At 47.5% G+C, this 135,107-nt stretch overlaps 1 protein-coding gene across 3 annotated transcripts; it reads left to right on the top strand.

Annotated features, from left to right (window-relative positions):
* Window positions 1–44,279: 44,279 nt before the first annotated feature.
* STUM (stum, mechanosensory transduction mediator homolog) lies at window positions 44,280–109,075 on the top strand. 3 transcript variants are annotated; one of them, XM_082341814.1, is made up of 4 exons: window positions 45,763–55,425; window positions 56,605–56,687; window positions 98,100–98,279; window positions 102,815–109,075. In XM_082341814.1, the coding sequence occupies exons 1-4, from the start codon at window positions 55,355–55,357 to the stop codon at window positions 102,847–102,849; spliced, it is 369 nt and encodes a 122-aa protein (XP_082197940.1). In that variant the 5' UTR covers window positions 45,763–55,354; the 3' UTR covers window positions 102,850–109,075. The 3 variants fall into 3 exon arrangements, 2 of the variants coding, with proteins under 2 accessions (XP_082197939.1, XP_082197940.1); XM_082341813.1 differs by lacking the exons at window positions 45,763–55,425; window positions 56,605–56,687 and adding an exon at window positions 44,280–44,696; XR_014231509.1 differs by lacking the exon at window positions 98,100–98,279 and having other exon boundaries at window positions 56,613–56,691.
* The last annotated feature ends 26,032 nt before the right edge of the window (window positions 109,076–135,107 follow it).

A 135,107-nucleotide genomic window follows, 5' to 3' on the forward strand; every position in this document is an offset into this window, starting at 1 on the left:
GGTAAAGTTGCAGGATACAAAATTAATATACAGAAATGTGTCATAGTTTTATACACTAACAATGAACTATCAGAAAGAGAAATTAAGAAAACAATCCCATTTACAATCATAAAGTACCATACTTTTAAAATTACTTTATTTTTATAATATATTTTAAAATCAAGGAGTGTGACGCCTCCTGCTATATTCTTCTTTCTGAATATCACATTGTCTATTCTGGGTCTTTTGTGGTCTCAAATGAATTTTAGCATTCATTTTTAAATTTCTGTAAAAAATGCCAGTGGGATTTTGATGGAGATAGCGTTGAATCACTTTGGGGAGTATGGACATTTTAACAACATGGAGTTTTTCAATCCATGAACACAGACTGTCTTTCCATTTATTTCTGTCTCCTTACATTGCAGGGGAGGTTGAAGCTGTAATTCTAAGGAAAAAAATCTGGACTTTGAGGCGACATAAATCTTACTTCAGTCCCTGCTCCACCAACTAGCATTTGTCAGAGCTTGGGCAATTACTTCTCCTCTTAGCCTCAATTCTCTATTTGTAAAATGAGGATAATAATAATAAGGATTTTGAGGAGTAAATTGAGATAATGCATGCAAAACAGTATACTGCTTGGTATACAGTAGGCACTAGATAAATGGCAAATATTATTATCATAGCTCAACAGATGTTTTCATTGCCATTTATCTCTGTATAAATACTTGCTACTCAAAGTATGACCCACAGACCAGCAGCATCCACCTGGGGACTTGTTTGTAATGCAGTATCTCAGGTCCCACTCCAGAACTACTGAATCAGAGGCTACATCTTATGCTGTGTTTCATATGCATATTAAACTTTGGGGTTCATGTGTTTTTTTTTTAAATTAATTAATTAATTAATTAATTTGTTTTTATATTTATTTTTGGCTGTGTTGGGTCTTCGTTTCTGTGCAAGGGCTTTCTCTAGTTGCGGCAAGCGGGGACCACTCTTCATCGCAGTGCGCGGGCCTCTTCACTATCGTGGCCTCTCTTGTTGCGGAGCACAGGCTCCAGACACGCAGGCTCAGTAGTTGTGGCTCACGGGCCTAGTTGCTCCGTGGCATGTGGGATCTTCCCAGACCAGGGCTCAAACCCGTGTCCCCTGCATTAGCAGGCAGATTCTCAACCACTGCGCCACGAGGGAAGCCCTGGGGTTCATGTTTGAACGTTTATCTTTTATTTTAAAAAAAAAATGTCCATTTACCTTACTTCTTCCTCCCATTCTGGAAATGTTAATGGTTAGGACAATATTATTGGGTAAAAATGTTCATTTCAGTGAAGAAGCATTTGCCATGGCTATGAAGAAACTTGAACCAGTGGAATGAAATTGGATGGAAAATATATAAATTGAGTGCAAATTAGCTGCCTGCCCCTATTAAAATATACCTGCTTTATTGCCAAAAAGAAAAAAAGAAAAAAAAAAGAATTCACCTAGTTTTCTGTGTAACTTGCTGCTTCGGTTCTGGCAAAGGCCTAACAGTATAATTTCTGAATGGTGAGACCTATCATTTAATGTATCTATCCCATTTTCCCCCGGTGGTCTCCCTCCTGGAGCAGCTCTCCCTCCTTCTCCAAACCATAAGCTTGCTCTCTAGGTCTGCTGCACATCTGTCATCCAGGGACTTGCATTCACTGCTCTGTCCAATCCTAGCTCTGCTGTTTCCTCAGGCCCGTATCTTCTTTCTTGATTTACAGCCTAGTTTTGTTGGAGCACATCCTTCAGCAGTTTTTTAAGACAGGGTACATGGTTGGTCAATTTGGTTGAGTCTGTTTACATTGAAAAAATGTCTTTTTTCTACCCTCACACACATTGAGAGTGGCTGAATATAGAATCCAGTTTGAAAATAACATTTTCCCCCTGAGGATGCTGAAGGCATTGTTTCCTCATCTCCTGGCTTCTAGTGTTGCTGCTGAGAAATTGGTGCCATTTTGATTCCTACTTCTCTTATTGTGCCCTGTTTCAGCTTTCAGACCCAAGCTTTTTGGATCTTCTCTTTATCTTTGGTGTTCTGACATTTCAAAATTGGTGTAGGTATTTTTTTTCATTTGTAATGATAGACTCTCAATTGGCCCTTTCAATATTGAAATTCATGCCCTTCTATTCCAGGAATATTTATATAAATATTTAAAAATTATTTCCTCCCACCTGTTTTCTCTTTGATTCTTGAAATTTTTAAAAAATTTCATCTGTCCTGTTTTCCCTCTTTGTGTTTTAATTTTCTTTTCTGGCAGGTTTCCCTTTATTGAATTTTAATTTCAACTGTTATGTATATTTTTAATCTCCAAGAGTTCTTTCTTGTTTTCTGATTATTTCCTTTCCCATAAAGGGCAATGTCTACTCTTGATTCTCAGAATTTTCACTACAATTCGTTTTGAAACTGTCCTCTGCTCCTTGCCCTGTCTCTGAGATGCTAGGTGCTCTGACACCTACTCCAGCGCTGCCTTTGTTTTGATCTCTTTTTCATGTTGGAGTCTTTCCTCAAATATCTGTTAATCCTTGACTATCTGATGATATTTCCAAGAGGCTCTATAAAGCGGATTGAAAGTTCTGAGTGCTTGGGTGGAGCGTGAAGACAGGTGGGGCTTTTTACATTGGAAATTGTCAAATGCCAGTATTTAGAGATCTTTTTCTCTGGGGTAGTTCAGCTATTCAAGAGGAGAATCCTCTAATCTCTTGCTTGGGGGCAGGATGCCTGTAGCAGGACCAGAAAATGGGACTCAGAAACCCACTGTGCAGTTTTTAGAATGCAGTCCTGAGCCTTACCCCTCACTTTGCCTGGTATCCCCAAATTTGGAGCTTTCTCTCTGCTTCACCAGAGAACAAGCCTTGGGCATCTTGCCCAGGTGGGGTGGAGGAAGCATGTGAGCTGCCCAGTTGTGCAGGGCAAAGGGGGGAATCTGGGGGGGAGGGGTCTCACTCAGTGTAGACACCCACACAAACCTCCTTTTCCCAGCCCCACTCCTGCCCACAACTTTCTGTACCTGTTGCTTCCATGTCCTGAGCATCCCAGGTTTTCTGCCAGGCAAATGGGTTTGCTTCTCATCTGGAACCTCCTTTGCAGGCATTTCAGCTTATATCTGCCTCTGCTAATTTTCCTCCTCCATCTGCTTTTCATCTTCTAAACTTTGTCAAAATCTCTTATCTATAATTGTCTCCTCTCCTAGAGCAGAAATTCTCCTAGTCTTTGGGCTTATACTTTCAAAAATGCCTTTGTTTTCATTTCAGTGGGGTTTTGGAGGAAGACAGGATAAAAACCTGTAGTAATGTTTGGGAGGGGAAGCGCATTTCTTGTTCTTCAGCCTGGGTACCAGGGTTTCTTCCCCATCTCCTGATGGTTCTGAGCAGTGGCCGAGCCCTTGGGGGTTAGGAGAGCTGCTAGCTCAGGACCAGAGCCCTCCCTGTGCTCTGGACAGCGTCCTGCCTTTGGAGTCTCATGTAGGAAAGTTAGAACCTGTAAGAAATAAAATGCCACCTCTGCTCCCACCTTGGGGACACTGTGACATTGGTTAGCAGAAGCCAGAGCCTTTCCCTGTCAGAGCCACTTCTAGGCAGGCTTTCGTCCCACAGCAATGACGAGTTGCTTGGGAGTGTCCCAGCCTGGGCTTAGGCCGGCCAGGTGGAGCCAGACAGCAGAAGCTGGCCCTGGAGCAGGTGATGTGAGGGATCCTGGCAGCAGGCGGTAGCGAGGGAGGCATGGAGCTGGCGGCCCTCAAACGTCCAGCTGTCACAGGGAGGCGGAGGTCCCAGATAGCAGGCATTTGGCACTCAGAGTCAGGCACGTATGGCGGCAGGTGGAGCCAGTAGTCTGGGCTGACAGCCAGTTGCCCCCGGGGAGGTCCAGCCTCTGGGAGCTGGGTTTAGCTGGAGTACTGAGGTTAGATTTGGGGGAAGGCGGGATGCCTGCTCCCAGGGGATGGCTCAAGGCACGGATATTGAGGCAGATAGTGGTAATACAGGGGACAGTTCTTGAGGCTGAAGTATAGGAGGGGGAGGGACAAGGGGACAAGGCAAGTGTCCTGGAATCTGAGCCGAAATAACAGCAAGTAAGTCAGGCCTCCCGTGACAGCCTTGGGACAGATCATTCCCAAGCACGGGTCAGCCATGACCCGGGGCGGGGGTGGGGTGGGGGGATGACATCAGGTGGGTACAAGGCCGTGGAAGCCGGTAATTACAGAGGAGTCTTATACACCAGCAGGACCTGGGCGCAAGCGAATTTACTCCTTGCAGAGGACATTTCCCCAGGTGGGATCTGACTTTGACCTCTCACTAGCTCCGCAGCAGAGTGAACAGGAGGGAGACGCACCGTCCTCTGCTGGGATCTGATATATTTGCTGGCAACTCTCCCAGTCTTTTTTTTTGTTGTTGTTATTTCTGAGATACACATTTTAAAGTAATAACTAGGATTATGACTTATAACATTATACCAGAACATATAAGATTTTTAGAAATTTCATGTAATGTCTGAAACATTTATATCAACATATTTCCATACAAATAACCCAATGAAAGTTTAGTATTAGTTGTTTTGTTTGTTTTTTTTTTATACTGCAGGTTCTTATTAGTCATCAATTTTATACACATCAGTGTATACATGTCAATCCCAATCGCCCAATTCAGCACACCACCATCCCCACCCCACCGCAGTTTTCCCCCCTTGGTGTCCGTATGTCTGTTCTCTACATCTGTGTCTCAACTTCTGCCCTGCAAACCGGCTCATCTGTACCATTTTTCTAGGTTCCACATACATGCGTTAATATACGATATTTGTTTTTCTCTTTCTGAGTTACTTCACTCTGTATGACAGTCTCTAGATCCACCAATGTCTCAACAAATGACTCAATTTCGTTCCTTTTTATGGCTGAGTAATATTCCATTGTATATATGTACCACAACTTCTTTATCCATTCGTCTGTTGATGGGCATTTAGGTTGCTTCCATGACCTGGCTATTGTAAATAGTGCTGCATCTCCCAGTCTTGATCTGGAATAAGGGGAGAGAATGAGCTTCTGTTGAATAGGCACTTTACAGGCCTATTTAATCTTCTTATCAGCCCTTGGACATAGTCTGGTCACCCCACTATGCAGACGAGGAACCAAGGGTCAGAGAGGTTGAGCTCATTGACTAGGGTCACACGGCTAGTAAGCGGCAGACCCAGGATTCAACTGGGGTCTGCGTGAAGCCAAACACAACCTCCCCCGACTCCCTTCGCTGCCTCCAGAGAGGTGATTCCTATTCCTTCAAGGCATGTGTGGAGTGGCAAGCTTTGATTTTAGGACCTCCTGTGGAAAGCCCCAAAGCTGCTGCTGAAATTGATCGAGGCCTGGAATCAGCTGATGGGGTTATTTCTCTGGTAATGCAGCAACCCTGAAAGCCTGGTGTGCCCCGGCAGCTAAGCAGAAGCCCTGAGGCTGCCTCTCCCCGCACACAGAGGGGTGTGTATGTGAAGGGAGCAGCACCCTTTGAAGCCAATCACAGGATTTAATTTGCAAGCCTGTTCTATCTCTCCTGAGTCTGCCAAGTTAATTAGGTCGGGGGCATCTGTGGGCTGTGAAGAAGCATCTGTGTAATCTAGGAAGGGCTGGTCCTGCCAGTCTCGTTAGTATTTGTCCAAATATTAACAAACCCAACCTCCTCCAGCTGCTGCTGGAGTGTCAGAGCTCAGAGCTCAGGCTCTGAGGGAGATTTAGAGAGAGGGAAACAATATGGAGGTAGAGACAGTGGGATCTAGAGGTAGAAATAGAAATGGGTGTAGTTATATAGTTGTAGATAAGATAGATGGATGGGTACATATAGATACATAGATACCACCAAAGACAGTCCAGGCAAAGGCACACATTTGGAAGAAAAAAGCTACCACTTCCTGAGTTCATTTAATCCTCATAGCAACCTGTGAGGCAGGAATTTTTATCCCCATTTTACGAATGAGAAACAAGGGCTCCCGGAGGTTGAGTGACTGCTTGGGTCTCAGTGATGGAGAACCGGACCACGTCTTGTTCCTGGGGCCTGAGTCCCATCACGGTGAGCGGCCCAGGCTGGGGGGGTCCCTGGATTTGGTCCTTCCTTGCTCCTGGCAGATTCCACACCCCTGGGACTGGAGTCCTGCTGGCCCCTGGAAGCCCTCCCTGCCCTGGCCTCCATCCCCTTACCTGCTCTGCCTTGTCTTGGAACCTTCCTAACACCTACAGGTAAGGTCTGACTCAAGTCCTTTATTTTTTAATGTTGTTGAGCCATTTCTACAGGCCAGACACTTCAGCGGGCACTGGGGAGAAAGTGGAGAATAAAACGAGATGGCCCAGGCCCGGGGGGAGCTCATAGGCGGCAAGGCAGAAAGATACTGAACATAACATGGTAATGGTGGTCAGCGCCGTGGAGACCCTAAGGGCTGTGGAGTGTTTCATAGGGGAGGCTGAGCAGGCCTGAGGGCATCAGGGAGGGCTTCCCTGAGGAAGTGACGTGTGAAGGTTCTGAGGCAGGAAGATGCCTGGGGGAACCTCTGAGTGTGGAGCACAGTGGATGAGAGGGAGAAGGGGCACAGAGAGGCTGGCAATGCGGGTAGGGGCTTTCTAAACCGGCGGCTGCCTGTCAGCCCCCTGAGCAGGCTCGATCAGGCCTCCCCTGGGGTGGGCCTGAGCCCTGCCCCTTCCCGCCGCACCTTCCAGGGAGGTCCCATCCAGGTCCTGCCACCCGCCAGCTGCCCCAGTTACAGGGCCACGCCCAGCTGGGTTCCAAGATCTCACACTTTGTCTCCCCCCTCCTCATATAACCTTTCCTGTTGCCACATGAGTCCTGGCAACAGCCAAGACTACAGGACCCCAAGCCAGAACTTATAATCCCTTTCAGCAGGGTTTGCTGCCCGTAGAACCTCAGAGCAAGAGAAAAGTAAAAGGATAATCCCCTTCAGCAATACTTTGATGATGTGATGGAGGCCCTGGGTTTGATCTTTCCTGAGCTCGTGGTGGCCCTGAGAGCCTGGCCCTGGTCCAGCCCACTGCGTCTCCTACCTGTAGGGGGTGAGTCACCTCTGAAGCCCCCTCATGGGCACAAGCTGGGGGAGGAAGCCTCAAAGGGAAAGTCTGAGAGAGGGACATCGTCACCAGGCCCTGCTGGGCGCTTCAGTACATCCTGCAATTCTAGAACCAGGCCGACTCTGTTATTTCCTTTGATTAAACTTCTGTTTTCCCTCAGCCCACTGGATCCATCTTTCAGTTATTTAATTCCAGCTGTAATTAAAAAAATCTATTGAACTGCACACAAACGCAATATGAGGCTGTGAAGCAAACAGCAGGCCTGGGAGGGTGGAATTGAACAGAGAGGAATCCACAGGGCTTTGTTGTTTTTCTGTGCTCTGGTACATAAAGTCTGATCACATTTTGACTCAGAACGTGGGGATGGGAGACGCACTAAGTACAAGCTGGGGGCTTGGGGCGGGGGCAGGAGGAGGGACCTGTGCTGTCCTTGCTGATAGCAAAATGTTGTCCTTTTCCTCAGTCACAGCTGCCCTTCTTACAGCTTTTCATGCGTTCAGGTCCTGGGCCTCCACCCGGCCAGTCTTAGAGACTGCAGGCCACGTACCAGCACCACGTGAAACAGGCCTCAAGCCGCCTTATAGTATTCACATCTTAGGCTGAAATCACATGCTCTGACCCACCTCCAAAGCCTCTGACCAAATTGTCCTTGCTCTTCCAGCTTCTGTCTTTGAGGCTCGTTTCTTTCTCTGGCTTTGCCCCACCCCACAGATCCACACTCATAGTTGATTATCCAGCTTTGACTTCCTGAGCATTTAGTCCCTTCTGGGCCACCGCAGACCCCCTCCCTGGACCATCCTTCCAGCCCTCCTGGCTCTCCAGGGTCCCGCAATTGGTTCAGGCGTGCTTGGGTGTTGCCCATTCTGGTTATGGGGGGCTCTGAAGGAGAGATGGCTGCCCTCGCCAATTCCCTGCCTTGGGGACCACCCCTCTGTTCTGGCGGAGCCTGACCCCCCAGATGCAGCTTCCCTAGGGGGTCGGGTAAGGAGGACTATTTCATCCCTGGGACTCAGGAGCTGCTGGAGATGTCCTTTCAGACCAGCAGTTCCCATGAGAGGGTGGGACCCGAAGGAGAATTTCAAAATTATGAAAAAGTGGTCTGCACAGGAATGGACCCAGCGTTGACTAAGCCCCAGCCCTCCCCTGGAGCAGGGGCCTGGAGGTTCCAGCAGGGCCAGGCATTAACCCTTGAGGTGTGGGATCAGGGGAAGCTCCAGGGTTCCTATGGGGGCTCCTGAGCCATCAGGGTGATGGGGTCCAGGAGGAAGACATTAGGACAGCAGCTGTTTGTCAATGTGCATGAATGCATTTCAAAGTTTTACCCACAGGTACAACTGTACCGGTGCACACCAACTGGTTAGCAGTCCTGGTGGCTCTGCTGAATGACAGTCGGGTAGAAAACCAAGCCTCAATTATAGGGCTCCTTTGTGGAGGCAGCTGCTTTGTCTGAAGGCTCCATTGGAGCCACATTCCCTCAAGGCTTCCCCAGGGGTTGGTCAGGTTACTGACCTCAGATTCCTGGTCCTGACCTCACTTGCTTTTTCTGAGAGGAGGGGAGGGGAGAGAAGGGGAGAAGTACATAGTGGTCAAAAACACAGGCTCTGGGGTCAGACTATCCCGGGTTTGACAGCTATGTCATAAGTTGTGTGACTCTGGGAAAGTTGCTTAACCCCTCTGAGCCTCAGTTTTCTCATCTGAAACATGAGGCTCATAACACCTTTCTCCCTGGGAGGCCGTAAATGTTCATTATGTTAAAAGTCAGTAAAGTACCTGGCATAGAGTAAGCTTTATAAATGGTAACTAATATTGTTGTAATTGATTTGACTCTGATGGGTCAAGCTGACCATCTTCCCCTTGCCAACCTGACTATGCCTATATTCGGCCCCAGCAACTCCTGGGAGCTTGCCACATGCCACACACTCTGCTAGACCCTGGGCTTCAGAGAAGAACACCATAAACTACATACTAAGTGCTACGTAGAGCTCAAATAAATGAACGAGGTACTGGCCATTCACCACCTCCCTCCCCTTACACCGACCCCTCCGCTATCTTGTGTGGAGACACCCCTACCTATAATGGTCTATGGTCCTGAGTTCCCACAGAGAGGCCAAGACGGAGGAGGATCAGTGTCACACAGGGCCAGTGCCTACACAAAGGCAAGGGGCTGCTGACACAGAGGGGCCTTTGACCCTCCTTGAAAGTGATCAGTCCTCGGGGAAGAGAGCTCTTCATGGCTGATGCAGGGGGTGGTACAGCAGGGTCCTGAGCACAGGCCAAGGACAGGCCTCTAGTGTTCAGGGCAGGGTGGGGACCAGCCTGGGGAGGGGGTTGGGACAGGTTCTCTCCACCCTGAGGACAAGATGCTTGTGGTTCTTTCCGGGGGAGAGCCAGACATTCACTGCCTGGAACGGGGTCTGTTTCAAATGGGCACTTAACATTAGAGTTGATGTGTTTCTTTTAAGAGTTTTTCAAATGTGTGTACTTAAATAGACAATCTAATCTGTCTTCTCATCTACCTACCTATCTAGGGTTCAATTAGGGATCACGACTCAGATCTGGTCTCCCTGCTAAAACTGACAGGGTAAAATCTGCCATGCCTGGAAGAATAGAAACCATATTCCTGGCAGCACTGCACTTATAAACTCGATGCTGCTGGTAATAATAGTTATGAGAAGAGTTCTCATACCTTTGAAATGGAGATAATTGCTTGATTTTCTAATATTGATAATTTGTAAAACAATATTTGTACCCATTGCCTGAGGCAGATGCCACCAGTCGACCGCATCCTTTTAGAGATGCCCTCATCATGGCCTGCACATCCACCTGTGTCCTTGGCGTGACGTACCTACAGGAAGGCAAGCAAGATGGCTCAGATGTACACGGAGCCCATGTGCTTCTCACACGAGGAACGTAAAGAGGTGAGGCTGCACTTCCTACTTGTCAAGCACTAAAGCTTAATTGGGCCAGAAATACTCCCTGGTTCCTGCTTCTGGAAGACAGATCTCAGCTGTCACTAAGCATCTGTGGTACCCAGCAGGGACTAGTGGAGTTCTGTGGGCTGGAGGCTTTGAGAAGATTTTTTTCCCTCTGTGCCAATTACATGCGTGGTATTTGGTTTTCTTTGTCTAAACCATCACGTTGGAACCTCTGGCCCTGGGGCTGACATTCTGAGCACGGTTTAGTCCCCAGCACTGCTTACTGCCGTGACCCTCAGGGAAGCCTGGTCCTGTAGGCATTAGAGTGAAGGGGGCCTCAGAGCTGGAGAGGCTTCCAGAGGCAGGTGAGGGGAGACATGAGGTGGTGACGATCTTGGATCTTGGAGGGAGGTGGCGGGGAACAGCGGAGCTGTGGGCGCAAAGGCACGGAGTTATTTGCTGAGGACTCACCGTGTGTTGCAGCGATCAGGGCGGACCCTGTTCCTGCCGTCGAGGAGGGGAGAAAGGCGACGAGTAAACTCATAGATTTGATGGTATCTGGTGGTGAAGTGGGCTTTGAAGAAAAATGAAACAAGGTAAAGGGAGAGAGAGGGAGTAGGGGGCTGGTTGGGAGGGGGCAGAAAGAGCCGCAGGCATGAAGGGCGCTGCCAGACCAGCAAGGGGTTCGGAGGACTGGGGAGGGGCGTGGCTAGGGTGGGTGGCGCAGCGCTGGGGATGTGATGTCGGCTGGAGAGCTTTGATGGGCCTGACGGGCAGTGTGGGGTCCTTAGTGACGTTACCCACAGGGCCAGGGAGGGGGACTGCCAGGTGTTTGGGCTGAGCCCTCTACTCCGTGAAGGAAGTGTCACCTTATTCCACCCAAGCCCTCCAAGCCAGCCCAGAGGCGTCCGTACGTGAGAGCATCCAGTGAGCCCACCACCATTAATGGATGAGGGAACTGAGCCCAGAGAAGGGAAGTGACTCACCCAAGGCCACTGGCCCACAGAGCTGCCTCGGAAAGGCTGCGTTGGCCCGGCTCATCTTCTGAGGAAGGTGGGGAGTGAGGGGAGCAGCTGTACCGGGGCCTCGGGGCAGGTCTGGGGAAGTATGGCTAGGCGCTGCTGCGGTGAGCTTCCCCCGTCTGACCAGAGGACCTTCCCTGGTTCCCTACCCCCTGCCCTTTGCCTTCCTCAATTCTTGCCCTTTCCTCTTCTCTCCAAAGCTCCTTCCTGCATTTCCCACCCAGGGGCTGTGGTGTGGTGTGTCCAAGACCCGACTGGATTCCCTTAGCACCTCTGCGCGGAAACTCCCAGATGCTGTGACTTCCCTGAGGGAGAATCTGCCAGCAAACGCCAGCCCCAGCCTGGGCCAAGGAAGAGCCTGTGCCTGGCCAGTCTGCAGGCCTGTGCACGTGGTGCAGAGTTCCAGGACTGTGTATATTCCAGGCGGCTGCGGGATCTGACCTTTTCTGTTTATTAACTCCCATGGGGGCCACTGAGCAAAGGACCGGCTCTGGTAGAAGTTGCCCATGTCTTGAAGGGGCTATTGATGCTGTCACGGGCCAAAGGCAGGCCGTCACTGGCATTTTAGCTGCCACTGGAGTGATCCTTCAATCCGCATCAAAGTCTCAAAGCCTCTCCTTCGAGACATTCATTAGCCCCCAGTTAATGTAAGACAGAAGCTCACCCTGGAGAGAGAGCAGGATTCACTTCAGCTCCGGAGTCTGTCCCTCATTTGTCCGCAAATGGCCCAGCAAATCATGATGAGGCTTTAGTCCTTTCCTATCAAAACAGCAAAACAGCTAAGTGAGAAAATTAAAGGGCCTTTGGAGGTTCATTTATTTCTTGGGCCTGTCATTGAAGAGTCCCCCAGTGCGGGCCCAGCCATGCCTCCAGCTTTATCTCCCGCTTCTCACTGTGGCCTCATCCCAGCACACAGAGAACCTTCGTATGCAGCAGCTTGGGCCTTTAATTAGCAGCTCTGGAACTAATTAGTGTCTCCATGGAATGGAGATGCCAGGGTTTCTCTAAGAATTATCCTTAGCGGGTTGCATAGGGGTTTCTGAGGCGAGTGGTGCTGTCACGGTGACCCCTCTGTCCCCAAGAAGAGGACTTTGCTGGCCAGTGCAGGCAGCTGGGGTGTGAGTGGGGGGAGAGAAACCAGGATGTGGTTCCTAAGTGGGCTTTTGTTCACACTCCAGGCAGCTCTCGGGCACCCACACTACTGCCTGAGCGCTTAGGGGAAAAAGCAATGAATACAGTCGCAGCTGAGGAGGGCAGTCAGCCCTGCTCACAAAAAAATGACATAAGGGAAGGCGGAGCCCGATGACAGAGCCTCAGGCCACATCTGCTCTGGGAGGACAGTTTGAAGTCGGCCAGCTCACTCGGTCCTTCTTCATCTCCCGGGACTGTGCTCTCAGGACACCAGTCTCCCAGAGCGCAGGGAAGAGGGAGCGGGAGCCTGAGAGCCCATCTTCATCGTGGGCAGAGGTGCCGCTGACATTCTCTTTCCCACCCACTCCTGCCCAAGCAACCCAGACCGGGAAGAGGCTTTGGGGCGGGGACAGGGGCAGGGCCTCTTAATATATTGAAAGGCATGGAAGTGGGGATGGGAAAAAAGAAAAGGTCAGGACGTTGAAAAGACGGGGTGTGCGTGAGACCAACATCCTTCCTCCCCCGACTCTCACCAGCATTCCACCACGTGCACGCACACACCTGTGCCTACACACGTGTGCACACGCACACATACTCAGATGCAGAGAGGGGGGAAGGGAGGAGTGTGAAAAGAGAGAGAGACAGGAGGAGAATGGAAGGTTATATGATGCAATAAACGCTCATTCCTTAACCATCACTCAGGCTCTAATAACAAAGCGAATTGTGGCCCCTTTATCAGTGCTTTTGAAATATGATTGTAGTTAGCAAACATCAAGAGTCTTCTAGGCTGGCTGTTCTGTTAAGTGCTGGGCAAGAGAGAGCTGCCCTGAGGCTATTTGCAGTCTCTTTGGGGGAGAACTCTCCATGGAGAATATATACAAGCCAGCCCATGGTGAATGCTGAACAAGTGAGGAGTTATCCAACTAAGAACATGACTTTTGCATTGGGAAATAGCGTGTCTGTTTGTATTTTAATATTTTGGCATTTATTTTTGAAATAGAAGTTTATTTTCCAACTGAATTCTGAAGAAATGTTTAGGTTTAGGTAGTTTTCTTGGGCTGGGAGGGCCTGGGTCATTTCCCTCATTATCATGACACTACAGGTGCCCCAAAGCAAGGACCTGAGGAGGGGCTGGGCTGGGCATTCCCTGTCACCACCTTTAGGGTTCAGATCATTGGCGGCCTCGGGATTTGAACAGGGAAGGGGAGCTACCTCATTTAAAATTACCTACACTTGCAGCCAGGCGATCTAATTCCCCCAATTATTTGATCTCTCAGAATATTGTCAGTACGGGAGACAAGTCCAAAATAGCTTCTCAACTTACAGATCCAGGTCCCCCAACACTTAGGCGACGAGCCTTATTGCTCAGATGAGGGGTGCTGAGCCTCTTTTCCTGGCTGGCTGGAGGGCATTTCTACTGTTAAAAAATCTGACAGTATATAGTGATGCTACATGTGCGAGAAGCTATGCGAACAAATCGTAAGAGACAGCAGAGTACAAATGTAATAAAAACTGTGGGATTAATTAAAGAAATCTCAGCTAAAACTAGAGTCGAGACAGGCCTGTAGGGGAGGCTCTCACGCCCCACCATGCATCCTCAATTACTCTAAACAGGAAGAGATGTACACTTACATCTCAGACAGGAAGGTGTTGCCTACTTTACTTTGTAGCAGGAAGAAGAAAACTTCTCTTCACTGGAGGACAGCCCAGCCAATCAAAGACTGTAGCAGCCCAACCAATGAGAAGCCTCTATACTTTGGACTCCTGGCTCTTCCAATGGACTCTTTGGTTATTACAAGCTCTTCTAACCCCTCCCCACCCCCACTTTCCCTAAAAAAGCAAGTTCCCCTTCCTTGTTCTCTGGATTTGTCTATGGTTTGCCCTAGGTTGTGTATTCGAGTTGTGGTTCCTCTGGCTATTCCTGAATAAACTCAGTTTTCCTGGTAAAATAACTGGCTATTGCATTATGAAAGGGGACAAAAGCAATACAACAAAATTATTCTAATACGAATTCAATCATATAAGCAATGTGTGTGTGTGTATGTGTGTATAATAGAAAACTTCACGTGACTAGTTCAGTACTTGAACCCTCACCCTAAGGGTCAGTTAGTCTCCTTCACAGGCTCCTGCCATGCCCTGTCCTCTGGGGTTGGTCCATCTTGCCCTGGGTTGGGGGATATCCAGAGCTCAGCCCACGCGCCACAACTACTGAAGCTTGTGCGCCTAGAGCCCGTGCTCTGCAACGAGAGAAGCCACCGCAAGGAGAAGCCCGTGCACCGCAATGAAGAGTAGCCCCTGCTCGCCACAACTAGAGAAAGCCCGTGTGCAGCATTGAAGACTCAACGCAGCCAAAAATAAATAAATAAATAAATAAATAATTTTTTAAAGAAGAAGTTGATTATTAGCATCTGGAAGGCCACTTTATGGCCTCTCCCAGGCACTACCACTTCACAAAGAAAACCACTCTCCTGATTTCTAACATCCTAAGTTTTGCTTGGTTTTGAAATTTGCATAATTGTGCTGTTTGTACTCTCATATTTTTTAAAGAGGAAACAATCATGAGTTCATACTAATATTTCCAATTCAAATGTAAGATTACAGAGTTTTCACTTAACTTGGTTGAATTTACACTTTCACTTTCTCTTTGCTGAAAAACTTGGTTTTTAATGACTTTAACACAATTGCTTGTTTGCCTGTTCCACAATACAAGTATAATAATTTCAAAATAGCTATATGCATATCGCTGCTGGCAATAAGATGACTTAATGCAGTATAAGATATCTTTGTTTTTGTCCTTAGAATATTTCCTACTAGGACTGTATAATCAATTCTATATTTTAAAATTATTCGAAGCAATTATTTTGTGTGTGTGTTGTTATGCCACCATCTTGATATGCAGTTAGGTGCATTTCTTTCCGTTTGCTTTCAATTTTTAAGACTTGCTTTTTTGATTTTTTTGTTTAAAATATGGATTCAAAGTCAAAACTATATAACAAAATACATTCAGAGAAATCTAGCTTTCACCCCTATCTCCTCCATCCTGTTTTCTCTCTGCATGGGTAACTTTTATTAACATAAGTAATATTTATTAGCATTTGGTTTATCCACTCATCAATTTTAAAAAATATAAGCAAATACATATGTATTCACATTATCCCCTCCCATTTTGTGGTGGATTAGTGAGGTAACAAATTCTTTGTTACTCTCTCCCCGAGGGATGAAGCTTCTTCCCCCTTCCCTTGAACTTGGGTTGGTCCTGGGACTGCCTTAACCAATAGAATGCAGAGGAAGTGACCCTCTGCTAATTCTAGGCCTATGAGGACGGGCAGCTTTCATTTCCTCCTTGGTACATTCACCCTTGGGATTTAGGATTCAGCTGCCAAATATAAAAGCCCAAGCTAGCCATGGGGAGATAGAGACGTCCTAGCCTCTCATCCATCCCGCCAACACACCAGACATGTGAGTGAGACATCCTGGACCATTCAGCCCAGTAGCCATCTGACTGCAGCAGCATGAGAACCACCCTCCAAAAAAACCTGCAAGAGAATCGCTCAGTGAACTTACAGATTCATGAGAGATAAGTTAATGTTTGTTGATGTGTTAAGCCATTAAGTTTTGGGATGGTTTTTTATGCAGTGGTAGATAACCAAAACATAGATATACATTTTTTCTATACAGAAGGAAGCATTCTAGCTATGCCACTCTGCACCTTGATTTAGCCACTTAATGAATGTTGGAGAGCACTATGCATCACATACGTTGATTCTTACCTTTGTGATGACCCAGGTTATATATGGAGATCTGAGGTTCAGAAAGGTTGAGTGACTTGCCCAAGGCTGCACAGCTATTTTATTAGTTTGCTAGGCCTGCCATAACAAAATACCACAGACTACGTAAGCTAAACAACAGCAATTTATTTTCTTACAGTTCCAGAGGCTGGAAGTGCAAGACCGAGGTGTCAGCAAATTTGCTTTCTCCTGAGGACTCTCCCCTTGCCTTGCAGATGGCCACTTTCACCCATGGTCTTTCCTGTGTTTAGGCACATCCCTGGTGTCTCTGTGTGTGTCCAAATTTCCTCTCCTTATAAGGACACCAGTCATATTGGATTAGGGCTCACCCTAATGACCTCATTTTACCTTAATCACCTCTTTAAAGCTCTGTCTTCAAAACAGTTACCTTCTAGGGAACTGGGGGTTAGGACTTCAACATGTGAATGTCGGGGGGGAAACACAAAAATTTGTCCAAGAATTTGTGACCATCTTCAATCTGCCACATTGGGTTTAGACTTGTACATATGCATAAGATCTTCTCTTTCTGAGGCTATTGGAGATATTGGAGAATAAATTTGTAATCTCTCAAAGTAACATGAATGTGATGGATAAGAATTCAAATAATAAATAAAGAACTGATTTGGAAAGCATGAGAAGAGAGAGTAAGAGACTCTCCCCACCACCACATTATAATAGTTCAGGAGAATGATTTTTAGGGAAAACTTAGCTAGGAGGTTAAGGAGGACAGTTCTTTTACTAAGAATATCTCTGTTGTGATAATTGTCATTTTGTTTAATACCTATTTACGTCTATCTTCTTAAATTGGAAAAAATTAAAAGGTGTTAAGTGGGGCATAAGTGTTCCCCAAAATATTAATGTCACTTGTCTCTGAGCAGTGGAACTATGGGTAAATTCTTTCTTTTTAAAACTTTCCTGTACTTTTCCATACTTCCTCTGGCTACTTCTTTTATAATGGAAAAAATAAACATCACAGAAGTGTTTTGAGACAGACAGGGCCATTCTCTTTCTCATTCTTTTGTCCTGATGAAGTCTGGTTAGAGACAAACAAACAGCACCTGGAAAGAAACAGAGGCCCGCAGGGTATCATAAAACTGGTGAGGGGGGCTTCCCTGGTGGCGCAGTGGTTGAGAATCTGCCTGCCAATGCAGGGGACACGGGTTCGAGCCCTGGTCTGGGAGGATCCCACATGCCGCGGAGCAACTAGGCCCGTGAGCCACAATTACTGAGCCTGCGCGTCTGGAGCCTGTGCTCCGCAACAAGAGAGGCCGCGATAGTGAGAGGCCCGCGCACCGCGATGAAGAGTGGCCCCCGCTTGTCGCAACTGGGGAAGGCCCTCACACAGAAACGAAGACCCAACACAGCCAAAAATAAATAAATTAATTTAAAAAAAACTGGTGAGGGTAAGGGGTGGCTGGGGTGATGGGGAAAGTATCAGTCAGGGGCTGGGCAGGAAACCAGGGCCATGACAGATACTTCCATGGAGGGAGCTAGTCCAGCTAATCGAGCACAGAGCAGCCTCGGGGCTGCAGGTTTGGCCATCCCAGGGAGGGTGTACAGGGCTCATCGCTTCGCGGCAGCTCCGTGCAGCCCCCGGTCAGGGCATGGCGTGTCCACTGAGCTGCCAAACGTTACTGGCATCAACCCTCACAGCCAGCTTGCCCTCCCACGCTCAGAGCTGCCTCGGTTACTTCCCGCTACCCTGACTAATGAATCCACTTCCTGTGTTCACAGAAATTCAAGATGTGTGGTTTTATTTGCCTGAAGTTTTCTCCCTCTTTCCCTCCCTTTCCTCCTTCTTTCCTTCCTCTCTTCCTTCATTCCTCCCTCCCTCCCTCGCTCCTCCCTTCCTTCCTTCCTCCCTGTTCCTACTTTCCTTTCTCCCTTTCTTCTTGCCTTCTAGAGGGGAAGGAGGGAAAGGGGAAAAGAGAAGGGGCAAGGGGACAAAGCACAAACCCTTTCTCTTTAGGGAACTGGCCACCTTATCCTATGATTGCAGTGCTCAGAAACCCCTTAGGTCTTCTGGAGAGCGATGCCCTGTCTTTAATCCAGAGCAGAGCCTGGCTGGGCCTGTCCAGCAGAAGGGGCCTCCGTGACTTTCCACGCAGGAGCCAGGAGGGGCCCCATGTGGTGACGACGTGGCCTGTCTGCAGCCAGAACACGAAAGGAGCGAAGGCAGGGATGCTGTGCTGGGAGGCGCCAGGTGCAGGTGTTTCCTTGCTTTGGAACTTCACAGCTGGACCTCGCTCCGCCCTGAGGGATTCCTGGAGCCCAGCTGCTCGCTGGGGAGAGGATGAGCAGAGCATATGCTGATGCAGGCGAGGCCCTGCCGGAGCCGAAAGCCGGCCCCGAGATGCTCCTGCCGGGGACGACAGTGATGCCTTGCTCCTGGGTGGCACTGCCTGGCCACAGAGTGCTCTCACATTGGGCTGCCTGCCCAGAAGCAGATCTAGAAAGTTCTGTTTGAAGGGTAACGTTAGTGTACTCGCCAAGAGTCCACACCCTAATGATATCTTTGATGTAAAGTTACTTGTTTTCTAAGAAACTTGGGGAGCCTCCCGCGCTGTGCCCAAAGCACACGTCGCCTACCAGCTGGCTCTTGGGTTTCTCGGGAGCCACGTCCAGGTTGTGAGGCGCTCTCGGGGTCGCACAGGTGTGCTGGAGGCACAGTGGTCGGTCGACTCCGAGGAATGACAGCAAGGGGGAGAGGTGCTGGGCGGTGGAGCCGGGAAAACCCATCCAGATCTTTTTAGAGGGAACAAGACAGGTTTTAACATCTATGCGTTGGTGAATATGACGTCAATCCACAAGAAAATGCTACAGAAAATTGTTAAGTTCGTTGATTTTTTGAGTACTTAGGGGAAGAAACTAGTCCTCACTAGGTGCCATTGATTGCTGGTCTTTTTTTTTTAAATAAATTTAAAAAAAAAATTTATTTTTGGCTGCTTTGGGTCTTCGTTGCTGCACGAGGGTTTTCTCTAGTTGCGGCGAGCAGGGGCCACTCTTCGCTGTGGGGCGTGGGCCTTTCATTGCGGTGGCTTCTCTTGTTGTGGAGCACGGGCTCTAGGTGCGCGGGCTTCAGTAGTTGTGGCACGTGGGCTCAGTAGTTGTGGCTCGCGGGCTCTAGAGCACAGGCTCAGCAGATATGGCACACGGGCTTAGTTGCTCCACAGCATGTGGGATCTTCCTGGACCAAGGATCAAACCCGTGTCCCCTGCATTGGTAGGCGGACTCTAAACCACTGTGCCACCAGGGAAATCCCTGATTGTTTATTAAAAATGAGCTTTCAAAGATTTCTGTGTAAAGATATTAAAGCCAGATTACAGCATCTTCCTTTCCCTGTACTGACAGCAAAACCACAGATTTTATCAGAAAGGAAAATCATGCACCCACTCCACTCATGAATACAGATGCAAAAACACTAAACAAAATATTGGCAAAGAAAATATCAACATGGCATTAAAAAATAATACACCACATTTAACTGGGTATATATCCCAGCTATCTGGGATGCCCTAGTAATAGAAAACTGCAAATATAACACCATATTAACAGATTGAAAGAGAAAAGCCATCTAACCATTTCAAGAGGGGCAGTAGATTTAGCTTTGATAAATTTGAACACTTTCATGCTAAAAACTGTTTCTAAATTAAAGATTTTTTTTGCAAACAAGTATCCGTAAAAAACCAAACAAATAAAATCCTAATAGGGGAAATATAAGAAGCATTTCCTTTAAAATCAAGGATGAGACAAGGATCCCTGCTACCATAAGTTCTATTGTATTGGAAGACCTGGGCAGTTCAGTAAGACAAGAAAAAGAGATTAGAGACATGAAACTGGAAAGGGGGTAATAAAACTCAGTATTTGCTGGTGACATGATTGCTACATAGGAAAGCCAAAAGAATTCATATGCTATTATTGACATGCATCATACCAGAGTTTAGCAAAATTGCTGGATATAAGATTCCAGTACATTTTTGTATACCAGCAGCAAATGATTAGGAATGTAATTACTACTGAAGACAGTAGAGAATATCAAGTGTCTAATAAAAGCATCAGAGAATATCAAGAATCTACCAAAATATGTGCGGGACCTCTATGGAGAATATTATAAAATTTTGTTAACGATGTTAATGACCCAAATAAGTGGATACACCAAACTTTTGGACAGGAAGTTTTAAGATCATGAAGATGCCAATTCTGCCCAATTTGATCTATAGATTCAATGCCATTTCTATCAAAATCTGAACAATGTTTTTCATAGAACTTGATAAAATCATTTAAAAATTCATATGAAAGAAGTAAAAGGCTAAGAATAGCAGAGTACTTCTGAAGAGGAATAGCAGGAAGGTGGGGAATGCCCCCCACACATCAGGACTTACGTACTTACAATAGTTAAGGCAATGCGGGATTAGTGTAGGGACAGCAAATTGACCAATGGAGCAGAGCAGAGAGTCTCCTAAAAGACCTTACACATATGATGTAGTCAGCTCAGGCTGCCAACAAAATACCATTGGTTGCGTGGCTTAAACATTTATTTCTCACAATCCTGAAGGCTGGGAAGTCCTAGGTCAAGGTGCAGAGTCAGTTCCTGACATGCAGACAGCTGCCTTCTTGCTGTGTCCTCACACAGCAGAGAGCGAGTGAGCTCTGGTCTTCCTGGCTGGCTGAGCTCGAGTTCTCTTCATTACACCATACTGCCTTATGCAATCATCTGTCATGTTCTGCTGAGTCCAATTTCTATATATATATAATATATATATTTTATTGAAATATAGTTGATTTACAGTGTTGTGTTAATTTCTGCTGTTCAGCAAAGCCACTGAGTCTACTTCTTTTTTTTTTTTTAAAGACAGTTTATTCATTCTTTTTTTTTTAATGTGGACCATTTTAAAGTCTTTATTGAATTTGTTACAATATTGCTTCTGTTTTATGTTTTGGTTTTTTGGCTGTGAGGCATGTGACATCTTAGCTCCCCGACCAGGGGTTGAACCCGCACCCCCTGCATCAGAAGGCGAAGTCTTAACCACTGGACTGCCAGGGAAGTCCCGAGTCTACTTGTTAAATATCTCTCAGGGCTGTCCTCCCCAGCTTCTCCTCATTGCCGCCTCCTTCTCAGGGCCTTATCATCTTTTACCTGGATTGTTGCATGATCCCTTACCAGGCTCCCTGGTCTCTAGTTTTTACCTTTACAATCTATTGCCTGCATTGCCATCTGAACTTTTTATTTTTTTATATTTATTTATTTATTTGGCTGCGCCGGGTCTTAGTTGAGGCATGTGGGACCTTTAGTTGTGGCATGCGGGATCTAGTTCCCTGACCAGGGATCGAACCCAGGTCCCTTGCATTGGGAGTGCGGAGTCTTAACTGCTGGACCACCAGGGAAGTCCCGCCATCTGAACTTTTTAAAAACATGCATCTGGTTAAGGACCAGCTGTGTCTACAGAGTGAGGATGCATTGTCCTCAAAGAGGACAGGAAAACATGCTGGGAGAACACTTCGGTTCACAGCAGAAGGAAAGAGTCCTCAGTGTATGGGAGAGGTCCCATACACATAAGTGTATAATACATATGACTGTAATATATAGAAGTATATTCAGGTAGCTGTTACTGGGATCACAGGTTAAGCGGTACATACATTAATTTTTTTAAAAACCTACCATTTATTGATCACGTACTTTGTACCTGGTGTTTCGCCTATACTATTTTATTGCATTCTCCCAATAATTCTTTGAGGCAGGCAATTCTGGTTCCATTTTACAGATGAGCACACCAAGGCTCAAAGAGGTTAGGGAGGTGCCTGAAGTCGCACAGCTAGTGAACAGTGGAGTTAGGATTCCCTACTCCCACCCCACCATTGATCCAAAGTCTCCTACTCACAAATAAGTGTATCCAGAAGAACATCTTCATGGCACATAAGGACACATCGGAGGAAATGGGTCTTCTGGACCTGGAAAAGAAAGACATGCCACTATAGAGAACAGTATGGAGGTTCTTTAAAAAAATGAAAATCGAGTTACCATATGATTATGCAATCCACTCCTGGGCACATATCCGGAGAAAACTCTAATTTGAAAAGATACATGCACCTCAATGTCCGTAGCAGCATTATTTACAATAGCCAAGACGTGGAAACAACCCAAGTGCCCATCAACAGACGATTGGCTTAAGGAGATACACACACACACACACACACCCACGCAATGGAATATTACTCATCCATAAAAAAGAATGAAATAATACTATTTGCAGCAACATGGATGGACCTAGAGATTATCATATTAAGTGAAGCCAGACAGAGAAAGACAAATGTCATATGATATCACTTATATGTGGAATCTAAAAAAATGATACAAATGAACTTATTTACAAAACAGAAATAGACTCACAGACATAGAAAACAAATTCATGGTAACCAAAGGGGAAAGGTAGGGGGGAGGGATAAATTGGGGATTTGGGGTTAGCAGACATACACTGTTATATATATAAAGCAGATAAACAACAAGGACCTACTGTATAGCACATGGAACTACACTCAATATCTTGTAATAACCTATAATAAAAAAAAAGACAGACAGAGACCGTCAATTGTGAGCTCCTGGACACTGGGAGACCCGCGTGAAGGTGGGAAAGCCAAGGAGAAGCCTCCTGCCTTGCATGAGAAGTTTGGAGAATGACTTCTGATTTCATAGCCCTTTCTTTTCCACCTCCCTCTTTGCTGTTTGTTTCTGAGCCAGTCCAATCTAGTTAGCCTTTCTGTTGAGCGGAGGGAGGGTAAGAAAAGTGTGGAAGAAAAAAATAAACTTAACTAAGACCAGGTAACTAGGATAGCTGTCATTAGAGGGACAGAGCTGCTGAAGTGGCCGTTGCTGGGTGAGGAGGGCTGGAGGGTTCCTGCTCTGCGGGGACTCTGTGGTCTTAGGAGGGTGCTCATCACCCCCATGTCCCCTGTGGGACGTGGGGTCCAGGTCACATACTCGGCACTCCCCTGCAGCGTCAGTGAGTCTGTGAGAAATGAGCATAAGAACGTTCTTACGAGAATGTTCTTATAGGAAATGAACATTCTTCTCCTATAAGAATGTTTTCGAAGCTCTATTTTCAAAAGCAAAGCATTTGGAAAAAAAAGTTTGACTCATATGTTTTAGTAAAAATATTATAAAATGCCTGGGGCTGGTACTAGGATCAGCGAGTGACTGCAGTTGCACATAGGGATCTTTTGGGGGTGATGAAAATGTTCTAAAATTCAACTGTGGTGCTGGTTGCACAACTGTAAATTCACACAAAACCACTGAATACTATGTAAATGATACTTCAATAAAGCAGTTAAAAATGATCACTGAATTCTGGAAAAATCGACACCAAATAACCCCGGTTGCCCTACAGATAGGTCACTCTGTGGCAGGCAGGGGGAGCAGGCTGTGCCCAGGTATTGGACAGAGCCAGTAAGTTATCCCGGGGAGGAAAGGCGCATGAATACAAATTGTTCTGGCTCATGAAAGCACGTGGTTAAATGGTACCAAAGAGGCAAAAAACAGAATCAGGAGGAAGGCCTTTAGGAGGTTTTGATGGGATCCAAGCCGGATGAGAATCCCAGGCAGGCTCTGTGAAGGGCAGAAGAAGGAAGGCAGTGCAGGCCACACACAGTGCAGGCCACGGAGAATCAGGAAAGGCAGGACTGGGGGACACGTGTGGGTAATATAGTCCCTCTTCCTAGGCCCCTAGGGACCCAGCTGGACCAGACAGGCCCAGAGTGGCCATGGGAGGGTCACACAGTCATTTGGCTGTGCAGAGTGCTGGCAAGGCTGGGCTTCAAAACTGGGGAGGATGAGGTCACCAGCTAGTAAATGGCAAAACCAGGATTTGGACTCTAGAAGTATGACTCTGACCCTTGGCCCTCAATGACAACCCCACGTTGTTTGTCTTACTAGACAGGAAACCAAAGCTCAGAGAGGCTGATTGAGCTACCCAAGGTCACACAGCAGAAAGTGGTAGGGCTGGGATTCAAACGAAGGTCTTCTGGTGCCAAGGCTGAGGCTGATCCCACTAGTCTCACCTTTCCAGTGCAAAGGAGGGCATGAGGACTCAGCTAGTCCTGCTTTTTTCCTTGTAGGACTCTGGCTGCCAGAAGGGGGTCGTGGCACTGAGGGGGGCGGCTTCTTCCAGCTGCAGTCAGGGGGCTGGGGAGGGGATGAGTAAACTCTTATCAACCTGGCTCTCTATAAAGAGGAGCCTTGAATCTCCTTTAAACACTCCTTTTGGGGTGCTTGTTATTCACCCCAGCAGGAAATGGCTTGACAGATGCCTGCTCAGCATGTGAAAAGGCTGCCAGCCCCCCCATGACCAAGGAGAGAGCGCCAGGCTATTTTAACCTGGGAAAAGCCTTCAACTTACCTCCTTCAGGCTGTCCTTTTCTCTCTTATTTGCTTGAAGAATTCTCATTCCTTTATTTAATGTGATAACATGCATTGGATACAGTCTAGAACCAATGTTCAGTCGTGGCTCAATGTCCATACTTAGCCCGGAGCTGGCGAGGGTTCCGAGCCAGGTGTACCCGCGTCGCACACAGAGCTCTGCTCTCCCGAGTGATATGGGGAAGTAAACGGGGCAGTGTGGGAAGAAGGAAGGGCACACTACGTGCCCAGCCTTGGACGCCCCAACAGGGATCCAGAGAGCAGTGTTATCACCCCTGCTTCACGTGAGGGAACCGGGGCAGAGAGAGGGATCCAGTTCCCTGAGCGGCTGGGCTGCGGCGTCCACCTTCTCCATCCCACTCCTGCCAGCATCCCTTCCATCCCAGGAGACGGCAGTGTCTGTGGACACAGCCTGTCCTACAGCAGGATGGAATGCCTGTACCTCTGCAACTCCCGTGTCTCTTCTCCACTCCTGGGTGCCATCCACTGGCAGGGCCCACCCTGGACCTTGCCTTTATGTCCACAGCTGCTCCTCTGCCTAAATCTTTACTTCCAACCAATGTTTCACTCTCTGGCTGCAGCCTCTACAACACACCTTCTCAGCTAAGCCCTGCTGGAGAAAATCACATGGCCTGTACATTGGCCTGTGATCCAAGCGTCCATCGCCACTTGACCTGGTCCCCTGATCTCCCTTAAGGACTGTAAATCTTCACCACTTCCTTCCAGTCCTCCGTCCTCCCATTGCCCCTCTTTCACCTACTTTATTGAGCAAATCGCTCTGGGCTGCATGCCCAGTGCACATGCCCCATGGGGTTGTAATGACTTATTTGTGTATTTGTTTCCCCAACTCAACTGTGCCCTTCCTTGGGTCAGGATTTGTCCCTTACTCATCTTCATGTCCTCGGTACCTGACGCAGCACCTGGAACCTGTATGAGTAAAGCAGAGTGGCCAATGGCAGAGGATGGCTCAAGGAGATGCCCCCGCTCCATACATACACCAGAGCAGCTCATTGGCTGCCTCCTGGGCTCTGTATGCTGCTCAGCTGGCACTGAGACAAGAGAAAACCCATCCCTGTCTCTGCCTTCTGCATTCTATTGATAAAATCCTATGTCGGGAGATGAAACTCAAAATGCAGGTCATTCAGTCCTTTACGGGGAGGTCTCCACGGTGACTGTGGTCCATGCCTGGTGGGGACAGCCTGCCTCGCTGGAGCAGGCCTGAGTCCCACCTGTGTGCATAACGAGGGCCACCTTGTCCTCTCTCCATCGGGCAGGTGTTCATATGTTTCCAAGTCTCTTGTCTCCTACTTCACACGCTGAATAGCAGTTAAGCCCACGAACTTCCCTGCAGAGCTGAGAGCTTTGGGAAAGGGCGGCACTAACCCTGAAGGACGGGCCTGCACCCATGCACCCTAGACTCCTGGGCCCTCCCTCAAGCACCACCCTCCAAAGTCACCTGACCCGGGTGGAGCCAGGGATCTTTTGGCCTTTTTTTCCGTGATGGGGTCTCCGGGAGAGGTGTCTACCTAGTTTTCGCATGTTTCTCACCTCTGTCCTTCCCCTTTGGGGTACAGATGAGCTTTGTGGTCAAGAACTGGCCCTTTGGGGTCTAAATTGTCTCACCTGAACAGTGAAAGTGTCAGATGCAATGGTAGCAACTTCCAATTATACTGCATTTCCGTGTCTGCCAGCTCCCTCCTTACCTCGCTTCCCAACCCACCCTCCTCTTCACTCTCCCCCCGCCCCCTCACCAACATCCCTTCCCATCCCCCTCCCCTGTCCCATTGGCTCCAGGTGGCCTAGACTTTCCAGCACTGTCCACTGACCTCCTGGTCTCTCGGGAACGAGGGCGTTGGAATCTCTTCGTCTTTCTCTTGGGTGTTTGGACCCCTGTCTATCCTCGAATGAAGAAGAGGGTAAGGGAGGAAAGTGAACAGACCAGGCTGGTACAATGCAAGGTTGCTCACCAAAATTATAAAGAGATCTCTCAAGGTGTCCACCTCCCAGCCCCAACTCAACCATGTCTCTTTCTCTTGCCTTTCCCTGTCATTTCCTGTCACTACCTGCCCTGCACGCAGGCTTTCATGCTGGTCATTAACTCCGCAGGAGCCAGCTCAACACCCCTCTCTCAGAGATGTTTGTCCTGTGAGTCTGGTTGTTTTCAGTTCCCGCCTCATGTGGGCTGAGAAGTTTAAATGAGATGATGCTTATCGCTGCCAGCTCAGGCCTAAGTAATCGAGCCTGGCACTCAGCAGACTACTATTTGGTACTCGCCATGTGGATGGGTTTAAAGCTTCGGTGGAAGAGAAGGTCTCAGGCCACGCTGCACCCCTCAAGCGCCTGAAGCCCGCCTTGTGAAGCCCATTTTGGAGAGAGAGGCCGATGGAGAAGCGATGGGCTGTGGGGGGGGCACTGCCAGGGCCACCGCGAGACGGGCTCAAGCTGCTCCTTCTCACCGTTTCTCTGTGTGACCTCTGACCACTTTATTTTCTTCACCTGTAAAAAAAGTGGATAATACCTACTTCATGTTGTTGTCTAGACAGAGACTTAACAAGATGACAATGAGAAAGCACCTGGCATAAAACCTATGTCCGAAGACCAGCTTTTAAGCTTATCCTCCGAGGGGGAAGATTTCAGAGAAGACATGGCAAGAGGACACCCTCAGGTGCTCAGCCCCAGGGGACCCCCAGCCCACGTGGAGACCCCGCAGAGGAGAGCATCGCAAAGCAAAGGCCAGCGGCCCTGAGTGAGGACCAGGACAGTCACCAACCTGGAAATTCATGGCCTCCCTCTCATGTCATGACTGGTCAGCTGTCCTCTTGTTCATGTCTTGTCCACTCTGTAATGCTTGGCTGCTCCAGCATCTCCCACTGCTATATCCCATTTTACAGCTGAGGAAACTGAGGCACAGGGAAATTAAGTAACTTGTCCAACGTCGTGCAGCTAGTAATTGGCAGAGCTGGGATTCAGCCAAGGCTGTCTGATTCTAGAATTGATGATCTTAACCACTACGGTATTTTGCCTCTGCTTTAAAAAAAAAAAAAAAAAAAGGCTAAAAAGAAACTTTCCTTCTCTGACTTTCCTGCTGGGCTGGCTGACCTTTCCCACTGTAGTTTGGGGACAACTCGTGACTTCCCTGAGTCGACTCCCTTGAAGGATATTCAGAGTCTGCAAACTGCCAAACTCGATGGCTTTGCTCGGTTCTCATCCTTCCCACAGAGGGGGCATCTTCTTTACATCACTCAGCATTGTGTAAAATAGCTTGTTTTGGACTCTGGGAAAATGCCCACATGCTTTCTGGAATATTCTTGCTGCTCTCCCATCCCAAGAGCACCCCGCTCTCTTTGGCAGGACGTTTTCTCTGGAGGACCACATTCTAGGAAGCCCTGCCTGCTCCAGCCCACAGAGACGCCCCGCTGACCAGCAAGGTACAGAGAAATTGTGGTCCCCAGGTCCCCTGTGGAAAGCTGCTGCTTTTCCTGTTTCCATGACATCAGAGTCATTACAGGCTAAACTCCTTCTCTCTTCTTCCTCCTCCTCCTCCTCCTTCTTCTTCTTTAGCATCTTGGGATATATTTACTCAGAACAGAGTGGTTTCTTTCTATCCTTGTCTCTTGCTTGAGTTTTTCCTTTTATTTGTCCGTTTTGAAGTAATGAAATAGTTTATTAACATCCTCAACTGATAATCAATTAGTTTCTGTTTTTTTAAAACTATCATTACAGACTCACAGACTTAAATATATTTGACCTGTTTCAATCTCTTGAAGTTACTGTCCTCACTGATACACACTGTTGTCTCTCTTGCCAGGGAGAGCCTCTTCAGCCTGGCTCCTGAGTCCTTCGGCCCTGGCCCTAGTTGTCTTTGATTGCTTCCTCGCTGTCTGGCGTGACAAGTTGCTCTCGGCCCGCATCATTTTCAGGGGCCTCTTCTGTCAGTGATGGTGGGAGACGCCTAATTGAGTTTTCAAAAGAGTTCCTTATAACATCCTTTTCCCCATGGCAGGGAGAAAGGATAGAAAGGTGGGAGGTAAATTTTGTGTTTGAGGCCTCAAGAGACTCAAGCTGAATTCCTTTGGGTTGGAGGAGGGGCCAGGGCTGGTGCTGGGAGGGGCTGATCCAGAAGCAGGTGAAGAAGTTTCCCCAAGAAAGGTGAGGGGCTAGCGTTTGGGGGTTTCTGAGGGTGGCAGGGAGCAAGCTCTGCTCCCCTTGGAGCCTGGGAGTTGTCAGACCTCTGCAGGGGTGGCCCGTGGATGCAGGAGGCCGTTTACAGTGAGCTGCGGACTTGGGCTCCTCCACGGGGATCCCTGTTCCCAGCCTTAGCTGGACAGAAACAAAGCTGCCCATGGACCATGCCAGCCTGGCAATGGGCATCTCAGATACGATCCCGTCATGGAAGGCTAGAATCCTTTCCTGGTTTCTGCAAGTTCTGCTCTCTAATTTTGCGCAGCTCTCGGGAGGGGGAGGCTGAGTGGCACCACCCGGGAAAGGGGCTCAGAGCCTCATTTAATTTAGTTTAGGAGAAGTCATGAGGGCAGTCATCTGTGACCAGGTCTCCAGTTTTGAGACACACTCTTTGACTTAGACACTTTGTTTCCTAGTCCTAAGTCTCTGGGGGAACAGGAAGTCATCCTTTCTCCAGATGTGGGGAAGAGGAAGAGGAGAACCACTTCTTACAAACCCTTCCTCAGGGCCGGCAATTACGATTTCCCTCTGTGCCGCACCATCCCAAGAACTCCAGTCTCACCCTACTTCCCTTTCCAGGCCCTCCCACCACGCCTTCCCCCATCACACACCATGATTCACTTCCAGCCACTTGGAACCACTTGCAGAGTGTGGAATACGCCATGTGCTCTCTCACCTCTGGACCATGGCACATGCAGTTGTATCTGTTAGGACCAGGCATGTTGCAACAACAACACAACTAATAAGTAGTTTGAATATGGTGTTTATTTCTCTTGTGTGTGAAAGAAGCTAGGTGGGAGGCTCTCCAGGGCTGGCCCAGCTGCTTCATAGTTGTCAGGGACCCAGGGTCCTTTTAACTTTCTGCTCTACCATTCTTAGCAGTTGGTTTTTATCCTCAAATTTGCTTCATGGCACAAAATGGCTGCTGGAATTCCAGCCATCCGGTACAGATTCTAGGCAGGTCCTAGGTGAGACAGAATTCCTTCCAAAGAATCTATATAAACTTCCACTTATATCTCATTATTCATTATTAGAAACAAGGGAGTGTTTTAGCTGGGCGCATTGCACACCGGGCTAAGAAGATATTCTAATCATAAGGAAGTGATGGATAGATATTGGGCAGGAACTAGTAATCTCTGCCATTCAATGTCATTTCTCTTTGTTCAGCTGCTCTATTGACCCTTTGTTCTCAACTTAGATACAGCTTCTTTAGGAGTCAGCCTTCTTCTAGGTGCTTCTCTAACCCCAAACTTACCCGTTATCACACCACATTGCACCTGCTGGTTCACCTGTCAGTCTTTCCCCTTGAACAGTGAGCTCCGGGAAGGCAGGGATTGTAGGTGCTCAAATAATGCTTATGGAGTGAATGCGTGGAGTCTGGGGCAGCGTTCATTCTAGAACATTTCACATTAATTCTCCCTATTCAGGATGTTGTTATAATCCCCAATGGATCTTGCTATTTTTCCACTTCTAAGTCATTACCACACGTGTACCCAAATTGCTTTTTTTTTTTTTGAAAGAAAAGGCATCTCTTCCCAAACCACTGGGGATGACACATGATTTGCGCCTTCACAGCTTTGGAAAGCAACTGGCGTATCCAAGACAGCCTCCAAGTCTGTCTGGATGGCAGTTTGGAGGGTAATAAAATAAAAAGTAATTTATAAGTGGCAAAAAATTTGAACCAAAGCATAATTCCATTTTGTGCAGAAAGCCAAGCTGTTCTGCATGATTTGTCATCCAGCCAGGGCTCTCCGACTTGCTCAAGCCAAAGGCTCTTACCTACCCCCCATCTCTGACTGGCTCCTTCTAATTTAATTCCAAGTGGCAGGGCTCCCAGTATCCCCAGTGAAGATGTTTGTTATCTCACAGCTGAGCCAGCTGGTCTATGCTCTTTGTAAATGACTGACCTGGGATGAAAAATCTTGGCTATACTATCCCAGAAACTTGCTCCCAGAAAAAACCTCTCAGTGGTTTTCGGTTATCTATCACTGCATAACAACCACTGCAAGATGTAGTGGCTTAAAATAGCCATTTATTGTTTCTCACGATTCTGTGGGTTGGTTGAGCTCCCCCGGGCAGTGCAGTTCCATGTGAATCTTTTAGGTCACTCACGTGGTGGCACTCAGCTGGGCGCTCACCTGTGGCTGGAACATCCAAGACGGCCTGCCGTCCTCCAGAGCTTGTCTTCACACGGCCTTGTATCATTCAATAGCCTAACGTGTGCTCCTTCAGCACGGTAGCTGTCTCCTAAGAGGGAACTCTGTAAGAGGGCAAGCCCCAATTTGCAAGTGGTAAATCAAGCCTCACCTGGCTAATATCTCAATTGGCCAAAGCAAGTCACATGGCCAATCCCAGAGTTAATGAGACAGGAGGATAGACAGATATATCTCCACGGATACTGGGAGGCATGGTTCCTTGGGCCACCAACGTACCAGAGGAGAGTGGCATAGGGAAGGAGCAGATGGGCCTGGAGTGAGCCGTGTTCCTCTTTGTATAGGTTACGTAACTTATTCTTTGAGCCCCAGAAGCAGGGCCAGTGGGGGAAAGTTACAGGGAGACAGATTAGAGTTTTAATAGGGAGACACCTGCTTTGTGAGATAGTGAGTTCCCCGTCGTGGGAGGTATCCAAAGAGAGCCTGGTGGGGATGTATAGGGAATGCTTCCCTGCGTTAGGAGATGGATTAAGTAACCATAAGCTTCCTTTCAACTCTGAGTCTATTTAAAGCTCTCCTAGGCAGGCCAGGAAGAACATTTGTCTCACAGGTGGCAAGTTCACGTCAGGGCATTTGCGAGGTGCATCGGGGGACAGGGATCATAGTCTTCCAGGTGGAAAATATCTTAGTGGCTGTATATTTAGGGACTCAGTATGGATTGGGAACATTCTTTTTGCTCTCATTGATTGACAGCTGTGCTGGGGATGAGAGGGTGGAACTTCCTGTCCTGGCCAGACTGAGGAAGACAAACAGGAAGTCCTGACTGGGCCGTGGCCAGGAAGGTCTAAACAAACTTCCAAGAAGCACTTCAGCTGAAGTCGGGGAGGGGGCAGGCAGGGGTCTGCTGGGTAGAGGCCACTCACCTCCTTCCACTCAATCAGAGCTGCTCCACTTTTGTGTCCTTGCAGACTGAGTTTTCTTGTATGATTTTTGTGCAAAGAAAGGGTTCTAAGAAAATAAAAGTTAAGAAGTCACTCAGAGGAATTTTATCCATAAGAAACATGAAGTCAGCTCAAGGGCTGTGCTGCAGGTGGGGACACGGGATGGGGGAATGTCACACACAGGGTCAGAGACGGGAAGCAGGCCCACAGGCCTTTGCCACGGGGGGAGGGAGGGAAGCAGCCAAGGTGCGCAGGGTCAAGCATCAGCTCCAGGACCAAGGCTGAGGGTACAGTCTCGGCATGCTTGCCTACTTACCCAGGGGTGGCCCCATGTCTAACTAAAGGTGGTGTGAGGTCTCAGGTGACAGAGCCAGGGCCAGGGATGCTCAATGACCACTCCCTGGGAGCACAGAAAGAGAGGGAGGGCACTGGTCTTGGACCAGGTCTGCCTGGAGAACCTGGAGCTCCCCCTGAGCTCCCAGCAGCCCCCTCCCTGGGTGAGCCTGGGAGCCAGGGCACTTTTGCTACAGAGTACTTGGCTTTCTCTCAGGGTGAGGGGTCTTGGCGGTGTGACTCAAGGGTGCCACTCTCCTTATAGCAGCTTCAGGCAAGGGTTCTTCGGGGAGCAGGATCCACAGACATGGCCCCTTTCCACCTCAGGACAAAAATAGAGTGGGACCAGCAAGGTGATCAGGGTTGAATATTTTAGCCCAAGCAGGTGCTTCCTGGAGAGAGAAGCAGGCGAATGCGTTACAGTTGGAGGCTGTCTTCAGCTCCAGGACATTTCCCTCCATAATATTAGTTTTCTGTCACCGTCACAGATCACACATGTTTAGCAACATGAAGCAACACACTTTATTCTATCACAGTGTTTGTGGCTCAGGAGTCTAGGCGTGGCCTAACTGGGTCCTTTGCTCTGGGGCTCACTGGGCTGCAACCCAGGTGTCAGCTGGCCTCCTTCTCCTGAGGAGGCTTGACTGGGGAAGAACCCACTTCCAAGTTCATTCGAGTTATTGGCAAGGTTTATTTCCTTGCACTGATATGACTGAGGCTTCTGGCTTTTTGCTGTCTTTGGGCCGGAAGCTGCCTTCAGGTACTAGGCTGTCAGCTCCCGCCTTGTGGGCCTCCTCAGTATGACTGCTGACTTCACCCAGGCTGCAAGGAGAGCTTCTTACCTCAAGGGGGACCCAGTCCCATTTTAAGTGGTTTCACCTGATTAAGTCAAGCCCACCCAGAACAATTTCCATTTAAATTAACTCAAAATCAACTGAGTTGGGACCTTACTGCCATCTGCAAAATCCCTTCACCTTTACGATATGCCACTGGCTAGAATAAGTCACAGTTCCCACCCAGGCTCAAAGGGTGTGAACAGCAGGGGGTAGGAATCATGGAGGCCACCCTGGAGTGTGTCCCACACACCCCCTTTTAGAAACCCCAGGCTCCAGGGCCCTAATCCATGACCTTGCTTGCTGAGACCCACATACTCTCCCCATCCTCACTCCCCTCCCAACCCCATGCCCAACTCCAGACCCGCTCTTCTCAGCTGGTAATCAGAGACTCAGCCTTCCATCTTACCCCAACGCAACTTTTCTCCCTGCTGTCCAACAAGGCCGACATGATCAGATCAAAGAAGTAAGTCTCCCAAAGAGGACTCAATGCATTTTCTTTGTCTGGGGCCTCTGCCTTATCCCAAATAAGTGACCAGTGTTGGATGTTTTAGGGATTCGGGACTAATTTGTGGTAAAGATGGTTTACTGCGATGCTGGGAAGGTCACTCTTTATTACTCTGCTTAGATAACCACGTAGTTTGCTACTTTATAGGGTCATCTCTTATAGGGTTCTAGGGTCATGCCTCCCTCCTCCCACCACCCCAGAGGACAACTGGCCTAGTAAATCACCTGGACTTTGTGTGCTTGTATCTGGCAAATGGGAAGACTAGAGCCCCTGGCACCAATGGAGTTGTCCTGGTCTCCTCTAGAAAGTGTCAATAAGGATAATGGTAACTGAGCACTTGCCACGTGCCAGGCGTCGTGCTCGGCACTCTCTATGCACCCTCAGGGCAACGTTATGAGGTGGGCACTATTATTGGCCCCATTTGCAAGTGTGGAAACAGAGTCTCTGAGAGTCTGTCCCTTGCCCCAGCTTGCACAGTTGCTGAGTGACAGAAGTAGGATTGCACCCCCTGGAATGTCTGACTCCAGAGCCCATGCAACGGCCTCTTGTGAGCCCGAGCGTATAGCCTTGTGTCCTGGGTATTGAGCGTGCATGTGCACACCTCCCAGGGCACGGCCCCCTGGGGCTCTCTGAGGCTCCCTCGGGACCCTGGGCGAGTGGGGGTGGGGATGGGGTGCAGGCCTGAGAGGCCTCCTTCAGCCCCTCTGAAGCCCCTCTGACATCAGTGCTGGGTGGTTACCGGAAAGACAAACCAACCTACGCCCAGGGACTAAGGGCTGACAGAGCCCAGTCTGTGGTGGCTGCCAGAACAACAGAGCTTCGTGTCCCCAGGCGTCATCACAGGAAGCAAGAGACCAGGCACCTGTGCAAAAGCAGCCTGGGACCCAGGGAGGGGCCCCCGGAAGGCGGAAAGAGGGGCCAGGAAGCAGGAGCCAGCCAGGCTGCTGGTGAGTGGCCGCAGGGCTAGGACTCCCAGTTTAGGGCCAGAGGGAGTTCAGCTGACGGGCTCGGAACCAGGTCAGTAAGAAGACACTGGGTCTCTGCTATGACCCACCTTCAGTGACCTGAGGGTGTCCAGGGCTGACAGCGCCTGCCTGCTATGTTGGCTGGGCTTTGTGGTTGCCTTTCTCTGTTTTGTTTTCTAGTCTGTTACTCTCTCAGTTAAATGCCAGGGTTGTGAGTGTAATGGCACACGATCCACCCTTGTGCCCTGGTTCAGATCACCTTTAAGGTGAAAGGCAAGCTCCCTCTGTCTCTGTCTCTGTCTTGCCTTTCCTCTCCCATACCCTCCTCTCTCTTTTCTTCTCTCTCATCTTGGCTATTTCTCTTTTGATTCCTCCTGGTTTCTCTCACCCTCTAGTGAGTCATCAGTTCTAGGACTCCCACTGTTTCCGAAAAGACATCAGTGAATTGGGGAATATCTGGGACAGCCGGATAATAAAAATTGCATGTGGAGATATATGAACTGATTGGCACCTGAATGAGTAGGCGAACTCAATTCACATTGATCGGACACCCGGGATGTGCCAGCCGCTGTGCTCAGGCCGGTGCGGGAGGGTATTGCAGGGAAGAGGAGTTGCCGGTGTGGGCGTGAAGGCCACAGAAGCCCAAGCCAGATGGTAAGGAGTCTCCGTAGGAGGGCGGGAAGAAAGGTCAGCATCCCGGCCTGGACGAAGCACACTTGCTCCAATCCCACCTGGCTTCCTGGAGAGAAAGGAGATGCAGATTGATTTTCAGTTTCCAAGGCATCTTCCCCAGCTGTCCTTCTTAGCACCCCTGCCCCCATCTTTGGTCCCCACAGTTTTCAGGGCATCTTCACCCTCTGGCCTTCTTAGCACCCCTGTCCATCTTTGGTCCCCCCCAAAGGCTCACTGCTGCCTGCCGTCCCCTTCTGTTTCTGTCAGAAACAGCCAAAATCAAGTGCAGAGTTTCCAGACCACTTAGGGGACTGACACTTCTCAGAAAGTCCCACTCCCTCCCACTTGTGTACCCCAGTGGAGGGAGAGAAACCCCAGGAAACCAAAGGAGGGAGAAATTACCCAAGACCCAGAGGAGGAGGGGTATTTGTGAACGGGAGGATGAGAGCTCTGGAAGATTCTTGCCTATCTTGGAGACCCCCTTTTTCTGTGACCTTTAGGATCTTGACCTCCAGCCTGAGGTCAGAGGTCTGGTCTGGCCCCCATAGCCTCAGCTTTGGGGACAGGTGGGGAGGGGCACAGCAGCGAGCCAGGCCATCTGTGGTCAGGCCCTGGCCGGACAGGCCACAGGAGAGAAGACATAAGGTGTCTGAGGTCAACCCCATTTTTTCTGTCAGTCAATTTGATTCATTGCTCAGCTCCTCAGCTGTAATTACAGGGAAACGCAAACCTAATCCCTACCAGGTTTTCTCAGGAGAGCTGATTTATAGGTTGATTACAACTTAATAGATTTATTAGAAGCTGAGTGGAAGCAGTGAGTAATCGGCTGAGTGAGGTCATCCTTGTTACACTGGGAGACAGAAAAGAAGAATAAAAGCCCAAAAACCGGGAGAGGAAGGGAGAGGGTTAGGATGTGAGGAGAGAGACAGGCAGTGGAGAGAATCCAAGGAGAAGGAGAGATGGGCCTGGGCCGGGGAGAGAGGAAGAAACAGGTGGAATTTAGTGAACGGGAGAGAAAGCTTGCGGGACCCATCTAGTCCAGCTCATCACTGAACTTTTCTGAGTCACACTGTCTTCATCTGTCACATGGACACAATTACTACCTCCCTCACTAGGTGGCTGTGATGGTAAAATGAGACTGTGTATGTGAAATTGGGGAGCACGGGGCCTGCTGCATAGAAGGGGGTGCAGCAGGGAGTGGGGTAGAAGGAAGAGGGAGGAAATAGGAAAGTAGGAAGATAGAGAACAGAGAGAAAGGTTACAAGAAAGAAAACTTGGCAGAAATGGATTCCAGGGCTACCCACATAACTGCCATGGAAGAGATTGCTACGTGCCCCCAACATCCATGCTCCCTTTCTCCCATAGGAATAAACTTTTTTAAAAAATTAATTAATTATTTATTTTTGGCTGCATTGGGTCTTCGTTGCTGCGTGCGGGCTTTTTCTAGTTGCGGCGAGAAGTGGGGGCTATTCTTCGTTGCGGTGCACGGGCTTCTCATTGGGTGGATTCTCTTGTTGTGGAACACAGGCCCTAGGCATGCGGGCTTCAGTAGTTGCAGCACGTGGGCTCAGTAGTTGTGGCTCGTGGGCTCTAGAGTGCAGGCTCAGTAGTTGTGGCACACGGGCTTAGTTGCTCCACGGCATGTGGGATCTTCCCAGATCAGGGATCGAACCCGTGTCCCCTGCATTGGCAGGCGGCTTCTAAACCACTGCACCACCAGGGAAGTCCAGGAATAAACTTTTAATTTTTCACCAGAATAAAGTTTCCCAGCTTCCCTTGTAGTTAGGTGAGGCCATGAGACAAAATGGGGCCAATGGATGAAGTGGAAGGGATTGATGCAGGCCTAGGTGATGCCTTTAAAAGGAGCTGCGATGCTTCCTCTTTCCCCCTTCCCCCGGCTGGGGCACCATTCTCAACCATGTGGACCAGGAAACACCCTCGCAGTGGCAGAGCGTCAAGATGGAAGGAACCTGGGTCCCTAACTCTGTGGACACCACATGAGCATAACCGGTCTTGATGACTTTGGGGAATTGAGCTACTTTACTGACATGGAATTTTATAAAAGAGAGAAATAAACTAATATCTTGGTTAAGCCACTCGGTGTTGCATCTTTTTAACACGCAGCTCAATCCTATTCTAATTCAGTGCTGTCCAATCAAATTTTCTGCAATGAGGAAAACGTTTTCTAGTTGCACCATCCAATATGGTAGCCACAAGCCACAGGTGGACATTTAGCACTTGAAATATGGCTAGTGCAGCTGAGGAACTGAAGTTTAAGTTTTGCTGAATTTTAATGAACTTTAGGTAGCCACAGGTAGCCACAGCTCCCATATTGAGCCGCTTGATAGCTGCTACGTGTCCCAGGCAGGCTCTAGGCTGCTCAGTCTCTCTGGAGGCAACACTTTTACCCTTTCAACTACTTCCCCATATAGAGAAGAGGTCCCCGGGGTAGGGTCCTCTCTGCCTCTGGTGGTTCTGAATTTGGCCCATGCTTCAGCGTGCCAGAGTCCAGGAGTGCTTGGCTCTTAAGAAACTGCAAATCTGCCTGCTTTTAGATCAGAAAGGGCTTTGCTAGCTCTCCTGGTCTCTCTCTTAACAGCATTCCATATTTTTCTTAGTAATTGCAGCCTGACCAACTTTAGAAAACGGTAAAACTGTTTGCACAAGAAGTAGGACTTGGCCAGATAAAGCTCTGGCTGAGGGTCTGCTGAGGACTCTTAAAGAGATAGCAGTCTCCCCCCCACCAGGCCTTGCTCGTCGCCTTAACGTGTTTTTCTCAGGTCATCAAGACTCTAAATTCAGTGTGATAATAATTCTTCCCTTGATCCTTAAATACTGTGCAGAGCAAGGAGCAATATTGTCTAACAGTAACTCTGGGTCCCAGGTCCTTCTTCCCCTGGGGTGGAGATGCTATGTCCAAGCTCACCTTCCCACTTGGGGGATAGGTAACTGCTGCTAAGCTTCACCCTTCCCTGTGAGGGGCGACTTCCTATAAGCACTAGGTTTCCAAATTCTGTAAACAGTTAGTGTCCAAATCTAGACAGCCTGGTCTGATTATGGCCAAGGTTTCTACCATGCTTACCTATTAAATAAAAGAAAGAATACCCACAAAGGGGAGCGCCCCTCCACTAGAACAGGGACCCACACTGAGTCCAGTAGAACACTCTGGCTCCGGCATGGGAAGATGGGAGAGTGGGGGGCCCGGGCCTCTACTTCTCTGTTTGATCTTGGCCTTATAAACATTCCCTTTCTCTCATTATGTTCCTCTGCAAACCTTATACTATTATGGCTTTGGGGGAGGCGTAGGGAGGGCAAATGTCACTTTAGGAAGGAAGATGAGAAGTTCCATCCACAGAGGAAGCAGGGAAGTGATCCACCTGATCCCAAGACCTGAAATAATACTACTGTTCTAATTTATGATCTAAATCCACATTCCTGGTCTTTTAGTGTGAGAAGGTTGGGCATGAAAATTTCTATTCAACAAATGGATAAATGGAGGCACAGAGAGATGACTTGCTCTGACTGAGATCACACAGTTGGGTGGAAGTGCAGATGTGAAGAGAAACCAGGTTGGGCTCTGTCTTTAACACCACACTTCACATGAGTGTGTTGTGTCTGGGAGAGGCAACCAGAAGATGTGTCAGTGGAAGTCAGCATGTGGATGGAAGTCTGAACACATGACTCGTGTAGATCAAGATCAGTGACTTAGAAGGCTCATCACCAAGAAGCCCACTAACAGTCTTTGCAGTAGACTGTGGTCACTACAGCTATGTTTGTCTAGCATACATCCCCAGACACCTGTTCTGGTTACAGTAGCACCTCTTTTTTGGGGGGTGCTTCTACCCACTCCTTGAGGTTTGATGGGGGCTGTCAATCACAGAATCCCACTCATGACAAGCCTGGTCAAACTTAACATAGTATTCTGGCAAAAGTGATTGATCCAAAATGTGGACCAGTCAGAACCCCTTCTCTGTGGGAAAGAAAGAAGTCTCTTTCTGCTTGGTTTGATTGGGAAGATGTGAACCTAGGGTTCAGAGGCCATCTTCCTCACCACATGGGGAGAACCAGTGTACAGAATGAACAGAATGAAGCCACTACACAGAGAGGGAAGCAGAGCTGAGAGATGGAGAGAGAGAGAGAGAGGAAAAAAGAGAGAGAGAGAGGAATTGATTCGATGACTCATTGTCATAGTTTGAGCCCTTCTCTGGACTTCCCAGCCATGTGAGCCCATTGTATCAGTTGGGATTCAATCAGAGAAGTAGATCCAGCAGAATCACAGATGATTGACAGATAGATAAGGATACAGATATGGATTTATTACAAGGGATTGGCTTGCACCACTGTGGGGGCTGGCTAAGCAAATCTGAGGTCCAGGCAGACAGGGAGAGAAGATCACAAGCAAGCGGGAAGCCCCTGGTAAGAGTTGAAACTTGACGTTCACAGGTTTTGGTCACAAAGGAAGATGTAGAAGGAAGGGAAAGCAACTGCTGACCTAACAGTCTCTTGGAGTTGCTCCCTCAGAGAAGGCCTAAGCCTGTTTTTAAAAGCACTTCTAACTGATTAAGTCAGGCCCAGCCAGGACACTCATAAATTAACTTAAGTTTGGCTGATTAGGGACTTCAATCACATATGCAGAATTGCTTCGCCACAACACCTAGATTAGTATTTGATTAAATGCCTCAGAGGAGGTGCACGTATGGTATAAAGTGACCACGGCCTCCATCTGTCCTTCAGCTCTTGAGAGCAATCATCATCTGTAGCCCATGCTAAATGGAAACAAATTAGAAAGGGAATTCTGGGAACTGTAATTCAGCTTTGCCACGTTCATACGTCAAAAACCATCACATCCATAAATTCCTTTTTTCCCTGTAAGCTAAATTGGAGTTGGGTTTTTCTATCACTTGGGGTGAAAAGGCTCCTGACTCAGTTCCCCTTTATTGAGTATCTTGCACATATTTTCTCCCTTACTCCCGACACATACACAAATGAGATAAGTATTATTTACAGTTTTGGAAACTGAGGCTCAGAGAAGTTAAGAAATTGTTTAAATACAGGGACCTCCAAATAAAGTCTGTCTTTCTACTGCCAAGGCTACGATGTAGTCTTTTCCAAAAGGAGCAATCCTGGTTGATATATGAATTCCTTGTACAGTTTGGAAGCTGACTTAAGCAAAAAAAAATTTTTCAGCTAAAAAGAGGTTCAAAGCTGAGGTACTTTATTCAGCTGATGACAGAACAAGGCCAAACAACAGATTTTATCTTCATGACCCAATGCATGGCCTAGATGTATTTGGCTGAAGTAATCAACTGTTTGATTTGTTTCCTCTGCTGTATTTGTGTCTGATTTCGGGGGGAGATTATTTTTTAAGGTTTCACCTTTTTTGGAGACCTCTTACTACCTGAAGTAGCTTAGATCTTAAAATCACCTTCAAACATCAGTCATGGTCACAATGTCAAATAGATATAAACCCTTTGCAAGAGGGATTAAGAAAAAAGAGAAAGCACAAATGACCAATATCAGGACTGAAAGAGGAGACATCACTACAGATTTCACAGACATTAAAAAGATAATAAAAGGATATTATGAATAATTTTATGCTAACAAATTCAACAATTTAGGTAAAATGGGACAAATTCCTTGAAAATGGACACAGTAGGTGAGACTTTTGAGCTGGGATTCCAGTGAGCTGAACCTCCTAACAGCCAAATCCAATAGGCACTTTCGGGGTCTTACTCCATCTTTCTATGGCATTTGACACGGCTGACCTCTCCTCCTTAAAAATCTTCCTCTTTGGCTCCCATGAAACATTCTTAGTGTTTCTCCTTTAAAACCTCCTTCTCCCTCCTCCTTTCTTTCTGCTTAGTTTCAGTAGCCTCTGGTGAGTTTCCTGGAAACTCTAGTCTTCTTATTCCACATTTGCGTTACTCCACAGGGCTTTAAGTATTATTTGTATGCTGATGGCTCCAAAATCTGCAGCCCAAATAGCTTTACTGAGACTCACACTGACTAATTGACAGTCAAGACAGCTGGTTATATAATCAACAAGTGCCCACCACCCCTTGGCTGTCCTCAGTCCCTCAAACTCAGCTTTTCCGCTTTGTCTGCTAATAATATCATTATTATTTGTTCATTTGGGAACTATCCCTTCCCTATTCCCCATCCATGGAGGTCAGGAAGAGTCCTCCCTCTCATGAGCCCTAAGTTTACACTGTCAACTGAAGAACAAAAACAAACAAACAAACAAAAAACCCCACAAAAAATGCACAACCTAAAAGTTGTTGGTTATGTTTTATTAGGGAACCTTACTGATGACTATAGCCTCGGAAATAGCCTCTCAGATAGCTCTGAAGGACTCTTTTAAAGAGGTAAGGGAGGAGCTGGGATGTATAGGAATTTTCGTTGAAAAACAAACAAACATGTAGTCCAGTATCAAAAGATTACTGCTACTCACAAAAAACAGACATCTCAAGTTAATAATTTTAGTGCTTTTCTATGGCTGGGAAGTTGCAAGAGTCTGGGCTCATTGAAATTATACCTTTGATATGCATCTTAACTACCTAGGGCCAGTATCCCGTTTCCCTCCATCCTGAATTCCCCTCAGGGCGCACCGTCAGGGTGGCTGCAGTTACAGATGGCTTGATGGAGGGTAACATTCATTGTTTACTGATATAATGGCAACCTTTTTTTTTCTGTCTACAACCCCCTTGAATCCATCCTCCACACTGTTGACTGAGTGGTCCTTCCCCCAAACCGTATCTCATTAGGGTAGTTTTAAAACCAGGGCTCAAATTCTTTGACATTACTCCATTGAGAGGTATGGTGTCCTCCATTTGAATCTAAGCAGGTTTGTGACTGCTTTGACCAACAGAGCCCACAGAACTGACACTGTGTGACTTCTGAGGTTAGGGCAGAAGGTCCACACAGCTTCCACTGGTCCTGCAATGCCCCCTCTGGGGAAGTTTCTCCCAGAACCCAGCCACCACATTGTGAAAAGTCCACGTCACGTGGAACGGCCATGTGTAGATGCTCTACGGAACAGTCCCAGCTGAGCCAGCTGTCAAGTTATCCCAGTCAAGGTATCAGAGTTGACAATCCTTTTGGAAGTGGATCCTCTAGCCACAGCTGTTCCAGCTGCCACCGTTTGAGTCCTCTCAGCTCCAGACGTAATAAAGCAAAGAAGGCCTGTCTGAGCTGTGCTCTGTCCAATTTCCTGATCCACAGAATTTGGGATCATAACAAAATAGCTGTGTCTGGGGGTAGTTTGTTACGTAGTAATAGTGACTGGAATATTCAGGTCATGCCACATCCCTGCTTAAAATGTTGCAGTGATTCCATATAATCCAAATTCCTTTGCCAGTCATTACTTGGTTCCTGCCCACCCCACCAGAGCCATCTTTAGCCCCTGCCCATACCAGCCTTAGTCCTGCCACACTTGAATTCCTGAAATGTTCCTACTTTTCTAGGTTTCCATGCCTTCATACATGCTGTTGCTCTGCCTAGATGTCTTTCTGACATCCATTCTAGATATTAAGCAAATCATCTAGAAAACTAGAGGATGCAAATCCATTTCCTTCCCTGAAATCGTTTTAGTGGCCCTAAAACCATTCAGGTGCTTTGCAAAAGAATGTTCAAAGAATGTTTACTAAACCTCTCTGTACTCCAATTTTCCCATTGGTAAAATGGGGTAATAAATAATACTTACTTCACAGAGTGTGGTAAGGATTAAATGAGTTAAAATGTGTAAAGTGCTTAGTGCCCGGCAGAGTGCTTGGATAAATAAATGTTTGTTTAAAATAAAATAAATCTCCTGCAAGTAGTTAACTGTAGTCATTGCTCAAATCTCATCCACTATCACCTTCTTTGGGAAACCTCCTGACGCCTCCCCTCTGTAGCTGGTTTCACAGATGGTTCCATGTTTTCTCAGCACCTTCAGCTTATCCAGCTACAGCATTCATCACCGTCTGTAATTCTGTCCCTTGCGGTTGTTAGTATCTATCAGTTCATCTATTAGACTCTTGAAGTCAGGGGCTAGGTTTTACTCCTTTCCCTCTCCCCAGAATCCAAGTCATATTAGGTCTTCAATAAGTAAGTATTAAACTGAATATTGCTTTGATTTTACAATCACAGTAACTCAAGCCCATAAGAGGTTAAATGAGTTCTTTTAAGTCATACAGGTAATTAGCGGCCGAATAGAGACAAACATTTCGGTCCTGTTCACTTCTGACTGCCAGGCCTAACTAGTTACTGTGTGTGTGCTTGCCGGTATCACCACTACCCGCTGCTGACCACCTGCTTTTAAAATTATTTTATTCGGATACCCATAAAAGAATACCCATGGTTCTTTTTAGCATCCTTCCTCGGAGTCCCTGGGCTGTTTGGGGATTATTCAATCACCATTTTTCCTGGAGAAAGAGGGTTACTGAAAAGGAAGGGGATTTATGCAGACAATTTGCTGAACATCTGGATAATTCTGATGCCTTGAATCCCTCCCTAACATAAGAGGCAGTTGCTTTCGTTTATTTTTTCCAGGTGTGGAGGTGAAGGCGGCCGTTATTCAGGAAATCTGATTAAATATGGGGCCTCCTGCTGCCTTCTTGGACACGGCCCGGCCACATCCTTCTGCTTCTACCAATTGCTGCATTATCAACACCAGACGGCGCTGTGTCTTCGCTGGCTTTTTAAACACCAGGTCCAGCTCACAGAAGCCCCAGGTTTCTCCCAGAACTGTTCAGGGGATGGTCCCCAACACTGCCCCCCACCACACACACCCACTTCCAAGCAACAGGCTCATTTCTTTTTGCTTTTCCCATCTCGTGTGTGTGTGTGTGTGTGTGTGTGTGTATGTGTATGTAAGGAAGGGTCCCATTTAAATTAGTCTCATGGAGACCTGTTTGAAAAGCTGCGTCTCCTGCTTTCAGCTCGATTATCGATCCTAAAATCGCTTTTTCTCTGACTCAAGTCCATTTAAATCAGAACGAATTTAAAGCGTACCAGGCACCAGGCGCGGCGCGTTCCTTGCCTCCATCTCCCTAGCGTTAAATGCATCCTCCGGAGTAAAGGACTCAGCCTCGAAGCCTTTCCCCGCCTTGCCAGCCGAGCGCACACGCCCAGTTCGCGGTGTCCTTGGCTGAGGTTCCCGCCCGGTTCACCTGTCTGGGGAGTGAGACGTGTGTCCATTCCTCCCAATACCTGGACACCAGCTTCCTCTGCGTTCCTCTTCTACTTTCTTCCCTCCTCCCTGATTTGTAAGCGGTATTTTGGGGGGGTGGGGGCAGCGGAGGGGAGGGCGGGGAAGGGGCCCCGCGGGGAGGGGCGTCGGAGCGCTGTCACCGAGTGTCACGCCGCCCTCCCCGCCCCTCCGCCGGGGGTGTGGGAGCGCAGCGGAGCGCGCGGCAGAGGGCCGGGCGCTTGGGGACGCGGGAGTGCGGGGTTCTGGGCGAGCCGCGCGGCACACCGAGCACGCTGGACGCCTGAGCTCGGCGCGGAGCCCGGAGCCCGGAGCCCGGAGCCGGCCGCCACCCGCCCCCTGTGCCCTGGGCGGCAGTCCCGGCCGCGGCAGCCCGGCTCCCGGGGAGCGCGCCCCGCCATGGAGCCTTCGCACAAAGACGCCGAGACGGCTGCAGCGGCGGCGGCGGTGGCTGCGGCGGCGGCGGCGGACCGGGGGACGTCCTCGTCCAGCGGGGTGGTGGTGCAGGTCCGCGAGAAGAAGGGCCCCCTGCGCGCCGCCATCCCCTACATGCCCTTCCCCGTGGCCGTCATCTGTCTCTTCCTCAACACTTTCGTGCCGGGACTGGGTAAGACGCGGCGGCCGCGACCCCTGCGCCCCGGGCACCGGCGCGGGAGGGCGGCAGGGGAGGCGCCGGGGAGGGACCCTCGGGCGGCGCCCACGGGCGGCACGTGCTGCGCCGGCGCTCCCAGCGCCCTCTGGCAGGTGGCAGAAGCGCCTGGAGTGGGCGCCCGGAGGGAAGCGCGGCGAAGGGCTCCTGACACACCTTTCACCTTCTCCGACCTGGGAGCCAGGTGATCCGGGCCCAAAGAGCCAGAAACTTTGCCCGGAATGTTGGATCCCGCGGGCGGCGGCCCGGGTGGCTCTCTCGGCCCCCGGCTAGGTTCCCCTCCAGGCGCCCCCAAATCCTGTCTTTTCCCTCCGCCGCGCGCACCCCCCTACGAGCTCCTCTCTCGGAGGGGCGCGGGCCCCCAGCCGGAAGAGCGTTGGGGCCGCGAGTGGGGGTGGCCAAGGTCCCGGGCATTCGAGAAGTCGGCCGAGCTGGGGAAAAGCGGGGCGAGCCCGGATAGAAGGCTCCCCGCAGCCCCGCCTGCGTTCGCGCGGTGCTGGGCGTGTGTGGGCGAGAGCTCTTCAGCCAGAGTCTCCTCCACCTCCTTCCCGAGTGCCCGCGATTCCGCCGGCAGCCCCGCAGGAGGCCGAGGGGAAGGGGGATGATTCTGTTAGTTTAGGTGCCTGTGGGTTTGAACCGCACTTGGCCAGGAGTGACCCCATAACTCCATCCCATCACTTCCGTTCCTGAGAAAGTGGAGAGCGCGGCTGTAATTCGGTGTCAGACTTTGGCTGCCTGCAGGGTCCTTGATGCAGTGTCCCAAATTTTAAAACAGACGCCCATCACAGAGATAGGAGTGCCGAAGAGGGCCTAAAGGGAGGAAATGCTAGGTTTTCTTGACCCTCCCTCTCCTAACCTCACCCCCAAATCTGTCTGCACGCCCTCCCCCCACTCCCAGCTTGCCAGCTTGGCACCGGCTGTTCTTCCGTGCTAAGAGCACCCCACCCCCCAATTCCGTGCGGGACTGGAGAGGCAGGCACCTCTGTGCCCAGGAGAAAGCTTGCCGCTGTAAGGCTCCAAGTTCCCAAGAACAGAGGTCAGCTAGAAGTGGTTTTCTGTTTTGCTTTGGCCTTTCTCACGGCCCCGCTCTCAGCCAGCTCTGCAGGGTCCTCTGCAGCGCTGATAGCGAAGATCACACCCACCCACGCAGGTCGCGTTCACTTTCCCCTTCGTGCTCACCTTTCTGACCCCTGGGGGGAGGTGGGGGGCTGTGGCCAGAGCAGCGTATCTGTCTGAGCAGGAAGTTAGGTGGTCTTTAGTTGGGCGTCCGCCTTGTTGGTGCCTTCAGCAGGCTGGTTGGTGTCAGGGCGGCTCTCTTCGCACATTTAGACACGGTGGGGACGCAGCCGACGTTAATTTAAGTTGTCAGAAATCCCCACCTGCTGGAGTAAAAACACACTGCCTGTCCGTCTCTCTGGGGATGTGAAGATCATGAGCAGGGATGTGTCTCGATTCCACTTTTCTTAAAGTGGTGAAGTAAATGCCACCTTATGGTCTTTGAGGAAGGAAGCACATTGGGGCCTGGTGGGAGGAGCTCCGTCAAGTCTCTGCTGGCTGAGGCCACAGCCCCTGTGCACCTGCACCTGCCCTCCTGGGTCTGCCTCACTAGGTCCCTTTCCCACCCTTAGCCCTGCTGCCACGCCCCCTGCCCTTCTGCCCCCCCCCGCCCTGGGCATCCAGCTCTTCCCTCTTTACACTTCCCTTTGTTAGATCCGAATCCTATGGGATTTTTGTAAGAAACCTTTCTAAGAAGCTAGAAGAAAATAAAGAGGAAAAAAAGCAAACTACAAAAGTAATAAAACAGGCTGAGATGAGCCATGGGTATACAGACTTAGGAATTTTCAATGACGAAATCCAGGCATTTTATCGTTTTGTTTTGACTGTCATTGTACAGTGGACTGAGTGCACAGGCCCCGGCGCCTCTCCACCCTGAAGGGGGTTCCAGATCCTTGTTGGTGTTTCATATCTCTGAGTCAGGGATGCCTGTCTCTCCAGGTTGCTGGGAGGATGAAATGAGATTACGTAAAGCTCAGGGTCTGGCCATTAGAGAGTGTTCTGGAGACCGTGGGTCCCTGTTGCTCTTTGCCCTTCTACAGAGCTGAGTGCTGCTCCCATCTCTGGTATGTGGGGCCACCCCCGGGACCTTTCTTCTGAGTACTTATTGATCTCTCTGTTCCCCTCGACCTGCAGTAGAGTCCTGGACGACAAAGCAGCACAGGCAAAACTTGCAGGCTTTTTTTTTTTTTTTTTTTTTGCACTGCCCCCTCCCCAGTGGTTTGAATGGTCCCAGCTCTCAGAAATTTTTCCCTCAACCCAGATCCACCTCTCCAGGTCCTCCTGGCTTATCTGATGCTCTGCAAAAACTGAGTATTCATGTCTAGCTCTGCCCTTTGAGGAAGCGAAGCTTCTTTTAATGCATTCACTCATTCATTCGACAAACACAGAGCACCAACCACATACCCGGCACTGGGGATGTGACGATGAATAAATCAGTCAAGATGTCATAGATAGTTGAGGGAAATGGATGCAAACTTTGTTTAAATTTGAAAGTGCTATGATGGCAGCAGGAAGAGTATTTGAGCAGTAAGTGATTCTTCCAGGGTTGGGGTGGGTGTTCAGAGAAAGCCTCCCAGAGGGAGTAGTATTGGGTTAGACTTTGCTGAGAGTATCCATCACGAGGCCCCAAGCACTTGCCATCCTCACTTCACTCCCACTCTCTGGAAACTGGTCACAGCATTGGCCCAAAGAGCTCTTCTTTTTTCTGGAAGCATCCTCACCTGCAAGTCCTCTCCTCATTTGCAGATTGGATGAGAGTGCCAGTGTTGGGCTGAATGAAGGCACGGTTTTTCTCTGGTAGAGTGTCTCAGGTCCATCCAGTCTGCAGGACCTGCCATAGAGAAGCCCAGTCCTTACAATTCCCTGGTGCCTTCTCCACCCAAGCAGCAGTGCTGTTGGGATAACATACATAAGAGGGGTGTTTCCTTTCCTGGGGAGTGGATGGGAAGGAGAAGTCATTATGATCGCTCTGACTCCTCATTGGAACGATACAAAATAAATTTGAAAAATGGATGATGGTAATTTCCTATTCAGTGAAAGTCTACTAATAAAGATCAATGGACCTTCATAGTCCAGCTGGTAGGGCATTTATAAGTATACACAATTACTCATACATGTAATGGAATTTCACTGTTATGCCCCCAAATGGCCAGAGGGTTTATCTATTGGTTAGGATCCAAATTATACTTTCATATTTGAAAACTGTATCTATCTTGATTGACTTGGTGAAATGAAAATGTTGATAACTCAGATAGTGGCAGGGAAAGTTGGACAGAGGAGAACTTCCATTGACTGTTAACCATTACATCAGATTAATGTTGGATATTAATCTACTGCTGAATATTCATAAATATTTAATCTATCCCTAATATATTGCCTACTCTTTGACACTCAGCTAAGGTCTTGCTTCCCTGGTCAGAGCACCACAGGCTGGCTCAGCTTCTCTCTCTCTTTCCTTTAAGCCTGAGCCTCTAGTTGATGACGAATCATTCCCTACCCTGTGCCATCTTTTGTATTGTTGCCTTTTTATTATTGTTTCAAGAGTTTATTATTTGTCTATCTAGATAGATTGTAAGTTCCTTGACAGCAGGAACCATTTAAAGTTTCTCCTTGATATACTATCAATATGCTATTTATGGAATGCACACTGACCAGAATTTTACTCCTTGAATAGGCATTAGAGATCATCTCGCCCAATGCCTTTATTTTATATAGAAGTGAGGCAGGCTGGAGGATGAAAGGACCAAGGAAGTTCACATCCTACTCAACGTTTTTAAGGAAGTCATTTGAGGGTGTATTTCAGCAAAACAAGAGAGTAAACCAAGAAAGAAGATATGAGATCCAGGGAATAATGTATCCAATTCAGGGCAGACATGAAAAGCAACGCAGGATAAAATTGTTCAGCAAGCCTGGAGAGCAGTCAGTCTTCATTAGAGTGGGAGGGTAGAAGGCTCCAGGAAACAGGTTTCTGAGGATGATGTGAGAAGGGGACATTCCACAGAGTAGAGAATATTATTGGTATACTGCAAGAGATTAAAGTTGTGATACAAAACAGAAAGCAAGCAAGAAAAACAGAAGGCAATTAGTAACTGCAGTAAAGACAAAAGGCTATGCAAAAGCATTAATATCCTCAAATGAAGCAACCTACCCAATTGTATCAGGAGGCCAGTAGGCTTCAAAAAGAATAGAAGATTCCAAACAATAAATGAGAAAGAATTTGAGGATACTAGGGATATGATGTAGAAAGCACATGTTTCTTCTACCAACAATAAAAAAGAGAGGTAATAACAACTTCAGGAAAAACAACAACAAAAAATTATTAAAGGTATAGCTCAAATAAGAAGCAAATCAAAATGTGGCCTGATTTTAAGCAAGTGGTGGAATGTAAGGAAAGCTCTTTTAAGTGCATAGAATCTGTCATTGGAACAGTGGTGCACTGTATGGGCTCTTAGCTTCCCTTTGATTGTGCAGTGAAGAATATTTGCTTAGTCATAATGATGTAAATGCTCCTCAGTTTTTTGGGTTTTTTTCCACATCTTTATTGGAGTATAAATGCTTTACAATGTTGTGTTAGTTTCTGCTGTACAACTAAGTGAATCAGCTATATGTATACATATATCCCCATAACCCCTCCCTCTTGAACCTCCCTCCCACCTTCCCTATCCCATCCCTCTAGGTGGTCACAAAACACCAAGCTGATCTCCCTGTGCTATGCAGCAGCTTCCCACTAGCCATCCATTTCACATTTGGTAATGTTTATATGTCAATGCTACTCTCTCACTTCATCTCAGTTTCCCCTTCCCCCTTGTGCCTTCAAGTCTGCTCTCTACGTCTGCGTCTTTATTCCTGCCCTGCCACTAGGTTCATCAGTACTGTTTTTTTAAATTCCGTATATATGCATTAGCATACAGTATTTGTTTTTCTCTTTCTGACTTACTTCATTCTGTATGACAGATGCTAGGTCCATCCACCTCACTACAAATAACTCAATTTCATTCCTTTTTATGGCTGAGTAATATTCCATTGTATATATGTGCCACACTTCTTTATCCAGTCATCTGTTGATGGACATTTATGTTGCTTCCATGTCCTGGCTATTGTAAATAGTGCTGCAATGAACATTGGGGTGCATGTCTCTTTTTGAATGATGGTTTTCTCAGGGTATATGCCCAGTAGTGGGATTGCTGGGTCATATGGTAGTTCTATTTTTAGTTTTCTAAGGAACCTCCATACTATTCTCCATAGTGGCTGTATCAATTTACATTCCCACCAACAGTGCAGCAGGGTTCCCTTTTCTCCACACCCTCTCCAGCATTTATTGTTCATAGATTTTTGACGATGGCCATTCTGACCGGTGTGAGGTGATACCTCATTGTGGTGTTGATTTGCATTTCTCTAATAATTAGTGATGTTGAGCATCTTTTCATGCATTTGTTGGCCATCTGTAGGTCTTCTCTGGAGAAATGTCTATTTAGGTCTTTTGCCCATTTTTGGACTGGGCTGTTTGTTTTTGTGATATTGAGCTGCATGAGCTGCTTGTATATTTTGGAGATTAATCATTTGTCAGCTGCTTCATTTGCAAATATTTTCTCCCATTCTGAGTGTTGTCTTTTTGTCTTGTTTATGGTTTCCCTTGCTGTGCAAAAGCTTCTAAGTTTCATTAGGTCCCATTTGTTTATTTTTGTTTTTATTTCCCTTACTCTAGGAGGTGGGTCAAAAAGGATCTTACTGTGACTTATGTCATAGAGTGTTCTGCCTATGGTTTCCTCTAAGAGTTTTATAGTGTCTAGCCTTACACTTAGGTCTTTAATCCATTTTGAGTTTATTTTTGTGTATGGTGTTAGGGTGTGTTCTAATTTCATTCTTTTACATGTAGCTGTCCATTTTTCCCAGCACCACTTATTGAAGAGGATGTCTTTTCTCCATTGTATATTCTTGCCTCCTTTATCAAAGATAAGGTGACCATATGTGCGTGGGTTTATCTCTAGGCTTTCTATCTTGTTCCATTGATCTATATTTCTGTTTTTGTGCCAGTACCATACTGTCTTGATTACTGTAGTTTTGTAGTATAGTCTGAAGTCAGGGAGCCTGATTCCTCCAGCTCTGTTTTTCTTTCTCAAGATTGCTTTGGCTATTCGGGGTGTTTTGTGCTTTCATACAAATTGTAAAACTTTTTTTTTTAATTAATTAATTTTTATTTTTATTTATTTTTGGCTGCGTTGGGTCTTCATCGCCATGCATGGGCTTTCTCTAGTTGCAGCGAGTGGGGACTACTCTTCATTTTGGTGCGTGGGCTTCTCATCATGGTGGCTTCTCGTTGTGGAGCATGGGCTCTAGGCACGCGGGCTTCAGTAGTTGTGGCACGTGGGCTCAGTAGTTTTGGCTTGCAGGCTCTAGAGCACAGGCTCATTAGTTGTGGTGCACGGGCTTAGTTGCTCCATGGCATGTGGGATCTTCCCAGACCAGGGCTCGAACCCGTGTCCCCTGTATTGGCAGGCGGATTCTTAATCACTGTGCCACCAGGGAAGCCCACAAATTGTAAAATTTCTTGTTCTAGTTCTGTGAAAAATGGCTTTGGTAATTTGATGGGGATTGCATTGAACCTGTAGATTGCTTTGGGTAGTACAGTCATTTTCACAATATTGATTCTTCCAATCCAGGAACATGGTATATCTCTCCCTCTGTTTATGTTACCTTTGATTTCTTTCATCAGTGTTTTATAGTTTTCTGTGTACAGGTCTTTTGCCTCCTTGGGTAGATTTATTCCTAGGTATTTTATTCTTTTTGTTGTGATGGTAAATGGGATTGTTTCCTTAATTTCTCTTTCTGATCTTTCATTGTTAGTGTATAGGAATGCAAGAGATTTCTGTTCATTAATTTTGTATCCTGCAACCTTACCAAATTCATTGATTAATTCTAGTAGTTTTCTGGTGGCATCTTTAGGATTTTCTATGTATAGTATCATGTCATTGGCAAACAGTGACAGTTTTACTTCTTCTTTTCCAATTTGTATTCCTTTTATTTCTTTTTCTTCTCTGATTGCTGTGGCTAGGATTTCCAATACTATGTTGAATAACAGTGGCGAGAGTGGACATCCTTGTCTTGTTCCTGATCTTAAAGGAAATGCTTTCAGTTTTTCACCATTGAGAATGATGTTTGGTGTGGGTTTGTAGTATATGGCTTTTATTATGTTGAGGTAGGTTCCCTCTATGCCCACTTTCTGGAGAGTTTTTAATCATAAATGGGTGTTGAATTTTGTCAAAAGCTTTTTCTGCATCTGTTGAGATGACAGAGATGACATATGGTTTTTATTCTTTAATTTGTTAATATGGCGTATCACATTGATTGTTTTGCGTATATTGAAGAATCCTTGCATCCCTGGGATAAATCCCACTTGGTCATGGTGTATCATCCTTTTAATGTACTGTTGGATTCTGTTTGCTAGTATTTTGTTGAGGATTTTTGCGTCTGTGTTTATCAGTCATATTGGTCTATGATTTTCTTTTTTTGTGATATCTTTGTCTGGTTTTGGTATCAGTGTGATGGTAGCCTTGTAGAACGACTTTGGGAGCGTTCCTCCCTCCACAATTTTTTGGAAGAGTTTGAGAAGGATAAGTGTCACTCTTCTCTAAAAGTTTGATAGGATTCACCTGTGAAGCCATCTGGTCCTGGACTTTTGTTTGTTGGAAGATTTTTAATTACAGTTTCAATTTCATTACCTGTGATTGGTCTGTTTATATTTTCTAATTCTTCCTGTTTCAATTTTGGAAGGTTGTACTTTTCCAAGAATTTGTCCATTTCTTTCAGGTTGTCAATTTTATTGGCACTTTATAGTTGCTTGTAGTAGTCTCTTATGATCTTTTGTATTTCTGTGGTGTCAGTTGTAATCTCTCCTTTTTCATTTCTAATTTTATTGATTTGCATCCTCCCCCTTTTTTTCTTGATGAGTCTGGCTAAAGGTTTATCAATTCTGTTTATCTTCTCCAAGAACCAGCTCTTAGTTTTATTCATCTTTGCTATTTTCTTTGTTTCTATTTCATTTATTTCTACTCTGATCTTTATGTTTTCTTTCCTTCCACTAATTTTGGGTTTTCTTTGTTCTTCTTTTTCTAGTTGCTTTAGGTGTAAGGTTAGATTGTTTATTTGAGATTTTTCTTGTTTCTTGAGGTGAGCTTGAATTGCTATGAACTTCCCTCTTAGAACTGCTTTTGCTGCGTCCCATAGGTTTTGGATCATCGTGTTTTTGTCGTCATCTCTTTCTAGGAATTTTTTGATTTCCTCTTTGATTTCTTCAGTGATCTCTTGGTTATTTAGCAGTGCACTGTTTAGCCTCCATGTATTTGTGTTTTTCCTGTTTTTTTCCTGTAATTGATTTCTAATCTCATAGCGTTGTGGTCGGAAAAGATGTCTGATACAATTTCAATTTTCTTAAATTTTCCATGGTTTGATTTGTGACCCAAAATGTGATCTACTCTGGAGAACTTTCTGTGTGCACTTGAGAAGAAAGTGTATTCTTCCACTTTCAGGTGGAATGTCCTATAAATATCAATTAAGTCTATCTGGTCTATTGTGTCATTTAAAGCTTGTGTTTCCTTATTTATTTTCTGTCTAGATGACCTGTCTATTGGTGTAAGTGGGGTGTTAAATTCCCCCAGTATTATTGTCTTACTATCGATTTCTCCTTTTATGGCTGTTAGCATTTGCCTTATGTATTGAGCTGGTCCTATGTTGGATGCATAAAAATTTATAATTGTTATGTTTTCTTCTTGGATAGATCCCTTGATCATTATGCAGTGTCCTTCCTTATCTCTTGTAACAGTCTTTATTTTAAAGTCTATTTTATCTGATATGAGTATTGCTACTCCAGCTTTCTTGTGATTTTGATTTGCATGGATATCTTTTTCCATCCTCTCACTTTCAGTCTGTATGCCTCCCTAGGTCTGAAGTGCATCTCTTGTAGACAGTATATATAAGGGTCTTGTTTTTGTATCCATTCAGCCAGTCTATGTCTTTTGGTTGGAGCATTTAATCCATTGACATTCAAGGTGATTATCAATATGTATGTTCCTATTACCATTTTCTTAATTGATTTCAGTTTGTTTTTGTGGGTCCTTTTCGTCTCTGGTGTTTCTCGCTTAGAGAAGTTCCTTTAGCATTTGCTGTAAAGCTGGTTTGGTGGTGCTGAATTCTCATAGCTTTTGCTTGTCTGTAAAGCTTTTGATTTCTCCATTGAATCTGAATGAGATCCTTGCTGGGTAGAGTAATCTTGGTTGTAGGTTTTTGCCTTTCATCACTTTAAATATGTCCTGCCACTCCCTTCAGGCTTGCAGAGTTTCTGCTGAAAGATCAGCTGTTAACCTTATGGGGATTCCCTTGTGTGTTGTTTGTTACTTTTCCCTTGCTACTTTTAATATTTTTTCTTTGTATTTAATTTTTGATAGTTTGATTAATATGTGTCTCAGCATGTTTCTCTTTCAGTTTATCCTGTATGGGACTCTTTGCGCTTTCTGGATTTGATTGACTATTTCCTTTCCCATGTTAGGGAAGTTTTTGACTATAATCTCTTCAAATATTTTCTCAGACCCTTTCTTTTTCTCTTCTTCTTCTGGGACCCCTATAATTCGAATGTTGGTGTGTTTAATGTTGTCCCAGAGCTCTCTGAGACTGTCCCCAATTCTTTTCATTCTTTTTTCTTTATTCTGCTCACTGGCAGTTATTTCCACCATTTTATCTTCCAGCTCACTTATCTGTTCTTCTGCCTCGGTTTCTGCTATTGATTCCTTCCAGAGTATTTTTAATTTCAGTTATTGTGTTGTTCATCACTGTTTGTTTGCTCTTTAGTTCTTCTAGATCCATGTTGAATGTTTCTTGTATTTTCTCCATTCTGTTTCTGAGATTTTGGATCATCTTTACTATCATTATTCTGAATCCTTTTTCAGGTAGGTTGGCTATTTTGTCTTCATTTATTTGGTCTTGTAGGTTTTTACCTTGCTTCTTCATCTGTAACATTTTTTTGTCGTTTCTATTTTTTTTTTTTTTTGATGGGTGTGGCTGTACTCCTGTCTTACTGGTTGTTTGGCCTGAGGCGTCCAGCACTGGAGTTTGCAGGCAGTTGGATAGAGCTGGGTCTTGGTGCTGAGAAGAGAACCTCCAGGAGGCCTCACTCTGATTAATATTCCCTGGGGTCTGAGGTTCTCTGTTAGTCCAGTGGTTTGGACTCGGAGCTCCCACCACAGGAGTTCAGGCCTGACCTCTGGCCTGGGAACCAAGATCCTGCAAGCTAAGTGGTGTGGCAAAAAAAAAAATAGGAGCAATACAATAACAAAGAATAAAAAACAAAATAGAAAGATAAAAAATATATTAGGAAAAATAAAAATATAATTGAAACAACTGCAACAAGGTAAAATAAAACCACAACAGAAAAAAAAAAAAAAAGCCTTGGCTGTGGAGGCAGAGTTTAGGCGGGGGTGGAACTTAGGCAGGGACGGGGTTTAGGGTGGGGCGGGACCTAGGTGGGTGGGGGGGTGGCGTTTGAGTGTGGGGCGGGGCATCTGCTTAGGATGTGCCCAGAAGGGGAGAGGCAGCACATGGAAAGGAGGGCCTCTGGAGTGTGGAGTTCCGGAGTTTGGAGGTAAGGCCCTGGGTGAGGGTGTGTGGGTGGGGTTTAGGCCCAGCACGATGGAGGGGGTCTCTGAGTGTAGAGGTGGGGCCCTGGGTGGGGGTGTAGGGGCGGGGCTTGGGCCCTGCACGGGAGGAGGTAGGCTCCGAGTGCAGAGGATTGGCCCGGGAACCCAACAGGCTCCCTGGTGCCCAAGTGTACAGGGAAAGCACTGGCCACTTTCCCTTCTGTTCCTTCATGCCCCCCTCCCATGGTCTCCCCCAGGGTCTCCTCTGTCCCTGCTGGACCCCTAACAGTGGGTGGGTCCCGCTGGGTGTAGGAACTCCTCCCCTCCCCCAGCCACCCCTCAGGGGTGCCAGTCCTGGAGGTCCGGCCTGTACTTTTGCTCCCCCTTCCCTCCCTCCCACTCCCTCAGGACCCGCACAGCTGGAGGGGGCCTAGGTGGGCAGAGGATCAGGCCTGGGATCTCAGCAGTTTCCTGGGGGTCCAAGTGGGCAGGGGAAACCTGGCTACACTCCCTTTTGATCCTTCACCCTCCCAATGGTCCCCCAATTTTCCCTTTGGATGTGGGATCCCTTCTCCTCCCCCAGCCGCCCCTCAGGGACACCAGTTCCGTCTGGCCTCCACTACTCCTCCCCCTTCACTCCCCCCATGCCCCACGGCCTACCCACTCACTGGGGGTTCCTCCCGTCCCCTTAGGTGTCTATGGTTCCCCACCAGTGCCTGGTAGGTGCCCTAGTTGTGCGGAGACCCGAATTCCACGTTCTCCTAGTCCGCCATCTTGACTCCGCCCTCCTCAGTGGTTTTCAGCTTTTAAAACCAACCACAGGCAAAGCACTGAAGAGTACTTAATAATAGCTATAAAGGAGTGTGAAAGATTTTTTTTACCTTGGCAATATAAAATTAAAAAAAAAAACAGCTTGTAGAAGTTGGCAGGTAGATTGTGATAGATTAAATTATTGTTCCCACTTATCCACTGAAAGATGATGGCACATCTCCACTTAATGCCCTGTGGCTTGCCACGATTCCTGTGGGAGGGGACTACTTCGTTTCCTGCCCATCGATATCAGGCTTGGCCATGTGACTTGCTTTGGCCAGTTGAGTGAGTGGAAGTGACATATGCCATGCCTGAGCAGACATTTTCAGAGGTATTGTGAGGTTCTGCCATTGTTCTTTTCCCTCTCTCATGAGAATGGCAGGTCTCAGATGGGGGCTGCTCTTCAACCTGGCTCCCAGAATAAAGAGGATATCAGAAGCAAGGCATGACATGTCACGTGAGTGAGTAATAAGCCTGAGTTCCTGAGATTTTTCTGTTGTTGTGTTAGTGTTGTTATTGTCCCAACACAACCTACCAAAGCTGACTAATGTGTGGAGGGTAGAGATGTTAATACCCTCCTCATGTGGAGTGGGTGATGAAGACATACTGTCTGTAGTTGCTAGACCAAGAAATAAAGACTACCAAGGAAATCAACAGATGCACTGAAATACAGTAATGATGTTTTGGGACAATGGGATAATGTGGGAACAAGAGTAGAAGGGAGATGAGGAATGGTTAAGTAAGCTAACTCTTATGTATCATAGCAGAAAGTCAATAAATGATGTCTAAAGTTGATAAAACAAAAAAAGCAATATAAGCATACTCTGGAGATTAGGAAAACACCAGAAGAATTCCCACTCTTTCAGACATCTCAATTTTCCTTTGTCTAGTGACTCATTATTAGCACATATACATACTGAAATTGTCTCCCATCATTTTGAAATAGGATCTCTTGATCCCACACCCACCTCTGCCCATTGCCCATCTCTCTGTTCCCCTTTGTGGCTCAATTCCCTGAAAGAGTTGTCTAGATTTGTTGTCTTCAATCCCTCTTCCCTCATTTTCTCTTGAACACACTCTAAGCATGTTTTTACCTCCATCAGTCACCTAAATTGTACTTAATCAGTATCACCAGTCTCCTCCAGATTTTCTGAATCCAGTGGTCAATTCTGCCTTCACCTTCCCGGACCTCTCAGTCGCATTGGACACAATTGCTCACTCCCTCCTCCAAACACTGTCTTCACTCGGCTTCTGGAACACCACCCTCTCCTAGTTTTCTTTATACCTCGTGACTCCTTCTCTGTTTCCTTTGCTCATCTCATCAACTTCTAAACTTGGGAGTTCCCCAGGGCACTTGATCTTCTTGATCTTGATCTTCTCTTTGATCTTGATCTCTTTTCTGCCTACACTCAACCCCCGATGTTCATGCTGAGTCTCCTGGCTTTACATTGCATCCTTGCGATGATGACTCCCAGATCCAGATCTCCAGCTCAGACCTCTACCCTGACCTCCGGAGTTTTATATCCAACTGACTTCTCAATATCTCTCCTTGGAAAGCAAAAGGCATCATAGACTTAACTTACCCAAAACCAAACTTCTGATTTTCTTCCCCAAACTTACTTCTCCCTCGTCTTTCCCCATCTCAGCAAATGGCATCCTTCCAGTAGCTCAGGCCAAAAGCTGGAATTCATCCTTGACTCCTTTTTCTCACACCCCACGCCCAGTCTGTCAGGAAACACTTGGCTCTGCTTTCGTAATGTAGTCAGTATCTGACCACTTCTCATCATCTTGTGTCTACTTCACTGGTCCAAGCCTCCATCTTCTCCAGAGTGCAGTGGCCTCTTAAAGGGCTGCTTGCCCTTACTGACCTCCCTTATAGCCTGTCCTCAACGTGGCCATAAGAGGGATCCTTTTAAAACACAAGTGAATCAGATAATGTTACTTTTGGGCTGGAAACCCTCCAATGGCTCTCATGTCACTCAAGTAAAAGCTCAAGTCCTCATGATGACCCACGTGGCCCTAGGCCAGAGCTGTTAAAAAGAAATATAACATGAGCCACAGGTGTAATCTTAAAATTTCTAGTACCTATATTATAAAAAAAGTAAAAAGGAACAGGTGAAATTAACTTTATTAGTATATTGTACTTAACCCAGTATATCCAAAATTTCATCATTCAATGCTTTTTTTTTTTGCTGCGTTGGGTCTTCGTTGCTGCACGCGGGCTTTCTCTAGTTGCGGCGAGTGGAGGCTACACTTGGTTGCGGTGTGCGGGCTTCTCGTTGCAGTGGCTTCTCTTGTTACAGAGCATAGGTTCTAGGCGCACGGGCTTCAGTAGTTGTGGTATGTGGGCTCAGTAGTTGTGGCTCGCGGGCTTAGTTGCTCCGCGGCATGTAGGATCTTCCTGGACCAGGGCTTGGACCCATGTCCCCTGCATTGGCCAGGTGCATTCTTAACCACTGCACCACCAGGAAAGCCCTCAATGCATTTCAATATGAGAAATTTATTTTCTCACAGTTCTGGAGGCTGGAAGTCCAAGATCAAGGTATTAGCAGGGTTGGTTTCTCCTGAGTTCTCTCTCCTTGGCTTGTAGACAACCACTTTCCCCCATGTGTCTTTACATGGTCTTCTGTCTGTGTGTCTCTGTGTCCAGATCTCCTCTTCTTATAAGGACATCAGTCATATGGGGTTAGGGCCCATCCTCAAGACCTCATTTTAAGTTATTTACCTCTTTAAAGACCTTATCTCCAAACACAGTCACATTCTGAGGCACTGGGAGTTAGGACTTCAATATAGGAGTTTTGAGGGGACACAGTTCAGCCCATAACACCTTCCAGACGATCTTACTTAAAATTGTGGCTCTCCTCCTCCTCCCCAGACTCCCTACCTTTCCCTAGTTCATTTTCCTTAAGAGCACTCTCACTATCAAACATACGGTATACTGCAGGGACCCTGTCCCCTTTGACCTTGCACCTCAGCAGGAGCACGGTGCACATCTGAGAGTGATGTGCTGTGTAGTAGGCACCGAGTCAACTGTCCTCTGCTCAGCACGCCCCTGGGTCTACACTTGATTGAAGCACAAACTTCCTTAGTATCACCTGCTGACTGACCACGTCCACTCCCCACAGCAGCTCCGTTTCTTGCAACATCTGGGAAGAAATGTGGATGCTATTTACATTATTGAACCGGACCTGGTCACCCCTCAAAGTATCACTGCCTAGGCTGTGACCCAACTCACTACGGGATACGTCCCATGGGAGACTCACTGAGCGAGTGTCGCTTGGCACAGTGACATTTATACATTGGCTTTTGAGTGATGCTGCAATGTATAGGTAGGCAGGTAGGGGAAATACAGTGGGGTGACCTGGAGGGCACTGGACTAAATCACATCTCCCATTGCGCATCAGATTCATGAAGCCACGAGGCGTCGTGGAAAGGGGGTGAACTAGAAGTTAGGAGGCCCCAGAGCTAGTTCTGATTTTTCAGATGCATGCAGCCCTGAGCCCCTTCGCCTCTCTGAGCCCATTTCCCCATCTGTGAAACGGAAATAATCCCCACTCTGCCACCTCGCAGGGTCGTTATGTTCTGTTTAACCGCGAAGCACTCCGTGGTCAGAAAGAGGGTTATCACTACCAGTTAACATTGACAAAATGTCCTTTGTTCCCAAGCTCATCCTGGGCTTTTCCTCACAGTGGCACGAGGGTTAGCAGGAGAGCTGTAAGCAGGGCAGCTTTTTCAGCATCTGGTCCCATGTGCCTCAGAGCCGAGACCTGGGACCTCCTGCTGGGCACTGCTGGGACCTCCCATACCCAACACGCTGGGGGCAAGGAGGCAACAGCGCACATTCTCTAGGGCTTGGTTTACCATTTACCAGAAGGTTCTGCCATTATAACCCCAAAACCCTGGGCCTCTGAGAGGGACGTGTCTCTGAGGCCGACTACCGTTTGGTAAAAGGCTGTGGGAGCATCAGACTGGAGAATGAATGTGTGCGTGTGTATTTGGACACGCAGGCACATGCACAAATGCCCCGCAAGCTTTACCTGTAGTTATCTTACTGTAAAAGTTAGACAGATCGTAGGTCTGTGTTTGAACTTCCCAGCTCATGAGTCCAGGGAGACCATTTATTCATCCTGGAGGCCATGTAGGTGGTTTGTAGCCCTGAAGCCCTATCACCTGGGCAAGGGGCAGAGGTTGGCCTTGGGAGGATGTATTTTTATTGAAGTTTAGTAGATTTACAATATTACATTAGTTTCAGGTGTACAACATAGTGATTCAGTGTTTTTATAGATTTAAAGTTACTACAAAGTTTTGGCTATATTCCCTGTGCTGTGTAATATATCCTTGTTGCTTATTGATTCTATACATAGTAGTTTGTATCTCTAACAGACTTGCCCCTAACTTGCCCCTCCTCCTTTCCGTCTCTCCAGTGGTAACCACTAGTTTGTTCTCTCTGTGTTTCTGCTTTGTTATATTCATTCATTTGTTTTATTTTTTTAGATTCCACATATAAGTGATATCATACAGTATTTGTCTTTGTCTGACGTATTTCACTAAGCATAATACCCTCCAGGTCCACCCATGTTGTTGCAAATAGCAGAATTTCATTTTTTAAAGTTAATTTTAATGAAGTATAGTTGATTTACAGTGTTGTGTTAATTTCTGCTGTACAGCGAAGTGATTCAGTTATACATAAATATATATTCTTTTTCATATTCTTTTCCATTATGGTTTATCACAGGATATTGAATGTAGCTCCCTGTGCTATACAGTAAGACCTTGTTGTTTATCCATCCTATATATAGCAGTTTGCCTCTGCTAATCCCAAACTCCTAATCCTTCCCTCTCCCCTCTTCCCCCTCCTTGGCAACCACAATGCTGTTCTCTATTTCTGTGAGCCTATTTTTGTCCTGTAGATAGGTTCATTTGTGTCGTATTTTAGATTCATATAAGTGATATCATATGGTCTTTGTTTTTCTCTTTCTGACTTACTTCACTTAGTATGATAATCTCTAGGTCCACCCATGTTGCTGCAAATGGCATTATTTCATTCTTTTTTATGGCTGAGTAATATTCCATTGTGTATATATACCACATCATCCATTTGTCTATTGATGGATACTTATAAGCATTTATTTTATGAAAGGTCTTAAATTCATTGAAGAAGTCATTTTTTTTTTTTTAATTAATTAATTAATTTATTTATTTTTGGCGGTGTTGGGTCTTCGTTTCTGTGCGAGGGCTTCCTCTAGGTGCGGAGAGCGGGGGCCACTCTTCATCGCGATGCGCGGGCCTCTCACTATTGCAGCCTCTCTTGTTGCGGAGCACAGGCTCCAGATGCGCAGGCTCAGTAGTTGTGGCACATGGGCTTAGTTGCTCCACGGCATGTGGGATCTTCCCAGACCAGGGCTTGAACCTGTGCCCCCTGCATTGGCAGGCAGATTCTCAACCACTGCGCCACCAGGGAAGCCCAGAAGTCATTTTTCTTGAAAAGAATAAAATGACATGAGACTAGGGCTGTCCTGGAACCTGGACTGTGTAGGGGCCATGGCCAGGTCTTCTGTAGGCTTTGGTCTTCACTGACTGAGAAGTTTGACCCCAAAGCCAAGAATAATTTGGTGTTTGTGGACAAGAGCCTGTCACCTGTCCTAAAACCTCAACAAAGAAAATGGTCCCCTTTTCCCAGGGCCAGGCAGCTTTAGGGCCGTCCAACCCCTTCACTTTACAGAGAAGAGGTCTCCTCCCGGACCGAAGGCTCTCACCCACAATCTCACATCACTTACCCCAGCCCAAGGTCTTCCTGCCCACTCCAGTGCCTGGCTTGTACTGGAGGGTTAATTACTATTTGTCGAATTAAATGAGTGTGTGGCTGTTATAAAGACCTGATGAGGGCTGCAGGGGGCAATACATGACTTGTCAGTGATCACATCCGATCCCACCACCTGGACCTTCTTTTTCTCACTGCCCCAGCCTTTTCCCCTTCATAACAGCTTTATTGAGATATAGCTACATAAAATAAACGTCACTCTTTCAATGTATACAACTCAGTGGGTTTTAGCAGATTCAGAACCTTTTGCTCCTTCCCCTGCCCTGCTTTCCAATATCACCATTTGGCCCGTCTCCTTTGAGAACCTCGGAAGCTTAATGTGACAAGAACACCTTCAGGCAGGTGGTTTTGAGGAAGAGTGATTGTCTGGGTACCTTTTTCTCAGAGTTCTGCTAGTCAGCAATCCGCATCTCAGAAGGCGAGGCCCAGATGGGCGAGACGCGAGCCGCCTGGAGGCTTTCGGAAGAAACATTTTTTGGGAGGTTGTCATGTTTTATTTTCTGTTTTGTTTTAAAAAGAAGCATCTCACCAAGAGGGAAAACTTTCTCAATGAAAAACGTAAAAGCATGGCACCAGTGGCATAAGTTGAAACGTGGGCCGTTTCCGAGATGGAGTGAGCCCCTCCCTCTGGAGACAGATGGGCTCTGGCCCTGGTTGTGGGTGTTGCATTGGCCCGAGAAGAGTCACCCTTAGGCCAGGCGGCAGAAGGGAGTGCCCACAGCACCTCAGGTGGACGTGGGTCTTCCTGGGCAACAGCTCAGTGCACCTATGGTTTTAGTAGAATTTCTATGCTAAGAGATTAAGTCCGTGTCTGCCCATGGCTCAGCTCTGCCCATTTCATTCTTCTGCTCCGAAGCCTTCAGTAGCTCCCTATTGTCCACGGACTAAGTTCACATTCCACATTAGACCCACCAGGATTCAATGAACTTCACCTATTCTTTCCCTCCCTTTACTGAATCAAACCGGACGACTTGCTTTTATGGTTCTGCCCATGCCTTTTTGCCCCTCTGTACCCCTGCCTGGAACACCCTTCTCCACCATCGTGCCCAAATCCCGCCCAGCTTCCAGGCCCACCGCCAACGCCCTGCCCCTCCAAGCTTTTCTTGACCGTTTCCGTGTGGGGAGCTCCTCCTTCCTGGGGCTGTCAGGCCACTTAGGACATTTCTCTTGCTCCCCTTAAATTCTGTTCTGCTGTTAGTGTCTTAATCTTCTCATATGAATCATCTCCTTGAGCGTAAGGGCCGTGCTTTATCACTTCAACCTCCCACAGCACCTAGCACGGCCCAGTAGGCATTTGTTGAAGGAAAGATGTGTGTGCAGACTGACTTCTGGTTGTGAAGGCGGAGTCAAGAGCATGAACTAGCCCCGTTAACCTAGTGAGTGTGTCTCTTACCCAAGGGACATAGGCTCTCGTGTCACTTCTCAGCCTTCCCAGCTCAGAGGGAAGGATGGGATCCAGTTCTCAGGGCTGAGGCAGGACTGGAGGAGTGTGGTACATGCTGTACCACAACATGTGTGTCTCTGGTGGGTCCTTGGTGTTCCAGCCACTCGGGAGGGACATGGGGCAGGGGAGGGATGTTGGCCGCCCCCATCGCTGGGCCAAAGGGCTTGCTCTATGGGGAATTTCACTGAGGACAGTCACCATGTGACTGGGAAGAGCTGGGTCAGAATCCATCCTTCCAAGTTGTTCAGCCAACAACTGATAAGCGTGGGCGGGGATGGGGAGGGGGGAGCAGTGGAGGCGGTCTATCTTCGTAAACCATTTTAATAAAGATTGGTTTGGGCAATAGCCATCAAATTAAATCTAAGGGGACATTTTGATTAGAAGCAGGATATCTGCATGATCTTCAAGTGTCTCTCCACAGAATGCTTATTGCTTGCAAGAGGAAAAGTCATACAGCAGAGAAAGCAGACAGCATCTTGATTGGGTGAACAAAATAACATTACCTGGACCTTGAAAACGTCATGCTAGGTGAAAGAAGCCAGTCACAAAGGACCCCATATTGTATGATTCCATTTATATGAAATGTCCAGAATGGGCCAATCTGTAGAGACAGAAAATAGCTGTCGGGGGAGGAGTGGCATGGTTGGGAGGACGTGGGGAATGATTGCTAATAAGTATGGGGTTTCTCTTTCAGGTAATAAATTATGTTCTGAAATTGATTGTGGTGATAGTGGCACACCTGAATATACTAAAAGCCACTGAATGATTAAATGGGTGAATGCTATGGTATATGAATTATATCTCAATAAAGCTGTTAAAAATATTAACATCACCAAGGAGGAACAGACATCACATGCCTCCTGATGTGACATCCTGAGAGGGACACAACATCACTTTTGTAGTATTCTAGCCAGGGGTGCATAATCTGAATCTATTCATGAGGAAATATCAGAAAAGCTCCAAATCGAGGGGCATTCTACAAAATACCTGGCCTGTATTCTTCAAAAATATCATCATTATGAAAGATTAAAGGAGACAGAAAAACCTGACCACTAAATACAAAGCATAATCTTCGGGGTATTGGATTCTGTACTGGAGGGAAAAAGAATACCAATAAGGACATTATTGAGACAATTGATAAAATCGGAATATGGACTGTAGATTAGAAAAAATATTGTATCCATATTATGATTCCTAAAATCAGTAACTGTGCTGTGGATACGTAAGAGAATACCTCTGTCTTTGGAAACATACTGAAGTATTAAGGGATAAAAAGCCATGATGTATGCAACCTTGTTTATAAATGGTTCAGAAAAAAAGATAACACTATGTAAAGAGAAAGAGAGAGAAAAACAAAACAAATATAGTCAAGTGTTAAAATCTGGTAATCTGGGCAAAGGGTAGACGTGATTTTTCTATATTATTCTTGAAACTTTTCTGTAAGTTTGAAAGTATTTTCTAATAGGTTAAAAATTATATGGTTAAAAGCCGAACGTTCTGAACTCACATAGTTCAGATATAGCAATTGCACCTAAATTTAAACTACTGTACCCTATGTAAGTGCTTTCCGATCACTTAAAGTCTACCAGCTCTAATTCACTCAGGGGCTGCCTGGGGCCATGGGAACGAAGTCATGGTACAAGGTGGCATTGGCTTGCAGGGTCCAGGCCCCCAAAAGAGATTCTCTCAGGGATGCCAACTATTAAAACCCCAAGGAGGCACAGAAGCTTATTGCAGACATTTGGGAGCGTGAACCGTTCCTCTGTTCCATCAGCACATTAATCAAGTACAACAGGCTTGATTATAACTAAACTGAGTTACCCGGGAGGCTGGGGCCCGTGGGCAGTGCACACAACTAGCCCGCCTTGCAGTGGCTCGTTGGGGCTGACCCGGCTGCATTCCCAGCCTTCCTTTGGGGCCGGTCAGGCATCTGAATGTTTCAGCCAGAGCTGGAGCAGGTCCCGATGCTGCAGAGCTATTTTGGAGAAGTCTTTCTTGTCTTGGTAATTCCTCTTTTTGACATCTCAGTGTGGAGTCCAAGAATCATTTGTGGACCTCAAAGAAACCAGCCTCAAGCCAACAACCAATGACCACACCATTCCGGGAGGGCATGGGAGAGCCTACCGTTGGCCTCGGCCATTCTGAGGGGTCATGTGGCTAGAACATACAAGTGGAATCTTTTCAGGGATCATCCTGTGGCCTGACTCAGGAAGGAGAAAAATAAACATAACCGTCTTAGGCCCTAAAGCTGGGGTTCTGAGGCTCAAGGCAGAAGGGGGGAGGGTAGTGGCTGATGCACCAAAGCTCACAAGTTGGGCGTGGCCAGGTTTCCGAAGTCTGAGACCTCAGTGTCTATGGCTGGACTCTGAGTCCGTCCTGAGGAGAGGGGCCTCACTGTGGGGCTTGGGAATTGATTTGGGCTAAAGGAAAGCAGACAAAAGCAATGGCCTGGGCAAGATCCCCAATTGCTTGGGCCCACAGTTGGGTAGGATGGCTGTGTGTCTTGTTTTTGGTTTTTGGTTTTCTTGTACACTTTTTTTTTTGGCCACGCAGCTTGTGGGAACTTAGTTCACCGACCAGGGCTGGAACCCGCGCCCCCTGCATTGGAAGCGTGAAGTCTTAACCACTGGACCACCAGGGAAGTCCCATGGCTGTGTGTTTTATTTTCCCTGCCGGCTTCTCTGAGCCCAGTGTAGAACCTGCCACAGGGTGCTGTCAATGATCCTGTGCGGGTTCCCCTGAGGACAAGAGCTGGTCTACCCCATGTCAGGATGTAGGTACTTGGAGATGGACCCATGCACTCCTTAAAGGTAGACCTAGGAAGGAAGGAGTGAGCAGTTATGTCTCCCCTGTGCTGTTTGCATCCCATCATTTCATATTCTGCATGGGGTTCCTCACCCACCGCCCCCAGGCATCAGGGGATCGGCAGTACCACCAACCATGGGAGAAAGGCACGTGGTTCTCAGCCTAAGTCTGAACACAATGAAAACTGACTGGTGGTAGGGGGTAGGGTGATGGGTAGAATATGCCTTAAAACTGAGCATTTATTTACTCTTTTGGATTATCTGGCCTACCTGCTGCTCTAACTTTGGGTTTTCCAATCTGTCACATGGGTTCGTCTTGTCTCTTCAACTACACCTCTTTTGTGTCGTCCCCTAGAGTGTGGTCCAGCGCAGAGCACCGAGCAGGATCCCAGCCACACTTGCTGACTGATAATAAGCTGGGAAGGAGTGTGGCCCCTGCTGGGCTGAGATCTGGCATCGCAGCTTCTCATTCCAGATCTGTCGTCAACAGTACCCTCGGCCCGATGGTGCTCACCTCCCTGATGGGCCCTACTTTGTACTCCTCCGAAGCAAGAGTGATTATTCTTCTTGCCTCCTTGTTTGCGCTGAGATAGTTAACGAAATAAGATCAGGGTCATATGCACCATGTCCCTTTAAGTCAGGAAGTGAATGGGGGCTCTGCTCCAGCAGCTTGTCTGGCTCGTCCCACCCATGCAGTCTGGCTGATCTCCTGCTTTCACGCTCTGAGGGCACGAGGCTTGCCCTTGCCGAGGTGGGCAGGAGCGGAGGCTTGCACATCCTTCCTCCTGACCCCCATCCATTCTCAACTCATCCCTGGCCTTGAGGCTGACCTCTACGTGACCTCACCTGCTCCAGGCGTGTTGGCCAATGGGGGGCACTGGCAGGGGATGGAGTAAAGGAAGAGAGAGGTTGGACGTTGCCCCTCCGGCTCCCTTCGGCTTGTGTATTGACCATGGTTTCTGTCCTGCACCCCTCTTCCTCCACCCAGCCCTCTCGAGACTCAGACAACACCCCCGTTCCTGCTCTTCTGCTGCTAAACATCAGCATTTCACAGGTTGGTTCTCCTGGTCCTGCCCAGACCTCTGTCAACAGTCACTGCCTTAAGACCCTGACCCCCACTGGCAGAGAGACCTGTGTTTCTAGCGCCCCCAGCTGAGCTGTGGGATCCTGAACCACCAGCTTGGCACCATTACCGCCGCCTGGCCGCCAACCTGGCAACCACGCCCCATCCCGACCCAGCCCGGTTTTCCTAAAGAAGTTGGATTCTAACAGTCTTCCTCCTGGAAGCTCTGGAACAGCCAGTACACAGAGCCAGAAAAGCGTGGGCGTCCAGCTTCCAAATGGCTCTCGTGCTCGTGAGATGCCACATTCCCAAGAGTGCCCGGGGGAGGGGGCGGCGCAGGGAGGGGGGTGCTTGACACGGTGCTGAGCGGCGCCCCCGGGTCCCAGGCATCTTCTTTCTGTGTTTTCCTTTATGGTTTTTCATGTTCTTGTTTAACGGCAGGCGGGCACCAGCCCCACCTCCTCCCTGGGCAGTTCTGGCCCCTGGCGCCTGGCTCAGAGATCTGCGCGCTGCCCCTCTTTCCCCAGCGGCAGAAGCCAGGTTCTATGCACCTGGCTCCCACTCCGTCCCCTCTGCAGATTTAGGTCGCCGGAAGCATGGCTGCCCCAGGAGGCGCTGCTCCTTCACCCTGGAGCCCCCTTCTTTACTTGCCTATTGGCCGCTCAGCCCCCTCTCCCGCTCTTCCCCTGACATGAATCAGAACACCGTCCACCTTTTCAGAGCTAGCTCACCATTCACAAGCAGCTTTTTGCTTGTGATCTCTGTGATCATTTTGGAAGATGCAGCAGCAGCCCAGGCTGTTGTAACAGCTATTCCTCTTCACGCTTCCTGCTATAAATGGAAGACACTGAAAGCAAATCACCACCTCCATCCAGCGTGTGTTCCTCTCTGGAGGACCCATCATTTTGTATTTTGCCCCCCATTTCCTTTGGTTGTACCCACCACCAGCCCTCCCTGTTGTGGAGACTGAGAACAGTTAGAGAACGAAGTCGTCAGGTGCATGGTTTGATTTTTCTCCCTCCACTCTCAAAAAGAACCCCCACTGTTTGAGTTGTTAAAACCCTCAAAGGTTCCTTGTTATGAGAAGAGTCATCAAAATACGCCTATTACGTTTTAAGTCTTTACAAAAGACACCAAAAATGAGTGCATCATCTACTTAAAAGGATCCCCTTTGATAGCCATACCAATTAACATTTTTAAAAAGCAAAAAGGTTCTGGTTGGGTACCTCTGATCTGTTTTTTTCCTCCTCCTGTGTGATTTGTGTGCAGACTTCTGAGAAGCAGATTTTATAATAGAGATTCAGCCAGGCTAAATCACAGCGGCAGAAGCTTATGCAACTGTTAAAAACCTATGAGTTAAAAATGGAATAGTCTTGCAGAGTGGGGAAGGTAATAATATCAGTGATGTGAAAATAGAAAGTAAGAAATTAGTATTTCAGCAATTCAGGTCTCTTATCCACATTTTTCTGCACTAGGAGAGCTTGGTGTCATTTTCCAGAATAAATCCAAGGTGCAACCTGTTATTAGAAAAAGAAAACTTTGCTTTCACAAATTCAGCCCTCTGTCCCCAGTTAATCTAGGGTCAGGAGCCCTTTTTACTGACTTTCGGGCATCATGTCATGAAACATATTTTGTATTTGTTCGAATCTGTGTGTTCACTAATGCCCGTAAAAGAACAGATTTTAGATTTTTATAAGTGGGTTTTGTTAATTTGCTATTTTAAAAATACTTGTGAGACCTTTCCAGTTGCCATGGTGATATAATTTCCATAAACATGATTCTTGTCGAGATTTTTGCACATTGAAGGCTGAGGTTGATGTGGTTGGGGGAAAGTAGGTGGTAAATTTGTCAGCCACCCATTGCTGCTCCCTCAAGGGCTACAAATCTGATTCCAAGGATCCATGTTATGACAGAGACCTGGATCTCTAAACAATGCAATCGACACGAGAGGCTTCTGGGAAGTGGACTTGGTCAGGGGAGAAGGAGGCCAGCCTGCTCTCCGGATGAAACCAATGGGTGGTGGACTGTGGGCGTGGTCTCAGCTGATCAATGATCCTGTCCAGGTCTCAGTGACCTGCAGTCTCTTTAAACCTGGGTTTCAGAAAGCCTTTGAGGACCAGACACCCTTGAGCTACCCAAGGTGTGGTGAAGAGCCTGAGGGCTCTTTTATTCCTTTTAACCAGATTTGTCAAAAATAAAAAAATCCCATTAAATGCACAATACTGCTAAAATGCTGAAATCTATAATGGAAAATAACAGGAAATCAAAATGTAACAATATTAACTGTTAAACAAAACAAGAAGACATTGACTCAGAAAGAGTTTTATAGTCATCTTGAATGCCAGCAGTTAAGGAAAAGCAGATTTAATTAGAAGAAGAGGTAGATGGTCCCAGTGGCACCAGACTTTTTATCAATGATGCTAGATATTTCTTTGGCTCATAAACAGAGGGGCTTCACAGTGAAACTTCATTTCCCAGAAAATGGAATATACAAAGCCATCGAGGGAGAAGCAGAACGCATAAGAGAGAGGATTTTCTAGTAACTAAAAATGTTTTGGAAAAGAAATGACCAGTAAAAGGAGTTAAAAGAGGAAGTGTGTCAGCATGAGATAAATTCCACCGAGGGCTCTCTAGTGAGCAGGGCAGGCACTCAGTGCCAGGAGTTGCTAATTGAGCACCTGGGCCCAGCCGAGGGGTTTGAATCATACAGAATTATGAATCATAAGGAATTATGAATTACTAGAAAGCCATTGTGTTGACTGTTATTATTTATGTAGTGCCGGAAATTTGAACAGGGCCACCCAGAGGATGTGCCAGACTCCCTGTCTGGCGGAGTGCTGCTCTCCGTTCCTTGAAAGCCAAACTGCGATGCCCGGGAGAGGCTGTATGTGCACCCCCGGTGTGTGCACGTGTGAGCCTGCACACTGGCGCCCCCGGTGTGCACAGGACAAGGGCATGTTCAGAGTTTGCACAAGTTAGAAAGGTACAGAGCCCCTCACACAGTGGACTATCCAGTCTACAGACTCTGGAGACAGCAGCTGCTGCTGACCGGTTATTTGTTAAGGGTGTTTATTGAAAGTGAAAAAGAGTGTGAAGGAGAGGCGTGAGGCGCCCTTTTGTGCTTCTAGAGTAGGTGAGGCTTGGGGCAAGGCTCACTGTGGGGGTGACCTGGGCTGGGTCCCACTGTGGACGCCGGCTGGAGAGCTGGCACCTTCGCTGCTGGGGCTTCCCTTGCCTGGGGCATGGGATGTTTCTGGCTGTCAACCCTGGGTGGAGTGACTTGATTACGACCTGGTGACCAGTTTGCAGTGATGCCTTCCAGGGCTGCTCAGAGGGCTTCCCAGGCATTTTTATTTGCCCTGAAATAGCCCAGAGGAATTTGGCATAGAGAGCTGCCGGAAAGTGGCTCACTGCCCCATCCAGAGTGGGAATCAGAACCAGAACAGTGCCCGGAGCACTGCTCCAGCCTCTTCCCTGAATACATATTTAATTTAGACGTTTTTTTAAATAATGCATCAGTAGCAGGCAGCATGGCTGCGGCTGTCGGGCAGCTGGGGGAGGGAAGGAGCCTGGAGCCTTTTTGCCTGTTGCCCCCTCTGGCGGCTGCTGCCCTGCTGCAGGGTGGAGGCCCAGGCGTGGACTGCAGTGGAGAGCTTTGCCCTGGGGCGTTGCCTTCTGAGATGCTCCTCAATGCTCAGGGTGCAGGAAGGCCAGGCGGGCCCTTGCTCCCCCTGCCAGGACTGGGAAGATTTCATTCTCAGGGTGGGAAAAATAAGTAGAAGCAGAACCACCTGCTACACTGCCCAGAGATGGGGACGTGGGAGGGAGAGGCCCGCTGTGGGCTCGGGAGCAAAAGGGCATTTGATGTGGGGAGTCGGGGATCCCCAATTTTCTGTGTGTGCTTCAATGAATCCTGGTGATCCTTTTCTGGGTATAACTTCTTTATTTTGCTGAGGGCCTGGATTCTACTCTACCATGTGATAGCTGTGTGACTTGGGCAAGTTACTTAACCTCTTGTGCCTCAGTTTCTTCTTCTGCAAAATGGGGATAATAATAGTACCCACTTCATGGGACTCTTTTGAAGAGGAAATGAGCTATTACACATAAAGTGCTTAAATAGTGCTTGGAACACAGTGAGGACTACATTTTTTCCCAAGCTCTAAAGGAATTTATTTTTTTACCTCTTCTTTTCCCTTACACCCCAGCCTTTGCTAACCACCATTCTACTCTCTGTTACTAGGAATTTGGCTTTTTTTTTTAAAGATTCCACTCGTAAGTGAGATCATGCAATATCTGCCATTCTGTATCTGGGTTATTTCACTTAGTATAATGCCTTTAAGTTCCATCCATGTTGTCACAAATGGCAGGATTTCCTTCTTTTTTAAAGGCTGAATAACATTCATATATATGTGTTTGTGTGTGTGTATATATGTGTATATATGTATATATATATATATATATATATATATATATATATATATATATATATATACACACACACATATATACACGGCAGTTTTTTCATCCATTCATCCATTGACAGACATTTAGGCTGTTTCCATATCTTGATGATAATGCTGTGATGAATATGAAAGTGCAAATACCTCATCAAGATAATGATTTTATTTCCTTCAGATAAATACCCAGAAGTGGAATTGCTGGGTCATATGGTAGTTCTATTTTTAATTTTTTGAGGAACCTTTGTACTGTTTTCCACAGTGGCTGCGCCAGTTTACATTCCCACCAAGAGTTCTCGAAGGTTTCCTTTTCTCCACACCCTCTCCAACACTTGTTAGCTCTTGTCTTTTTGATAATAGACATTCTGACATGTGTGAAGTGATAGCTCATTGATTTGCATTTTCCTGATGATTAAGGATGTTGAGCATTTTTTCCTGTTGGCCATTTGTCTTCTTTGGAAAAATGTCTATTCAGGTTTTTTGCCTATTTTTAAACTGCTTTTTTGAAAAATTAAATATCATTCTTATCATCCTTGGAATTTGTATTGGGGTGAAGCTAGCCCTCCCATTCCAGCGCTGAGAGTACGGATGCTGTATAAACCAGCAGGGCCTCTTGACTATGGGCCTGTTGAGCACAGGACCCGTCCTCACACTCAGCTCTGCCCCTCCGAGGCTGGTACAATGCCTGGCTCATAGCAGATCCTCAGTAATTTGGGATCAGAGTAGCCAGCTGGGGACATGGCTGATGTGTGGTCCTACACTGTCGTTCTTCAACCTCAGGGTGTATTAGAATCCCCTGGGAAGCTTGTTAAATGTCAACTCCCAGCTTTCATCCTCTGAGAGTTTGGTTTAGTATGAGTAGGAGTGGGGTGGGGCACTCAGTCTGTGGCACTCTGTGGTGTCCCCAGAGCCAGGCCTGGAGGAGAAGGGAACCAGGGGTGATTGCTACCAGCAGGGCCTGCCCCAGGAGTTTCTCAAATGGGGTTCTTTTTTAAAAATGCAAGTTCCTCAGGCCCACCTCACTCCTACCAATAGGAGTAGGAGTGGGGTAGGGCTGCGAGGGGAAGGTGGTGTCCCTCACAGGAGCCCTTGCTCTGTGCTGTCTGGTGGACACACCAAGGAAGACTGGAGCCTTCCGGGGGGAGAAGTTGTGGTTGAATTCGGTCTAAAGCATGTTTAACTTGGAACCGCTCTACAGGGAATGGTGAGGTCAGTGGTTCCTAGAAACCCTCAAAGGAGCCCCCAGGATGGGGTGGGGGGGTCCCTCGAGGCATCTCTGCACATCAGGGCCCTGCTTGTCCTCTCAGCCTGCGCTGGTCCCTCCTAGGAGGCCCTCCTTCACCAACCACCTGCTCAGAGCCTTGCAGGCAACTTTCGCCAGGGTGGTGCCCTTCTTTCTGTCCAAGGCCACCACCCCAAGCTCTGAAAGTAGCTCCCCTGTTTGCATCGTTGGGGCAGTTCATTGGATTTTCCTCCAGGCTCAAAACGAGGCCTTTGGAAAACAGCTATTCGTTTAACCTAAGCAGCCAGAGAAAAGGCACGCTGGAGTTGAGTGAGGAGGAATGTGCTTTTATGGAGCTGTGTGTTAAAAGATACCTCTGGGATTTGTTTCTTAGCAACAGGGCTCATCCAGAGCACACTGGCAGTGTCAGAACATCCAATGATGCCTGCAAGCACCATCGCAGATACAATAAAAATCTGTAGAGTACGAGAGAAAAGTCTGAGCATAGTGCCTCCAACAGGTAGAAAAACTCAGAACCCTGAACAGATGCAGCAGCTGTTGGTTTAGATTAGCGAGCTCCGCGGGAGAAAAATTCCTACCCAGGGACGCCAAGCCACTTCCCTCCTCGCGGCTTCCTTCTGGCCGGTGGAACAAGCATCACTTGGAGGGCTTTCCTCTCCTCATGGCTCCCTCCTTCCCCGGCACCTGGAGACCCAGCGTCCAATCAAATGGCCTTCCATGGTCTGTAATTGAAGAGTGGCAGGTTTGAGCCCTGGAGGAGATATCAGACCCAAATCCAGGGGTTCTGAAACTTGTTTGGTGCCATTGGACCCTTTAACGGTCTAGTAAAGCCTTGGATCCCCTTTCAAAATAATTTTAATGCATTTTTAATGCATTTACTACATAGACTTATAAAGAAAATGAATAATTTTTAAACACAGTTATCAAAATATTAAAAACAAATTTGTATATAGAAGAAACACCAGGCTCCTGTATTAATATACTAAATAAGAAGATCCAGCCGTGAGTCTAATAAGTGCCATAACTTTGAAATAGTAATCAGTGTCAATGGTATTTTGAGAAATCTACTTCTCAGCTTCACTGTGGTATGGAAATATCTTATTGGTGATGAAGACCAGGTTCTGCTAATATTATGGTGGCTGTTGCCTACATCTGTAATGAAAGGAAATGCTGAAATTGAGTTAAAGGTTAGTGAAAATAAAGAAGTAAATTTTTTCCAGTCCTAGTTCGTGGATCCCCAGGGGGTTTGTGGCCCCCGGTTTACCCCCTTAGAAACTTTTCCCTTCCTAATCCTCCTACTTCGCACTTCTGTGTACCTAGCCCTGTTAACCAAAGTTGCTTAAAAACCTATGTTGTCAGAGCCGCTCCACGGGCATGGACAGACAGACAGACAGACAGAGAGGCAGCAAGACTGTTGAACAAACACAGCGAATACGCGTTGACGGGCATGGTGGCGCTGGGGCTGCCATGAGAACCTGTGACCTGTGTCGTCAAGGAGGCCTCTGCCCTCACCTTCCTCCACAGAGAGGGGCATTCTCAACACAGGCGTCCCGGGCCAAGGTCATTGAGATGTGATTTGACCTTGGAAAGATGAGAGCTTCTGACTATGAGGGACAGCTATGGGGCTTGTTTTCAGTCTGTTTCTCTAATGTTTACTACATCCATGTAACAGCTTTCAACAAGTATGTATCAAGTGCCTAAAATTTAGTCACTCAACTAGATCCTGGGTCTGCAGTGCTGTTCTCATGAAGCCGGGCTTCAGCGGAAACCAGGAAAACCCAGGTGGGGAGATTGACAGTCCTGTGCGGCCAGGTGCCCGCGGGAGACAGAAAGCGAAGCCGATCAGGTGGCACCGGGAGCGGACCCTGCCTCAGTGCAGAGCACCCGAGACCTCTGGGTCAGAGGAGGGGGTGCCCTGCACGAGCCCCACCCACCGGGCAGGCCTGCAGGCGGGTTACGTGGGCAGGGAAACCTCTGTGTGTTCCCAGAGTCCTGGACTCAGCCACCGGGCAGGCTTCCTGGGGCCCAGGCGCTCTCTGCCTGCCACAGGGCAAGCCTACGTGTAGGGGGCCCCACCAGCCTCTGAGCAAATGCTCAAATCCTCCCTCCCCCGCCCACCAGTGATTCTGCTCCAACACCGAGCAGGAAAGTTGTGGGCCCCGTGGTGCTGGTTCTGCCAGAAGGTCTTTCTTCTGTTTCACAGGACCAGGGCCACAAAAAGTGAGACCTGGAAGGGTCCTTCGGGAACATGCCATCCAAGCCTCTCAATTTACAGACTTGGACACTGGTGGGTCAGAGTGAGAGGGACTCTCCCAGGTCGTGGGGCAGTGGCAAGAGGCAGGGAGAGAGCCCTGGTCCCCTGACCACAAGTCCTGAGCGGTGTGATGTGACCACACCTTCCTCCTCTCGCCCCAGGCAGGACGCAGGTCACGCCTGAGTCCTGGGGCTGTTGCAGTTTATGGAGTTTGGCTTGTTGTTTTAATACAACTATCCGAGAGTCAGTTCAGCACCCACAGCGTGTTACCTGGGCAATTCTGATAAGGTGATCTGGATCCCCACCTTGGTTAGTTACTGCATACTAAGGTTTTCCAAAGTGGTACATCAGCCCTGCCATCCCTGGCTCTACTTTTTCTAACCTTGGGCAGGTCAATGAAGCTCTTTGTGCCTGTATTCAAACAACCTGATATTACTAGTACCTACTTCACAGGCTTGTTGTCATATGAGTTAACACACATAGAGCTCTTGGAACACATGGTGATGGGTTACTGTCTTTAAGTTAGAAGTGTCAGGAAACCAATTCAACTGGCTTAAACAAAAGAGAGAATATATTGCCTTACAGAGCTGTGGAATCTAGTGGCACAGTGGATTTCAGGTCTTGCTGGATCCAGGTGCTCAAAGATGTCCTCAGGACTCAGTTTCTCTTCCCAGCTCTTGGCCCTAATTCCATTCCTCTACGTTTGATTTTTAGATGGGCTCTTTCTACACGATAGCTCCCAGGTGCTCCATGTTGACAATGTCTTTTAAACTAGCAATTCCAGTGTAAAGAGGGCTTTTTCTCCCAATTGGTCCAGTAAACTCCTGGAACTGAATCTCAAGGGCCTGCCTTGAGTCATGTGCCCATCTCTGAGCCAGTCACTGTGGCCTGGGGAGTGGAATGTCTGGATCGTCCAGGTCTGTATCATGCATCTGCCTTGGGAGTTGGGGGCCAAGGTCATTCCCACCCAAACTTCATGGCCTGAGCATGGGAGAGAGGGAGGCCCCAAAGGAAGCTATGGGCACTGTTTCCAGAAGAAGGGAAACTGATATGAAGTAGGTAAAAATTACAGGTGTGCAGACAGGTGAGGAATGTGGTGACCTCACAGAAACATGTGCATCTAGGGGAGCTGACGGTGGGGACGTTACCACTGCCAACTCTCAGAATGGAGAGAGCTGAGTGGAGGAAGGGGCCACGGTGGCTGCAACTGGTTTGCAGCCCAAGCAAATGGACAAAGTGTTAGAGAAATTGTCCCTGATATAAATCCGAGGCAGGATGGAGGGGTTTCCTTGGGGAGTTACTCATATTGGTTAACAGATTTGGGTCCATAAGTGTGGTTCCTGTCTACCAGTCTTTGCCCTGTGTGGACAGGAAACACCTTTCTGAAGGAGCTATGGGGCGGGCTTCAGAAATCTGTTACGGAGTCCAGAATCTAAACATCCCCAGGAGTACACCTGAGCTGGGGCTGTGAGAGGACTCCTGAAGCCCAGAAGGGGATAGGAGTCAGGTTCTGGCAGTGAATGAACCAGAGGAATGGAAGGGGGCACCAGGCTGGGTGTCAGGGGACCCCAGGGCTGCAGACCTCATAACCCTCCAGGGAAAGGCCTGCCTAGCACTCACAGGGGACAAGCAACCAGAGCAGGTGTGGATTGTCACCCCCATCCTGTGTTATGAGCAGGGTGGAGAGTGTCCACAGAGTCAGGGTGACGAGTACAAGTCTGGGTCACACACCTAGACTCTCCCTGTAGGTGTGACCGTGTGCCTGGCTGTGTTGCAGGAGCTCTGTGTGTACTCACTCACTCATTCATCACACCAGGCCCGTTGCTGTGGACTGAATTGTGTCTGCCCCCAGCCACCCCATTCCTACGCTGAAGCTCTAATCCTCAGTGTATCTGTATGTGGGAGGGCTTTTAGGAGGTAACTGAGGTTAAATAAGGTCATAAGGGTGGGGCCTTCTTGATGGGATTAGTGTCCTTATAAGAGGAGACCCCAGAGGCTAACTCTCTCTCGCTCCCTCTGCCACCTGAGAACACAGTGAGACGGCAGCCACCTGAAGAGCTGGAAGAGAGCTCTCACCAGAAACTGAAGTCAGTTGGTACCTTAATCTCAGACTCCCCAGCCTCCAGAACTGTGAGAAATAAATTTCTGTTAAGCCACCCAGACTGTGGCACTTTGTTATGGTGGCCCGAGCTGCCTGAAACACCTGTGCAGCAGGTACAGTTAACATCAGCCCTGTGGGGCAGAAGGAGGCCAGAGGCACAGAGAGCCTAGCTGACCTGCCCAAGGTTGGAAGGGGGCAGAGCCAAGTTGGCATGGGCACCCTAGCACCATCAGCAGCCCGTGACCAAGGTCCCACCCCCTCCCTTGCCAGGAGCGCCCACCTCAGGGCTTTTGTGGGGACGGAAGGAGACTTTGCAGGTGTAGCACTTGAACAGGCCCGGCACAGAGCGAGCCCCAAGTGAAGCTGAGCGCTGTCGCCCTGCCCCATTGCACACCTAGGACGGGGAGCAGGAAGTTAGGAAGCACCCCAGCTGGGAGCTGAAGGTTCCCAGAGAGATAGGTTGGCCTGACCTAGTTCTCCGGCAGGCCACTCTCTGGCCCCCACCCCAGCAGAGCACCCAGGGTGGGTAGCCAGGGAGAGAGGCCGGACGGAAGCGGCTGGTCGCTGAACTCGGCAGCCAGGCCTGGCTGGCCCCTGGGTCGTGGGGAGCAGCAGAGCGGGGCATGGCTAAGTGGCAACAGGGGAAGTCTGGGGCAGGGGCAATGGGCCAGTCTCCACCGACACTGTCCCTGCTGGGGAGATCGGGGCGGGGATTTCTGGGAGTCCATCAGAGGACAAGACTTTCCAAAGTGCCATTTCCGAGAGGAAAAAAACAACCAACTGTTTCTACAGAATGGCATGCCTTACTCACTCGCCCAGTTTCCAGCCCCCTTTTAGGAGATTGGGACCTATAGTGGCGAGTTTGAACTTCTAAAATATTGAAGGGAACTACACTCTGCCCACAAATTCTGCTTTTCATATCTGCAGAGCCTTCTTGCAATGTCTGGGGGTGAGCAGCTCCCCAGAGCCTGCCTGGGCGTCTGGACTGGGGCCAAGTCCCACCTCCCAGCTCCCGAGCTGCCATCTCCGTTACTTTCCTGCTTGTTTAGATCTCTGGAAAGAGAATGTCCTGCCGAGGTTGCAAAGCCCCCAGATAAGTCTCCTTCCACCTAATGAGTTCTGCTCCAAGAAATCCATCAGCTGCGGAAGCGGCTCTATCTGACTCTATGCTTCTCTCCTTGGCTCGGTAGTCAGATCACAGGAAGGAACACGACTCCTCTCCCGGCCGCTCCCTGGCAGGTGGATTGATGGTCTGTCCTTACTCCAGGTCTCAGAAGCTCTTCATTAAAGTGAGTGACACACAATCTCCTGGAGCTGCTGACCAGGGTGGCTGCAGGAGCAGAGTTAGAGGGACTGAGCTGTACTGGGGGGGGGGGGGGGATGGGGTGGCAGGCTGTGTCTTCCGGGGTCCCCAGCTGTGAGTGCCCCTAGAGGGGGGGTCAGCGGCCCTGATTTTGGCGTTCACACACTGCCTCCCTATAGGTTGGACCTCTTTAATCAAAATGGCATTCAAGTCAGAGAAGAAAAAAGGATTCTTTCCGTATGCTAAGAGCCGTGATGAAATTAAATTGAGACATGGAGACATTACACAGGATCAAGGCTCCCGAGTGGCTGCCGTGCGGGGTGTGTACGTCCCGGTAAAGGCTCACCTCTCACTGAGGCTGCCGCCTAGTGAGTTAGGAGAGATCCAAAAGTTACTTTTGTTATTGTGGTAAAATATACATCACACAGAATCGACCATATTAACTATTTTTAAGTGTACAACTCTGTGGTATTAGATATATTCACATTGTTGTGCAACCATCACCACTCTCCAGAACTTTATCATCTGAAACGGAAACTCTGTATCCATTTAACAGTAACTCCTCACTCCCCCTCCCTTAGCCCCTGGTAACCTCAATTCTACTTTCTGTCTCTATGTGGAATCATACCGTATTTGTCCTTTTGTGACTGGCTTATTCAACTTAGCATAATGTGTTCAAGTTTTATCCATGTCGTATCACGTGTCAGAATTTCCTTCCTTTTCAAGACTGAATAATATTCCATTGTATATATTCCACATTTTGTGTATCCATTCGTCAGTGATGCACACTTGGGTAGGGCATTTTTGAAATGCAGTGATTGTTCTGAGGGACTCTCTAGATGTCTAGCTGTGACATCTCACCGTAGTAGTCTCTAGGATTGATTTGCTTGCCTGGGAAGAGATGTGCCCAGGAGGAGGAAGGAGAGAGGCCCACTGCTCTCAGGTAAAGGCTGTGAGCGGTGGGCAGGGAGGTTGACTCCCAGCATCCTTTCCACCAAGATGACTAGTCCAAGCCAGTCTTATAATTCCAACTCTCTTATGGGTGACTGGCTCAGAAATTGACAGGTGACTCAATGATCATTAATCAGGGAAATGTTTCCTCAAGCCTGAAAGAGGGCCACAGGAAGAGGTTATCTTTACTCTTGCAGACATTGTCATGTCTGGATTGAGATCTCTGGAACTGCCACAGCCATCTGTGTACAGCCTGAGGTTGAAGCCAACTCTCAGAGTGGCCGTGCAGGTACGGAAAGAGCCTGGGCCCTTGGGGACACAATTGAGCTGCTTTAGACTTCCTATCATTTGAGATGATACACTCTTCATATCGCTCAAGCTCGTTTGAGTTGGCTTTGTGTCACGTTCAGCCCAAAGCATACCAAGAGATACCACCTCCGAGTAGCTATGTTCCTCGATTAGACCCTCGAAGTGCTTTGGAAACAAAGCATAACAACAGGGCAATTTACCAGCCTCAAGAATGACATGAGCCTGCCATTAACTGTACATGTAGATATAATGTAGCAAATCCAGTTGCACTACCCACGCACCCGGACCAGCCCCAGGACCTTGGTTGGGGTGCCTGCCGTTCCACCAGGGTGGCTGCATAAGTGCCGATGCCTCTCTCCATCTGCACCTACTTCCTCCAGCCCTGTGGAGGAGGCGTGCAACACTGCAGCAGATGATGTGCTGAGTCTAGGAGTGCAGGGTAGGCCTGACTCTGCTCTAATCTCACCTCCAGAGATGCGATCGGTGATGCTGAAGGTAGCAACTGCCCTCCGGCATCCAAACCTCCCGTTGCCCGTCCCCACTGGTGAAGCACCGGAAAGGGACATAAGGGAAGAGGCTTTTGTTTTTAACCAACGCTTGTGTGCTCTGCCTTTGGACGCCATCGCCTTTGAGGGGGTGACTGGGACATGAAAGAAGTTCTCACCTACAAGACGCACATTTATGGGCGATCCTCTTGTCCTGCGTGTCATCGGTCTTAGCAGGGCTGCCGCTGCTCAGAAAAAGCTCATGCCCTGGGGATCTGCTCTCAAGGTCCGCAGCACATTTTTTGGAAAATTCGAAATCATTCCCAGAAAGCACACCCAAGGAGGGTGAAATTAATTTCTGGAAAGAGCCAATTTGCAGCCAAGTGAGGTGAACAAAGTGAGTGATTGAGCCAAGTATTCTGACTTCCATCAGGGTTAACTGTGACCAAGACCCAGGAGTCTGAATCCTGGTGTGGGCTCTGAGGGGCTGCTGCAGCGCGCCTGTCCTGACAGTGTGGGTGCAACACTGTCACGGCATCTCGGGGAAGGAAGCGTGTACTTTGGGGCGACTCTCTGTGTGGAATAATTGTTCACATATCTTGAAATGTTCCTGCCATTTCGTTGCGGGGGAGGGGGCTATGGTCCCCCAAACTCTTTAAGGACATTTTCCTTGATGTGTGCTTGGGTCTGTTTGTGTCCACTTTAGGGTGTGGGACGCTCTGGGACATAAAGTCCTTACGCTGGGCATGGAGCGCCTTCTCAACAGGGCTTTGGTCTCTTGTTGTCAGGCTGTCCCCCGAGGGCTGCCGTCCCCCGAGGGCTTCTGTCCCTTTCCTGTCCCCTTCTCCGACCCTGCCAGGCCTGCAGGGAGAGTGGGGAGCTACTTCCTGGACTGCACAGCCCCCAAGAAGCTGGGTCATTTCCATTTCAGAAGGCAAAGTGGTGCCCAGATCAAACATCCTGGGGACTGAATCCTGCTGGGTGCCAATAATAATAACATCAGTAATAATAACCATCCCGGGAGTAGGAGGATGCTTAGAGAGGGGAAGTGATGGCCGAGGTCCTGCAGTGAGCGATGTGTCCAAGTAGAGCTGGAGGCCGGGATGTGACTCGCTCTCCTTTACCATGTGACCTTTCCTAAACAGCCCAAGGGTTTGGAGCATGTGCAGGTAGTCCGTTTGTCTTCCCAGGACGTCAGGCCGTCTCTCATCTGTAGGGACAAGGAAGAGCAGATCCGTCTCCTCGTTTTGATGGTCCCGCGAGGGCACTGCTTTAATGTGAGCTGTGTGCCGACCACAGAAGCGGGTCAGGGTGTGGGATGGGAGCCCAGTGGAGATGTAGAAACCCACAAACACATCTTGCCCAGTTCTGTAGACACACAGATCTTCAGGCCTTAGCCGATGCCTCTGTAGAGATCTATTCATTTAATAAACCCTTACTAAAGGCCTGCCACGTGCCAGGCATCGCACCAGTGCCTGAAAGATAAAGGGGAGTAAAATGCAAACCCTCTTTCTAGTGTTCTAATAGTTAAAGCACACACTTCCATCGCACTTATTGGGCGCCCTGTACTGTCCTAAGCACCAAACACCTCCTATAACGTCGATGACGACACAGAGCAGTAGAGATTATTGCTCTCATTCTCAGATGAGGAAACTGAGGCCCAGAGAGGTTAAGTGACTTGTCCAAGGTCACCCAGGTGGTAAGGGGCAGAGCCAGGGCTCAGACCCAAGTAGGCTGGGTTTCTTACCTTTTGGCTGCACCCCTCGAAGGGCTTGTAGCTTGTGTGGGGGGCAGAGTGTAACTTCTTGGGGCCGCTCTCCAGCCAGGAGTTGTCTTCATTGTGCTCCATTCAGATTCGTTAGATACTTGAGTACCTTCTATGTGCCAATTATGCTTCTAGGCAATGTAGGGGCCTCAAAGGTGGACCAGGCAAGGCCAGGGCCCTCAAAGCCCTTGCACCGTGGTGAGCGATCTACCTGCAAATAGTACAAAGCGGTGATCGGAGGTCCGCGGTGCCCGGGTGGAGCGTGGGCTGCTTGTGACACCACCTGGGCTCCGAGCTGGAGTGTTCAGGTGGGTTGTACAGCGGGAGGGAGTGTAAGCGGAGAAGATGGTGGGGGCGGACGGACGGACAGCCAGCTTGTGGGCGGGGAGAAGAATAGGAAACTAGCAAAATCGGCTGAGAAGAGGTGGCTGGTGGGTAGGAGGCCGGGCACTCGGGGAGGAGCTGGTGCTGGGAGACTTACCACCCGTTAGTGAGTTCCCCCCTGAGCCCAGCCTGGCGCCCTCGGGTCACCGAGAAGCTGCAATGGCTCGGGCAGAGCCATTCTCTGGACTGACCCATGGCCAGTCTCCTTGGGTAGTAATGTAGATGTCCCCTTCGCAACTGGGATTCCACTGAAATCTTCTTTTTTTCCATTTCCAACTGAAGACCACCCAGCTTCTGCCCTCCCCTCTCTCCCCACTCGTGTATCTGCCCCGTTGAGCATCACAGCTTCCGCGTCCCTCCCCGTGGGCCCCTCGGCTGAGTCGCCCTGCAGCCACGGTGGGAGTTTCCCAGCCTCCTTGGAAGCGTGGTCCCAGGGGTGCTGCCTCAGCGCCACCAATACCGAGGCTGGAGCGGGGACAGCTGTGCAGCCCCTGTCCTATAGGGATCAGGCCCCAGCCTCCCGGACCTGAGGGAAGGCCTCCATCAGGACAGCTGGTTTTAATTCTTGGTCCTTTCCTGAAATAAGTAGGTTTATCAAATCCATTCTGCTCTTGGCCCCTTTAAGAAATCAGCAAGTACAGGCTGCCCCAGAGGTGGTCCCTCTAGAGGGCAATCCATGGGGAGCCAGACCAATTTTGTTTGGCTCCTATTTTCTGAAAAGGCTTTCTCAGGTCCCAGGATAGGTTCTGCAGCCAAAGCCTGAGTCCACCCCTCCCTCCTGTTCTCTCGATGGAGCTGAGGACCTCCAGTCTTCCGGCCTCTCGTTCCCCTTTCCTGGCGGCCACTGGGTTCTGAAAACAGGCACAGTTGGTGTTTAGTTGGCTTTTGCTGCATAGCAAACCTCCCCAAGATGTAGTGGCTTAAAACAGCAGCCATTTACTCAGTCCGTGGGTTGCGATGTGGGCTTGGCTCAGGAGGGCTGGGCGTGGTTCTCAGCCAGGATGGCCGGGGGGCTGGAGTCTCCTCCATGTGGCCTCATCCCCCAGCGGACAGGCTAGACTTGTTCACATGGCGGCTGGCCGGAGCTCCGCGAGAGCAGGTGAAGGAACGCGTTGTCCTGTGGCCTCGGCCCAGAACTGGCACGGTGCCACTTCTAGCACATGTATCGGCCCGTGAAAGTCACAAGGCCAGTCTGGGTTCAAAGGGTGGGGAAACAGGTTCTTTTCATGGGAGGAGGTGCTGAGTCACATGGCGAAGGACGTGGGTACAGGGGGTAGAGAATCGGGGCCACTTCTGCAATTGACTACAGTTGGTTAATGCACCTTTTATTCCAGGTCTTGTCTGTTAAATGAGGATAAAGACGTGGCTTGTTGTGGGAACCAGGTGAGGTAATATAGTAAAATGTTAACCTCTAACGAATGCTCGATACATTATAGATCCATAATCAGAATCATAATAACGGTTATACACTTGGCCGTAGGAAGGTCGGGAAAGGACCTTTCTGTAGACATCAAGCACACGTATCTGGCAGAAAGGACAGTCGAAGCAGTTCTCTCTTCTTCCTTCTCAGTGAATTATTAGTCTGTCCCTGTCCACCTGGCACGGTCCTCAGGGAGCCCCTCCTCGCTGGCCCCTTCCTCTCTCTTTCCCCATAGCCCCGGGGTCCTCGATGGAGTGGGGGGTTGGAGGGGGAGGCGAGGGCATCAGTTCACTGTCCAGGAGACACAGAAGTCAGAGTGGCCCAGCTACAGGGCAAATGAGCCTCTCTTGTCCCCGGCGGCCGCCTCCAGTTGTGTGGGTCAAAGGTCATACCATAGGTGGCCGGCAGCCCTATGTTTTGACAGTATTGAGCACTTCTAGTAACACTGCTCCAGTGTGGTGTTGTCCTAACTGAATCCCTGACTGTCGGCGGCTGTGCTAGCTCGGCGTGGAGGATGGCAGTAGGCACCCAGTGCCCGGGGGCAAGCAGAACTGGCCCTCTAGGATTGGAGTCAGGTGGTAAATGAACGCTGTAAGAACCAAACAGCCTGGCCCATTTCCTGCTACCCTTCCTTCCCCACCACTGACATGTTGCTCAGTGACACCCCTGTTCCAATGATCTATTGCTGTCCAGCAAAACTCCCCCAAATTTAGTGGTGTGAGAAAAGCCTTGCGGCAGGCTCATCAGTTCTGTGGGTCAGGAATTTGGACAGGACACACTGAGGATATTTTATCTTTTGCTCCATGATGTCTGGAGCTTCAGCTGCAAAGACTCAAAGACCAAGGTGACCTGATGGCTGGGGACTGGACTTACCTGGAAGCATCTTCACTCACATGTCTGGTGGCTGATACTGGCCATCAGCTGAGATCTCACCTGGGCTGTTGGCTGGACACCTACACACCTCTCCACGTGGCTTCTTGAGGAGGCTGGTTTGGGCTTCTTTACAGCATGCCCGCTGGGTGTAAGAGTGCGAAGGTAGAGATTCAGGAAGTGGAAGCACCAGTTTGTTACGGCCTGACCTGGGAAACTAGCACAGTGTTACTTCTCTTATATCCTGCTGGCCAGCCACAGAGTACAGTTTAAGAGGAAGGAATTTAGACCCCACCTCTTGATGGAAGAGTGTCAAAGAATTTGGGGCGATCTTTTAAAATCACCACACCTCCATTTAGAAAATGATGGTCCAATGCGTCATTTCTCTGCTGGATTTTGTAACACATTTCTCTTCTGTTAGCAAACATCACAGACCACTTACCAGCCTCATTTTACCCTCTTCTCACTTCCCCCCCAACAAACTAAGATTTTCACTCAGGAATTGACACCTCCTTCACGCAATCTGGGCGTTGTAGGGAAATCTGACCCTATTTCTATCTCCAGGGGTGGGCCCAATTGCTTAAGCCAGTAAGTACCTTCCACTTTCTTTGCCAAATCGTTGGTTCAAGGGTGGGTATGTGACCTACACAGTCCGATCTAGGTAGATCTCAGGACTCCTGCTTGGAACACTGGGACAGAAATGTTCTGTCTTCTCTGGACAAGTGGTATGTAGATGTGAAAACTGGAATTGCTGCAACCATTTTTTCACCGTGAGGGAAGTTGGTCTTGCGATACAGTTGATACCATGGAAGACACAGCAGAGATGGAAGATGTTGGGTCCCTGTTGAATCACTGAGTCATGGAATCAAACCAATCCTGAATTCTTATTAATAGTAAGACAGCATACAGCAGTTAAGGACTTAGTATGTTCCAAGCACTTTAAATGTGTAATCTCTTTTAAGCCTTACAAAGAGCCCTGGATAAGGGTACTATTTTAACTCCTACTTTACAGATGAGGAAATAGGTCTACAAATTTTTGATGAGGAGACAGGCCTCCAGAGGCAGAGTAATTTGCCCACGTTCCCACAGCCGGTAAATGATAGGCAGGAATCACACTCAGCAGTCTGACCCTCGAGCCTACATGCCTAACCACTGCCCCACACCACCTTTCTGGACTTTTCCAATTATGTGAACTAGCAAATCCCTGTGTCGTTTGAGCCTGTTTGAGTTGCTTACTTCCAAAATAAAGACCACAACTGACAACCCCTCTCTGCCAGCGTGGCATGCTCCTGTGCCAACGTGGTGCAACGTCAGCCCTGCTTGGAGAGAACCAACCTGAGCCTAGTTCCAGGAGCCCCAGCAGGAAGTTGTCCCTGTCACGGAAGCACACACATGGGCCACCCTGCAGGGCACGGCTCCAGGAAGGAGCAGGTGTGTCTGCTGGGCCAGCAAGGAGTCCCCAGCCGGACAGGGAGCATCTGAGCACGAGCCCCACACAGGCCTCCTGCCGCCCTCCCTCCTTCCTCCCCAGTCCTCCGGCAGGCTGGGGTACCAGCTCAGCCCAGCCACCTCCTTTTCTGCTCTTGTTGTCATGTGGCCTCCTAAATGAATCCACCATGGCTCCTCCAGGTCTCTTGGGACTGGAGTCCTTTCCTGGCTTCCAAACAGGAACCTGGAGCATCCTCCCTCTCATCCCACCTCCAGCAGGTGAGCCCAAGCCTCCCATTTAGCTTGATAGCCTGGCTTTGCCTGCCTAAGTGGGAAAGACGCCCTAGGATTGGGGGCTGCATTCCAGAGGTGTTCCTGGAAGTTCAGGGGATTTTGTCACAGCCCTTACGTGGTCACATGGCATCATTTATTTTCTGTGTCAGGTGTCTGCATGCCATCTGTCCCCTAGTTTGCTTGACTGCCACATGGTTTTCTCTGTCACCAGTAAGATGCTGTTGGGCGGACAGCAGAGTTGGATCTTGACAGGTGCCTGAAACTTTTTTTAACTGAAAAGAGAATTTGTTTTTGAACAAAGAGAAAAAGCTACCTCTAATTCTGCCATGGCAAAACAGTTCTCATTTTGCTTTGATACACTCCAATCCTTGTCCACAGCGTAAATATTTTTTAAATAGTCCTCTGCACAGTATACATACTATTTTTGTAATTTCACTTAAAGCACTGGCCTGGCTTGCTGCGTAGTTATCATAACTATAATTTTTACTGGCTGCATGGTACCGTGGCATATGATGCGTACCAAGCCTCCGGCTCCATGAGGCTGACATAGTGAACTCAGCAATTGTAGTAAACTTTGTTTTAAGGTGGAGTGAAGAGTAGTCCCATTGGCTACAAGCCGCTAGGAGAGCAGGATTCGTGGAGATCTTCAGTTTCACTCATGTTCACTGAGAATAACTCCTTATTCTTCAGGATTCTGCTCCAACATTACCTCCTGGGGAAGACTCTGGGTCTCCCTGGTCGGGGTGAGGGCCCTCCCCTTGCTCCCATGAGGGTGTTCCAAGTACCTTACATGCACAAATTCAGTCCTCACATCCCTATGAGGCAGGCTACTATCATTACCTTAACTTCATAGATGGGGAAACTGAGGTCTAGAGAGGTTAGGTCACTTGTCTAGGCTTCTGGGGGGGCAGCCGGAATTCTGACGCCAGAGTCCCCCTTTGTAACGTGGGGTCACCCTGCCTCTGCCCTGTCCCCCAGGACTGACCACACAAGTTGTGTTCCGTGGCTTCTTCTCTCTCACCATCCTGTGAGATTCTTGAGGGCCGGGACACTCCTAGCCCTGGTCATTACATAGCCGCCCTCCTGGTCCTATCGCCACTTCCTCAGTTTACCCTCTGCCGTTTGAGCCAGAATCTGTCCTGACAAGGCTCAGAACTGGGGAACTGAGAAATTCCACGTGGTTACATTTCTGCTCAGGCTTAAGATCCCGGGGAGATCTTGGGGCCTCTCTGGGGCCCCCGAGACACCTAAGGTGTCCAGTTCTGTCCTGCAGCTCGTCTAGGGCTGGGGGCACATATTGGAGCGCGTCAAGGATGTGGCAGGGAGGCTGAGGGCAGAGGAGATGTGCTCACAACCACAGGGAGGCTGATGCAATGCCCAGTGCCATTAAAATTAATTATCAGCTCCAGTCAACCCGCCGCTCCGCGGGATAATCAGCCTCATGTCACGGTGGAGGCAGTAAGAGGGACGGAGGAGGGAGCTGGTCTCATTTCTCTGCCCTCCAAGGAAGGATGACAGATTTATTAGTGGCAGCCAGAGGGGCTCCCTGTCCTCCTTCCTTTAAGCCACGGAGCCTTTTCAGCTGGAAAATCTAAGGCCCCTCCGTGGCTGTGGTCTCGACCCAGGACTGTTACCTGCCGAGGTCTCCCTTGCAACCCCCCTTATCCATCTGAAGGCTTCTTCCTGGCTGCCTTTGTCCGAGCTCCTCAATCCTCGGGTCCCCATGTGACTCCTCAGCATTTGCCTGAGGGCCAGGGAGGAATACAGAGAGGGTACTCCGACCTGGTACTTTCCGACTAAGGAGAGGGGAGAGGAGAGAGGGCACCGGGTGTGGGGTAGCAGCTGGGGCTAACGGTGAAGTGGTCCTGGGTACCTTACACCTTCTCTTTACTGGGGGCACAGAAGGTCCATCTGTCCACCCTTCATTATTTTTCTTCCATGAAACTGATTTTTGGAAAGGTTTAAGTCATAATAAATTCACTTTCTTGTCTCTAATTGATCAGAGGTGGCTAGAACGGCCCCTAGGAGATGCTAACAGCAGGAGAGAACCCCAGTTACTGCACTAAAATGATGAGCTTCCAACCAAACACTTCTAAGCCGCCTTCTGATGGGGGGCTGCCACCTCATTAGGGATCTTTGTGCTGTTTGGAATGGAGAGAACAGTTCACAAACCCTTTTGCCACTGGTCCAGGATCTATGGGGCAAAGACACTAGCAGATTTTTTTAATATATTTTTATTCCAGTTTTATTGAGATATAATTGACATACGGTACTATATAAGTTTAAGGTGTACAGCATAATGGTTTGACTTACACACATCATAAAATGATCGCCTCGGTAGGTTTGGTGATCATCCGTCATCTCATGTAGATACAAAATTAAAGAAATAGAAAAAATGTTTCCCTTGTGATGAGAACTCTTAGGATTTACTCTCTTAACAGCTTTCATATATAACATAGAGCAGTGTTTATCATATTTATCATGTTGTACATTACATTACATAAATAGTACTGATTTATCTTATAACTAACCTCAAGTTGGTACATTTTGACCCCCTTCATCCAGTTGCCCTTCCCTGTATCCCCTGACTCTGGTAACCACAAATCTGATCTCTTTTTCTGCAACTGTGTTTGTTTATTTGTTTTTGAAGTATAATAGTACTATGCCACTATTTTAGTGACTGTTATACCACGTAGTGATTCGATATTTCTGTACCTTTCAAAATGATCATCATGATAAGTCTAGTTACCATCTGTCACCATACAAAGATATTACATAATTATCGACTGTATTACCCACTGTACATTTCATACCCATGACTCATTTATTTTGTAACTGGAAGTTTGTAACTCTTAATCTCCCTCACCTATTTCTTTCCTCTCCCACCCCTTCCCCTCTGGCAACCACCAGACTCTGTTTTATGTGTTTATGACTCTGTTTCTGTTTTGTTATGTTTGTTCATTTGTTTTGGGTTTTTTTTAGATTCTACATATAAGTGAAATCATACGGTATTTGTCTTTCTCTGTCTGACTTATTTCACTTAGCATAATTCCCTCTAGGTTTATCCGTGTTGTTGCAAATGGCAAACTTCATTATTTTTTTATAGCTGAGTAGTATTCCACTGTGTGTATATATATATATATATATATATATATATATATATATATATATATATATATATATATATACACGTACCACATCTTCTTTATCCTTTTATCTATTGATGGACACAGGTTGCTTCTCTACCTTGGCTACTGAAAATAATGCTGCAATGAACATAGCATATACCTTTTCAAATTAGTGTTTCGTTTTCTTCAGATAAATACCCAGAAGTGGGATTGCTGGATCGTATGGTAGTTCTGTTTTTAATTTTTTGAGGAACGTCCATACTGTTTTTCACAGTGGCTGCATTTACATTCCCACCAATAGTGCATGGGGGTTTCCTTTTCTCCACATCCTCGCCCACACTTGTTATTTGTTGCCTTTTATTGATGGCCATTCTGACAGATGTGAGGTGATATCTCATTGTGGCTTTGATTTGCATTTCCCTGAGGACTATTGATGTTGAGCATCTTTTCATGTGTTATCTGTATGTCTTCTTTGGAAAATTGTCATCTGTGTATCTTCTTTGGAAAAATGTCTATTCAGTTTCTCTGTGCAATTTTAAATCGGGTTGTGTTCTTTTTTTTGTTTTTGTTTTGATGTAGAATTGTATGAGTTCTTTGTATATTTTGGATGTTAACCCCATGTCGGATATATCATTTGCAAATATCTTCTCCCATTAAGTATGTGGCCTTTTTGTTTTGTTCTTGAGGAATGCAGTTAGCTTTGTTTTGAAGAAACAAGGCAGATTTGTTTTGAAGACGTTGAGGGTGGTCAGGATGACGAAAATACTAGAACTGTCCATGTTTTGCCTGCACTGTTCTCTCTTGGTTTTATAATTTGTCTCCTCTTGCAAGTTCCTTGCTGGCCAGGACATGAGAAGCATGGTGTTGGGTCTACAGAACACTTTCTGGATGAGGACACAGTCGTCCTCACAGACCTCCACAGCCTTGGACCTTGGGCTGACTGTCCTTTGGCTCACAGCGATACCCTTCGTTCTCTGAGACGCACGAGGTCCCGCTCGCAGTGGTCTGGCGTGCCTTCCTTGACCGCCTAGTACAGCCTCCTCAGACTCTGTTCGAGTTATCAAGCTGAAAAAACGGACAGTGCCTTCCCACAAGCACATGTGAACACACAGTGTCCAAAAGCCTCTCCCCTTTCTGCCCCGTCTGTTAAGAAATCAGAACCACAGGAGCCGGGATGACAGAAGGAGCATGCAGAGCCCCATCCAGGACCAAGACCTTATCTTCTGCAGACCGACCCTGGCTTACTTAGGCCACAGGCACTTTTATTTTATTTTTAATTAATTTTTACTGGAGTATAAAAATTTTTACTGGAGTATAATTTTTATTGGAGTATTGCTTTGCAATGTTGTGTTAGTTTCCACTGTACAGCAAAGTGCATCAGCTATACGTATACATATATCCCCTCTTTTATGGATTTCCTTCCCATTTAGGTACCACAGAGCATTGAGTAGAGTTCCCTGAGCTATACAGTAGGTTCTCATTGCTTATCTATTTTATACGTAGCGTCAGTAGTGTATATATGTCAATCCCAATCTCCCAATTCATCCCACCCCCTCCCCTTTCCTCTGTTGGTGTCCATACGTTTGTTCTCTACATCTGTGTCTCTATTTCTGCTTTGCAAATAAGATCATCTATACCATTTATTCTCAATTCAACATATATGTGTTAATATACAACATCTGTTTTTCTCTTTCTGACTTACTTCACTCCGTATGACAGTCTCTAGGTCCATCCACGTCTCTAAAAATGACCCAATTTCATTCCTTTTTATGGCTGAGTAATATTCCATTGTATATATGTACCACATCTTCTTTAGTCATTCCTCTGTTGATGGACATTTAGGTTGCTTCCATGTCCTGGCCATTGTAAATAGTGTTGCAATGAACATTGGGGTGCATGTGTCTTTTTGAATTATGATTTTCTCTGGGTATGTGCCCAGTAGTGGGATTGCTGGGTCATATGTTAGTTCTATTTTTATTTTTTTAAGTAACCTCCATACTGTTCTCCATAGTGGCTGTCACGGGGACTTTTAAACCCTCCTGATTCTGTCTTCCTAGGGCTTTTGTCCAGAATCATTTGTGAACTTGTAGTCACTTCTTTTTCCTTTCCTTTTCCATTTCCATGATTGCACAATGATGAAAAGATGATGACCAGACCCACTGAATTACAATCTCAGGTTGGTGTAGCCCAGGAAGGTGTATTTTTAGCACAGTCTCCATTGCTTCTTATGCCCCCACCTCCAGGTTTGAGAATTGAAATTTCATAGACTGAGTTTGACCCTGAACGTGATCTTCCATTTATCTTATTATGGCTCTGAACTGGACACACACAGTCAGCAGGGGGACGTGTTTTGTATGGTGTGGCTTGTCCTTCCAAATCGGCTGCGAGGTCCAGGCCAAGCCTTCCCTTACATTTCCTTCCCGTCCCCCGAAGCTCACATTCAAGGTTGTGCTGGTAAGAGAGCTGTGCTCAACCAACCCTCCCTGGAGGAATGATGGAGGGGGTCCAGGTGTAAGTCTCGGCCGCTGACGAGTAGCACATCTTAATGACCGCAGAGCCAGCTTCGGGTGATGGCTGGGATCCAACTGGACTTACTGGTCTCCGTCCCAGGGGAGCGCATTTTCTGGGGAGCAGCTTCTTCAGAGGACAGCTCTGCCCTTCTCCCCCTGAGTTCAAGAGGCCTTGAGAGACCCCCTCGAGCCCAGAACCTTCTACTTCTCCCACATGAGTCATGTGACAAGCTGAACCTGACGGGGCTCATGAAGGACGATTTCAGCCCCCAGGCTCCATCCTGTGGAGCAGAGCCAGCCCCTCTCCTGACGGGAGACCGCCAGCCCACTTTGCGCTGCTTCTCTTCTGGCGCCTGACAGAAGGGGGGGGGAACCAGGAGTCCTCCCCCAGGACCCTTTGGGATATCCAGGATGGAAGTGGAGGGATGCTTTCCCCTCCCCACTGCCTGCGCCTGGGGCCTGAGCCCTGAGCTCCTCGGGGAAGCCAGTGACCTCGGCAGAGCCACGGTGGCCAGAGAGGGCTATGGCTGCAAAGTCCTTGGGGGTCTTTGCTGTAAATCTCTGTGCGGTGAGGGTGGGGTCCTCCTCAGGCTTCTCCCACCCTCCTCTCTCCCTCAGGATCTTGTAGGACACGCAAAGCACATGTCCATGCCTAAGTTGCAGGTGTCTTATAGCACACTGATTTTGGTGGTTGACAGTTCAGTTCATTACCATCCTTTTCCTTAGTGCCAATTAGTGTTGGCCTGGCCTTGACACCCCCAGAAACATTATGGCCAGGCCCCTGGCCTCTGCTGCAGAGGGTAATCTCCCTGACTCAGCGCCGGGTCACGTGGCGGACGCTGTGGGACACAGTGAAAGTCCGGAATCACGGACTAATTTCCTACAAGGTTCTGTGGTTTTCCGGTTCTGTATCCAGGAGGCCAGTCTCTCCGCCCCTCGGAGAAGGATTCTCAAACCTGATTGTGAGTTAGAATCAGTTGGGGGACTGTTTCTTTCATCCTTTCAAACAAGCAATCCCTGGACCCATCCCTGGATGCGTCACTGTGCCTTTGGTGGTCTGGGGGTGCAGCTCTGCAACCTGCATTTGCATGAACCTCAGTTGGAGAATTCTACTGCGCAAACCGCTTTGGGAAATCTGCTGTAGACCCCCCCTTCACCCCTCACCTTCTGACCTTGTCGAGAACCTCGCCACCCACTTACCCTCTATCTGGTTATGTCCTCACCCTCTTCCCTCTCTGGCGGCTTCTCCTCAGCAGGCAGACAAGCTGAAGTTTCTCCCAAGTACTTTTGAGAGAGTGGTCCTCACCTGTGTTCTGAAATCCTCACTTCATTCTCCCCTCAAACCTCTGACATCCTGCTCCCTCCTCATCATCCTCTCAGCCCCCCTCTGAGGCTGCTGGTGACCTAACCAGACCCGGGACCCACCTGTCCCTTCTCCATCTCTGCGGTAAGTGACCCTGTCCACCAGCTTCTCTTCCCTGAGATGCCTCTGTTTCTGGGACACTCTCCCTCACCTCTCGGATCGGCCCTGCTCTGTCCCCTTTGTGTTCTGAATGTCCCCCTGGGTCTTTCAGAGATCTTTCCTTGAATTCCATGCCCTCCCGGGTGACCTCACCTCATTCGCTTTGGTGACCTGCGCTACCCGCAGCCCCTGTCTCCAGCTCGGCTCTGCTCAGCAGCCCGTGGGCACGACCCTCGCTGGGCTCCACACCTGGATCGTGGCTCTACCCTCATCACACAGTGTGGGAAACCAGACACCCAGACCCACATGTGCCCCCTTCTCCCTTCCCCGACATGCAGCAGGTCCCCCAATCCCTGGGACACCCTCCCCTCCTGGGGGTCCTTCTCCCCCTCCCCTCCCCGCTGCCACGCCTCCCTGCCCACCTCACCTCATCTCATCTCCTAGCCTCTGCCTCACCCCTTCTGCCCCGTCCTCCCCTTGGGAGTCAAAACCCTGGTCTGTGATTCCCCATTGAAACCCTTCCCGGGGCTGCGTGTTGCCTAGAAGAGGAAGTCGGGCCCCACAGCAAGTCCTTCAGGGCCCTCTGCAGTCTGACCCCTGCCTGCCTCCAGCCCCGTTCTTCATCCCTGCCCCGAACGCCGCACCCTATGCTCAGCTCCCTGTGCCCTCAAAGTCCCCTGCCACCCTCTGAGCTTCCGGACGGACACACTGGGTCATCTCTGGGATGCTCTTCCCCTCTTCCTCCCCTTGATTGTTTCCCGTCAGCTTTCCAGACCTCTCCCCACTTCATGTTCTCTTCTGTGAAGCCTTTCCTGATAAACCAAACAAGATTCGTCACTGTTCCTTTTGTGACCCAGTGTCCCCACCAGAATGTGAGCTCCTGGCGTGGGACCCAGCCAAGCCCCACCTCCTGCTGCACTCTGTACTCCCAGGGCCCAGCACGGGCTCGTGGTTGGTGCTCATGCAATAAGTTAGAGCTAACCCGTCGCTGCTGGAGAGGGTTCGTTCTTTAGCGGAAGACTCATTTAAAGTAATTAACACCTCTTCATATGAAAGGGTGCTAAAATCATTTTTAAAATTTCTGGTTGAATAGGTTAAAACGATGTTTTTATGTTATAAATCCATTCACGGGACTTCCATGGGGGCGCAGTGGTTAGGAATCCGCCTGCCAATGCAGGGAACACGGGTTCGAGCCCTCGTCTGGGAAGATCCCACATGCCGCGGAGCAACTAAGCCCATGCGCCACAACTACTGAGCCTGTGCTCTAGAGCCCGCGAGCCACAACTACTGAGCCTGCACGCCTAGAGCCCATGCTCTGCAACAAGAGAAGCCCCCGCACCGCAGCGAAGAGTAGCCCCTGCTCTCTGCAACTAGAGAAAGCCTGTGCGCAGCAACAAAGACCAACACAGCCAAAAATAAATAAATAAATAAAATTTTAAAAACCAAAAAAAAAAACAAAAACGGACTGTCCATTTGGTGAGAGTGGGAGAACAGCATTTGCCTCCCCAAATCTCCCAGAGGGCCACCCCTGGTGCTGTGTCAGGAGCACAGAGGGGCTGTTTAGACTTGAATCTTGATCTTGAATCTGTTTGGTTGAACTTGAACCCTTGGTAATTACACTTTAGTGAGCATTATCATTATTTGAGTGGAAGGAGAAACTTGCTTAGAAATGCAGATTCCTGGGCCACCCCTTAGACATCCAGCTTTCAGATGGACACCCAGGCATCTGCATTTTAAACAAATACTGCAGGTGATGATGCAGGTGGTCTGAGGATGAACGTCACACTGGTTGCATTTCTTTGGGTCCCCGTATCCCACCTGCTGTTCACCAGGCACTGTGCTGGGCTGGGGGCAGAAAGGTACATGGGATGCCACCTGGGACCTCAGAGGAGTTCTTAGTAACTCAGGAGGCAGAAGCACTCACAAGCAGTGGCAGTTGTTCGGATGAGGAGGAGGACGGGGCAGGGTTGGGATCAGAAATCAGCCTGGTGGACTCAGGGGTCGGCCTTGGATCTGAGGCACGAGTGTGTGGGCTGAGGGAAAGGCCACATTAGGAAGCCAGTAGGAGCCACCAAGTTTGGGCAAAGAAGGGCCAGAAGCCAGGGTGCAGAGAGGGAGGGAAATCAAAGCTCCCCCAACTCCGTCCACCCCGACCCCTGCCTGCCGAGCAGTTTCCTCAAGGAGCAGAAAGTATGAGAAGTAGGAACATGAGAATCACGGGCTGATTTCCCAAGTGGCTTGCATTCTCGTCTGGACCTGCTTTCCCACGTCACTCCACCTGTGAGGTCAGGATGACAGAGCATGGCCATCAGCATCAGACAGCGGTGGGGTCAATGCCCACCTGTGAGTGTGACCTTGGGCAAGATACTTAATTCTTGATTGTGTGTGTGTGCGTGCTTTAAAATGTAGATTGTATTACTAGTTAGGTATGGTGAGGCCAACAGATCAGGAAACTATGGCCACTGAAAAGACAGTTTTTTTTCTCTTTAACATTCCTCTTTTATTGAAGTATAGTTGATTTACAATGTTGTATTAATTTCTGGTGTACAGCAAAGTGATTCAGTTATACATATATATGTTCTTTTTCATAGTCTTTTCCATTATAGTTTATCACAGGATACTGAATACAGTTTTCTGTGCTCTACAGTAGGACCTTGTGGTTTATCCATTCTATATATAATAGTTTGCAGGAAAGATAGTTTGTTACTCACAGTTCCTAAGAGGAGGGGGCACACCGCACTTTGGGGGTGGCGAATGAGGAAGGCACAGTTAGGAGGCAGAGGGAGTGAGGGGAAAACGTGGGGAGGAGCCTTTACTGTGGTTTCCATGAGAAGGAACGGCAAAACAGAGTAAGCAGGTTTAGGATTGGCTAGTTTGAATCATTTCAGTGGTCTCTGGCGTGTAGGGGCTGCCCTAGTGGTCTGGTACCTGGCTCTGGGTGATTAGGGTAGGGGGGAATCACCCAGAGTGTGAGAGTCCATAAAGGAGGAGTTTGGGTGTGGGCTTTGGATCGGTTGGCTTGCGTAAGAAAGTCATTTAGTACCTCTAGGACTTGGCTAGCTCTGGGAGGGGGTCTCTCCAGGATCAGCAAGGCCCCAGATAGCAAAGCATCAGAAACACCTGCTTAATACAATATGTAAGATAGTGTGGTGGGCAGAAGGATGTCCCCCCACCCTGAAGATGTCCATACCCTGGTCCCCAGAACCTGCAAATATGGTACCTTACATGGTAAAAAGGACTTTGCAGATGTGACTAAGTTAAGGATCTTAAAACGTGGGAATTACCCTGGATTATCCGGTGGGCCCAATGTAATCACAGGGGTCCTTATAAGAGGGAGACAGGAGGATCAGAGTCAGAGAGAGAAGATGTAAGGATGGAAGCTGAGGTCAGAGAGGAGAGATGTGCAGCTCCTGGCTGTGATGACACAGCCACGAGCCAAGGAATGCAGGCAGCCTCAAGAAGCTGGAAAAGGCCAGGAAACCAACTGTCCCCCAGAGCCTCCAGAAAGGACCCAGCCCTGAGGACCCACTTCAGACTTCTTATCTCCAGAATTGTGTTGTTTTAAGCCACTAAGTTTGTGGTAACTTGTTACAACAGCCATAGGAAACTCATACAAATAGAAGGAAGGCCAGTTGCCTTGCAGGGTCACTGAGGGGCTCAGAGCCTGTGTAGAAAAAAGCCTGGCTGGAGAGAAATGTCAGTAAATGTAGCAATATTACCCGCAGGGCTCTGGGACGTTTGGGACGAGGTAAAGACCGTGGACACACCCACCACGTTGCTCTGTGCCTTGTGGCTGCTCAGTAAATCTCGGGCTCTCTGTCCTTCCCCTTTCAGGTCTGGGGTGCTTGGGGGCGTCCCCTCAGGGAAGGGTTCTGGGAGATATGCCCTGGCCTCTCTCCCCTCTGCTGGCACCCGCAATCAGCGTGTGTGCTGGGGGTCATTTCCTGAATTTACGCTGTGGGTGGCTTCCGTGTCACCTCAGTGGCAGCAGCTCCTACCTCTGAACTCTTAGGCCCTAAGGATCTTTGCCACATGAGGTTGGTGCCCTTTCCACCCACTGTCTGTTGTCCTTGCAAGTGGCTGCACCGTTGCTCCTTAATGGCAGGGCCCGATTGTCATGTGACATCTGTGTTCCCCCAGAGGCCCCAGGACTGTGCTGGGTCCTTGGCATCCCCAGGCCATGCCTCCTCCAGGCTGGTACATTGGCATCTCCAGTACGGGCAGCAGAGGTGGTCTGAGCGGGAAGGTGCCACACAGGCCGCTCTCTCGGAGCTGCCGGAGGGCGAACCGCTGGGCCCCAGGCTAGTGATGAGCACACGTGCCGCTGTGTCTCCCAGCGGCCTCAGAAGGCTGTCCCCTCCGGCCTCTCACAGGGACGTTCGTCTCGGCCTTCACCGTGCTGTGTGGTGCCCGCACTGACCTCCCGGACAGGCACGTGTGCTGCGTCTTCTGGCTGAACATCGCTGCGGCCCTCATCCAGATGCTCACGGCCATCGTCATGGTGGGCTGGATCATGAGCATCTTCTGGGGCATGGACATGGTCATCCTCGCCAGTGAGTAGCCGCTGGCGCCACCCCTCCCGGAGGCACTGGAGCGGGGCCGGCAGGCGGGGAGCAGGGCTGGAGGAGGGGCAGGGCCCAGGGTGGTCTGGGCGTTTGCGATCCTTCGGGGCATGGGGGCTGCGCAGGGCGATCTGCACACCTGGGCCCGCTTCTCCTCCCAGGGCTCACCTGTGTCCTGCTCACTAGGGCCCGTGGCCGCCTGGCTCCGGGACCCTCCCCGCACGCCCAGCCCCGAGGCCTGCAGGGAATCTGAGACACCTGAGCCGGAGGGGAAGGGCGTGAATCAGGGAGGGAGGGAGCCCCCGTTCAGCTCAGAAACAGCCCGGCTGACAACCATGGTAGCGGGGGTGTGGCCCGCGTGAGCTCAGATCCCCTGTGCCTCCATCATGCCATTTCCAGAAAGAAGGAAAAGGCCACTGGGTATGTTTGCCCTCAGGAAACACTGTAACTGTTTTTTTACAACTAGAACAGCATCATTTCAACTTCTTTTAAACTAAGCTCTTTGTTCCTTGATGCTAAAGCCTTGCTCTTCCTAATTTGTCTGCAGTGGACCTTCACCAGTCACTTAACACAAACTTGATCCCGACACAAAACTACCAGAGGAGACTTGATTAACATTTTAAAAATAACCTAGTGAGATCTTAAAACAGACACCTATTTTAAGCAGCCGCGCTCATCACCCTGTGCCCCTGTGCATGTCCCTCCCTGTATTGTCACACGTTCTGTCTACCTCATTAGGCCTCAGTTCCTCACTAACAAGGACCACGTCTCCTCAGGCCCTTTGCCCTTCTCCCCGCACCCCACGCTCCTACTGTGTCCTACACCTGACAAAACCATTGGCAGGTGGAATGTCAGTGCCAGAGGTGAGCTGTGCCAGGTAAGGACAGCAGAAGCAGGAGGGGAAGCCCAGGGGTCGGGGGCTCTAGAATGATCTAGAATGATTCCTAGTTGACCCAGTCTGAGTTCAGGATCCTGTGAGGATCCCAGATTCAGGGCACACACAGATGCCAGGGCCCAGCAAGGCTCGGGTCAGTGACCAATTAAGCCACCAGGCCGGAGAAAATGCAGGTCCCTGAGCCTGAGTGAGCTCGGCAGAGCCCGTAGATTGGTCAGACAGGCTGCTTGGAAGCAGCTCCCCCCACTGCCTGCGATGCTGGACTGCCAGGGCATCCCAGAGTTAGAGCTGGGAGACAGGGGCAGCCAGAGAAGAGGGAGGGGGACACTGGGCAGGCAGAAGCTGAGGAGCAGTCAGAAGACAGTCCTTCCTTGCTGGGGAGAGCAGCTCTCGGGGCAGGGGCTGCTGTCAGGGAGGACGTCGGTGAGTGGGCAGAGCAGGCAGAGACCAAGGCAGGCCCCTCATGGGAGCCTTGCCCCACGGGCCTGTCCACGGACCACTTGCGTTTGTGGGGAGGGGTGCAGAGCATCGCTAATTGGACAGAAGTGCTGGCTGTCATCCCGTGAGTCCTGAGAAGCCAAGGCTGACAATTTCCCAGGGGAGTTGGGTGCTTCCCGAGAGGCCTGTGTAAGCTCCAGACCCTGGTCCCAGTTGGAAACTGGAAGGGGCCTCTGCTCTCAGAGGCTTCCTCAGCGGCAGATGGACAGCCTGTGACGGCTGCCCCGTCTCCACCCAGTATGAGCCCCGACCCCTCTTACTGCATCATCTCCTCATCACACAACTGTCTGGCCAGGCACTGGGGCATGTCAGTAAGGAAATTTCCTGTTACAGCGGCACAAGCCTGTGTCACAGGATGGGTCTCAATAAATGTGTTGGTGCCTAATCTGATCCCTAGAGCTTTCTGGTATTCTTTTTTTTTGGTCATGCTTGATACCAGGACCCACAGGGTCTGGATCTTAGAGATAGCTTCAAGAACTCCCCTTATCACCTCCTAGAGGAGAAAACAGAGACCCGAGAAGGGCAGATGGGGACCTGTCACTTCCTCACCTTCCATCACCCTAGCTGTTGACTCAGTAGAAATCCCTCTTCTGTGGCTGGTGTCGGGGCCATATTTGGGCTGCAGGCTAATCAAGTGCTGGAACCCACCTCCCCACCCTTCCTACCCTCTTCCCCCCCCATCCAAGCTTTCACTGTAGGTCACCTCCTTGGTTCCAGGCATGCTGTCTTTGTGTCAGACTTTTTAGAACACTGTTTGGGGTATGCACTTGAGGGCTGCACCAGAAAACCCAACACACCTCACCGCTACCCACTTACCCCACCTGGCCACCAGACTTGCTCACCCATCTCAGCAAGGGGTGCCTTTGCCCCTCCTCCAAAAAGTAAGCCCACCCTCAAAGGATGAGTAATTGCCACTGTTGAGCTGGTGCTGTGGGCTGGAACTGCCCCGAGCAACAATGGAGTGTGTGTATCCCAGGATGACTACGTAGACGAGAATAGCCACAATTGACTTATTTGTCCTGGTAGGTAGTTGGATAAGGGGCTGTCCTTTCTGGTGTCACTCCAGCCCCATCCTGTGAAGAGGAAGGGAAGTTTTCAATTATAACAATACAGGGTGATTTTTTTTACCTGGCATTGCCTGGGGTGTCATCAAGAAATGTACCATCAAGAAAAACCTCCTAAGAGGGGAATCAGAGAGATATAGATCAAAGTAAAAGTTAAAATCAGGAACTTATAAGGCCGCTGCTCTATTTATATTAATAATAACAAATAACAGTCAACAACAGCCTGTATTGGTTGTGGGTCAATAAATATTTGGTAGTTGTACGAGAGCCTCTTTCTACTGCCATACCCATGACAGACATGGCTAATCAATCATGACACTTCCTGCTGAATAGTCTTACATGTTCTTAACACAGGACTTCAGGCAGTCACTATCAATGGATCCAAGATGTCTGCAAGATAAAGTCTGTTTGCCATCCCCCACCTGGGTCTTTCCCAAAGCAATAGGTTTTATATATGTGGCTCCTGTCCACATAAAAGGCGAACCCCGTGGCTCAGACAGAGCTGGGCTGGGGCCAGGATGGGTCACTTCAACATCTTTAGGCTGTCACAGTTAAACCTGTCCTGTACCCGTCCCTCTTGGGGTCCATCCAGAATTCATCTCAAGACAAACATGGGTTGGGGGTGGAAGAAGAGTGAGGGGCAGGAGGTGAGCAGAAGAGCGGCCTTGGCTGAGATATGGAGGGAAGGGGAGAGAGCTTCTTGGCAGTGTCTCACCGAGTGTGACCCCCAGGGAGGGGAGCACGCTCTCTGTGCGCTCCTGCAGCCAAGTCCACACGCCTGCTGGGGCTGGCCGCTGGCCGCAGTGGCTGGTCACCGTAAATACTGGCCACAGCCCGCTTCCATCTCCTGGGCCCCACTGTGCATTCTCCCTCTTTTTATATTTCAGGCAGTCCCTCTGGCCTCTGTTTTCAGACTGTTTTCTCTTTCTCTTTTTCTCCTCCTCCTCATGCTGCCTCATACCCCTGTGTTGCTCCAAAGTTTCCCAAGGTGAGTCTGTTGGGGGATGACAGGCCTCATGCCTGGGCTGTCTGGGGCCTCCCCTTCACTGCCCTGCCCCGCACCCCCAATGCACACAAACACCCCCGCTCCCAATTGGTCAACAAGCTTCTATTTTCAGAAGCTTCTTTTTTTTTTTTATTTTGGACAATGTTTAATTAAACACAGACACAAGTAGAAGGTCTAGTACAATGAGACCCTAAACGCGCATATTGGCTTTAACCATTATCCGCTCATGGCCACTCTGGTTTCATCTATTACTCCCTACATCTTCCTCTACCCTGAACACCTAAATCTGATGAATATCTGGTAAATAAAGAGAAAAACTACATGTAAGTCCCCTGATGCTCCTCTGTGGGCTGAGTTACCAGCTAACAGGGGTAACCGCTCAGCAAATTCCAGACTTATAATGTCACCCTTAAATATTTCAGTAGATGTCTTTAAAAAAAAAAAAGAAACAAACAAAACCACAATACCCTTTCATGCTCAAATAAACTAGCATCAGTTCCTTGATATCAACAATGGTCAATTTTTTCCCATGTCCTCGTAATCATCACCAAGGCTTTAAAGGCTCGAAGCCATCAGTCGCCTTGGCCTGTGCCAGAGACGTCCAGCTGATGGAGCACGCACGCTTGGCTCCCGCCTGCTGTACGCTGTCTTCCTTTTTAATTCTTTCCTCCTCTCGGTCCACATGTACCAGATGCCCATCACTTGGGGAAGCCGGCCTGGTACCTTCTCCCAAGGCTCCGCATTGGGAAATCACAGCAGGCCAGTCTGCTGCGGCCACTTTTGTGCAGTAGCTTCAGGGGTGTGGATTCAGGAGCACAGTGATAACCTTCCAAGCCCCACCAGATCTGCAGCAGACACCCTCCTCTCATATATCCCCCACTAAACCCAAAGAGCCACTGTTCTCCATTCATCCCTTTGTTTCCCATTAAAAGCCAATGACCTTGGCAGTCATTTACACCTCTGTGTGAATAAGTTCTAGCATATTCTTGTCTGGGGGCACCGCCTGGAGAAGTGCTGAGGGATGTGGGTGTCTGACCATCTCTCCTCTGCTTCTTCCTTACAGGCTACAAGGAGCAGGGCATCCCACAGCAGCTGTGAGCCCGGGCGAGCCACTGAGAAGCCCGGTGTCCAGGAGGGCCACGTCAGGCAGAGGCGGGCACGGGGTCTTCACACGTTGTCTTCTGCCGCTTCCCGGGTTTGAAGTGGAAAGAGGGGACTTAAAAATATTATTTATTTTGAAAACGCATCTGCTTTTCTCAGCAGGCTCTAAGGGCTACCAGCTCCTCCCGCTGCTCCAGACAGCCCTGTAGTGCAGACACACAGGGCATCTGGGTTGGGTGGGGAGTGGGATGGAGATGGGAATGCCTAGAGAGAGGCAGGAGCGCCCCGGCCCGGCCCGCTTCGCGTCACCCGCTGCCCACTGCGAGGGCGCGAGGGGCCGCCAGTCCAGGCAGCAGTGGCCCCGTCCAGACGAGCAGGGCTCGTCAAGGGGCAGGACTGCAGCGGACACCTCCTCCGGGTGCCCAGCCGCTGCCAGATTGGTCTCCTGGGGGCAGCGGGTGTGAGGATGGACAGACTCCAGCCCAGTGTGGAAAGGCCTGCTGTGCCCTCAGCTGTCAGGGGGACGGATCCCCGCAGGTGTCTGCTGACCCTAATCGCAGCCCTCACCTCCTCGCCCCTGAAATCTCCAGGCCTGGGTGTGTTTGACCTTTGTTTCCCTGGGAAGGAGGGCAGTGGCTCTATTCCCGGGGCGAAACTGCTGGAATTGCCGGATGTTCATTCACAAATTTACCAACCCAGGCTTGCATGGGCAGCCTTCCCCATTATACTTAACACCATTTGGGGTCCACACTCCCTTTTCTGAAATCCTTGGGGCCGAATGGGTCTCTGACGTGACAAATTTTGCATCTGAGGAGGAGAATAAGAGATATTTGCCGTACATTTCCTTACAGCCCGGCAGAGTCTGGACAGCGCACCACCATCAAACGCGCGACCATTTCTGCAGAGAAACATGTGAATAGTCAGACTAATTAGGATCAATAAAACTGTAAATAGCCTTACCACAGTACAGGTCAGATTTTGCCACTAAATAAGCTATGGGAGAAAACTCACCATTTGAGAGCTTTGGCGGTTTTAGAATTGTGAAAAAAGAAAAAGAAAAAAAAACTGTATGGGGTGCTGGCCCTCTCTCTGAAAATCCTTCTTGCAAACAGATGCATTCAGGTGGTACTGTTGGTGTTACACAGGGATTTCTCCTGTTGCAAAGGGACGGTCAGGCTCTTTAAGACGCCTCTGTAAGTGATTGTTACAGAGCCGGAGTCAACAGAAGCTGTCTGATTCAAGATCAATCAGAAATTAAGAGAACGGAGATCTAAATGACAGTGACAAGGTGGACATTTACATGTCTGTTTTCTTTTCATTTTCATTCTAATGTAGGAATCGCTAGAATGTGGGACTGGCCCAAAGCCGAGTTTTTGGCCTTACTGGACTTTGTGCCATTGGGTGTGTTTCTCTCCAAGGGGCATTTCCTATCCATCAGGGGCTCAGTCAGAATTTGGCCAGGGCTGGAGGAGTGGTCTGTCTGGCCTTTTTTCCCGTGCTAGACAGGAAGGCTTGGGGAGCCGGCCGCAGGACAGGTCCCTTGCTCCACCGTGAGCCCCTTTGCGAGCCGCTGCTTGCATAGTCTCTGTTCCTACAACCCTCCACCTGGGGCAGTGGCCCACCCACCCCATCCACTGGGCTTTCTAATTACAGTCCTGCTGGGAAGTGGACCTCAGGGTCCCTGTGGCCTGGAGAGCAAACCGGCATCCTGGGAGAGACAGAATTCCTACCAGCCACTTGCTCCCCCAGCCCACCCTGGCCCTGACTCAGGGGTGGGTTCTCTCCTCCTTGGCCTGATCCTACCCCTTAGTTCTGATGAGCTGCCTGGGGCCGGGTTGCACTTTCTGGACACCTGGCAGTGTCTATGTCTTCCCCCTCCTTTCTCCCCGGCCCCAACCTGGGCCTTTGCTGCTTCTTTCACATGTGGAAGCCTCTGTGTTTTCAAGGTGTGGGCTCAGATCTGGTTTTATGCAGAAAGTCAGAACCTTCTGCTGTGTGAAGACAGCAGCCTCCAGGCCAAGAGGAGGGCAGGCTGGCGGCTGGCTGCTCTCGAGGAAGCGGCGTCAGAGCCCAGAGCCTCCCCTAGAATCAGATCAAAACAGCTCCAGCTGAGGGAAGTAACTCCAGCCCACGGCCCGTCACCCCAAACAGCTCCCCCGAGTTTGCTTGACACGCCGGAGAGATAGCAGGTGTCAGGAGGGGACTGCCCCCACAGGGAGAGGGTGGATCTTATTTTCCTGGCATGGCCAGGGGTGGCTGCTGAGGAGGTAGAGAAGACAGAGCAATTTATGTCTCGTGTTTAGTGACGCATTCAGACACAGGTGGAGTTTTCCTGAGTGTCAAGTGTCACTATGTGTCCCAGTGTGGGATGGCTTCATGCCAGGGTCTGTGTGCTTGGAAGGACATCTCCCCTCCTACCCCCCAGTTCCCCAGATCCTCCCCTCACCTGCGGCTGCTTCTCCAAGCTTGAGAAGACACCAGCCTCAAGAGGCAGCCCCTTTCCAGGTAACTGACGTGCAGAAGAAACCAAGAGGACCCCAGCCCGTCTTCTGAACAATGAGTCTATGCGGATTGCCAGGCGGGTGGATCAGCTCAAAATAGCTTCTCTCTGAGTGAGACCATGGTCTCAGCATCATCGTCATCATTAGATAAGGAACAGTGGCTGGTGTACCGCTAGTCCTCTGAGCTGGCCGCTCAGGCTTTTAGATGGCCAAAGGTAATTTATGAAACACCAGCCAGCTGAAAAGCATAGTTCTCTGGCCAGCGAGACCTTGGTTGACACACAGCCCTCTGGTGACAGATCTGGGCTTACCTCAGTGGTGCAGCACAAGGGTGATGGTCCAGAAACCCCAGGGTGCATTTCAGGTCCAGCCATTTGTCAGTCAGAATTCCGTAGGACATTCCTAGGCCACGGGTGTTCGGGGCAGGGATCACAGGCACACAGAGAACTTCGCAGTGAATGAGATACTCCCAGAACCTAATTATGACACTTGGAACACAGTGGCAATTCCCTTGGGCCAGAGCAGGATCCTGGAGCAAGAATGAGCCACCTGGCCGCCTGGGAGTGTCTTGTGGACAGTGGAGACAGCTGACCTGGACCTTAAGATCGGAGCCCAAGCCAAGACTTCGGGCCGGGAAGGCCGGGGTCCCCGTGGGGAGCAACAGGGGCGGATGGCTCCCGGCTCCGGTCCGGCACCCCTCCTGCCTGCCGTGGTGCTGAGGCTGCAAGCAGGAGCCCTCCCGCAGCCCCCGCCTGACGAGCAGCAGGCCTGGCCTTGGAGCCAGCCTCTGGCTGCGCTTGAGGGAAGGTAAGGAAGGGACACGAGGCCCTCTCTCTGCTGCCTCGGACTCACGTGTCAGCCCCAATGACAAGGGCAGCCTCTAGATGCTGGGCCCTTGCCAGGCACCGTGGCGTGCATTTCATCTCCTGTGACCCTTACCGATAGCCTGCCGGGGAATTGGAGGCGGGGGAATATCAGTGTGCGGGGATGGGAGGGGGTGGGGTGGTTTTCAGATGTCAGAACTGAGGCGCCAAGAGAGGGTCCTCTCGGGGTCAGTGCCCGGCCCACCCAGAAGTAGTAGGGTGGCACCCTGCTGTCACCATCCTGGGTGGCCCTCAAACCTGCGCTCCCTCGATGAAAGCAGGCAAACCTGCCTGGTCCCAACACGCAGGACCCCGCCCAGGGGCTCTGGTCCCTGACCCACCGCGTCTCAGAGGCACGGCAGTGACTTCAGCCTCGTCTGGGCGCCACCAGGGCTGAGGGGCTGTAGGGAGCTGGCAAACAGGGAGTACAGAAAGAAAGCCACAGGGAAACGTTTCCCCCTGGAGGAACGGGACCCACATCTCAGAAAGAAAACTCAAACACCAAGCCCTGAGGCCAGCGAAAGGAGACACCGAATCCACAGGACCGGGAGGATGGCTCCCAAAGGCCTGGGGCTCCTGAGGAGGAAAGCAAGGCACTGGCTGACAGTGGTCTTTCTGGGCCATCTTGGCTCTTTAAAATTAAAAAAACAAAAAAACAAAGACCTGACATGTTTTCTTTAGTGAGCCCCCATCCCTGCCCAGACAGGTGAGTTTGTGAGGGTCACTTCCGTTCTGCCTGGATCCAGCTCCTCTGGGCCGCTGGGCGCCAGCCAGGGCGGATCCCACCCTGGGAGAAGCACTGGGCCATGGGGATTTAATGACAGGATTTAATGACACTGTTTTAATCCTGTTAGTGATGTTGACAGAGAAAGCCTCCTCCGTTGTGTAAACGGCCTGGGGATGTGTAATTGAGATGTAAGTCCTCCAGTTGTTGGCTGCAGGGGCTGTTCACTGTTATTGCTACTCCCTCTGCCGGCTTGCTTAGAGGGCTTTCAACAGGGGCATGGGAGGTGGATGAGCACTTTTAAAGCACCCACCGCCACCTCAGCCACACAGACCCTCCCCAGAGACCATGACCTTGTCTGTGGGACGAGCAGTTTGAAGCAGTTGCTGACCCTCAGCTCACACACACGCCCCCATGGAACCTGGCCTTTGTCTCTATGGGCTCCCTGTGCTGGCCTCTAGCAGGCCTACCAGTGGAGGCTCCCCGTTTTGCTTTTATGCATTCAGCAAGCGCTCAGTGGGCATTAAGTGGGCCAAGCAGGTCCTGGGCGTGGCCTCGGAGAAGCAGCTCAAAGATACCACTTCCCTGGTGAGCAGTGTCTCTAGCATCCCCACCTCCACAGGTGGAATAGCAAGGTGAGTGGAGGTCCAAGAGGGGAGATGCTCTCCAAGGCCTGGGGCTGGAGCCTCTCCCCCCCAGAGAGCTCTGTGTGTATTGGAGGAGACAGGAGTCCAGGCTGTCAGGGGAAGGGAGGCTGAGGTCAGCCTGAGCAAGTGGCGGTGCCCGGGGTCCTGTATTTGTCATCACTTTTCTTCCCGTTGGATTCTCAGAACTTCAGAACGTTCTTGGGCTCAACAGAGGTGTTGTTCAGATTCTCATGGATCCACCCCAGATCCCACGTGGAGACAGGACGAGCCACTCTGGTGACGGATGGGGGAAACTCCAACCAGAGTGACCCCGAACGTCCCCCAAGCCTGGGGGGTGAGTTCCAGCCTCAGCGCTATTCGTCTCTCCCAGTGTCTTGTGCCTCAGTTTAAAACCTATAGCTTGGGTACAAGGAGGGGCTTGGGCAACCGTCCTTCTTCCCACTTCTCTCAGAGCAAAGGGCTTGGAGGATGAGCCTTGTCAGGCGAGGGACGGACAGGGAGTAGCTGGCCCCATGGACTTAGAGGCCGGGACTCTTCCTAGTAAAACAGAAACACTGGCCCCCCAATTCCACTCTCCCTTCCTGATCCTGCCCCAGAGAGGGGAGGTTGACCACAGGGTCCCACTTGTGTGTCCTAATTTCTGGTACAAGTTGTCTCTCGCTTTTGATTTAGCTGTGGAATCTCTGTTCCTAACCCCTCTTCCTCCCCGTCTGGATTTGCCAAAATGCCAACCACCTGGGCTGGTCCGGACTCCACAGTCATCCCTGACCCCGCACTTTCACCCTGGAGTGAGCAGAAGCACAGACACATGCACACCCCCGCCTGTGCACATGCTCACACCCACACACGGCGTGCATGTGCACATTCACAGCCCCTTTGATGCCGGGAGAAGTCAGGCCAGGGTCTGTCTGGAGACTCAGGATTGGGACTTAACGTCTCCAAAGGAGCCTCGTGCCCCATGCAGGAGCCATCTCCCTTCGGCAGGGGCTCTGGCTGGTGGCACTTTTGCCGTCATCACCCCCATCCCAGGCCCAGATGCCCACACTGTTTCCTCTCCCTCCGGGGCCCCTGGTCTTGGACCTCTTCCTCCCAGGGTCCACGGGCTTAGCACCCGCACCCCAGCAAACCTGGTTGTGCTCAGCCCCATGCCCCTGCTTGGCCTTCTGTGGGAGGGGCAAGAGGAGTCTTCCCAGAGAAGAGGGGACAATGGTCTCTTTCCGGGCTCCTGTAGGACTGCAGACAACCCTGTCCTCTGAGGTCCTTATCTGTTCCTACCACCCTCCCACCGGCCCCGGTATAGGAACCAGTGAGGAGAGAAAGGGGACGGAGGTCACGTCCACCCCACTTTCTGGGTTAGCGCTTGGCCCATGTTCCAAGCAGGGAGAGGGTGATGGTGGCTATAAGTGGCCTGGGCGCCCTGAGCGAGCCCTTGGCCGGCCCCCTTCACAGGCTAAGCTCCATGCTGTTGTACATGGTGCCATTTTTTAAAAAAACAACATACATAGAAACAAGACTGGTTCTGTGCATATCAGTTGAATTTATATATGGATGAGTGTTGTGGTTTACAGTTTTTGATTCTGTGATTGGCTTTGTTTGGGTCGCTCTTCTTTATGTTAAATTAATCGCCGTACAGTTCTATTGTTCTCTGGCAAGAGCTACTCACTCATCTCCAGGGCTTTCTTGTCTCACTTCTACCCTGACCATTGGGAGCCCACCCTACCTCCACAAGCTTCCCCTGGGATCCAATCCAGCCAAGGGGCTTTTCCAGCCCATGGCAATGACTGGAGCCTTCCTCGGTTCCAAGAGAGGAAGAAATTTCTAATGTCACAGACTAGGGAAGCTTCCAGACTTGCCCTGGCCCAAACCTTGCAGCCTGGGACCCAGGCCTGCCTGCAGCTTAGCTCCCACAGACCCTCAAAACCCAGCCCCCATCCCCAGCCCTGGCGGACCTGCCCACTGCTGCTGGGTCTCTACAGCGCCCTCTAGGCACTGAGCAGGGTTCCGTTTTCTCCAGCCTTCTGCCAGCTTTCAGATGTGTAATTCAAGCACCTTTACTGTACATGTAATGAAAAATACCATATATGACAATAAAAACTTGTGTACATATCTCCATGTACATATTTATATATTCCTATTATAAATATAGAAAGCATGGCATCTCTCTGACATTCCAAGTTTGTGTTTTTTAAAATCCCAGAACTATGGCTTTGGAAACCTTTTCTTCCTTTCCCTCTTTTCTATGTAATAAACACCCATGTGACCTTTCTGGTGGCTTCTCAAATCCCTGTGTCCTCTCATTTTCAGAATTGGGCAGATCTCTGACTGGTCCTCGATGCCTCCCTCCTTCTCCCTCGGCAGCATTTGCTGTTGGTGTCCTTCCTGTTACGAAGGTTGCCCTTCTCCAAGGCGGGCCTTGCCTTCCTTCAGACTTCTTCCTCGCATCCCCCTTCTCCTGGGAGGCTTGTACAAGTTACTCCTCAAAGGCCCACATGTTTGGTAATCTGATCCCTTCTCAACCTGGAGTTTGCACGCTAAATCGAGTGTTGGGCCCAGACTGGGTTTTCCAAAAATAAGTGTACAGATGAAACTCATTTCCTTCTCTTGATTGCCAGACGGGTTGATGAGGGATGTGTGTATAGCGTACTTATTTGTGCAAGTCTCCTGTGTAAATGAGAAGCTGGGTAAGTGTGGTTAGGAGGACTTATAACTAGCGGTTCAGTTGTAACAAGGGACTGGTTGAGCTGATGTTACCTTGGAGGGAATTTCAGGGCATGGCCCGTGGCCCAGTCGGTGTTCTCTTTAATAACTGAGTGAAGACCTAGAGAGCTTATCAAATGTGTTGATGAAGGGAACTAAATATATTAGACCAATCAGAATTCAAAAAGCTCTTGAGAGGCAGTGGCCATCTAACAAGATGAAATCTAATAGCGTTAAATGAACAAGTCGTGCTTGGAATTAAGAAGGCTCCAGGCTCTCCCTCGTGCCAGGGAAGCATCTGACAGGCAGCTTGCACTCAGCAGCTCTGCGGTGTAGGTGACAGAACAGACCGTCTGATTTCCGATGCCTTAGGAGCAGCAAGCTGGGGTCCAGAACGAGGCCACATCTGCAGTGCTGCATTCAGCACTGGGGGCTGTGGGAGGTGAATCCCCACGTGCCACCCCAATACTCACACCCCAAGGGAAAGGCCTTGCCGCTCACTGTTTCCTCATGTCAGCCTGGGACCCCTGGTGGCCGCCATCCTCGTCCACTTGCCGGGGGGGCGTTTTGGTGTGTCTATACTGAGAGATGCTGCCATCTCGGGGCCTTGATGTTGCTGTGGCCCCAAAGAGTGAATCTGCTGCAAGGTACACCTTCCAGGGAGACTTCAGGCTCAACCTCAGGGACTGCTTCGAGGCCCCAGAAATGCCATCTGTGCCTAAGGGTTGACTTTAGTCGCTGCTAAAACCAGGACTCAAAGCTCGAGGCAGCATAATGACCGAAGGCACATCACGGTCGCCCAGACACCCCAGGGAGCATTTCTTGACCATGTGCGTCTTCCAAGTACTTACTGTGCTCAGATTATTCCAGGAATGCTTTTGGCTAGAGACTTCTTCCTGCAGAGGGTTCCGGCTTCAGAGGGGCTGGTGGGATGGCACAGTGGGAGATGAAGTTAGCAGCACCCTCCAGCCCTGCTACGTGACAGAAAAGAACCCTGGGGGGCACCGACATCTCTCCGCTCCCCGCCGCCACCCACTCATCCTGAGGAAGGTGACATGGCTGAAACTTCTAGTGCTTCTCCTGGAGGGTGAGGAATAGTGTCCCCCAAAGAGACAAAGAGTTCTCCTCAGACCCAGAGGGAAGGGGCTGTGAAAAGCACAGAGCCATCTGCTGTCCAGAGGTCCCTGCACTCCCAGAGCCCAGGCTCTGGGGGAGATCTGTGGTCGCCTGTAGTCAGTCGCAGGAGGGGATGCGGCAGGATTCACGGGGGACAGGAGGCGGGTGGGCCATGGTTGGGTTTGTGGACGGGGCCGAGGATCTATCCTGAAGATGCATGGCCTTCGGAGCAGGAAGAGAGCACCCAGCTGGGGCAGAGAGCATCCTGGGAGCAAGGACTTAACTAGGATTTGTTGTCACTAGTGAGAGGGACTCGACTTGAATCCGTTTATGGAAAGGAAGAATGGAATGGAGGGAGGGAGGGCAGAGGTGCTGAGGAAGCAGCGGGCCCGGGCAGCTCCCTGAGCAGGAAGTTGCGTCCTGTACGCGTGGCTCCTCTCCCCCAGCCCGTGACCTGTCCTCAGCCCCCAGCTGGCCAGTGGCCCAAAGTCCTGGAGGATGGCCGCCAGCTAGGTCACTGAGACCTTCTCACACAGCGACATAAACTAGGAATTACTGAGATGGTCAATTGGCTGGTAGCAGGGGGCGGCAGGGGACCCCCTGCAAAAAAAGAGGAGACAGAGCAATGTCTGGCCACGTGAGTGGGGTACACTTTCATGGCTCCGGGGCCAGCCCCACGTCCTGGGCCCAGGGTGCCTCGGGTACTTCCGGTGCCCACCCACTTCCCAGTGTCTGTGGGGCGCAGCTGTGCAGCCACTCGTGTGGCCTGTGGCCCTGAGTGTCCTTGTGGAAAACCTGGAGACCTGAATGGCCCCTGGGTTAGTGCCCCCTCCGCCCACGATGCTGAGTCCAGGCCCCCCGACGGGCTCTGGCTCCGTGGAGGGTAATCAGAGGCGAAGGTGTTCAGAGCAGGAGCCTGCAGCTGTCTCTCCAGTCAGGGCGGTGGATATTTATATTTTTGTCAAAAATAGCTATGTTTAAAAAAAAAAAAAAAGGCTCTAGAAAGCAAAGAAACTTTTAAAACTAGGAATGTCTTCAGTGAAGGAAATAAGCACTTTCCAAACCCTTAGAAGCTGTCCCCATCTCCTGAGGTTCCAGGCCAGGAGGGGAACCCAGCAGTCAGGGGACAGAGAATTCGCCTCCGCTGTTGCTTTTGAGTTTCTGGGGAAACTTGAAACACATCCCGAATCTTCTGAAAAAGCTGAGGTGGTGATGTATAGATTTTTATTACAAAGGGGTCAGAGCTGTGGCTTTGAGCATCCTGTCCCCCCAGCATGGGGGTGTCCCCAGATTCTGCCACCTGCTCCCTCTCCCTGAGCGGAGGCAGCGCTCCTCCCCTTGCCACGCAGATCCTCGCTGGCTCCCAGGCCCAGCTCAGGAACCGCATCCACCAGGGCGAGACAAGACTGCAATCTTCTTTGCTCTGCTCTCCACCTGCCTTTCCCAGGGGCCAGCTTCTCCCCTACTCAGCGCATGGGATTCTGGGGGAGGAAGCCACTCACAGACCCCTCCCCACCCCAGACAGGCCCATAGCATGTCCCTTTTGCTGGGCTAACCTGCAAAGATCCGGTTCTTTCCTGAGATCTTTCTAACAGGAGTACAGGAAAGCTATTTTCCCTCCTTGGTCCTGAGGCGGTGGTTTGTCAGCCCAGATCTGCCAATGGCCAAGGTCCCCCCACTCATGGAGACACGAGGATGGAGCAAGACATCAGCACACGGGGAAGAGTAGAGGTGAGAGAGGGAGGGAGGATGTCACCCGTCACCCCCAAGGCAGTACCACCCCTGCCCATCCCACAGTTTAAATACATGAGCCATCTATGCTCCTCTCCCCTCTCTCCCTCCCCCTCTCCCTGCCTTTTTTTCTTTCTTCCTTTTCATAAACTTGTTCAAGTTGAGATTCTCTCACTAATAAGAAAAAATCCTAAGTAAATATTTGTTCCCAAAGCCTCCTCTGGGTCATCCTATCTTCACTGTTCTTCCCACCTATGAACAATATCCGCCATCTACTGAGCTTCTACAACGCGTCAGACACAGACTAGATCCTTACGTACATTGCATGTACACATACACATACATATATACACACACTCACACACACGTGTGCATGCGCCAGGCCTGGGCACACGAGTGACTGTTTTCCACCTGTGACAAGTGATGGATCTGCCTCCTACGTGTTTCAGGATTTCATCTCTTCCAGCCCTGTCCTCCCAGCTTCCCACTCCACCCGACCCCTCCTGTCTCACCTGACGGTAGTGGAGAACACTATTTAGAAGAAAAAATGTAGGTGTATATATGCACAGTGATTTCAATGAAAACTTTTTTTTACATTAAAAAGTTCCAGGGAATCCCCTGGTGGTCCAGTGGTTAGGGCTCCGCGCTTTCACTGCCTGGGATCGATCCCTGATTGGGGAACTAAGATCCCACAAGCCTCACGGCATGGCCAAATAAATAAATAAATAAATAAATAAATAAGAAGTTCCAGAAAAGGTTAACATACATACAAAACCCCTTTCTTTCCCCACCAATAAAAGATTGTAAGTATGGACCCTCCAGGTGGGTGCAGGGCCTTCGAGCACGTGGCAAGGCACCAAAAGCATGCTGGGAGTTGCTAGCTGGTTCATGAGGAGCCAGTTAGAGAATAAGAAACTAAGGCTGAAGGCTCAGGACTTACGTCTAAGTTTCTCCTTTTTAGCCGTTGTGAGAACTGCACCCAGAGGTTAGTGTTCCAAAGTCCCTGGGAATTCTCTGTGATTCTGGACCCTCAGTCAGTGTCCTGCCGTCCAGCCCCACTAAATTCTCCACAAAGCAAGGCCAGTGGCCCAAGTCACTTCACAGAGGGAACTAGGCTTCTCAGACATGAAACTCTCCCCCAAATAGCACCAGCTCCGATAATATTTTTATTTCCCTTGTGCCATCTCTGGCCCTGTTCCTGGGAAATTTCATTGCACGGGGAAGGAAGAGTTAGAAGCAGCAAGCTGCTAATGGACATGAAGCACACCTGCATATTGGCCCCCTCTTCCACCTCCCACCTTCTACCTAAAATGGGAAATATTCTGTGCAAAGGACCATCTCGGAACCTAGGATAGAAGCAAAGTTTGTGTCCGTTGGCTTCCTGCCTGTCTGAAAGGCTGGTTACTAGTCATGAAAATAAGCACAAGTCAAAGAATTTCATCTGGACCAGAAAGAAGCTAGACAGAAAGAGAACAAACATATGGAAGAAGATGAACAGCCAAGCCTCTCGAAGCGATGCTGACACTTGGGTGGACTGACAAGGATTTCCAAAATGTCTCTCAATTTCAGCGAAAGCATTAACCTTCAGACTCTGTTCTCTCTTTGCTGTGAGACTCAAGAGGCACTGTTTGCTGTGGCCATATGGCAGCCCAGAGTCCTGAGGCCCCAGGTCATTTGGGAGCATGTCTGGAAACATCTGTGGGAGCCACACTTTGCAGAGGTGAGGGACACTGCGTGTGCCAAGGACCACGGTGTAAGGAAAGAAGTCACTGCGGGTCACTGGCCTCAACTGCTGCCTTGGCCTCGAGGTCCCAGCCTGGGAATTGGTCCCCGTGGAGATGGCCTGCCCTGAGTGCCCAGTTGGAGAGATCAAATTCTCTACTGACAGTAGTTTGGTTTGAGTGGTGAAGGTCAAGACCATCCCGTTCAAAACTCACCTCCCCAGATTGCTTTCCACACTCATTTCCTGTCAATTATGCCATTATTACATCCTCCTCAGGACACAGGCAGACCATCTGCTTTTGCAGGATTTGATGCAAAAAAAATTGAGCCTTTAAATGTATGTTTTTCACTATAATAGCAATACATGTTCATGAAAACATTTTGGAAAATGTAAAAAGGCAGTTAAAATAAAAGCTTATTTGTTGGTTGAAAATTACTTTTCTGCATGTCAAGTGGCTCTTCATAAAATCTCAGAGTTGGGAGGGAGCTTGGAGGTCACGGTGCCCCAATCCCTACCTTTTCTGTGAATGCCCCTTACCGTCTGCCAGATGAGTGGTCATGAAGCTTCTGTGTAGATTCCTCCAATGACCAGGGACTCGCTACCTTATTCCTCTGTGGGATGGAAAGAGAATTGTGAGAGCCTGTTGGTTGAGTCATAACCTACTTTCCTGTAACTTCTCCCCATCAGTCCCAGTGGTTCTTTCCAGAGCTAAAGAATGAGGATAAGATGGGAGTACAGGAGGTCCTCTCCCTCTTCTACTAGATAACCAGCCCCTCGATCATCTGAAGGTGTCTCTCTTGTCTCCATCTCCTCTTCTCTTCTGCAGGGTAAATACCTTTGGTCCTTTTAACTGTCACCCACGTGACCTGGATTCCAGACATGCCCATGTTTTGAACAAGGAATCCTAGTCCAAGTGTTTTGATTGCTGATAAGTGTATGTGTGTGTGGGTGTCTCACCAACTAGATCGCAAGTCCCAGTGCCCCACAATCCAGTGCCTTGAGATTAGAAAAGAGCTGGGGTCACCACAGCTCTGTCCTTGCAATTGTCACCTCACTGCCCAACACAGGTTTAGACGCAGCCATGAAATAAATGAGTCCTCGGCACCCACCTCGGCTTCCCTTCCTGAGTGATTGCAACCCCAGGCTTAAGACTCCCCACACTCCCCACACCCCGAGCCCTGAGAGATCCTGAGCCAACTCGCACCCTTCCCTGCAGATGCTAGAACTTTCAGCCCTGCCACTGCTGGCGCATCCACTCTGTTCTCTCCCGAACAAACGGGCCAAGAGAAGGAGCCTCTTCCATAGCCACTGTCGCCTGCCAGAGGCAGGTAGAGGAGAGTGGATGCTGGCTGGGAGGACTCCAGCTCCTCTCTGGAAGGCCCTGCTGCAGGAAAGCCTGTGGCTCTTTCACCAGGGAAGGAGCTCTTGTCAACCTAGTGCAGGGGAAGCCGGAAACTGAGTAGGGAGGAAGGGGAGAGGAAGGGAGAAGCTTAAAATAAAGAAGGGGCCCCAGAGAGAGAATCACTGACTGGGATTTTGCAGAAGAAATAGGGGAGGAGGGAGGGAGGGAGGGAAAGGTCCGGATGCCATTCCTTTCTTTTTAAACTGAGAGGCAAGTCAAAATGTTTCTTTCTTCTGTCCCTGAGGGTCTCGCCTCTGAGTGGGATAACACAGTGGGGAAGAACAGGACCCACCGAGCTACTAACTAGCTGAGTAAGCTGATACCTATCCGTGACTTCTCTGAGTTTTGGTGTATCTTTCAGGCATATCAACCAGAGAAGCAGAACCAGTAGGAGACATAGATAGCAAGGAAATGGTTTAGGCAATTGTGGCAAATCCAAAACCTGCAGGGCAGGCCACCAAGAAGGGCATGCTGGAATGCTTGGGCGTGAGCAGAAGCTACCACGCACAGGTAAAGTTGCTTCTCCTGGGAAGTCTCAGTTCTGCTCCTATAGTCTGTCACCTGATTGAATCCAGCCCTCCAGGTTATCTAGGATAATCTTCCTTACTGAAAGTCAACTGATTATGGACTTTAAACACATCTATAAAATACCTTCACAGCAACATGAGGTTGACACACAGAACTGACCATCACACTTGGTTTCTGTAAATAATGACCATGTTTAAGGATAAATGAAATAACACGTGCACAATGCCTAGAACAGAGCTGATATAGAGCAGGCAAAGGGTAAAGGGTGATGATGCATAAAAAAGAAATGTAGAAGGAATTAGTCCAAGACACTAACAGTGATGCTGGGTGATTTATTTTCTTTATGTTCCAAGCTTTTTAAATTCATAACAGAGATCAATTAATTTTTCAGTCAGTTTTTTTGAGAAATAATTTACATAATTCACCCTTTATAGGGAATAGTTCTATATACAGTCCTATGTACAATTTGTCAAACACATACAGCTGTATAACCATGACCACCATGAAGATATAGAAGAGTTCCTTCACACCAAAGAGTTTCCTGTGTTCAAGCCCTGCCCCGAACCTCAGCTTTTGGCAACCACTGCTGTTTTCTGTCACTGTAGCATTTACATTCCCAGGATGTCATATCATGAGAATCATATATAATTATAACTAGAATAATTGTTTCTTTCACTTAGCATAATGCATTTCTGATTCATCCATGTCGTTGCCTGTACCAGTAGTTTGTTCCTGTTCATTGCTGAGTAGTATTTCACTGCAAGGATGACCACAGTTTTTATGTATTCACAAGTTGACGGAGATAAGCAGAGTTTTCAGTTTTTCATGATCGTGAATAAAGCTGTTACACACATTTGGGAATGTTCTTGTGTGAACATAAAACATTCATTTCTTTTGGGTAACTACAAGAGATTGTGGGATTGTTGGATTGTATGACAAGCGTATGTTTATTTTATATGAAGCTGCTAAACTATTTTCTAAAGTGACTGCACCATTCCCTTCAGTATCCCCTTCAGCAGTGAGTCAGGGTCCCACTTGCTCTGTATCCTCACCAGCACTTGCAATCACAGTTTGTTTTTTCAAGCCATTCTAATAGGTAAGTAGTAGCAGCTCATTATGGTTTTAATTTGCATTTTCCGTATGACTAAAGATGTTGAGTATCTTTTTATGTGCTTATTTCCTATCTTATTTGGTGAGATGTCTGTTCAGATGTTTTGCCCATTTGGCGGAAGGTTATTCGTTTTCTTATTGATGAGTTTCAAGAGTTTCTGATGCCTATCAATGGATGAATGGACAAAGAAAACATAGATATAGAATGGAATAGTATTTAGCTTTAAAAAGAAGGAAATCCTGTCATGTGCTATAACATGGATGAAACTTGAGTACATTCTGCAAAGTAAAATAAGCTAGCCACGGAATGATAAATACTGTATGATTCCACTTACACAAGGTATTTAAAGTAGTTGAACTCACAGAAACAGAGAGTACAATGGTGGTTGTCAGAGGCTGGATGGAGAAGGAAACGGAGAATTGCTGTTTAATGAGTACAGAGTTTCAGTTATGCAAAACGAAAAAATTCTAGAGATTTATTGTACAACAATGTGCATAGAGTTAACAGTAGCGTAATGTACATTTAAAATTTTGTTAAGAAGGTAGATTTCATGTTATGTGTTTTTTACCACAAAAAAAAATTTTTTTTATATATATTCTGGATACAATGGTTGCATCCTTTGTCAGATACGTGTTTTGCAAATATTTTTTCTCAGCCTGTGGCTTGTCTTTTCATTTTCTTAACAATACTGTTAAAAGAACAGAAGTTTTAGGGACTTCCCTGGTGGCACAGTGGTTAAGAATCCGCCTGCCAATGCAGGGGACGTGGGTTCGAGCCCTGGTCCGGGAAGATCCCACATGCCACAGAGCAGCTAAGCCAGTGCACCACAACTACTGAGTCTGCATACCACAGCTACTGAAGCCTGTGTGCCTAGAGCCCGTGCTCCACAACAGGAGAAGCCACCACAATGAGAAGCCCATGCAACGCAACGAAGAGTAGCCCCTGCTTGCTGCAACTAGACAAAGCCTGCGCGCAGCAATGAAGACCCAACACAGCCAAAAATAAATAAATAAATAAATTAGTTAATTAATTAAAAAAAAGAACAGAAGTTTCTCCTCCTAACTCCAGATCACAAAGATGCTATCCCATATTTTCTTCTGGAAGTTTTATAGTTTTAGGTTTTACATGAGTTTACATGAGCTCAGTTTGCATGAGTTCACTTTTGTATGTGATGCAAAGTTTGAGTCAAGGTTGTTTATTTTGTGTATGGATGTCCAATTGTTCCAGCACTATTTGTTGAAAGAACTATCCCTTCTTCTTTAAGTTACTTTTGCATTTTTGTTGAAAATGAACTCATAATCTGTGTATAGATCTCTTTCTGAACTCTCTCTCATGTCCCATTGATTTATGTGTTTATTCTTTTTAATTTATTTTTTAAAATTGAAGTATAGTTGATTTACAATGTTGTGTTAATTTCTGCTGTACAGCAAAGTGATTCAGTTATACATATATGTACATTCTTTTAAAAATGCTTTTCCATTATGGTTTATCTCAGGATATTGAATATAGTTCCCTGTGCTATACAGTAGGGCCTTGCTGTTTATCCATTCTATCTATAATGGTTTGCATCTGCTAATCCCAAACTCCTGATCTATCCCTCCCCCACCTCCCCTTCCCCTTGGCAACCACAAGTCTGTTCTCTATGACTGTGAGTCTGTTTCTGTTTCGCAGATAGGTTCATTTGTGTCATATTTTAGATTCCATATATAAGTGATATCATATGGTATTTGTCTTTCTCTTTCTGACTTACTTCACTTAGTATGATAATCTCTAGTTGCATCCATGTTACTGAAAATGGTATCATTTTGTTCTTTTTTATGGCTGAGTAGTATTCCACTATATATATGTACCTATGTATTGGTGCCACATTGTCTCAATTACTCTAGCTTTATAGTAAGTAATGAAATCAGGTAGTGTGAGTCCTCCAACTTTGTTCTTTTTCAAAATTGTTTTGGCTATTCTAATTACTTTGTCTTACCATGTATATTTTAGGATAAACTTATCAGTTTTTACCCCAAAAAAATCCTTCTAGGATTTTGATTACATGAATTTTGAGACTTGACGTCTTAACAAGATTGAGTCTTCCCATTCATGAATATGTTATATTAATCCATGTATTTAGTGCTTCTTTGATTTCTTTCATCAGCATTTTACAGTTTTCAGCATATAGATCCTGCACATATTTTGTTAGATTTATACCTAAGTATTTCATCATTTTTGGCATGATTTATGGTAAATGGTACTGTTCTTTTTTTTTTTTTTTTTTAAGACAATCAGATGTTTTTATTTATTTATTTATTTATGGCTGTGTTGGGTCTTCGTTTCTATGCGAGGGCTTTCTCTAGTTGTGGCAAGCAGGGGCCACTCTTCATTGCGGTGCACGGGCCTCTCACTATTGCAGCCTCTCCCGCCACGGAGCACAGGCTCCAGACGCGCAGGCTCAGTAACTGTGGCTCACGGGCCCAGTTGCTCCGCGGCATGTGGGATCTTCCCAGACCAGGGCTCAAACCCGTGTCCCCTGCATTGGCAGGCAGATTCTCAACCACTGTGCCACCAGGGAATCCCGGTACTGTTCTTAAAAGATCAATATCTGTTTGTTCATCACTAGTATATAGAAAAAATAATTGATTTTTGTGTATTTACCTTGTATCCTGAGACACTGCTAAACTCACCTGTTAGTTTTAGTTGCTTTTTTGTAAGGTTCTTTTGGATTTTCTGAGTAGACAAAAATGTCATCTGCAAATAGAGAACATTTTATTTTTTTCCTTTGCAATCTGCATGTTTTTAATTTCTTTTTCTGGCCTTATTTCAGTGGATACGACCTTCAGTACAATGTTGAATAGGAGTGGTGAGAGAACATATCCTTGCCTTGTTCCCATTCTTACGAGAAAAACACTTAGTCTTTCACCATTAAGTATGATGCTAGTTGCAGTTTTTTTGTAGAAGCCTTTATTATGTTAAGGAGTTTTTTTGATTCCTATTTACCTGGAATTGAATGTTGAATGGATGATGAATTTTGTTAAATAATTTCTTGGCATCTATTAATATGATCATATATCTTTTCTTATTTAGTCTATTGATATGATGAATTGCATTGATTAACTTTCAAATCTGAGCTAGTCTCACATCCCCAGGATAATCCCCATATGGTCATGATGTATTATTCTTTTTGCATATTGCTGAACATGATTTGCTAACACTTTGTTGAAAATATTTGTGTCTATGTTCCTGAAAGTAATTGATCTGTCATTTTCTTGTAATGGCTTGTCTGGTTTTGATAATAGGGTATTGCTGACCTCACAAAATGAGTTGGAAAGTGTTCCCGTCTCTTCTACATTCTGGAAAAGTTAGTATAGAATTGGTATTTTTGTTTCTTTCAACAATTAGTAGATTTTGCTAATGAAGCCATCATGGCCTGAATTATTCTCTGTGGAAAGATTTTTTCTTTTTTTGCATATACATATTTTATTTATTTATTTATTTATACAGCAAGTTCTTATTAGTTGTCTATTTTATACATATTAGTGTATATATGTCAATCTCCCAATTCATTCCCAAACCACCCTCCTCTCCCCCCTTGGTGTCCATATGTTTGTTTTCTACATCTGTGTCTCTATTTCTGCCTTGCAAACCAGTTCACCTGTACCATTTTTCTAGGTTCCACATATATGCGTTAATATACGGTATTTGTTTTTCTCTTTCTGACTTACTTCACTCTGTATGACAGTCTCTAGGTCCATCCACATCTCTACAAATGACCCAATTTCTTCCCTTTTTATGGCTAAGTAATATTCCATTGTATATACGTACCACATCTTCTTTATCCATTCGTCTGTCAATGGGCATTTAGGTTGCTTCCATGACCTGGCTATTGTAAATAGTGCTGCAAAGAACATTGGAGTGCCTATGTCTTTTTGAATGATGGTTTTCTCTGGGTATACACCCAGTAGTGGGATTGCTGGGTCATATGGTAATTCTATTTTTAGTTTTTTAAGGAATGTCCATACTGTTCTCCATAGTAGCTATATCAATTTACATTCCCACCAACAGTGCAAGAGGGTTCCCTTTTCTCCACACCCTCTCCAGCATTTGTTGCTTGTAGATTTTCTGATGATGCCCATTCTGACTGGTGTGTGGTGATACCTCATTTTACTTTTGATTTGCATTTCTCTAATGATTAGTGATGTTGAGCGTTCTCTCATGTGTTTGTTGGCAATCTGTATATCTTCTTTGGAGAAATGTCTATTTAGGTCTTCTGCCCATTTTTGGATTGGGTTGTTTATTTTTTTGGTGTTGAGCTGCATGAGCTGCTTGTAAATTTTCGAGATTAATCCTTTGTCAGCTGTTTCATTTGCAAATATTTCCTCCCATTCTGAGGGCTCTCTTTTCATCTTGTTTATGGTTACCTTTGCTGTGCAAAAGCTTTTAAGTTTCATTAGGTCCCACTTGTTTATTTTTGTTTTTATTTCCATTTCTCTAGGAGGTGGGTCAAAAAGGATCTTGCTGTGATTTATGTCATAGAGTGTTCTGCCTATGTTTTCCTCTAAGAGTTTGATAGTGTGTGGCCTTACATTTAGGTCTCTAATCCATTTTGAGTTTATTTTTGTGTATGGTGTTAGGGAGTGTTCTAATTTCATTCTTTTACATGTAGCTGTCCATTTTTCCCAGCACCACTTATTGAAGAGGTTGTCTTTTCTCCATTGTATCTTCTTGCCTCCTTTATCAAAAATAAGGTGACCATATGTGCATGGGTTCATCTCTGGGCTTTCTATCCTGTTCCATTGATCTATATTTCTGTTTTTGTGCCAGTACCATACTGTCCTGATTACTGTAGCTTTGTAGTATAGTCTGAAATCAGGGCACCTGATTCCTCCAGCTCCATTTTTCTTTCTCAAGATTGCTTTGGCTATTCGGGGTCTTTTGTGTTTCCATACAAATTGTGAAATTTTTTGTTCTAGTTTTGTGAAAAATGCCATTGGTAGTTTGATAGGGATTGCATTCAATCTGTAGATTGCTTTGGGTAGTATAGTCATTTTCACAATGTTGATTCTTCCAATCCAAGAACATAGTATATCTCTCCATCTGTTTGTATCATCTTTAATTTCTTTCATCAGTGTCTTATAGTTTTCTGTATACAGGTCTTTTGTCTCCTTAGGTAGGTTTATTCCTAGGTATTTTATTCTTTCTGTTGCAGTTGTAAATGGGAGTGTTTCCTTAATATCTCTTTCAGATTTTTCATCATTAGTGTATAAGAATGCAAGAGATTTCTGTGCATTAATTTTGTATCCTGCTACTTTACCAGATTCATTGATTAGCTCTAGTAGTTTTCTGGTAGCGTCCTTAGGATTCTCTATGTATAGTATCATGTCACTGTAAAACAGTGACAGTTTTACTTCTTCTTTTTCAAAGTGTATTCCTTATATATCTTTTTCTTCTCTGACTGCCATGACTAGGACTTCCAAAACTATGTTGAATAATAGTGGTGAGAGTGGACATCCTTGTCTTGTTCCTGATCTTAGAGGAAATGCTTTCAGTTTTTCACCATTGAGAACGATGTTGGCTCTGGCTTTGTCATATATGGGCTTTATTATGTTGAGGTAAGTTCCCTCTATGCCCATTTTCTGGAGAGTTTTTATCATAAATGGGTGTTGAATTTTTTCAAAAGCTTTTTCTGCATCTATTGAGATGATCATATGGTTTTTCTCCTTCAATTTGTTAATATAGTGTATCACATTGATTGATTTGCATATATTGAAGACTCCTTGCATTCCTGGGATAAACCCCACTTGATCATGGTGTATGATCCTTTTAATGTGCTACTGGATTCTGTTTGCTAGTATTTTGTTGAGGATTTTTGCAACTATGTTCATCAGTGATATTGGCCTGTAGTTTTCTTTCTTTGTGACATCTTTGTCTGGTTTTGATATCAGGGTGATGGTGGCCTCATAGAATGAGTTAGGAAGTGTTCCTCCTTCTGTATATTTTGGAAGAGTTTGAGAAGGATAAGTGTTAGCTCTTCTCTAAATGTTTGATAGAATTTGCTTGTGAAGCCATCTGGTCCTGGGCTTTTGTTTGTTGGAAGATTTTTAATCACAGTTTCAATTTCAGTGCTTGTGATTGGTCTGTTTATATTTTCTATTTCTTCCTGGTTCAGTCTCAGAAGGTTGTGCGTTCCTAAGAATGTGTCCATATCTTCCAGGTTGTCCATTTTATTGGCATATAGTTTCTTCTAATAATCTCCCATGATCCTTTGTATTTCTGCAGTGTCAGTTGTTACTTCTCCTTTTTCATTTCTAATTCTATTCAGTTGAGTCTTCTCCCTTTTTTCTTGATGAGTCTAGCTAATGGTGTTTCAATTTTGTTTATTTTCTCTAAGAACCATCTTTTAGTTTTATTGATCTTTGCTATTGTTCCCTTCATTTCTTTTTCATTTATTTCTGATCTGATCTTTATGATTTCTTTCCTTCTGCTAACTTTGGGGGGCTATTTTGTTCTTCTTTCTCTAATTGCTTTAGGTGTAAGATTAGGTTGTTTATTTGAGATGTTTCTTGTTTCTTGAGGTAGGCTTGTATTGCTATAAACTTCCCTCTTAGAACTGCTTTTGCTGCATCCCATAGGTTTTGTGTCGTCGTGTTTTCATTGTCATTTGTTTCTAGGAATTTTTTAATTTCCTCTTTGATTTCTTCAGTGATCTCTTGGTTATTAAGTAGTGTATTATTTAGCTTTCATGTGTTTGTAGTTTTACAGATTTTTTCCATGTAATTGATATCTAGTCTCATAGCGTTGTGGTTAGAAAAGATACTTGATACGATTTCAATTTTCTTAAATTTCCCAAGTCTTGATTTGTGACCCAAGATATGGTCTATCCTGGAGAATGTTCTATGAGCACTTGAGAAGAAAGTGTATTCTGTTGTTTTTGGATGGAATGTCCTATAAATATCAATTAGGTCCATCATGTTTAATGTATCATTTAAAGCTTGTGTTTCCTTATTTATTTTCATTTTGGATGATCTGTCCATTGGTGAAAGTGAGGTGCTAAAGTCCCCTAGTATTATTGTGTTACTGTTGATTTCCCCTCTTATGGCTGTTGGCATTTGCCTTATGTATTGAAGTGCTCCTGTGTTGGGTGCATAAATATTTACAATTGTTATATCTTCTTCTTGGATTGATCCCTTGATCATTGTGTAGTGTCCTTCTTTGTCTCTTGTAATAGTCTTTATTTTAAAGTCTATTTTTTCTGATACGAGAATTGCTACTCCAGCTTTCTTCTGATTTCCATTTGCATGGAATATCTTTTTCCATTCCCTCACTTTCAGACTGTATGTGTCCCCAGGTCTGAAGTGGGTCTCTTGTAGACAGCATTTATACGGGTCTTGTTTCTGTATCCATTCAGCCAGTCTATGTCTTTTGGTTGGAGCATTAATCCATTTACCTTTAAGGTAATTATCGATATGTATGTTCCTATTACCATTTTCTTAATTGTTTTGGGTTTGTTATTGTAAATCTTCTCCTTCTCTTGTGTTTCCTGAGTAGAGAAGTTCCTTTAGCATTTGTTGTATAGCTGGTTTGGTGGTGCTGAATTCTCTTAGCTTTTGCTTCTCTGTAAAGGTTTTAATTTCTCCATCAAATCTGAATGAGATCCTTGCTGGGTAGATTAATCTTGCTTGTAGGTTTTTCCCTTTCATCACTTTAAAGATGTCCTGCCACTCTCTTCTTGCTTACAGAGTTTCTGCTGAAAGATCAGCTGTTAACCTTATGGGGATTCCCTTGTATGTTATTTGTTGTTTTTCCCTTGCTGCTTTTAATATTTTTTCTTTATATTTAATTTTTGATAGTTTGATTAATATGTGTCTTGGTGTGTTTCTCCTTGGATTTATCCTGTATGGGACTCTCTGTGCTTCCTGGACTTGATTAACTATTTCCTTTCCCATATTAGGGAAGTTTTCAACTATAATCTCTTCAAATATTTTCTCAGTCCCTTTCTTTTTCTCTTCTTCTTCTGTGACCCCTATAATTCGAATGTTGGTGCATTTAATGTTGTCCCAGAGGTCTCTGAGACTGCCCTCAATTCTTTTCATTCTTTTTCTTTATTCTGCTCACTGGCAGTTATTTCTACCATTTTATCTTCCAGCTCACTTATCCGTTCTTCTGCCTCAGTTTCTGCTATTGATTCCTTCTAGATAATTTTTAATTTCATTTATTGTCTTGTTCATCAGTTTGTTTGCTCTTTAGTTCTTCTAGGTCCTTGTTAAACTTTTCTTGTATTTTCTCCATTTGACTTCCAAGATTTTGGATCATCTTTACTGTCATTACTCTGAATTCTTTTTCAGGTAGACTGCTTATTGCCTCTTCATTTGTTTGGTCTGGTGGGTTTTTACCTTGCTCCTTCATCTGCTGTGTGTTTCTCTGTCTTCTCATTTTGCTTAACTTACTGTGTTTGGGGTCTCCTTTTTGCAAGCTGCAGGTTCGTAGTTCCCGTTTTTTTGGTGTCTGCCCCCAGTGGCTAAGGTTGTTTCAGTAGGTTGTGTAGACTTCCTGGTGGAGGGGACTAGTGCCTGTGTTCTGGTGGATGAGGCTGGATCTTGTCTTTCTGGTGGGCAGGACTGCGTCCAGTGGTGTGTTTTCGAGTGTCTGTGAACTTATTATGATTTTAGGCAGCCTCTCTGCTAATTGGTGGGGTTGTGTCCCTATCTTGCTAGTTGTTTGGCATAGGGTGTCCAGCACTGTAGCTTGCTGGTCATTGAGTGGAGCTGGGTCTTAGTGTTGAGATGCAGATCTCTGGGAGAGCTTTCACCATTTGATATTATATGGATCTGGGAGGTCTCTGGTGGACCATTGTCCTGAACTTGGCTCTCCCACCTCAGAGGCACAGGCCTGACAGCTGGGCAGAGCACCAAGACCTTGTCAGCCACATGGCTCAGAAGAAAACAGAGAAAGAAAGAAGGAAGGAAGGAAAGAAAGAAAGAAAGAAAGAAAGAAACAATGAAACAAAGAAAGAAAGAAAGAAAGAAGGAAAGAAAGAAGGAAAGAAAAAAGAAAAGTTATTAAAATAAAAAATAATTATTAAAAGTAAAAAAAAAAGTAATAAAAGAAAGAAAGAAGAGAGCAACCAAGCCAAAAAACAAATCCACCAATGATAACAAGCACTACAAACTATACTAAAAAATAAACGGACAGACAGAACCCTAGGACTAATGGTAAAAGCAAAGCTATACAGACAAAATCACACACAGGAGCATACACATACACACTCAACAAAAAGAGAAAAAGGAAATATATATATATATCGTTGCTCCCAAAGTCCACCACCTCAATTTGGGATGATTCATTGTCTATTCAGGTCTTCCACAGATGCAGGGTACATCAAGGTGATTTTGGAGATTTAATCCACTGCTCCTGACACTGCTGGGAGAGATTTCCCTTTCTCTTGTTTGCACAGCTCCTGGGGTTCAGCTTTGGATTTGGACCCACCTCTGCGTGTAGGTCACCTGAGCGCATCTGTTCCCCACCCAGACAGGACGGGGTTAAAGTAGCAGCTGATTAGGGGGCTCTGGCTCACTCAGGCCGGGGGGAGGGAGGGGTACAGAATGCGGGGCGAGCCTGCGGTGGCAGAGGCCAGCATGACGTTGCAACAGCCTGAGGCGCACCGTGTGTTCTCCTGGGGAAGTTGTCCCTGGATCACGGGACCCTGGCAGTGGTGGGCTGCACAGGCTCCCAGGAGGGGCGGTGTGGATAGTGACCTGTGCTCGCACACAGGCTTCTTGGTGGTGGCAGCAGCAGCCGTAGCGTCCCATGCCCGTCTCTGGTGTCTGCACTGGTAGCCGTGGCTCGCACCCATCTCTGGAGCTTGTTTAGGCAGTGGTCTGAATCCCCTCTCCTCGCGCACCCCAAAACAATGGTCTCTTGCCTCTTAGGCAGGTCCAGACTTTTCCCTGGAGTCCCTCCCTGCTAGCTGTGGTGCACTAGCCCCCTTCAGGCTGTGTTCACGCAGCCAACCCCAGTCCTCTCCCTGGGTTCTGACCTCCGAAGCCCGAGCCTCAGCTCCCAGCCCCCGCCCACCCTGGCGGGTGAGCAGACAAGTCTCTCAGGCTGGTGAGTGCTGGTCAGCACCGATCCTCTGTGCGGGAATCTCTCCGCTTTGCCCTCTGCACCCCTGTTGCTGCTCTCTCCTCTGTCACTCTGAAGCCTCCCCCCGACCCCCCACTCCCCTTCTCCACCAGCAAAGGGGCTTCCTAGTGTGTGGAAACTTTTCCTCATTCACAGCTCCCTCCCAGTGGTGCAGGTCCCATCCCTTTTCTTTTGTCTCTGTGTTTTTCTTTTTTCTTTTGCCCTACCCGGGCACGTGGAGAGTTTCTTGCCTTCTGGGAAGTCTGATGTCTTCTACCAGCGTTCAGTAGGTGTTCTGTAGGAGTTGTTCCACATGTAGATGTATTTCTGATGTATTTGTGGGGAGGAGGGTGATCTCTACGTCTTACTCTTCTGCCATCTTGAAGGTCTCTCCATGGGTCTTGTTTTTATATCCATTCAGTGAGCCTGTGTCTTTTGTTTGGAGCATTTAATCCATTCGCATTTAAGGTAATTATCGATATGTATGTTCCTGTTACCATTTTCTTAACTGTTTGGGGTTTGTTTTGTAGGTCCTTTTCTTCTCTTGTGTTTCCCACTTAGAGAAGTTCCTAAGTGCTTGGTGTTTGGTGGTGCTGAATTCTGTTAGCTTCTGCTTGTCTGTAAAGCTTTTGATTTCTGCATCAAATCTGAATGAGATCCTTGCTGGGCAGAGTAATCTTGGTTGTAGGTTCTTCCCTTTCATCACTTTAAATATAACGTACCACTCCCTTCTGGCTTATAGAGTTTCTGCTGAGAAATCAGCTGTTAACCTTATGGGAGTTCCCCTGTATGTCATTTGTCATTTTACCCTTGTTGCTTTTAATCATATTTCTTTGTCTTTAATTTTTGTCACTTTGATTACTATGCATCTCGGTGTGTTTCTCCTTGGGTTTATCCTGCCTGGGACTCTCTGTGCTTCCTAGACTTGGGTGGCTATTTCCTTTCCCATGTTAGGGAAGTTTTCAACGATAATCTCTTCAAATATTTTCTCGGGTCCTTTCTCTCTCTCTTCTCCTTCTGAGACCCCTATATGTTGGTGCGTTTAATGTTGTCCCAGAGGTCTCTTATGCTGTCTTCATTTCTTTTCATTCCTGTTTCTTTATTCTGTTCTGTAGCAGTAAATTCCACCATTCTGTTTTCCAGGTCACTTATCTGTTCTTCTGCCTCAGTTATTCTGTTATTGATTCCTCCTAGTGTATTTTTCATTTCAGTTATTGTATTGTTCATCTCTGTTTGTTCCTTAATTCTTCTAGGTGTTTGTTCTTTAATTCTTCTAGGTCTTTGTTAAACATTTCTTGCATCTTCTCAATCTTTGCCTCCATTCTTTTTCCGAGGTCCTGGATCATCTTCACTATCATTATTCTGAATTCTTTTTCTGGAAGGTTACCTATCTCCATTTCATTTAGTTGTTTTTCTGGGGTTTTATCTTGTTCCTTCACCTGGTACATAGTCCTCTACCTTTTCATTTTGTCTATCTTTCTGTGAATGTGGTTTTCATTCCACAGGCTGCAGGATTGTAGTTTTCTTGCTTCTGCTGTTGGCCCTCTGGTGGCTGAGGCTATCTAAGAGGCTTGTGCAAGCTTCCTGATGAGAGGGACTGGAGGTGGGTAGAGCTGCGTGTTGCTCTGATGGGTAGAGCTCAGTAAAACTTTAATCCACTTGTCTGCTGATGGGTGGGGCTGAGTTCCCTCCCTGTTGGTTGTTTGGCTTGAGGTGATCCAGCACTGGAGCCTACAGGCTCTTTGGTGGGGCAAATGGCAGACTCCAGGAGGGCTTACGCCAAGGAGTACTTCCCAGAACTTCTGCTGCCAGTGTCCTTGTCCCCGCAGTGAGCCACAGCTGCCGCCTCTGCAGGAGACCCTCCAACACTAGCAGGTAGGTCTGGTTCAGTCTCCTATGGGGTCACTGCTCCTTCCCCTGGGTCCTGATGTGCACACTACTTTGTGTGTTTCCCCCCAGAGTGGATTCTCTGCTTCCCCCAGTCCTGTCGAAGTCCTGCAATCAAATCCTGCTTGTCTTCAAAGTCTGATTCTCTGAGAATTCCTCCTCCCGTTGCTGGACCCCCAGGTTCAGAAGCCTGACATGTGGCTCAGAACCTTCACTCCACTGGGTGGACTTCTGTGGTATAATCGTTCTCCAGTTTGTGAGCAGTTATGGGATTTGATTTTATTGTGATTGCGCCCCTCCTACTGTCTCACTGCAGCTTTTCCTTTGTCCTTGGATGTGGGGTATCTTTTTGGTGAGTTCCAGTGTCTTCCTGTTGATGATTGTTCAGCAGTTAGTTGTGATTCCGGTGCTCTCACAAGAGGGAGTGAGTGCACGTCCTTCTACTCTGCCATCTTGAACCAATTGATGTGGAAAGATTTTTAACTACAAATTAATTTTCTTTAAGAGATATAGGACTGTTCAATTTATTTATTTCTTCTTGAGTGAGCATTGGTAGCTTGTCCATTCTATCTGAGTTGTTAATTTAAAGTTATTTATTTTAAAAAAAGTTATTTATAATAATTATTTCTTATCCTTTTAAATGATGCACTATTATCCCTTATAAGGATAGTTACCATCATCAATTTTAGAACATATTCATCACTCCAAAAGGAAACTCAATAACAATTAGCAGTCACTCTCCCTTTCATCCCAATCCCCCTAGCTCTAGACAACCACTTATTTACTTCCTGTCTCTACAAATTTGCCTATTCTGGACGTCTTATACAAATGGAACCATTTGATATGTTGTCTGGCTTCTTTCACTTAGCATAATGTGTTCAGGGTTTGTCCATGTTGTAGCATGTATCAGTACTTCATTCATTTTTATTTTCAAATAATATTCTATTGTATGGATATACCAATTTTATTTATCCATTCACTAGTTGATGGACATTTGTATTGTTTCCACTTATGACAATTATAAATAATGGTGTTGTGAACATTTGTGTACAAGTTTTTGTGTGGACATATGTTTTTATTTCTCTTGGGTATAAACCTATAGTGAAATTTCTAGATCATATGGTAATTCCATATTTACCCTGTTGAGGAACTGTGAGAATGTTTTTCAAAGTGCCCATTTTTCATTCCCACCAACTATTTATTTTTTTGTATGGTGTGAGAGAGTAGTTCAGTTTGATTATTTTGCAAGTATCTGTCCAGTTTTCCCAACACCATTTATTGAAGAGTCTACATATTACCCTTTATATATTCTTGACTCCCTTGTCATAGATTAATTGACCTATAAGTGTGGGTTTATTTCCGGGCTTTCTATTCTGTTCCATTGATCTATGTGTCTATACCTACTGTTATGATTACTGTAGCTTTGTAGTGTTGTTTGAAATCAGGATGTGCGATACCTCCAACTTTGTTCTTCTTTCTCAAAATTGTTTTGGCTATTTGGGGGTATTTTGTGTTTCCATACAGATTTTAGAATTATTTGTCCTAGTCCTGTGAAAAATGCCTTTAGTATTTTGATAGGGATTGCATTAAATCTGTACAATGCCTTGGAGAGTATGGTCAGTTTAACAATATTAATACTTCCAATCCATGAAGACGGTATCTTTTCATTTGTTTTTGTCATCTTCAATTTTTTTCATCAGTGTCTTATAGTTTTTTGAGTACAGGTCTATTACCTCCTTGGCTAGATTTATTCCTAGGTATTTTATTCTTTTTGATGTCATTATAAATAGAATTATTTTCTTAATCTCTCTTCTTATAGTTCATTTTTAGTGTATAGAAATACAGCAGATTTCCATATGTTAATTTTGTATCCTGTAACATTACAGAATTCATTTCTTAGTTGTAATATTTTTTGGTGGTGTCCTTAGGATTTTCTATATATAGTATCTTGTCATCTGAAAACAGTGACAGTTTTATTTCTTCCTTTTCAATTTAGATTCTTTTTATATCTTTTTCTTGTCTGATTGCTGTGGATAGGCCTTCCAATAATATGCTGAATAAAAGTGGTGAGGGTGGGCATCCTTGCCTGGTTCCTGATCTTTGTGGAAATGTTTTCATTGCAGAGTATGATGTTGGCTGTGGGTTTGTCTTGTATGGCCTTTACTATGTTGAGGTATATTCCCTACCCACTTTGTTGAGTGTTTTTATCATAAATGGATGTTGGATTTTGTCAAAAGCTTTCTCGGCATTTATTTAGATAATCACATGATTTTTATTCTTCAGTTTGTTAATGTGTAGTATTGCATTGACTGACTTCCAGATATCAAACCATCCTTGCATCCCTGGGATAAATCCCACCTGATCAAGGTGTATATCTTTAATGTATGATTGAATTGGTTTGCTAATATTTGTTGAGGATTTTTTTCATCTATATTCATCATTGATATTGGCTTGTAATTTTATTTTTTTGTGATATCTTTGTCTGGTTTCCATATAAAGTTGATGCTGGCCTGTACAATGGGTTTGGAAGCATTCCTTCTTCAATTTTTTTAAATAGTTTGAGAAGGATAGGTGTTAACTCTTCTTTAAATGTTTGGTAGAATTCACCTGTGAAGCTATCTGGTCCTGGACTTTTATTTGTTAGGAGTTTTAAAAATATTATTATTATTATTGATTCAAATTAATTACTGGTAGTCAGTCTATTCATATTTTCTATTTCTTCCTGATTCAGTCTTGGAGATTGTAAGATTCTAGGAATTTATCCATTTCTTCTAGGTCGTCCATTGTATTGGCATATAATTGTTCACAGTAGTCTTTTTATGATCCTTTGTATGTCTGTGATGCTGGTTGCAACTTCTCTATTTTCCTTTCTGATTGTATTCATTTGGGCCCTCTTTTTATTTTATTTTATTTTTTTTGAGGCATCTGGTTAAAGATTTATCAATTTTGTTTATCTTTTCAAAGAACCAGATCTTAGCCTCATTGATCTTTTCTATTGTTTTTTCAGTCTCCATTTTATTTATTTATGCTCTGATCATTTTTTAAAATAAATTTATTTATTTTATTTATTTATTTTTGGCTGTGTTGGGTCTTCGCTGCCATGCACAGGCTTTCTCTAGTTGCAGCGAGCAGGGGCTACTCTTCGTTGCAGTGCATGGGCTTCTCATTGCAGTGGTTTCTCTTATTGTGGAGCATGGGTTCTAGGCATGCAGGCTCCAGTAGTTGTGGCATGCAGGCTCAGTAGTTGTGGCATGCAGGCTTAGTTGCTCTACAGCATGTCGGATATTTCCCAACCAGGGCTCAAACCCATGTCCCCTGCATTGGCAGGCAGATTCTTAACCACTGTGCCACCAGGGAAGCCCTATGCTCTGATCTTTATTTTTTCTTTCCTTCCACTATTTGGGTTATATTCTCAAACTTTTTCTAGTTTCTTTAGGTATAAGGATAAGGATAGATTATTTATTTGAGATTTGTCTTGTTTCCTAGGTTAGGCTTGTATTGCTACAAAATTCCCTCTTAAGTCTGCTTTTCCTGTATCCCACGGATTTTGGATCATTTTGTTTCTATTTTCATTTCTCTCCAGATATTTTTTGATTTCCTCTTTGATTTCTTCAGTGACCCATTGGTTGTTTAGTAGTGTATTGTTTAGCCTCCACATGTTTGTGATTTTTTAATTTTTTTTTTCTTGTAGTTGATTTCTAGTCTCATATCATTGTGGCAGGAAAAGATGCTTGATATGCTTTCAATCTTCTTCAAGTTATTGAGACTTGTTTTGTGGCCTAGTATGTGATCTATCTTGAAGAACGCTCCATGTGTAATTGAAAAGAATGTGTATTCTGCTGGTGTTGGATTAAATTTTCTCTTCATATCTATTAATTCCATCTGGCCTAATGTATCATTTAAGGCCAGTGTTTCCTTATTGACTTTCTGTCTGGGTGATGTGTCCATTGTTGTAAGTGGGGTGTTAAAATTCCCTGCTATTATTGTGTTACTGTCAATTTTTCCCTTTACGTCTGTTAATATTTGCTTTATGTATTTAGGTGCTCATATATTGGGCCCTTATGTATTTACAATTGTTATACATATTCTTACTGGATTCATCCCTTTATCGTTATGAAATGTCCTTGTCTCTTTTTATAGGTTTTGTTTTACAGTCTATTTCATCTGATATAAGTATTGCTACCCAACTTTCTTTTTGTTTCTGTTTGCATGGAATACCTTTTTCCATCCCTTCACTTTCAGTCTGTGTGTGCCCTTACATCTGAAGTGAGTCTCGTGTAGGCAGCATAGAAGGTGAAGGCTTGCTGGGTCTTTTTTAAAATTTTTTTAAAATATATTCAGCCACTCCATGTTTTTTGACTGGAACATTTAGTCCATTACATTTAAACTAATTATTCATATGTATGTACTAATTGCCATTTTGTTAATTGTTTTCTGGTTGTTTTGATAGTTCTTTTTTGTACCTTTCTTCTTCTTTTACTCTCTTCCCTTATGATTTGATGACTATCTTTAGTGTTATATTCGGACTACTTTCTCTTTTTTGTGTATGTATCTATCATAGATTTTTGGTTTGTGGTTACCATGAGGTTCATATATAACACTATGATTATTTCATATACATACATGTTTAAGTTGATTATCTCTTAAGTTTGAAGGCATTTTAACAACCCCTAACTTTTACTCCTTCCTTCATGTTTAATGTTTTAGATATAATATTTTACATCTTTTTTGTTTGTGTATCCCTTAACTACTTATTGTTGATATAGATGATTTTACTACTTTTGTTTTTTAATGTTCCTACTAGCTTTATAAGTGGTTGATCTACTACATTTACTGTATGTTTGCCTTTACCAATGAAATTTTTTCCTTTCATAATTATCATATTTCTATTTATGGTCCTTTCTTTTTTGCTTAAAGAAATTCCTTTAACATTTCTTTTAAAGCCAGTTTAGTCATGCTGACCTCTTTTAGCTTTTGCTTGTCTGTAAAACTCTTCATCTCTCCTTCAAATCTGACTGATGGACTTACTAGGTAGAGTGTTCTTGGTAGTAGGTTTATTCCTTTCATCATTTTGAATATATCATGCCACTTCTTTCTGGCCTGCAATGTTTCTGCTGAAAGTTAATTGATAACTTTATGCAAGTTCCCTTGTAAGTAACTAGTTGCTTTTCTCTTCCTGCTTTTAAGATTCTCTCTCTAACTTTAATTTCTGCCATTT

The sequence above is a fragment of the Balaenoptera borealis genome (assembly GCF_965194805.1).
Source record: "Balaenoptera borealis genome assembly, chromosome: 1".
Classification (NCBI taxonomy): domain Eukaryota; kingdom Metazoa; phylum Chordata; class Mammalia; order Artiodactyla; family Balaenopteridae; genus Balaenoptera; species Balaenoptera borealis.

Coding starts and splice junctions, on each gene's coding strand:
- STUM (XM_082341813.1), top strand. CDS start 44,489: ATGGAGCCTTCGCACAAAGACGCCGAGACGGCTGCAGCGGCGGCGGCG. Junction 44,697..98,099: donor CACTTTCGTGCCGGGACTGG/GTAAGACGCGGC, acceptor GGCCTCTCACAG/GGACGTTCGTCTCGGCCTTC. Junction 98,280..102,814: donor GGACATGGTCATCCTCGCCA/GTGAGTAGCCGC, acceptor TCTTCCTTACAG/GCTACAAGGAGCAGGGCATC.